The 124,609-nt window shown below is 54.3% G+C and overlaps 1 protein-coding gene across 5 annotated transcripts; it reads left to right on the forward strand.

Moving 5' to 3' along the window:
* Positions 1-560: 560 nt before the first annotated feature.
* Positions 561-115,556, forward strand: PARVB (parvin beta). Of its 5 annotated transcripts, none has more exons than XM_086403217.1 (13): positions 561-805; positions 60,781-60,870; positions 64,344-64,414; positions 77,924-78,026; positions 84,309-84,449; positions 86,154-86,269; positions 89,294-89,352; positions 92,535-92,554; positions 100,148-100,209; positions 102,997-103,065; positions 106,975-107,076; positions 112,487-112,559; positions 113,783-115,556. In XM_086403217.1, exons 2-13 carry the CDS (start codon positions 60,825-60,827, stop codon positions 113,857-113,859), a joined length of 939 nt encoding a protein of 312 aa, XP_086259343.1. In that variant the 5' UTR covers positions 561-805; positions 60,781-60,824; the 3' UTR covers positions 113,860-115,556. The 5 variants fall into 5 exon arrangements, with proteins under 5 accessions (XP_086259343.1, XP_086259340.1, XP_086259345.1 ...); XM_086403214.1 differs by lacking the exon at positions 561-805 and adding an exon at positions 1,073-1,283; XM_086403219.1 differs by lacking the exon at positions 561-805 and adding an exon at positions 5,509-5,666.
* Positions 115,557-124,609: the final 9,053 nt, after the last annotated feature.

The following is a 124,609-nucleotide window of genomic DNA, read 5'->3' on the forward strand; positions in this document are numbered from 1 at the left end:
AGTGTCCCCCTGGATCACCAGCTCCGGGAGGGCAAGGCTCTACCCCTGAGGTCAGCGCATTCTCCGTGGGAGGGCAGGGCCTAGCACCAATCAGCAGGCCAAAAGAAACCTCCACAGCCCCTGGGGAGACAGAAAAACAATGTTACCCACACCCGGACCTGGCCACCCCCTGCTCCTCCCCAGTCAGGGCTCCTCTGATAGTCTCTATCTGCTGGGTAAGTCCCCTGCCCCACTGGCCTGGGCTCAGCAGGAAACAGGCTTAACTCTTCCCACTCCTTCCAGCCTGGGAGTCCTTCCACCTGTGAACTTCTCCACAAACCTGTTCGTCTCTCCTGTTGAAGCCTGGGACCTGGTCTCCAGGCTCAGTCCTTCCCCACCCACCTCACCCAGAGTCAACTCTGCAGAACCCAAGTCCACCACATCACCTCCACAGAAAACGTCTTCCTCCTCCTCTTCTCTTTCCTCCTTGGAGCCCCCTACACTGTCCCCTCTGGTCTTCCTGCCCTGCTCTCCTCCGGAACACCCGCCCCTGATTCCACACTAGGGCTCATTCCTCTGCCGGAATCACCCCTGGGACAGGGCGAGGTGTGCAGGAGGGTACTCATGTAGTCATTGCCTACCACGTGCCAAGCTTCTAAAGGGCGGGCACAGGTCACAAGGGCTCCCCCCAGCCCCTGGCCTGGTTGTGGGGAAAAGCTCAGCAAATGCAACGACCCATTTGTGCGCTTATCTGATGTGCATGGCTGTGCAAAGGTGGTGGCCCTGGCTGCCTCGCTGACCCCTCACCCCCCACCCCGGCGCCCAGGTAAGGTCACCAGAGTCCAGGGCTTAAACGAGCAGAACAAAAGGGGGGCAGAGGGCCCGTGGTCTGTCCGACTTGCGGCATTTAGGAGCGGAACTACCGCTGCGCTTGGGGAGTGAGTGTGCCGCGGCGCGTGGGAACCGCCGACGGCTCTCGCGGGCTGGACGTGGTGACCCAGAGTCAGACCTCGGGCGGCGGGACGCCGCCAGGGCCAGGGGCGGGCGGGGGGCGGGGGCCGGCGCCGGGGCCGCGCCCTCCCGGCCACTCCCCGGGGCGAGCGGGCGGCGGCGGCGGCGGCGGAGGCGACCAGGGCGGCTCCCAGACGCGCTGCTCCCGGCCCGGCCACCGGGGTCCCCGCGCGCCCCCATGTCCTCCGCGCCGCTGCGCTCGCCCGCCCTGCGGCCCCACAGGATGAAGAAGGACGAATCGTTCCTCGGCAAGCTGGGCGGCACGCTGGCGAGGAAGAAGAAGGCCAAAGAGGGTGAGTGCGCCCGCCGCCGGCCTCCAGCCGCGCCCGCGCCGCTCTCCGCTCCGCGAGACCCATGCGGGCGGCCGACCCGCCCCGCGCGCCCGCGCGCGCACAGCGCCGAGCCCCGCCTGGACCGGATGGAGCGCAGCGGGGACCACGCGGCCCGAGTCCCCGCCGGACCCGATTGAGCGGCTCCGGGCACCACGCTGCCTCTCCGCTCCGGGTCCCGCGCGCATGGTTCCCCAAGCTCGCCGGGCCCGCGCAGCGCGCCGCCGTGACCTTCAGGACAGCCCTTGACCCCCTTTAAACGCCAGACCGGGAACCAGCCGCCAACCTGGCGGCGCCCCCTCTCCCGGCCGCTCATGGAGCCCACTTTGGGCTCCTGGCGTCATCGAAACGCGCATCGCCGGCTCCTGCTGAGGACAGGACGCTGAGCAGCCGTGGGGACGAGCCCCCCGGCCCGCTGGAGGCAGCCCTGCGCCCACCGCGGCCCGGGTCACCAGCCATTTCTTTAGCCTCCTCCCCCGGCCGCAGGCCCGCGCGTTCAGCCCTGCCTGGGGGCCGCTCGATGAGTATTTATTGGGCACCACTGAGGGATGAGCCTACTGCCGGGAGCCCGCTGGTTTTCGGGGTGCGGTGCACTGCACGGATTGCGCCCCCAGCCTGGGCGAGAGGGGAGGAAGAAAGGGATGGCCGAGGCCGCGAGGCCCGCCCAAACGGACTGCAGAGGCCCCTCCATGTTTGCCTCCGCGTGTCCACGAAAATTATCCTAAAAATCTTCCTGCCACCTCTTACAATTTTTAAGAGCTGTGGGGATGTGACTTCGGGCCTCTTGTTTGTGTTCTTTAAACACGGCTGTTCCCTGGGCCTCTCCCTGGACTGCATTCCTGATTTTTCCCTTTGTTCTGGCCAGGGGAGTCTTTCCCCTGGCCCAGATTTCCTGTGGGTGAGGGTGGGTAATGCCGCGGTGGCTGTGAACCAGGCTGGTGGGAGCTGGCCACAGTCTGGACCTTGGGAGAGAGAGAATCCGGAGTCAGGGGTGTCCAGTGAGTTCTTTAAACCACCGGGAGACTGACTGTGCTTTAGAGAGTCTTCCTGTACCTGCCAGGCGAATGTGCCCCCCAGGAACATGTGTACCCCAAGGACAGGCTTGCAGGCTCATGTGGTCCCATGTTAATTTCTCTCTTTGACATGTGTATTCCTGGGGATGTCTGTGACCTATTACCTTGAGGGCTGAGCACATGTACAGACATGACACACCTTCCGCTCGGGGGTGCGTGTGTGTGTGTGTGTGTGTGTGTGTGTCCATGTCCATATGTGTGTCCGTGTGTGTGTGTGTCCATGCATTTCCCACCAGGGTGTGTGCCTGTGTGTGTGTGTCCGTGTGTGTGTGTCCGTGTGTGTGTGTGTGTCCATGTCCGTCTGTGTGTCCGTGTGTGTGTGTGTGTCCATGTCCGTGTGTGTGTCCATGTGTGTGTGTCTGTGTGGGTGTCCGTGTGTGTGTGTGTGTGGGTGTCCGTGTGTGTGTGTGTCCGTGTGTGTGTGTGTCTGTGTGTGTGTCCGTGTGTATGTCTGTGTGGGTGTCCGTGTGTGTGGGTGTCCATGTGTGTGTGTGTCCGTGTGTGTCCGTATGTGTCCGTGTGTGTCCGTGTGTGTGTCCATGTCCGTGTGTGTGTCCATGTGTGTGTGTCTGTGTGGGTGTCCATGTGTGTGTCTGTGTGGGTGTCCGTGTGTGTGTGTGTCCGTGTGTGTGTGTGTTCGTGTGTGTGTGTGTCCGTGTGTGTGTGTGTGTCCGTGTGTGTCCATATGTGTGTGTGTCCGTGTGTGTCCGTGTGTGTGTCCGTGTGTGTGTGTGTCCGTGTGTGTCCATGGCCGGGGACAGTCCTCCCACATTAGATGGTTTCCCCCCTGAGGGCAGGGCCTTTCGCCTTTAGTTCATCAATGAAAAAAATGCTGTCTGCCATATCAGTAAGTGAAAGGATGTGGAATTGCGCCCGGAGGAGGAAATTCAGGATGGAGACAAATCCTGCTGAGCAGCCCCTGCACCCCTCCCCGTGATTCAGCCCAGGAAGCGAGGGACACTGGCCGCAGGAGCTGCGGGGCGACTCCGAGGGGCGATCTCAGCGAGCCTGGACCTGGGCAGCTTCCGGTGCACTGTTGCTGTCATTTGCTCAGTCGAGTCCGACTCTCTGTGACCCCATGGACTGCAGCACGCCAGGCCTCCCTGTCCATCGCCAACTCCCGGAGTTTGCTCAAACTCATGTCCATCGAGTCGGTGATGCCATCCAACCATCTCATTCTCTGTTGTCCCCCTCTCCTCCCGCCTTCAATCTTTCCCAGCATCAGGGTCTCTTCCAATGAGTCAGCCAAAGCATTGGAGCTTCAGCTTCAGCATCAGTCCTTCCAATGAATATTCAGGATTGATTTCCTTTATGATTGACTGGTTTGATCTCCTTGCAGTCCAAGAGACTCTCAAGAGTCTTCTCCAGCACCACAGTTCATAAACATCAATTCTTTGGTACTCAGCCTTCTTCATGGCCCAGCTCTCACATCTGTACAGAGAAAAGTACTAAATGCTTTAACTTGAAATATCTCGTTTTCCTTAATTAACAGTGATCTTTTGATGTTTGGATTCACTGGTCTTTGCTGCAAAGACAGGATCCTGCGTATCCTGGCTCCTCCCTTGCCTCTTCCGGAGCCCTCTCTCAGAGCTAGCCTAGTCCCGGGCTTATGTCCTCAGTTATGTCCACCAAGTAAAACATAACTCTTGACTTTGAGGCTGTGCAATTTTTTTCAGTCGACAAGTTGTACAAAGCAGATGAGTCACTCCTCTCTGAAGCCTGACATTTAGGATCCAGACTGGCTGCGTTACTTCTATCAAGTCACACCTCCTAAATGAGATGATAAATGGCCTTCCCCCACCCTAGATCATTCCCACTATGTCTCTGATCTGCAGATCAGAGGGGCAGTGGGAATGATCTGTCACGCTCACCAAAATCATTTCAGTTCCTCTTTATGCCTTACAGCAATTATAAACACAAATGTTATATACTCTCCAATTCATTCATTGCCTGCCGTGGGACCCTAGGAAGAAAAGATGGACAAGGCTCTTCTTTCGTGGACCAGGGACTCAGCCATAATAAATAAAACAGATTTATAATAATATCTGCTAGGCAGAAGGTATACAAATGCAATCAGACAGGTGCCTGGGGAAGGCCTCAGAGCAGGTGATGTTTGAGACCCGAAGGAACCAGGAAAGCCATCTCTCACAGAGTAGCAAGTCAGCAGAATGTTCTGGATGATGACAGCTTTTTATAGGTGACATTTACTCCCTTGAAACATGAAGAGCAAATGCCTGAACTCATGGACTAGCCCCAAGTTCCAAAGCAAAATGTTTGTCTCTGCCTTTGTGAACTAGCATGCGTCTAGAAAATCAAGGGCGAATCTGGTTCAGTTTGAATATACCAAGCATAGTCAGAATCATCCAGTGTGATGAACAAAATAGTCGTGAAACAGCAGAAGGAAAGAGATACTTCTGTAGTATAGCTTTTTTTTTTTTTTTTTCTGTTTGTTTTGGCCACACCACATGGTCTGTGGGATCTTAATTCCTTGACCAGGGATTGAACCCAGGCCTTGGACAGTGAAAACGCTGAGTCCTAACCACTGGACCGCCAGGAACTCCCAGCTGCTTTCGCTTTGCTGTGTGAGTTAGCTGGGTCCCCTGCCTCATTTCTCAAGACTGGGGTGCCTGGCACCCTCAGTGGTTCCCCCCCATGCAAACAGAAGGTCACAAATGCTAATCAAGCTTGGATGCAGGAATTCCAAGAGGACTGACCTTGGAAGGGCTCCGAGGCTTCGGTCTGTCATGTGGGAAGAGCGGAAGGAGTGGGGAGTGGGAGGGAGGCCGAGGTGCGAAGGCTAGAGAATGAGGTCCTGAATGATTGATGGAGAGTTGCTGGTCTCCCTCTGGGCCTGTTGCCTTGGCAACCTGCCTTGGCAACCTGCCCTCCCTGCCACTCATGTGGTTCACTTGCAACAGGTCCTGGCCCCACCCAGGCCCCCCATGGGAAGGCGCTCATTTGCCTGCCAGGGACCGTCGGGAAGACGGTGATTCGAGTGCTGCCAGCTGCATGGTGGGTTTCATTTCCTTTTTGTTAGAAAGTCCGAGATGAGTTCAGTAGCGTGGGTGGAGGTGAGGGGGAGGGCGCCGGGACAAGGACCGCACTGCTGGGAAGTTAGAGATTCCGGCGCGTGGGGCATTTGACCCTGCAGAGCTCGGGCTGTGACAAGCACCGAGGCACGTATTGGGGGTGAATGTCCTGTCACCTGCCAGGGGAGGTCATGTTCAGAAATGTGTGCTGGGGCTTGGAGGAACCCTTGCAGGAAGTGCCCTGGGTGAGTTCATAGCATGATTAAGGCTGTGATAGTCTATGGGAGGGAAGCAAGTCGCATCATGTGGTGGCCCGGCTTAGAAAACGGAACTGTGATCAACAGTGGGGCGCTGGGAAAAGTGGAGAGGAACAGTTAAAAAACCCCAAAACTCCCCGTAGAAAGCCTGGGGACTCTGAAGGACCAATCGCTTAAGTGGTTCGGTTTAACGAGCTGGACGGAGCAGGCGCAGAGGAAGACTCCCCACGGTCCCCAGCAGTCCCGCAGGCCAGGATGGGGTGAGGGGGTGCCCCAGGACGGATGCCCTTGCAGTTGTGTAAAGTCCTTAGAGGCAGGGGTCCAGCTCTGGGGCCAGGAGGCCCTGGATGGAAGGTGGGGATGGGCTCGCCTCCACCCGTTTGCCTGAGAGGTTCCCGCCTGCCTTGACCTCCACCCTCTGCCCAGACCCCAGGGACCAGCGCCAGCCTGTGAGAGCTGAGCCCACCACGGCCAAGCCACAGGTGCTGTCCCTCCTGCTTTTCCGGGGAAAGCAAGTGTTCAGGAAGTTGCTGTCCGCTGATTGCTTTTCTTTTTGTAATTATATTTTTTAGAGCAGTTTTAGGTTCTCATTCTCTAATGACATGATGTGGAGCTTCTTTTTCTAGGCTCATGTGTCATCTGTACAGCTTCTTTGGCAAAGTGTCCTCTCAGATCTTTGGCCCATTTTTTTTTTTTAATGTATCCTTTATTTTATTTGTTTTGGCCACACCTTGCAGCATGTGGGATCTTAGTTCCCCGGCCTGGGATTGAACCATGCCCCTGCCTTGGCAACTCGGCGTCTTAACCACTGGACCTGCCAGGGAAGTCCCTTATTCTTTAAATCAAGTGGTTTGATTTCTTGTAGTCGAGTTTTAGGACTTCTTGGTGTATTTTACATACAAATCCTTTATCAGATGCGTCTTTGGTAAACATTTTCTCTGGCCCTGCAACGGCTTGTCTTCTGATTTTCTTCACCCTGGTCGTCTTCTGAGCCCTTGATGCACACATAGAGATAAATGAGCAAGATATTGACTGAAACCTCAGGAACTAGATCTAAAGAGACACCAGGTGGCTGCAACTTTGCACTGAGTGTTGAAAGTATAGAGTTGCTTTTCTGGGTTTTAAATAACTTCCAGGAGACACTCTCAGTCGAAACCAGCTCTGCCGACCCCAGTGTGTTCCCTTCGGTTCGCCCTGTTCTTTACAGAGGGACCGGCTGCGTGGACTCTGGGCTGTCCCCAAACACCGTCCCATGTCAACCCTTCTCCGTAAGAAGAGCACCTGGACAGAGGTGCCCGGCAAGGGTAGGACTTCTCACCTGCCCACAAGTTACCTGCAAGGTGGGACTTTTGCCCTCACTTTATGGTTGAGGAAACACAACCTTACCTGGTAGCTGCAGTTTAAACCAGTGGTTCTCAGCTTGGACTTCCTGGGTGGCTCAGACAGTAAAGAGTCTGCCTGGAATTCAGGAGACCCGGGTTCGATCCCTGGGTCGGAAAGATCCCCTGGAGAAGGAAATGGCAATCCACTCCAGTACTCTTGCCTGGAAAATCCCATGGACGGAGGAGCCTGGTAGGCTACAGTCCATGGGGTTGCAAAGAGTGGGACACAACTGAGCAACTTCACTTTCTTTCAAACTCTCAGCTCAGTTTCCTAAGGGGGAGAATCTGGACTGCCCACGGGGGCCAGGTACCTGCGCTGGGCCGGCTGGTTACAAGCAGGTGTGGCCCAAACACAGAGTCACCTGGGGGTAGGGGTTCTGGAGGGAGATGGGGTGTCCCCGGCAGACCCCCTCCTCTCTGGATGGAGAGTGAGGAGACACGGAAGACTTCTGTGAAAGTTCAGAGGAAATTGCAGTTGAGTCCTCCATAATTGCTCTGGGTAGGAGATGGATGGGAGGTCGGGGTGGGGAGGTGAAGGCCCACTCGCCTCCTTCCCAGGACAGCAGAGGAAAGAGGCTCCCGGAGCTCCCAGGACCTAAGGACACAGCGGGGGAGAATCTTAACCTGGCAGCTGGGAGCTGGTGGCCTGCAGGGACCTGACCCAGGCCTGTCCTCGGGAGTCTGGGCACTGTGGGGCCGGGGGCAGGTGTGGTGATGGATACCTGGGGGGACACCCAGTCTGAATCGGAGGGGCCGTGAAGGAGGCCCCAGCTAGTCCTGCTGGGGAAGTGTAGGCCGTTCAGAGTGGCCAGACTGTGGTGTGGTTTGTGGGCCAAGGTCAGCCTCAGGACAGGCTGGAGTGGTCACTGGACCCTGTCATCCTTGGTGAATAGTGGGCGCCAGTGTCCAATCGGTATCCCTGCTACTTTAGAGAGTCTGGTGTGGAGTGAACTAGATTGGGGCGACTGGTAAGGAAACAGCTGGAGTGTAGGAGCAGGCAGGGTGGGCTTCCTGGAGGCAGTGTACGGGGCTGGGAGCTGCAGAATTCCTGAGATGTGAGGAAGCCGCAGCTACAGGGCTTGATGTAGAGGCAGCGACCCAGAGGCTGCTCTGCGATGGAAGGAACTTTGCATAGATACAGGTTAGATGAGGCCCAGGGCTCCTGAGCCTGCTCCCAGTTACTCCCGGGGCTGAGGCACCTGGGGAGGTGTGGAGTTCACAGCTTTTCGGGGTGTTTGCATAAAGAGCTTATTGAGGGCAGATGGTGACTTTGAAGTGATTTCCACATACTCTTTTAGGCAGATCTCAGCACACCGTCCCACGTACCTTTGAAAATAAGAATGGAATAGTGTCTTTCTTTGCCTCAAGACGAAGGGAAGGGATTTGTACTGAGTATGGTCCCCTTTGTCCAGGGAGGTGGGACATACCTGAGGCTTTTTACTGACATGATCACCTTGATGAGGGACAAGACGCTTAGGAAGTGATCGCTACAGATCACAGTGACCGTGGGTTGGACCTCCTGATGTGCCAGGAGAGAAAGAGGGTGGCTGGTAAGAAGGGGAGGGAGGTGAGCGGTTGAGGGACTGGGGCTATGTACCCAGTGGGCTCTAGAAGGTTCAGTGGGGAGAGAAGTCAGTGTGGGTCCTGTTTGAATCCAGTGGGCTGTGAGCTTCCCAACAGACCCTGCCATGTCTCTCGCTCCGAACCCTCATGCGTCCTCTCTGAGCAGGGCTGCCCCTGCCCGTGGGAGCTGCTCTTGGTCCGAGACGGGGTCAGTCTGTCGGCCCCTGTAATGTACACGCTCCTTGGGGAGTCACTGGAAATCACTTCTCTGCCTTCCTCTCTCTCTGTGGCTGAGAGGACGTGGCTTTCAGGGGGGCTTGGTATGGCTTTGTCAGTTTCCTTTGCTTTTTGTTCTGTTTATAATCTTCAGATCCAACATTTCTCTTTGTTTGTTCCACTGTTGTCCAGATGCACCCGGGGCATTTCAGAGAGAAGCATGTAGGCACGTCAGCATGTCCCACGCTGGGCTTTTTATTTTTTCCTGGCCATCTGCTGAAATCTCTAGGAAACTTTGCTTCGGTAGAGATGCTGGGCCCGGAGTGATGACTTTGTGTTCATTACCTTTCAGCGAACTCTCTGTGGTCCTCCTAGCATCTTGGTTATACCTGAGTGGTCCCAGGAGAGTCAGGTCGCCTTGGCAACCCCACATTCATCAGAGGAGCTCAGCTTTGAATTCCTGTCCACAGTCCATGGAATTAATATTTATCATACATCCCGAAGTTGCTTACCCTCGCGTTCCCTGTCCAGTCGTCAGAATAATTAAAGGATGGTTAGCGGATGTAAGTGGGTGAGCGCCAGCTGTGAGCGGATTTTAAGTACTCTGTGTGATGGATTTCCCCCCTGCTGTGGTCAGCAGAGGGCAGGTACTTTTACCCAGCTATTTTCTTGTTTTAAAATGTGCGGTTCCATCACAGCAAAGATATACCTGAAGAAAGCATGTTTTCTCCTTCTATTAGCCATACGCTTGACCTTTTAGGTTTCAGATGAAAAATGGCTTTACTTCCTAATGAGTATATTTACAATTTACTAGATTGTGTAGTGACTGAAGAGACATTTAGTAAGTCTGTGCAGTGCTTAGTTGCTCAGTCGTGTCTGACTCTTTGCAACCCCATGGACCGTAGCCCGCCAGGCTCCTCTGTCGATGGGGATTCTCCAGGCAAGAATACTGGGGTGGGTTGCCATGCCCTCCTGCAGGGGATCTTCCCAACCCAGGGATCGAATCCAGGTTTCCCACGTTGCATGTGGCTTCTTTACCAGCTGAGCTACCAGGGAAGCTGATGAATACTGGAGTGGGTAGCCTATCCCTTCTCCAGGGGATCTTCCCAAGCCAGGAATTGAACCAGGGTCTTCTGCATTGCAGGCAGATTCTTTACCAGCTGAGCTACCAGGGAAGCCCATCAGTAAGTCCAGGAGCGCCTTACAGACATTTGTTGACCCAGTGGTGTTAATCTGATGGCCGGAACTCAGTGCTATTGGGGGAAGAGAATATAAATGTGAACTGCAATCAATTCTAGGAGCTTTTAGTCGCTTCTGACTCATTGAAATGTTGCTTTATTTTTTAAAGTATAGTTGACTGACAATGTCATCTTAGTTTTTGGTGTATAGCAAAGTGATTCAGTTATATATACACAAGAGGAGAAGGGGATGACAAAGGATGAGATGGTTGGATGGCATCCTCGACTCGATGGGCATGAGTTTGAACAACCTCCGGGAAACAGTGAAGAACAGGGAAGCCTGGCGTGCTGCAGTCCGTGGGGTCGCAAAGAGCTGGACATGACTGAGTGACTGAACAACAACGACACACATATGCCTGCGTCCGTGCGAAGTCACTTCAGTGTGTCCAACTCTTTCCGACCCTGTGGACTGTAGCCCGCCAGGCTCCTCTGTCCAGGGGCAAGAATACTGGAGTGGGTTGCCATGCCCTCCTCCAGGGGATCTTCCCGACCCAGGAATCAAACTCGTGTCTCTTATGTCTCCGGCACTGGCAGGTGGGTTCTCAGCGCTAGCACCACCTGGGAAGCTCACATATATATACATACTTATATTCTTTTCTCGGATTCTTGTCCTTTATAGGTTATTATAAGATATTAAATATAGTTCCCAATGCTATACGGTAGGGTTTTTAGATTATTTTATATATAGCGATGTGTGTATATTAATCTCAAACTTCAAATTTATCTTCACCCTTTCCCATTTAGTAACCATAAATATGACTTCTGTGTCTCTGAATCTGTTTCTGTTTTGTGAGTAAAATTCATTTGTATCGTTTTTTTCTAGATCCCACGTGTAAGCAGCATCATATGATATTTGTCTTTGGCTCGCTCCACTCAGTATGATCATCTCCAGGTTTATCTGCGTTGCTGCCGATGGCCTTATTTCATTCTTTTTTTTAATGGCTGGAGATGCTCCTTGTTAGTAGCGTTAAAGGAGGTTCCGCTTCCCGGTTGGAAGAGCAAATGGAATGGGGGCAGGCTCTAGCACCTTCTGGTTCTGGGACTCACAGCATCTGGGGCGTCACGTGACCGGCTCCTGGAGGCCAGGGGCGCTTTCATTTTCTGCCTTCTTTCTCCAAGCGTCCGGGTCGTGGAGTCCCCTGTGACGACGCTGTGCGGTTTGCCATCTCTGTGTTACAGCTTTGGGGCATCACTTCCTCATTTGTGAGTTGGAAGAATGTGGGGGAGACACCAGCTCTGCATTTCTGAGCCACGAGGCCTCTTCGGTTCCCGGAAAGGCGGTGCGTTTCTGGGGGAGGCGGCTTGCCGGTGGCTGGAGCCAGCTCTACTCACATCCTTGCTCGGAGGGCCTGTTCCTCCGTGTCTGTTGGCCTATTTGCCTGACCAAGCCCACGTGGATCATGATGACTCTTGCCCTTAGTTGATGTGAGGAGAAAATGTGATGAAGGTCTTATCAGCAACTGAATGCTCGTAAGCGCGTGCTGAGTCTCTTCAGTCGTGTCCAGCTCTTTGCAACCCCACGGTGCCCACCAGGCTCCTCTGTCTCTGGAATTTTTCAGGCAAGAGTACTGTACTGGGTTGCCATTCCCTTCCAGGGGATCTTCCTGACCCAGGGATCGAACCCAGGTCTCCTACATTGCAGGCAGATTCTTTACTGTCTGAGCCACCAGGAGAGCAAGTGTTACTGATAATGTTGACAGGTACGATATTGACACAGAGCTGGTTCCTGGTAGGGCCGGGCTGGCAGCCCTTTCCTCCTGACAGTTCAAGTGGTAATGACTGTCTGCCTGTGTGTTATGAAGGATTCTGAGGCTGCATCTGGGCTGGGGAAACGATGCTGGGACCAAGTTAGTCAAGCCTGGTATGGGTATGGGGGGGTTCACTGCTGAGTGAGTGTTTTCTCCGGAATAGAAGCCTCTTCTCACTCTGGTCCTGCATCATGTCAGCAGCTCTGGGCTGCTTCTCTCACGGCGTGTCCCATGCAGGTGCTAGTGGGCGGTTGGTGTCAGAGTGACACAAACCCTTTAAGTCGTTTGCCTTTCAGGGAATGTTGGGATCCTACCTCTTGTCCTGCCCAAGTGTGACCAGGAAGCATCGTGCACGCTCCCTTGAGGTGTGCGCTGCCGAGAAGTGGGAATCCCTGTGTCTGCGAGGCAGCAGGTGTTTCTGAGCTGGGATTCAGTGGTCCTCGGGGGTGAGACTGGCTCAGCAGCCATCCTCGCCCACCCTGGCCCCCTGATGGTGCTTCCTTGCCAGCAGCCTAAGGAAGCATCTGAGCAGATTCTTATGTTTGCAGGTTAGTAGTTGGAATGCTTGCTTGTCAAGCTTGGGTGTTTCAAAATGATTGTCCTTGGTCTGCATCTTTGAAGCTTTACTTGCTCGTCAAGCAGAGCGCATCAGGGATGTTGGTTTCCCCAAGTAACACCACCTTAATAGTTGATGCCTGTTGTTTTCATACTTTCATCTGAAAAGTTAGTTCCAAAGGATCTAGCTTTTATTTTGAAAAGTGAAGGAAGTGTTAGTCGCTCAGTTGTCTCCAACTCTGCGACCCCACGGACTGTACCCCGCCAGGCTCCTCTGTCCATGGGATTTTCCAGGCAAGAATACTGGAGTGGATTGCCATTTCCTACTCCAGGGGACCTTCTCAACTAAAGTTTAAACTAAGCTTTTAGTTTAATATTGAGTTATTAACAAGGTGAAGAGGGACTGACGGTTTCTTGAGTCTCAAGGCTTGCTTGAATCCAGCAGTCCCAGAAGCAGCTGTCTGGTTTGATGGAGCCAAGGCCACCCTTGGTGTTTGCTGCTTCTCCTATCACCATGGAATCTGCTAGAAGCATCCAGGTGCTGCTTTAAGTATGGGGGCAGAGTGTCCTTTGAGCAGGCTGAGGAAGAGGACACCAGGCTTGTGGTGGTCAGAATTCATTGTTGGTATAAATAGACTTGGAAGGACAACTTTCCCAAAGCCTCAAAGTGTCTTCATCTCTCTGTTTTTTGTTTTGAAAATTAATATTATCTTTCAAAGTGAGACCTGAACGAAGTAAAGTCTTAACTTTGAAAGACATACCTTACTTTTAAAGTAAGACCTTAATATATACAAGCTTAAAAGGCATTCATCTAAGAAGTGAGGGAAAGATTTTTTTTTTTAATTACCCAGAACAGAGTCCCCTCAGGTCAGGGCTCACAGCTGAGGCTTGTTGGCACCTGGGATATTCTAGGCACAGCACTAACCACTCCACCCATGACTCAGTTAATCCTCACACACAGCTGATAAGTGGATACTTCTTAGTTATTCCCATTTTTCAGATGAGCAAACAGAGTCCCAGAGAAGTAAAGTCCTCTGCAGGAGGTTATGCTGCTGGTCCGGTGAGATTAAAACCTTGGCAGCCTTGGCTCTTAATCTCCACCAACCTTGTCAACTGGAAGAGCCATTCAGATGCCAGTAACCTTTCCAGCTGGTCTGCAGCAAAGTCATTATCATTCCTGGCATGAGGTACACTCAGCCCCGATGGTAGAGAGATGCTCTGGAGACAAACGAGATCCACTTTGCGCTGAATGGACTCATTGGCATTTGCAGAAAGAAGGCAGAACCCCAGCGGCTTTGTGCTTCTCCGGGACCCCGGCCAGGCTGCTGCCCTCCGCTGCCTGCCCGGCGCCTGGCCCATCCCCCATCTTCCTTGGCTCGGGGCCCTCACATGCCCTCTTTCTCCTGCCCTGTTGGCTTGAAGGTGGAGCCCCGTGCTGCCCAGTTGCCCACCATGTCCCGTGTCTTCCTCCCAGAGGCTGTGGGCTCTGTGGCCAGCACCCGGCTCATCTGGGTCCCCCGGCCTGGCATGTCACCATCCCCTCTCCAGAGATGATAAGAAACGCCACTTACCACAGTCCTTGTTTATGTGCTGCGTGAGCAAGAGGCACTCTGCATAGTGGTTAAGGCTGCTGACCTGGGGACCTACCTTTGAGGGTCACAACTCGTTCTGCTGCTCTCGGGGGCCCGGACCTGGGCAAGATACTTCTCTACCCCGTGCCTCAGTTTCCTCTTCTATAAAGAGTACTTAAAGGATATTTGGGGGAATTGGGTTATTCAATGAAATGATAGAAGTTCAGCTGGGTCTGATCAAGCGATTGCGTGGAAGGAAATATTCCTATGACTTGGGTACCAATTCCACTTCTGAGCACCAGCTGTGATTCTGACGCCAATTCCGACGTGTGTGGGGTTTTTTTAAATCCACATCACGCAATTCTCCAGCGCTAGCCGGCTGCCCGACAATGCAATGCCATTCTCTCTGCATAAAGTACGTAACGAACCAGGACCTACAGTGCAGCACAGGGGAGTCTACCCAATGCTTTGTAATAACTTAGAAGAAAAAGAATCTGAAAAAAATAGATACAGTGTTTGTGTAACTGAATTACTTTGCGGTATGAAGTGAAGTCAAAGTGTTGCTTCATTCATCTCCGACCTTTTGCGACCCCATGGACTGTAAGCCACCAGGCTTCTCTGTCCGTGGACTTCTCCAGGCAGGAATACTGGAGTGGGTGGCCATTCCTTCTCCAGGGGATCCTCTTGATCCAGGGGTTGAACCCAGGCCTCCTGCTTTGCAGGCGAATTCTCTGCCGTCTGAGCGGCCAGGGAAGCCCCGCTGTGTTGTATGCTCGAAAACTAACACAACATTGTAAATACCTCAAGTGAGAAATACTCAGTTCAGACGCCATCCAGAGACGGCGCCAGACGCCACAAGTCAAGGGCTCCGTCCCGCGAGACCGCCCCCGACTTTGGCTGCTGATCACGAGTCCAAGTTGTCACCTGGCTTCCAACTGACTGGGTATAAAACAACCCCCTCCTTGGGTTTGATTACTTTGCTAGAGCAGCTCACTGAACTCAGAGGAACATTGTAGTCAGTAGGTTGCTGGTTTATCATAAAGATATGTAACTCAGGGACAGTCGGATGGAAGAGATGCAGGGTGAGGTATGTGGGAAGGGGTGCCCCCCAGTACCTACTTTGTTCACCAACCTGGAGCCTCTCTGTACCCAGTCCTTCTGGGCTTTTATAAAGGCTTCATTACGTAGGCACGGGTGATGAACTCCCTGACCATTAGAGACTGAGCAGGTCCATCTCTAGCCCTTCTGTCCTCCCCGGAAGTTCGGTGGAGTGCCTGCAAGTACCAACTCTCTGACCACATGGTTGGGTCCCCTGGCCTCCACCCCCATCCTTAGAGTACCTAGGGGCTTTGCACAACTTGCCCCATTCACATAAGATGCCTTTATTGCTCTCATCACTTAGGAAATTCCTAGGGTTTAGGACCTAGGGCCAGGAATTTGGATGAAGATCAGATATATGTATTTCTTACTACAAATCACCATTATCACAATTTCCAAAACACATGTCTGATAAAGGACTGCTGTCTAGGATATAAAAAGAACTCCTTCAACTGATGATAGAAAGACAACCCAGTAAAAGAATAAAGGTTTGAACAGATGTTCCATCCGAGATGATATACAAATGACCAACATGCATCTGGAAAAGACCTCAGCTCAGCATCGTTAGTCACCCGGGAAACGAACCACAAATTAGAAGCAGAGAGACACACTCCACACCTGCCAGCATGGCTGAAATAATCTCACCGCAATTCAGGGAGAAAGTGGAGCAGATGGAAGGTTCATACACACTGGAGGTGGGGTTTACAGTGGAGCCGAAACTTAGGGCATCAGTTTGGTAGTTTCTTGAAAAATTAAACCTCCCTCCTCCCTGTGACCCAGCAGTTCCAATATGAGATACTCAAGAGACACAGACACCTGTGTCCTTATGAAGCCTTGTAGCAAAATGTTTATAGCAGCTTTATTCACGGTGACCTAACCCCGGAGACAGCTCGGCCGCCCGTCAACAGGAGGATGGAGAGGTGGGCAGGGTTCCCAGGAGTGAGAAGGAACACGTGACCAGTGTGCGCAGCGCCACGACTCTCCAAACCGCGGTGCCGAGCAGAAGAAGCCAGGCCCAAGGAGTGCACACCGTAGCCCCGTTTCTCAGGAGGAGGAGGTCTAAATGCACGCAGCTAATCTCTGCTGGTTGCCTCGGGGGTGGGCTGGAACCTGGCTGGGGAGGGGCAGATGGCATCCTCTGTTGCTGTGAGGATGCCCTCTATCTTGATGGGGATGGTCTCTATCTTGATGTGGATTTCAATGTATGCGCATTTCAACTCGAAAAAAATAATTATAAATAAATACAGCACTTTAGACTCGAAAAAAAGAATTATAAATAAATACAGCACTTTAGATAGAGATGTGTATGTTTAGGGGCAGAGTATCTCTGTCTGGAGTTTAGTCTGAAATGCATGAACGTTATGATGGTGTGGCAGGCTGATCACAGAGATGCCCCCAGAGATGTCCACATCCCGTTACCCAGAGTCTTAACTCCATCACCTTACATGGTCAAAGGACTTAGCAGATGTGATTGAGTTGAGGGGCTTGGGTGGGGCGATGATCCTGGATTATCCCAGTGGGCACACGGTCCTTATAGGAGGAAGGCAGGAGGGCTGTGTAAGGGAAAGAGGTGTGTCAGTGGAAACAAAAGTTCGAGTGTTGCAGGACTACGAGCCAGGGAACATGGGCACCTGTAGAAGCTGGAAAAACCAAGAAACAGATTCTCCTACACCCTCCAGAGGGAACACAGCCCTCCTGACACCAGGGGGTTAGCCAGCGAAATTTAGGTCCTTATTGGTTATGTATTTTATACAGAGAGAGTGAAATTGAATTGTTAGGCAGCCGGCCAGCGCTTTAGAATTGCTTGATGTGGACAAAAACCCCATACACATTGGAACCAATGTTAGAATCACAGCTGGTGCTCAGAAGTGGAATTGGTACCCAAGTCAATTGGAGTTCTGACCCCCCAGAACTCTAAGATAATAAATATATATTGTTTTAAGCCACTGCTTTGGTCGTAATTTGTTAATACAGATTGCTAGATAGTTAGAGCGATGGATCGATGGATACACAGTGAAATAATTACAGAAAAATGTCAGACTCCAGGCAGTGGTGTGCAGATGTTCACGGCCAAGTTCTTTATATGTTTCTGCACACTTTGAACATTATAACTGTGAAAATTTAGGAGAATGCCTAGGCTCGCACATCATGAGCTCTACCTAGATGTCAACCATCGGTCTCATCAAAATTACCATTGTGGCCACTCCCCACTGTATCCATCAAATACAGAACAGGTGCAGAAAGTGAAGGCTGCGGGCGGCAGTAACTGAACAGAAGGAATAAAATATCATGGCCTATTAATATTTGGATGGTTGCTTGCATTTATTTAAGAAAACTTGAGAGAAGAACACAAGTGAAGGGACTTCCTGGTGGCCCAGTGGCTGAGACTCCTTGCTCCTAATACAGGGGGGCCGGGTTCCATCCCCGGTCAGGGAACTAGATTCCACATGCTGCAATTAAAGATCCCTCGTGCCGCTGGGAAGGTCAAAGATGCTGCGTGCCGAGACTAAGACCTGGTGCAGCCAAATAAATAAAAAAATAAAATAAATACTCAAAAAAGAACCTAAGTGAAGGGAGGAGAGCTCAGAAGCTAGAGCGCAGTCGTGTTGGGCTAGCCAAAAAGTTCATTCAGATTTTTCCATAGCATCTCATGGAAAAACCTAAGTGAACTCTTTGGCCAGAACAATAACTTCTGCCAGTCGTCCGATCCGGTCCAGACAGCAAACAACATGCAGAGATGGGCCGGGAGACCAGGGGTCCCAGGGGATTGCACTTCCTCCTCAAACTCCCTGCGCTGCGACCGTTTCTGGGAACGTCTCCGCTTTGTTAGGGGAAGAGAGTGTTTTAGTCAAGTCGATCCAGAAAACATATTATTAGTATAATGAGATTTTAATGATTTGAAATTTTGTTGGAGACGCACACAGCATTTCAATCTTATTGTGTGCAGCTGGGCTTGGTTTTATTTTTTGCTCGGGCCCCGTCACAAGGACACATTTCTACAATTATTATTTAGATTTTCTTTCTGAGAGCCCTGCTTGTAGGCTGCTCTTAATTTTCTTGTTTAGAAAAATCCCTTGGAAGAAAAGAATATCCTTTCTGTAAACACTTAGCTGGCTTGATCAGAAGCGGCGTGTGAGTGCTGCCCCTGGAGAGACTGGTGTTTGTTTAAAGGTTGTGTCAGGCCTTTGCTCCTTGTTCGAGATTGCCACGAAGTGAGACAGCTCGGATGTCCATTAGTAGCTGATGGAAACAAATGCTGTGCCCTCCCCATATGGTGGAAAGTGGTGATGGTTTTGTAGTCGCTGAGCTGTGTCTGATCCTATGGACTGCAGCCTGCCAGGCTCCTCTGTCCATGGGATTCACCAGGCAAGAACACTGGAGGGGATTGTCATGTCTTCCTCCAGGGGATCTTCCTGACCCAGGGATCGAACCCCAATCTCCTGCATCGCAAGCTGGTTCTTTACCGCTGAGCCACCAGGGAAGCCCCATACGGTGGAATACTATTTGGCAGCAAAAAGGAGCAATGTAGTGATACAGGCCGCATTATGGGTCAACCTTGAAATCCTGATGCTCAGTGCGAGAAGCCAGATGCAAAAGGCCGCATGTTGTACGATTCCTTTCGAATGGCGTGTCCAGAAGAGGCAAATCCACAGAGACAGGAACTAGAGTGGTGATTGACAGGGGCTGTGGGCAGGAGAGACAGGAGTGACCGCTAACGGGCCCAGGGTTTCTTTGTGGGGTGATGGGAACATTATTCAATTGATTGCAGTGATGTTTCCAAAATTCTATGAATATACCCCAAATCATTGAATTGCACCCTGTCAAAGGGTGAATTGCATGGAATGTGAATTCTATCTCAATCAAGCTGTCAAAAAAAAAAAAAAAAAAAGTGTGTGGCTGAGAGCAGAATATCAGAGCTTGTCCCACTTCCTCCCTCGTAGATCAGCACCCCTGCCTGTTTCCGAGCCAGTATTCTTAGCCTGGAGGGGAGGATGGGATCCTCCATGAAGCACATGGACTTTTCCTATATGATTCTGCTTCATGTCATTGGAGAAATGTGCCGATCATAGCTTACAGAACTGGTTTGATGACCCCTAGGGTTAAGACGATGATTTTAAAATGATGCTCTGAGAGATTCAGGGAGGGGGAATGAGCCCATATGTATTAGGGGCCTGAGTACTTCTGAGGGGTCTTATTGTTGGCACATGTGTCTGGTGGGGCTTCCCAGGCTGCTAAGGAGCCTGCCTGCCCACAGAGGAGACATAAGAGATGCGGGTTCCATCCCTGGGTTGGGAAGATCCCCTGGAGGAGGGCATGGCAACCCCCTCCAGTATTCTTGCTTGGAGAATCCCCATGGACAGAGGAGCCTGGCGGGCTGCTTTCCATGGGGTTGCAGAGAGTCAGACAGGATGAAGGACTAACAGTTTCAGTTTCACTGCTGTCCAGTGCCCCGCTTCTCATCTCTCGTTTGTTCATTGTGATTCGTTAATCTTTGAGCCTTCCAGGCTCACCGTCATTCCTCAGCGCATTCACTGAGCTCCCTCGAGACCAGCTACCACGGTGGGATCGGTGACCAGTGGAGTGACCTTGAGCTCTTGTGGTATTGATTCTCCCTTCGCTCTTACTGTCCACTTTTTGAAAAAGGGAAAGTGAAAGTCATTCAGTCGTGTCCGACTCTTTGAGACCCCCTGGACTGTAGCCCGCCAGGCTCCTCTGTCCTTGGAATTCTCCAGGCAAGAATACTGGAGTGGGTGGCCATATCCTTCTTCAGAGGATCTTCTTGACCCAGGGCTCGAACCTGGGTCTCCCATGTTGCAAGCAGACACTTTACCGTCTGAGTCAGCAGGGAGGCCCACTCTTTACTCCCCATTGAATGAACACCGGTTCACTGTTGGCTGAGGGTGTGTTTTGGGCTCTGTGTGTCTAGGCTGTGTGCCGGCATCACACTGTATGCTGTAGCTGTAGCTTCGCAGTAAATTTCTTCCACTTTGTTCTTGCTTTTTCAAGATTGTTTTGGCTCTTCAGGGTCCTTTGAGGGTCCATATGAATTTTAGGGTGGATGTTATAGTTCTGTAAGAATTGCTGTTGGGATTTCGGTAGGGATTGCATTGAGTTTCAGAATTGGGTAGGATTGTCATCTTAACAGTACTAGGTCTTCCAATCCAGGAACACGGCATGTCTTTCTGTTTATTTAGGTCTTTCTTCCTTCGTGTCCTTCTGCAGGGATACGTGGTTCTCAGCATGCAGGTCTGCCTGCTTGGTTAGATTTGTCCCTGGTGGGCCGTCTCTGGTGCTGTTGTAAGTGGAACGGTTTCGCGTGTCAGGTGTTAACTGGTTCTTGCACTTCAGGGCCCCCCTCGCTTGCCCGCTTGCCTGGTTCTTACCATTTGCTGGGGTCTTGCCTTTGTGGATGGGTATCCCTGACAACCAGGGGAGGTCGTTCAGCTGGCAGGGCTTGGCCGATGGGGGTCGGGGGCCGGCCAGGGGGCTGACTGCAGGAGGGGATAAGCCCATCGCCCTGGAGGTGGACCAAGTCAGCTCTCAAGTGGCCATATGGCAAGTCTGATAGAGGCTGGGGTCGGGGCACAGAGGATGGTGCAGCTGACAGTCATGAAGCCAAGGCAGGCTGTCTTGGTGACACCTTATCTCCTTATGCAGCCCCTGGATGCACCTGATTAAAAGAGGGGCACTTACTGCATCAGCCAGACTGGGTGCTAGCCAGGGATTGTTGTTGTTCAGTTGTTAAGATATATCCAGCTCTTTGCCACCCCATGGGCTGCAGCACGCCTAGCTTCCCTGTCCCTCATCTCCTGCTGGTTGCTCAGACTCATGTCCATAGAGTCAGTGATGCCATCCAGCCATCTCATCCTCTGCTGCCCTCTTCTTCTTTTGCCTTCAATCTTTCCCAGCATCAGGGTCTTTTTTTCCAGTGAGTCAGCTCTTCACATCAGGTGGCCAAAGTATCAGCTTTAGCATCAGTCCTTCCAATGAATATTCAAGGTTGATTTCCTTTAAGATTGACTTGTTTGATCTCCTTTCTGTCCAAGGGACTCTCAAGAGTCTTCTCCAGCACCACAGTTCAAAAGCATCAATTCTTTGGTGCTCAGCCTTCTTTATGGTCCAACTCACACCCGTACATGACTACCAGAAAAACCATAGCTTTGACTATAGGGACTTTGTCGACAAAGTGATGTCTCTGCTTTTAATATGCTGTCTATGTTGGTCATAGCTTTTCTTCCAAGGAGCAAGTGTCTTCATTTCATGGCTGCAGTCCTCATCCACCGTGATTTCGGGGCCCAAGATCCCAGTAGGGTCAGCCAGAGTGGGAGCTAGACAAGGATGGTTCTGCAGAATCCTGGGTGAGACCTCAGGGTGCTCTCACAGGCTCATTTCCTCCACTGGTTCAGGACAGAGTAGAAGGCGTGGCTGGGGACTTGGAGGCTGAGGCTGAAACCGAGCACGGCCCTGGGCAGCTCCTGGGCACAGAAGCCTTTTTGCACCACCGTTCCCCGCCTCCCCCCTCCCCCACCCCGCCATTTCTTGTAGGCAAGACTAGGTTCCATGACCTTCCCTGAGTTCCAAAGGGCAGATTCTAACAGTTGCTAATCGAGGGAGGTGCCCCCAAGAAACCACCTGAGGCAGGATGAAAAGGGCCCTAGAAGCTTCCTTGATGAGCAGCAGGGTTTCCGTGCCAGAGTCTGCTGACCGAGCCTCAGGGCCCTCACTGATAGCGACAACAGGGGAGCGGCAGCCTGGTCTCCACTGGCCTTGAGGATAAGCGAGGGCCTGCACGGAAGGCTGGTGGGAGCTGTGGTTTGCCTTCCTTCTTGTTTTTGATGCCTCCTCTGAGCCAGCACCCTCCCCAGCCCTGCATACTATCTGCTCCTCTGTCCTTGCGCAGCCCCAGGGCATATTATGATCCCATTTCACAGACGGGGAGCGAGGACGGAGAGGCCCCCAGGGCTTGTGCGAGAGGACCCGGGCTGCACGGGGAAGCTCTGCCCACGCCTCAGCTGGACCACACTCTGGAAGCTCAGAGACCACACCCGGTCACTCCAGGACGTGGTTTTAATGACATTGGGAGAGTGGCTGCCAGAGGATGGGGCAGACTTGTGGTTCCTCTGTCGTTCAGTCGCTCAGTTGTGTCTGACTCCTTGTGACCCGTGGACTGTAGCACGACAGGCTCCCTGTCTGTCACCGTCTCCCGGAGTTTGCTCAAACTCATGCCCATTGAGTCGGTGATGCCATCCAACCATCTCGTCCTCTGTCGCCCCCTTCTCCTCCTGCCCTCAATCTTTCCTGGCATCAGGGTCTTTTCCAACGACTTGGCTCTTTGCATCAGGTGGCCAAAGTACTGGAGCTTCAGCTTCAGCATCAGTCCTTGCAATCAATATTCAAGGTTGATTTCTTTTAGGATTGTTTGGTTTGATGTCTTTGCAGTCCAAGGGACTCTCAAGTGTCTTCTCTGACACCACAGTTCAAAAGCATCAATTCTTCGGTGCCCAGCCTTCTTTACTGTCAACTTTCACATGGGTCCATGACCCCTGGAAAAACCATAGCTTTGACTATATGGACCTTTGTCAGCAAAGGTTCCTCTGCTGCCTTCTTGAGGGAAAACGCAGTGAGGCAGTGACTCATTCATTCGTGCTTTCATGGAGCAGCCTTGGGAACAGAGCCTATACAATGCTGGTGCAGTCCCCAGGTGGCCCCAGAACAGACAGACCAGACCCTGATGCTTCCCAGGGACCAGGGGGCCTTAGCACGTACGTTGGCCCAGCCCTGGCCTGGGGTCAGGGAGGCAGGCACTCCTGCAAAGGTGTACTTGAGCTCTGAGCTGGGGAACGTGTTGGATTTAGCAGGAAGTGAGGACAGACGGGGAATAGCATGTGGGAAGGCCGAGATGTGGGTGTTGGGGTGGTGGGTGGGCAGGGATAAAGAAGGTCGTGAGGGGAAGGTTGTATCCTTCCCACTTCGGGTGTTAAAGTCCTAACTCCTGGTCCCGCGGTGTGACCTTGCTTCGGAGGGAGGGTTTTGACAGAGCTAATTAAGTCAGAGTTAGGGTGGAGTGTGGGCTCTCATCCCATGTGAACTGCGTCCTTATTTTAGGGGAACTCAGGACGCAGGGCTTCCTTGGTGGTGCTAGTGGTAAAGGACGCGCTTGCTAATGCAGGAGATGTAAGGGAAGCAGCTTCGATCCCTGGGTGGGGAAGATCCCCTGGAGGAGGAAATGGCAGCCCACTCTAGTATCCTTGCCTGGAGAGTCCCATGGACAGGTGGAGCCTGGCAGGCTAGAGTCTACCCGGTCGCAGAGTTGGACACGACTGAAGCGGCTGAACACGCACAGGACACAGACTCACAAAGGGAAGCGGTGAAACGTGGGAGCAGGCCGCCGTCCACACGCCCAGCAAGGAGCCCTCAGGAGAAACCACCCTGGCCGGCGGGCCTCCAGCCTCCAGGACTGTGAGACAGGACTTCTATTGTTTAAGCTGCCCCCGTCTGTGTGCTTCCTCGGGGCAGCCCCTGGACAGGAAGACAGTGTCTGGTTGGATCACCGAGTGGGGCGGGGATTGTGACCGGTGAGGCATGAACCACACTGAGGACCACTCGGAGGCCAGTTTCTGGCCTTGACCATCACTGGCAGAAGCAGCACTGTCCACGCAGGTTGAGGACCAGCGCCAAGCCAGTCACACACCGTGGGGAAGCCTGCTCCTTCCTGGGCCGCCTCTTTCAAGGTGTGTTTATTTTTAGAGAAGAGGACTGACAAAGATGCCAAGCCATGGAGCTTTGCTGCCGTGAGACAGGAGGGAGGCAGGGCTGTTAACTTGGGGGTGTGAACTTCGAGGCAGGCCCTGGGCATGGTCATCCGTCTTCCCACGGACACTCAGGGGCCTTTCCAGCCCAGTGACTGATGAGCGCAACCATTGCCGGAAACCCAACAGAGAGAAACAAAACACCCCAACCCAAGAGAAACCCAGCTGAGGGCCTTGCATTTGAATGGGGTGAGACTTAAATCCTCTTTACTTCCTTATGGAGGGAGAGTCAGCTTTGAGCCAAAGAAGCGCTGGTCATGATCCTTTAGGTGGTAGGTGAGGGAGATGCGGCTGCCTTGTTTCAAGCAGAAAGGTTTGGCTTAGATAAACGAGCCTGAGAAGAGACAGAGGGGCTGGTCTGGGAGGACCAGCCCAGAGATTAGAGCTGGTGCTGAAACGGAACAGGCCCTATGGTCCCTGTCCCCCATGCCCTCTTCCTGACTTTTGTCTGTGGAAAAACTTTCACCAAAGAATGAGTTTAGTCACAGAAGTGAGAAAATGCAGAAACAAAGGAAAGCAAATAATAAGAGTTTAGTCATTAAGCATGGGCGAGGACCCTTAGTTCCTTCTCAAGGGCTGTAGATGATATTCTGAGCCGTATCCTGGGAGCTGTCTTATAGACACTGAAGCCCTCACCGGGTGGCGAAGTTAACTACCTGAGGACCGGACTCTAGCCATGACGTAAGTGGCTGCAGTTCCGAGAACTGGCCTCAAGGAAAGGGGAACGAGCCGACCCTGGTACAGAAGATTAACTGCACTTAAAACAATCAAGATAAGGCGGGTCAGACCACTGATGACCAATTTCAAGACGACTGTTAGAGCTGACTGCTATTTCTGCATGGAGCTTCCTCCCTCTGCCAGTAAAATCTCTAGCTCATTGAGGTGGCTGTGCGTGGGGAATCTGCCTTCGGACAGACGTCCAATCCCTACTCCCACCCCCCTGGTTGTCCATGCTAAGCGTGCAAGCTCAGTCGTGTCTGACTCTGTGCTACCCCATGGACTGTAGCCCGCCAGGCTCCTCTGTCCTTGGGATTCTTCAGGCAAGAATACTGGAGTGGGTTGCCATGCCCTCCTCCATGGGATCCTCCCAAACCAGAGATCGAACCCGAGTCTCCAATGTCTCCTCCATTGGCAGGCAGATTCTTTACCCCTGAGCCACCTGGGAAGCCCCTGGTTGCCAACATCTGAAATAAAGCAAACTTTCCTTTCCACCAGCCTTGCCTCTGTATTGGCTTTTGAGCGATGAGAGCAGCTGGATCCCACTTTCAGTGAGACCCTGCCCCGCCTGCATCACTTGCCCTGCCTCCCCTCCCCCTCCCTCCAGTCAGGTCACCTGAGCATCCTCAGCCCATCCTGTCCTGTATCCTGTGTGTCCCATCCTGTCTCTGGGGTGGCCGGTGGGCTCCTCTTCAGATTATCTGATTCTAGCCCCAAGGTCTCCAGCTGCAAGTCCAGCTCTCTGGCTCCAAGGTGAGCCTCCTTCCAAAACACATCAAATGAGGATTGAGTCTCATTTGCAGATGAGGAAGCAGAGGCCCCAAGACGGAGTAGGGATCCAGGGCTCTGCTTGGGTTATCTTCTCAGTGTAGGTCCTGCATGAACTCAGAGTTTTCGAGTGTCGTAATGAAGGGCGCCGACCATGACTGTGATTGGCAAGCGGCGTCAAAGGGACTCCTTTTCTGCCCGGCCTTGTCCTCTTTTCCGGCCCTGCCTGAGAATGGAAGATCCATTATCTCCAGGTTAGCCCGGTCTGATTCAATTTGGATGTTGTTCCACACTTTGAGCCGGCTTAAAAATATCCACCTGGTGAAAATGTGAGCAGGGGGACCCTCCAAAGGCAGAGGTAGATTTGATTTCTCCAGCGGTAAAAGGCCCTGTGAGGCTGCGTCCCCACGGCTGGAGTGGCTCCACCGATGGCTTTTATTGTTCTCACTGTTGGAGTGATCCAATTTGGAGCACGATTTCTGAGCGTGTTGCAAGGAACTTTAGGGACTGCGGTAGCCCTGGAGGTTCAGGCTGGAAATCAAACTCAAATTGATGCTTTATTCCTATTAAAGGCAGCCGATTTCCGCCCAGAACACAGGCTCAGCCATCCGGAACACAGAGCCAGTGGAGTTTGGTGCCCAAGCAGCTGGCGCCTGACTCAGCCCTTGCTTGTCTCCGTTGGGGATTGGATCTGGATGCTCCCACTGTGAACGAGCCTGGCACAGAGCTGCAGATTTGCTATCATGGGCATGCAAGGTCCTGGGTGTGCGCCTGGGGCTGGACTTGCCCAAATTTCTTCCTCTGCCTCCCAGCCATCATCTAGAGAGGGGTCTGCAAACCATTACTGTAAAGGGCCAGACAGCAAATATTTCAGTCTTGTGGCAGCTACTCAACTCTGCCCTTGTAGCCAGCAAGCAGCCATAGAAAATACACAACTGATGCGCCTGTGTTCCAATAAAGCTTATTTACTGAATTTAGCCAGGGACCAAAATTGGGCCCCGGGTCATAGTTGACTGACTCCTGATGTGTGTGTCTATGTGTGTGTGTGTGTGTGCCCCATCACTTCAGTCATGTCCGACTCTTTGCGATCCTATGGACTGTAGCCCACCAGGTTCTTCTGTCTGTGAAGTCCTCCAGGCAAGAATACTGAAGTGGGTTGCCATGCCCTTCTCCAAGGGGTCTTTCTGACCCAGGGATTGAACCTGTGTCTCCTACATCTCCTGTATCGCAAGTGGATTCTTTACCCTCTGAGCCACCTGGGAAGCCCGATTCCTGATCTATGGCATAGATTCTACTCTCTGGATTTGGAGTATGTTTTTAGTCCTTTCTGACTTCTTAAATTTATTTAAAGAGAAATCCCCTGCCCCCTCTCCCCTACAGTGATGTTCGGCACCCTTTAAGACTCCGTGTGCAGATTGGTGGTGAGACCTGGGTCATCTGTCCCCCCTTAGCTTGGTGACCTTGAGCCAGGCTCAGCCCTGTTCCCTTCTCTGAACAAGGGATGGCAGTGTCTCCCTCATCAATCTCCAGGATTGCTTTAAGAATCACACTTGATAATCTGTGAGGAAGGACCTTGTGAAGCATCACGGGTCATCTGAGTGTGCACACATTTGTCACTAAGTACTCGTGGAGGAGTGCATTGGGCAGAAGACTGAAACCAGAAGCTGAGACCAGGGAAGGGGGGATTTATTTCTGCCTGTGCCACTCTCGCGCCCCTGGTGGCTGGCTTTAGCTGTCTAATCTGCGGGATCGAGTCCCCGGCGGCCTGTGGCTGTCCCTGGAGCAGCTGGCTGCCAGGCTCCATCTGGGCTGAGTCGCAGCCATGAAGGGAGAGGCATAGATCTCCTGTGACACTTCAAACCATAAAAGTTCTCCTGCCGGTGAGTGGAAAAGGTCTCCTCTGACAGGTGCTGTGTAATCAAAGACATGGGCTTTGTAGCCGCAAATTCTGTGCTGCAAAATAGACATAATTCTTCTGAAGCGAGAGAGAGGGCCCGGAAGAGCTGCTCCACCACTCGGGCTGTTTATAGGCACCAGGGGGATTATGACAAAGAGGACAGTGTTCTGTTGGCCTGGCTGGAGCCGGATATAGCCTGTGACTCTGTCCCTGGGCATATGGCCATGGGCTTGACCTGTGCCGGGTCAGTGAGCCCGTGAGCAGGGGCTCATAACAAGTGGGGGTGGCCCCAGTGGGGACGGGAGACAGGCCCGTGTCCCCTCTCCCCTCTCCGTGGCAGGAGTCTGTGGATAATTGACTCTGCACTTAACACATTATTGACCGGAGATGTCTTAATGTGTTTTTAGAGGATGTTACAGTTAACATCTCTGGGCAAAGTTGTCAGAGCTTAAAATTGATCAAGGGTTCATCAGACAACTTATGATTGCTGTTACCATTCACATTTTTGCTTCCTTAGGTTTTTGTTTCGACCTTGTGTATGTTATAAAGGTAAAAATTTTCGAAAATGACACATTGCAAAATTTTGATCGAAGAAGAATTTTTCGGTGAATTTTATGCAGCACCTGTATCTGATTGCTCAAGTGATTTATATCCCAGTGTCTCAGAAGATGGTAGTTCTTCAGCATATAGTTCTGATTTAGATGATGTGAGTATTAAAACCAAGAAAAAGACCAAAAGCCTAGTGATTGATTCTGATACGGAGAGTGAAAATGAAACTCATGGTGCTGGAGAATATGCCTTTGCTTCTTTCTATAGAAGAGTGGGTTGAAGATAACGTTTCCCGAAAACTAGAAGACTTTACGGCTGTGTTGGTGTAACTGTTGAATGTAATAACCCCCAAAGTGTTAGCGAAGTAACAGAGATGATTTTTAGCTGGCCAAAATAAAAATCACTGGTCGCAGGCGTTAGTTGCTACAAAAATCCCCTGGTCAGTAATTAGTAAATGAAGCTCAGGGCAGAAACGCTTTGCTTCTGTGAATGTCATCAGCAGACCAAGAAGGGCTGGAGAGAAACAAGGTGAAGATCTCTGTTATGGGGCGGAATTGTGGCCTCTGAAGAGCTGCTCAAATCCTAGTCCCAGGACCTGTGAATGTGGCCGTTTAGGGTAATAGGGTCTTTGAGGATGTGATTAAGATGTAAGTAAAGGGAATTCCATGGTGGTCCAATGGCTAGGACTCTGTGGCGTTGCTGCAAAGGATATAGGTTCAATCCCTAGTCCGGGAACTAAGATCCTAGAAGCTGTACATGTGGCATGCCCCTTCCCTGCCCCTCACCCGAAAGATGTAAGTAAAGATGAGGTCGTGCTGGGGTGGGATGGGCTCTCTCCAGTGTGACTGGGTCCTTAGAAGAGGAGGGGGAGAAAGACACTGTCACGTGAGGTGGGCGGGCTGTGTGAGGACAGAGCAGGGGGCCCAGGGATGCGGCCATGAGCCAAGGACTGAGGGCCACAGCCAGACACCAGGAGGAGGCAGGAAGTGTCCTCTCGGGGCCTCTGGGTGTGTGTGTGGGGTGCCGTCCCGCCTGCACCCTGGTCCCCAGACTTCTGGCCTCTAGACTGTGAGTGAATGAACGTCTGTTGCTTTCAGCCACGCAGTCTGTGGGCGTTGGTCGCAGCCGCCCTAGGACACGCGTACAGCCTCAGCTGGCCTCCGACCTGCCTGTTGCCTGGTTCTCCAGCCAGTTGAGGTCGTGAGTGAAATCTGAAGGTCGCAGGGAGAAGTCAGGTTAAACTGGAGGCCTTGGCCAAGAGGTGGTGTGGATGGGGACAGGCAGGCCACGCTGGACTTGCTCAGATGCTACTAGCTAGACGTGGGCGGAGGGAGGTCTTCAGCCTACTCTCCTCCCCTGGTTCTAAGAACTGAGGAAATAATTCCCATTCCTGCTGTCACCCCAGCCCTAGACCCTCCACGCCATGGCAATATTAAAAGATGGTGTTATGATTTCTGTTAATCATTGAAAAGCCGGCAAGCTTCGTCTGTAAAGGTCCAAAGAACGAGTGCTTGAGACTTTGTGAGCCCTCTGGTTTCTATCGAAACCACCCAGCCCCGCCCTTGATAGTGTGAAAGCCGCCGTAGATGACCCATAGACATACAGATGTGGGTGTGTGCCAGTAAAGGCAGGTGGAGGGGCCTGCCTGGCGGTCCGCTGGATGAGAGTCCGCCTGCCAGTGCAGGGGACATGGGTTCAGTCCCTGATGCGGGAGGATGCCACATGCCGCGGAGCAGCTAAGCCCGTGAGCCACGACTGCTGAGCCCACACGCTGCCAGCACTGAAGTCTGAGTGCCTCGAGCCCAGGCTCCCCAACAAGAGAGGCCCCCGCAGTGAGAAGCCCGTGCCCTGCAGTGAAGAGTAGCCCCACTTGCCGCAACTGGAGAAAGCCTGTGCAAAGCCTGTGCATCAAAGACCCAGCACTGCCAAAAATAAATGCACTTAAAAATATATATAATAAAAGAACTACATTAGAGAAAAAAGTGGGTGGTGGGCTGGATTTGGCCCCCTGGCCGCACTTTGCCAATCCCTGGTTTAAACCAATGATGAAAAAAGCCCCGTTTGCATGACCTGTTCTACTTTCTAGAATGTTCTTAGATGACCATTTAAGGTATTGCATCATCGCTACCTCTGCCTTTTCCTGGAGCCTCTGAAGTGGCCATCAGAGCACACCGTGGGCACTGTGGGCCAGCAACCCCGGGTGCTTTCCGTGTGAGTGGACACAGGGCCTGGGACCAGGAAGCACTTGGTGTGTCTTCCGCCAAACCCTCTCCTTCTTGGGAAGCTGGTGTTTAAAAATAGATCATGACACAAACTTGACTAGCAACAGCCCCAAAGTGAAAATAGCTTGTGAGTCCACGGATGGAAGAAATTAAGCAGATGTGGCTTATCCATACAAGGGAATATGACTCAGCCTTAAAAAAGGAAACCCTGACACCAGGCCACACCACTGATGAACCTCGAGGACGCTACGCTCAGTGAAATGAGCCAGTCACAAAAGGATAAGTATTGCGTGATTCCACTCCACAAGGCACTGAGAAGAGTCAAGTTCACAGTGACGGACAGTGGAGTGGTGGTTGCCAGAGGCTGGGGGGGGGAAGGGGGACGTTATTGTTTAATGGGGACAGAGCTGGGCAGAGGCAGTGTTCTGCGGGTGGCGATGGCCAGACAACAGAGTAAATACACTTGATGCCACTCAACTGTCCACTTAAAAATGCTGAAAACGGTAAATGTCATGTTACCTATATTTTACCACAATTTTAAGTTTTGTTTTGTTTTTAAATTTTTGACTGCTGCCCATGGCATGTGGAATCTCAGTTCCCTGACCGGGGAATTGAACGTGTGCCTCCTGCACTAGAAGGGGGGTCGTCCCCACCTTCCACTGGACCGCTGGGGAAGTCCCTGCTTTATTTTTTAGATTTTATTTATATTTATTTTCTTGACCGTGCTGAGCAGTTTTCAGGATCTTAGCTCCCTGACCAGCGATCGGACCCATGTCCCCTACAGTGGACGTGCTGAGTCCTAACCACTGGACCACCTGGGAAGTCCCTACCATAATTTTTTTAAAACTAAAAAAACTATTGTGAGACGTATTGCACTTGCAAAAAAAGTGTACATGTGTACAGTGTAAAGAATAATAGAGAAGTCCCTGGCATCCTACCACCTGGCTTAGATTATGCTGTCTGCACCCCTCCCTGTTGGGGCCTCTCCCTCCCAGCGGATGGGACCCACCGCCCCTCGAATGTGCCCCTTAGCAGGTTTTGTGTCCCTGTGGCGCGGCCACACACATTCTTGGGCTTTGCCTGACTTTGAACTTGATTTGTCTGGAGCCACGTGTGTGCGTCCCTGTGACTCTCGAGGTCGCCCATGGCTCTGCCCAGCCCCGCCCGCCAGGCAGCCAGGCCGCCCACCTTGGCCCCCGGTGCCACATCACTCGCCGGGACCACTGTCACCCTGGAGCTCAGGAGAGGGTGACGTAGCTGCATGTGAGTTTCCTGTGGCCCAGTTCTGATCCGTGGCAGGAGGGCAGCTGGGGGCAGGAGCTGACTCTGACGCTATGGATGCCTGGCTCCTGGCTCTCCTCCTGGGAGCTACTCCATCTCTCTGTGCCATCGCCGGTTTCCCAAAGCAGGTGATAAGGCAGCGTCAGGGTGTGAGGATGACCACCTAAGACACCCAGAGAGGCGGCGGGCTGAATGCAAGTGGCGGAATTCTTATTGGATGGGCCCGGAGGCTAGCAGCTTCTCCTTTTTTTCAGTCGCTCCACAAGGCATGCAGAACCTTAGTTCCCCGACCAGGGATTGAACCCACACCCCCTGCAGCGGAAGCGCCGAGTGATAACCTTCGGACCACCAGGGAAGTCCTCTCTTCTCCCTTTTTTGCTTCTTGTCTGAACCTGGGAAATGGTCGACTTGTACTCTCCTCATTCCATTTGTGGGAAAATTAAACACATTTAAGAGCAAATTTAATTCGGGGATTTGTGATCGTTAGCTAAGTTAATTGTTTTTGGAAAAATGTAATGTACCAAGCCGAATATAGCACACGGTGGCATGCTCAATAAATATTTGTTGGAACGAAGGGTAATTTTACAAGCCAGTCAAGTCATATATAACGGGGTTATTTGGCTCTAAAATTAATGAAGTGACAGGAGAGCAGTAACGGCTGCTAAAAATAATCTGCGTGCTCTTAGGACGTCCAGAGAGCCGTCAAGAGGCTCGTGCTGGGTCTCAGCCCGGAGCCAGGCACAGAGGCGTGCAGGGGGCGTCTGTGACCGGGGCCCGAAGCCTGGGCTTTCCAGCACTCTGAGCAGGCCTGCCCGGGGGCCGCGCCTGCCTTAGCCACGCTCAGGAGCCAGTGGACACAACCAGGGAGCCCACTTTGTAGTTCCTATGTGTCTCAAGTTCAGCTGGGGCCCTGGGGGTGGGGTCCTGGGGGTGGGGTCCTTGGGGTGGGGGGCCCCTCCTTGCCTTTTCCTAGTTCCTGGTGGCTCTGGAAGTTGTCTGTGTCCTTGGCTCGTAGGCCCATCACTCCATCCTCTGCCTCTGTCGTCACGTGGCCTTCTTCCCTCTGTGTGTGTTCAGATTTCCTGCTTGTGAGGACACCACCAATCCCGCTTGTAGGGCCCACCCCAATCCTGTAGGCCCCATCTGACTTTGATTACCTTGGCAGAGGCCTCATCTCCAGATAAGGTCACATTCATGGGTTCCAGGTGGATGCGAAACTTTGGGGGACCCTATTCCACCGATTCTGGGCTTCCCAAGTGGCTTAGAGGTAAAGAATCCACCTGCCAAGCAGGGGACAGGGGTTGGATCCCTGGGCTGGGAAAATCCCCTAGGGGAGGAAATGGCAACCCACTCCCGTATGCTTGCCTGGGTAATCCCATGGATAGAGGAGCCTGGCGGGCTAGAATCCATGGGGTCGCAGAGTCAGACACGACTTAGCAACTCAAGAACAACAAACAACAAATTCTCCCCACAGGCCCCTGCACGTTGTGTCTAAAACCTGGTTATTATTATTATTACCATTGTCTTCTTGGAAGAGAGAGCTGTGGGGATAGATTGTACACAGACAGTGGGTTGTGTTTCGTCTTGACTCTGCCCACTCCGAGGTCCTTCTGGAAAAGTGTTCTTGGTTTAGAAAGAGCAGAAGGATCGTGTCTCTGTTTTCCTTTGAAAAAGACTGTGAGGCTTGCGTTTCCGCGGTGCCCACAGCTCACAAACCGACAAGCGTTTTTAGAGTAACTTCGCCTTTATCATTTCATTCTGCATACTTTTCCAGCCATCAGACAAACAGCCATTTTCTCGGACACACACTCCACCCACTGACGCCTCGGGACCTTCAGTGATCCGACATCGGGTCCCATCCCCGTCCTTAGGGGAGGGGAGACAGCCATTGCCACACGATCTAGGTGCTGGGCATAAACCCAGGGTACCCCGCCCTCGGCATCGCTTGTGTTGGCTGAAAACGAGATGCTGTAGGGCTCTTCCTTCTAAGACTCTCGCTTCGCTCGTTTGACAGGTAAGGAGGATTCAGCAGATGCTCAGGCTGCTGTCATTTGGATTTAAATAGCACTCATCACGCTCCTTGGGGCGTGTGGCCGAGCACAGTGGCAAGGGAGGGGGATGCTGTCCCAGGTCGTGTTGTTCCCCTGTGACGCCTTCTCTGCTTGTCATGGGCAGAGACCTTCTTGCTTATGTTCTGAGAAGGTGGAAAGGACATCCAGAAATGGCAGGTAGCTTTTCGGGTGAGAATTCCGTGGCTGGTTGTTGCGGGAGCATCTTTGACTGCAGTGTCTGGGCCACAGGAACCACCTTCAGTAAGGACCTTGTAAACATTTGGAGCAGGAGCAGCTTGGGCTGAGCCAGAGGTGAAAGAAACCGGTGGTGAGAAAGGTGGGTGGAGGCAGGAGTTTCGGGGTCCATTCTCGGGGTTTCGGGTGTGGCCTTGAGTTACACCCAGTGGGACTTCTGGGTGAATATCATCTGGTGACACAGCTGTATTGGACATCAGTGTGTGTGTGTGTGTGTGTGTGCGCACGCTTAGTCGCTCAGTTGTGTCCTATTCTTTGAGACCCCATGGACTGTAGCCCACCAGGCCCCTCTGTCCATGGGAATTCTCCAGGCGAGAATACTGGAGTGGGTAGCCTTTCCCTTCTCTAGGGGATCTTCCCAACCCAGGGACTGAACCCAGGTCTCCCGTGTTGCAAGTGGATTTTTTACCATCTGAGCCACCAGGAAAGCCCCTGAATAGGTAACCTATCCCTTCTGCAGCAGATTTTCCAGACCCGGGAATTAAACTAGAGTCTCCTGCATTGCAGGTGGATTCTTTACCACCAGCCGAGCTACCAGGGAAGCCCCAATTGAAATGGATATAACCAGCCTGTAAGCAGGAAGGAACAGTTAACCTGTGTTGCAAATAAACTTACGGTTTCCAGGGGGTAAGGGGTGGGGGTGAGCCAGGAGACTAGGATTGACGCATAGGCACACTAATAGGCAAATAATCAGGACCTACAGTGCAGCCTAGGCCACGCCACTCCGTGCTCTGTAATGACCAACGTGGGAAAACAGCCTGAAGAGTGGCTATATGTATTTGTATACTTGATTCATTCTGCTGTACACCTTCCCTGGTAGCTCAGCTGGTAAAGAATCCACCTGCAATGCAGGAGACCCTCGTTTGATTCCTAGGTCAGGAAGATCCCTTGGAGAAGGGATTGGCTACCTATCCATGGGCTTTCCTGGTGGCTCAGCTGGTAAGGAATCTGCCTGCAAGGTGGGAGACCTGAGTTCTGTCCCTGGGTTGGGAAGATCCCCTGGAGAAGGAAAGGCTACCCACTCCAGGATTCTGGCCTGGAGAATTCCATAGACTGTATAGTCCATGGGGTCACAAAGAGTCGGACACGACTGAGCGACTTTCACTCTTTCTACTTTGAAACTAACACAACGTTGTAATTAACCACACCCTAATTAAAAAAACAAAACCCAAACAGTTAAGCTGCAGTTGGTTTAGTGTGAGTTATCTTAGTAAGGTGTGGCTTCCACCCGCTTCCTTGCCTGTCTCCATCGCTCGGTGCATCCTCTGAAATACCGTATTTTCTTGTTGATCGGCTTCCTCCCACTTGAAGCCGAGGCCCTTGTGCTGTCACTGCTGTGCTCAGGCTTCAGGGACACCGGCACACAGTAGGTGCATAGCGCACGTCTGGGGTGGGGCGCCGACTCCAGCAGCCCGGAGCACCACCCCTGCCTCAGTTTTGTGCTCCGTTAAGTGGGGATGGTGATGAGAACTCTTCCCGGCTGCCTTAGGGAGCATGATGAGGGTCAGATGAAAGAATGGATGTAGCCCCTATTTTATTCCAAAATCGGCACATGGGGAGCGGGCTTCACCGGCCTGGCCCAGCGTCAGGGACCCCCAGTGCCTGGCAGGCAGGAGGCCCTGGATGCACAGACGGTGAGCAAGTGAAAGGCGAGCTGCCCTTCAATTCGAATTGTCTAAACCTGCCCCTTTGAGATGACACCGTGGGGCTCCTGACTCTTCTGTAATCTTTCACACACACAGCTGTTTGCTGTTACAGCCTGGACTGTTCTCCTTTCATGACTGATGCTCTGTTATCCTTGCCTCCAGGAGCTGAGCACCAGCTCCGGGCATCTGCGTGGCAGAGCTGGCAGACCTGGAGGTCCTCTGGGTGCAGGCCTCCGTGGGGCTCTGGTGCCCTCGGACGTGGCCCTTCTGTTCAGGGTGGGCCAGGGCCTTCCTTTCTGAGTGCCCACAGGAGGCCCGGGCCCTACTCGAGCTGAAGAGGTGTGCCCTTGAGCACCCGCAACAGCGGACGCCTAGGCAGCTCCAACAGCGGACGCCTGTCGGCTCGCAGCCCTGGGGGCTGGCTGTGCTGGCAGGACCGCTTTCTCTCCTTGGCTTCGGGCTGGGGTCCACCCTGTGTCCTCCCTTGGTCAGCCCTGTGTGTGCCTGTGTCCCCGTCGCCTCTCCTTCCCAGGCCACCAGTTGTAGGGCTTTAGGGCCCACCCACATGACCTTAAAGGCTCTCTCTCCAAATTCAGTCATCTTCTGAGGTCCTGGGGGTTAGGACTCCAACAAATGGATTTTGGGGGAAACGCAATTCATCCCTGAAAGGCTCCTTCATCTGGACCCCAAGTAGAACCGTTAGACCACGACCAGCTTTGGAACTGTATCAGCCTTGGGTTCCTGGCTGTCTGGGGACCCGGGTCTTGACTCTGGATGACCCTTGGTTTGCACAAGTCTGGAGGATCCTGTGCTGCTGCTGGCCTAGCCTGGGCTGGGCTGGGTCCCCCAGGCAGCCCTGTCCCGTGATCGCCCACAGCCCCAAAGCCCCTGCCCTCAGAGGGCCCGCCCCAGGCACCAGTGTCCCTGTTGGGCTCACACACTCCCCACTTGAGCAAACTTGGGAATTGGTGGGTCAGTCAGGCTGCATGTACAGCAAGCATGTGTTTCCTTCTGGAATTGCTTTCTTGTTCAGTCGCTCAGTTGTGTCCAACTCTTTGTGACCCCCATGGACTGCAGCATGCCAGGCTTCCCTGTCCATCACCAACTGCCGGAGCTTGCTCAAACTCATGTCCATTGAGTCGGTGATACTATCTAACCATCTCATCCTCTCTCGCCCCCTTCTCTTCCTGCCTTCAATCTTTCCCAGCATCAGAGTCTTTTCCAGTGAGTCAGCTCTTCCCATCAGGTGGCCAAAGTATTGGAGCATCAGCTTCAGTATCAGTACTTCCAATGAATATTCAGGGTTGATTTCCTTTAAGACTGACTGGTTTGATCTCCTTGCAGTCCAAGGAACTCTCAAGAGTCTTCTCCAACATTACGGTTTAAAAGCATCAGTTCTTCAGTGCTCAGCCTTCTTTACGGTCCAACTCTCACATCCGTACATGACTACTTTGACTAGACGGAAAAACCATAGCTTTGACTGGATGGAGCTTTGTCGGCAAAGTGTTATCTCTGCTTTTTAATACGCTGTCTAGGTTTGTCATAGCTGTTCTTCCAAGGAGCAAGTGTCTTTTAATTTCATGGCTGCAGTCACTGTCTGCAGTGATTTTGGAGCCCAAGAAAATAAAATCTGTCACTGTTTCCTCACCTGTTTGCCATGAGGTGATTCAACTGGATGCCATGATCTTAGTTCTTTGAATGTTGAGTTTTAAGCCATCTTTTTCACACTTCTCTTTCACCCTGATCGAGAGGCTCTTTAGTTCCTCTTCACTTTCTGCCATTAGAGTGGTATCATCTGCATATCTGAGATTGTTGGTATTTCTCCCGGCAATCTTGATTCCAGCTTTGACTTGTCCAGTCTGGCATTGGCATGATGTTCTCTGCATAGAAGTTAAATAAGCAGAGTGACAATATACAGCCTTGATGTACCTCATATGCTCGATGAACAGCGGGACTCGCCTGGTGGCTCAGTGGTCGAGACTCTGCACTTCCAATGTAGGGGATGTAGGTTCAATCCCTGATTGGGGAACTAAGATCCCACATCTCGTGCGACCAAAAAAAAATTTTTTTTAATAGAATAAATGAAAAAGAGTGAGTAGCACTTCTTACCAGAAAATATATAAATTTATTTATTCTGCCAACCCTGTTGTCAGTCCCACTTTATGGATGAGGGAACCAGGCACAGACAGGTGACCTGCCATGGTCACCCAGCTGGTAGGTGACCGGTCCAGGCTTGAGGCCGGGCAGTGTGTCCCGTGGCTAAATCAAGGAGGAGTCTGGGGCAAAGGTGGGCATGGTTCTGTTTCTGCACCCTGGCCCTGCCCCCGAACACTAGCACCTTCCCCGGTCCCCCACCCTGAGAAGCCCATGCCACAGGAAGCAGTCTGCCAGTTTGAGCGGCCTCGGCTCCTGCTCCGGCTTTGTTTCTGGTATTTGATTTCTGTTGTCGTGGAAACAGGGTGACAAGTGTTCTCATTAGTGCCGGCCTTCCTGAGGCAGTCAGAGTCCAGGAGAGGCGCCGTGGGGCACGTGGGCCTGCGTGCTGCATTCTGCTTGGCGTTGGGACAGGCACCCGGGCTGAGCCCCCTCATGGACCCTCCTGTCCACATGCCCAGCAGCCAGGCTGTGATCGCAGGCGTACTGGAGGCCAAAGTCTATTGTTGAGCTTTTTGCTGAGCCAAACACATCTTAAGTCACACACAGGAATGGATACTCCCTTCCTTCCTTCTTCTTGTGGGCTTTTTTTTTTTTTCCTGGGGAGTAGTTTGCCTGCCCATGAAGCCGTTGGCAGCAGAGATAGAAATCAGACTTTGTGGTTAGCAGAGCCCTATCGTGTGAAAACGACCCTGTCCTCCCGGCAGCTTGATCCCCTGTGGCCTTCCTCAGAGTCGCCTGAAAGGGGCCTTTCCCTGGAATTGCAAGTCATGTCAGCATCCTTGATGGGGCCCCCGCGTGACCGCGGTGTGTGTCTCGCCCGTCTCCCTGCCGAGTCCCCACTGGCCTCACTCTCGCCTGCGCGTCTCATTCCTCCTCCGATCGCGCCTGCTTCGCCAGTGAGTCCTCCCTGTTTCTTTTTTTTCCTTTAAATATTTTTTATTCACTTATTTGGCTGCACCAGCTCTTTGTTCCTGTACGTGGGATCCTTGACCTTCCTTGTGGGATCTAGTTCCCCGACCAGGGATCGATCCCAGGCCCCCTGCATTGGGAGCATGGAGTCTTAGCCCCTGGGCCCCCCAGGGAAGTCCTGCTCTCTGTTTTCTTTCTCGTCATTTTCAGCAGAAGCCATGCCCAGGCCAACCTTCATTCCTTCTCTGCTTTATGGTGGAGGGTCATTCATCCCAGAATGGACCCTGGGCTGGTTCTTCGACCTTCCCCAGGAAGGTGGTGAGGACGTGGTGTGAGGTCGGTGGGAACAGGGGCCTCTTGTAGCCCCCTCGGCCCAGATGGACCGGCGCCTGATGTGCGGAATGAAGCCTGTTGGGCAGTTTTCATAGCTCCAGGGGGCCATGTGGGTCTTTGGCTCTTGATAGAGGGGTGGTGTTGGGAGCATTGTTGGGGACAAGTAGCAATTAAGAATTTTTAGGGCTCTTGAAGGTGATGAATTTCTCTTTAATGATACAATGGATTTTCTCTTTCTCTTTTGATTCTGTCTTTTCTTTAAACTGGCGGTTTGGGGCCAGTATCTGGCTCCTCTTGTCGCCACTGGATGGGAGATTTGGCCTGCCTTTTCTTCAGAGGCAGCATCAGTGGAAGGGGCGGTCTGGGGGTGAGCCCAGCTCTGCCCTGATTAGCACCAATCGCCACAGTTGAAATGGGGGACGTCGGTACAGCTGATATGTGCCAAGATCTTTGGGGCCTAGGAGCTATCCCTGTCTCTTAATGTGCTTCGTCTCATGCAATCTGCATAGCAGTTTTATTTTACAGCGCAACTGAAGCACAGAAAGGCTGACTAACCCACCCAAGGTCACACAGCAAATGGGAACAGGAGTCTGAAGTTTGGTGGGAGCTCTTAACCTCAGCTTGAGGCTTGAAGGCCGTCTCCCCGGGACCTTTTGGGGGACAGAGTGAGATGATGGTTGTTCAAATACTCCTGGGCCACAGACACCAAGATGCTTCCCGTACATGCTCCTTCCCCGCTGATGGAATAAAGGACTCACGTCTTCCCTGGCCTCTGCTTGGAGGGTCCTTAAAGAAAAGGTCATCGGTGTCCAGGTCTGCAGGTGACCAAGATACCCCTTCCCTCAAGGAGGTCTCAGATCGATTTTAGCATTAATTCATTTATTTTTGGCTCTCCTGGGTCTTCATTGCTGCGTGCGAGCTTTCTCTAGTTACAGCGAGCAGGGCCGCTCTCTAGTCCCGGAGCGCGGGCTTCTCATTGCGGTGGCTTCTCTTGCTGTGGGGCACGGCCAGGGGTTGTGGCTCCTGGGTTCTAGAGCTCAGGCTCAGCAGTTGTGGTGCACGGGTTTGGTTGCCCCACAGCGTGGAGGACCTTCTCAGATCAGGGATCCAACCCGTGTCCCTTGTGTTGACAGCTGTCCTGGGGTCAGAGGCCCAGGAGCATTTGAATAACTACCGCCTCACTGGACCATGAGAGAAGTCCACAGACCGATTTTTGCCTCGACCATTCACATAGGTGTGTTAGGATGACTCTAGGGGGGGAAAACCAGCCATTGAGGGAGGGGTTTAAGGATGCTGAATGCAGGGAGGATCCTAATTTACTCTCTGAACCCGTTCTTCTGGGACAATAGTGAAAGTCATTCAGTCGTGTCCAACTCTTTGCGACCCCATGGACTGTAGGACTATACAGTCCATGGGATTCTCCAGGCCAGAATACTGGAGTGGGGAGCCTTTCCCTTCTCCAGGGGATCTTCCCAATCCAGGGATTGAACCCAGGTCTCCTGCATTGCAGGCAGATTCTTTACCAGCTGAGCCACCAAGGAAGCCCTCATTTTACTTAGACTTGATGATAAAAGGCAGAGAGTGACTCAGCCAGGCCAGGCGACCCTTCCCAGGGGGTGCTGGGAGGGGATGGTTGCGGAGAGGGGGTCAGACCCCGTCCACCCTCCCCGGGCTGTGATGGGCTTGTGCCTCTTGCCTTTTCTTCCCGAGGACGTGGATTACTGAGTTCTCCACCCTCCCCAGGCACAGTCAAGGCTCTGAGAAGTCCTGCAGAAGAAAGAAGAACCTCCTGGTTAGCTCTGCTTCACCCACTTCCTCCACTTCCTTGACCCTAAATTCACACCACACCTGTGAGCATCCTTGTCTGTGGAACTCACTTGGGGAAATAATGATGGGGATCAAATAAATAGCGATCTTGCTCAGTAAATACTGCTGGTTTCCAGTTTTTTTCGGGTTCTGTTGGACTTCAAAAAGCTGAAAGCCGTGCTGGAATGTTCTGTCTGAAAAAGTAACAGTGCCTGATGCAAAGAGGAGGAGGTCGTCTGTTAAGTTTTCTGTTAGAAAAGGGGTCCCCAGGCTCTGAAAGCTTGGGGACCTCAGCTGAGAGCCCCCCTTTGTTGTGGCTCCGTGGCCACGTGCCCCCCACCCCCCGCACAGCCTGCTGATCAGCAACCCCGCTCTGTCTTTGCACTCGGAGGACTTTTATGGAATAGCACTCGTCACCGGTGTGCTTGGTCCTGTCCTTTCTGCTGATGAGGCTGACTACGGGGACACAGAGGTTATGCTGGGGCTCAAGTCAGCGAATGCGTATCTGTCTGGCTGCTCAGCTGGTGGGACTGGCAAGCCAGATCCCAGCTCCGTTTCCTACTACCTGTAGGACCTCGGCTTTATCTTCCCCGTCGGCAAAGTGACAGTGACCAAGGCAGCCCGCTTGCTCCGTCGAGGAGCCCTGCGGCCACCCTGCCCGCCCAGAGCGAGACCCGGGGAAGCCAGGCAGCTGCTGGCTCTTCTGTATCACTGCCGACCTCTGCTCGGCCTCCCGCCTCTCCTCCCAGCTAAGTGCCTGCCTGCGGGATCCAAGACTGTTAAGACCTTTCTAAGATGTGTCTGCCACTTCCCCACGGCTGTTACTTTGTGCTGAGGATGTCGTGGCTGGGTAGCTGGGTTCCACTAGGAATTTAGCTTCTTCCTTGGCCAGGTCACCTGCTTGCTGGGCTTCCGTTCCCTGGTCTGTAGTGGCCCCCCGCCCCGTTCCCCCAGCTGGCTGTCTCCCCAGAAGCCTGTGTGAGCTCATATATGAGGGTGTGGGGCGGGCAGGCCCTCCTCGATAGAGTCAGACTTCCTTCCTCCCTGGCGCGGGCCATAGTCTCCATCCCCACCCTGCAGGCCTTTCTGGGTTGGGGAGACTTCAAGGTGGGCATGGGATGGGACAAGAGAAGGGAACTTGAGGGTGAAGAGCTGGCAGTTTGCTGAGCAGGACGTCAGAAGCATCACCTCTCTTCCTGGCTTGTTAGCCTCCTGCTACAGGACAACCCAGGGCAAAAGAACACACTTCCCGTGCCTCCTGGGAACGTGGGGATGGAGACTGGCACCCTCTCTCTCTGCCTCGTGGGCCGGGCTCCTTTAAGATTAGTCTCCAAGGCTGCCTCCTCCAGGAAGCCTGCCTGGACTGCCTGCCGCTTGTTCCCTCTTGGATCCCCAGCATCTATTATCTGTGTCCTGGACGCTGAGACCCTCTGCCTCTGGGCAGGGCCTGTGTTTGAGTCCTAGCCCCGCCCTCCTGGTGCCAGGCCTGACTTCAGGGCACGTCCACGAAGTGGTTGTCGGATGAGTGAATGAGCAGGTGCAGACAGAGCCCAATTCCATCATGATCACACGGACAAATGTGCATAAAAATCCAGACTTCTTTTATTAAGGGGAGGAAATCTGCATTTAAAGGCAAGTTAATATTGTTGTTGTCAGCATCGATTATTTTCTATTACCTGTTTTAGAACTCCTTTTTAATGGAATCAAGCACTACAAGAAAAGTGAATTCATCTAACCACCCCTCCTTTCCCCAGCCCCTGACCATCTAAGGTCCCAGACACACATAACGACACATAAAGGGGAACAAGAGATGACGTGTGTCCCTCCCAACAGAAGTTCGTGTGCAGCTGGGGAAGTGGGACACGCCTTTAAACTTGGGGTACTCTTGGGTACAGAAGTGTTCATCCGCCTAGAAGGCCTGGGAGGGGAGGAACACCCTTCCGAAAGGCAGGAAGCCGGCAGACCCTAGCAAGCTGTGTCCTGGGACAGGCTCGGGGCTCACTTCCCTTTCCTGCAGACATGCCCACGACTGTCCTCCATGTACTAGGTCGTCAGAACTCTCCCAGCGTACTTTCTTTTTTAATTTACCATCTTAACCATTTTTATTTATTGATTTATTTTTGGCTGTTTGTGGGTGCGCATGGGTTTTCTCTGTGGTGAGCAGGGGCTATTCTTTGCTGGGGAGTGTGGACTCTAGGGCTCATGGGCTCAGTCGTTGCGGCTCGCAGACTCTGGAGGGCAGGCTCAAGAGACGTGACCCACAGGCTTGGTTGCCCCACAGCACGTTCTTCTTGGACCATGGATCGAACCCGTGACGCCTGCACTGGCAGGCGGATTCTTAACCGCTGAGCCACCCGGAAAGTCCCCTCGCAACGCACTCGCTGAGCATCAGCTGAGGGTTTTACACGTTTTCTCGTGAGTCCGCAACCCTGAGGGAGAGGAGGCGTAGTTAGGATACGTATTTTACTCAGGATTCAGAGGGCTTCTGTTGAAGGCCTACTGTGTGCCAGACCCCGAACTGGGCTTCCAGAGTGCAGACAGAGGACCCTGGACTCGGGAATGTCTGTTCAAACTGGAGATAGAGAATTTGTTCTTTATTTTTAAAAATATATTTTATTGAAGTATAGTTGATTTACGACATGTTAATTTCTGCCGGACAGCAAAGCGATTCAGTTACAGGTACACATAATAGTTTGCATCTACCATGCAGAAATCACAATCCCCCCTCCCCACCCTCCCCTCCTCCTTTGCAGCCGTAAGTCTGTTCTCGTATTTGTGAGCCTGTTTCTCTTTTGTAGATGGGTTCGTTTGTCTTGTTTTAGATTCCACATATGAGTGACATCGTGTGGTATTTGTCTTCTCTTTCTGACTTGCTTCACTTGGTGTGACACTCTCCAGGCCCACCGCATTGCTGTCGATGGCGTCGTCTCATTCATTTTCATGGCTGAGTAGTGTCCCATCGTATGCATGTGCTGTGCCTTTGTCTGTTCATCTGTGGGTGGACAGTTAGGTCGATTCCATGTCTTGGCTACTGTGAACTTTGGGGTGCAGGTATCCTTTTGAATTACAGTTTTGTCTGGATATATTTTCCCAGGAGACTGGATCATAGGGAAGCTCTGTTTCTGGTTTTTTGAGGAATCTCTACACTGTTCTTCACAGTGGCTCCAGTTTACATTCCCACCAACAGTGTAGGAGAGTTTCTGAGACAGACCGTTTACCAAAACAGAAAATAACAACAGTGTGATGACTTCGGGTCAGGAGTGAAGTGGGCTGCTGTGCCAGTCACCCCGGGGACTCTGGGGTGGGCTTCCAGGGAGGGCTCCCGGAAGTCTAAGGAGGGGCTGGTCATCTAAAGCTGGGGCCAGGCTTCCGGCAGATGGGCTGAAGGAAGCCTGGCCGCCTTAGGCAGGCTCTAGTTTGGAGCTCCACGGTCCGTTCTGTGGACCTGGGTGAGCCAGGCCAGCAGAAGAAGGTCCCTTAGCGCTGTGATTCTGGGCTTGGGCCAGCGGAGCCTCCGGGCAGCAGCTGTCCAGCCCGTTCAGGATGTTGGCTCACACTTGGCCAGTCCGCCTGTCCTTGCCTGCCCCCAGCTGTCAGCAGAGTCCAGCGCGCCCACCCTGCCAGAGCCCATGGCTTCCTTGGGGAGGAAGGGTGCCCAGTTGCCAGGGCAACCAGAGGTGGGAGGCCAGGGCCTCGGGCAAGTAGCCAGCTGAGCTGCCTGCAGTCCTGGGGAGTAAGGACCAGGGCAGGCAGATCCCAGCCTGTGGCACAGAATGGCCAGGACCCCCACTAGCTGCTCACCCCTTAGGAAGGAAGGGGGTGTGGGATGGGGAGCATCCCTCACTGCCCAGTCCCCCTGCCTCCCAGCTGTCTGCTCTGACCCCCGGCCAGGTTGCTGAGGATGTTTGGGGGCTCCCTGAGGGGAGGGTCTGGGGTCTGGGACCCTGCCCAGCCTTGGTCCTGAGGCTGAAGGATGCCCATGCTTGTCCTTAGATGCTGACTCCCTGTGGGTGCTGCACAGCCATGCAGTGTCCGGACCCCTCACCTGTCCACCCTCTGCAGTTCCCAAGTCGGCTCCAGCAGGATTTCCCCACCTCAGCACCCCAGACGTTTTGCCCTGGATGACCCCCCCCATGGGGATGGGGGTGTCCCAGACACGGCAGGTGTCCAGCAGCATCCCTGGCCCCTACGCACCAGATGCCAACATGACCTCCTGTCTCCATGTGTCACAGCCTAGAGTGTGTCCAGGTAGGGTGCTTGAAAGCCGGGGCTGTCGTGCAGAGCCGCGCGGCGGGAGCACTGGATTGGAGTCCCAGGCTCCAGCTCTGGGTCCTGGCCCCACACCCTACAAGCCTTGTCTGCGTCCTCACTTTAGGGGCGACACTATGTCAGAGAAACTTGGCCGGGGGGCTCTCCCTCCTTCCAGAGAAGCCCTCACTTAAGGTCGTGTCCCCATTTCTCCTGACGGGAAAACTGACACCGGGAGAAGTTAACTTGCTCAAGGCCACGAACCCAGATGGGTAGTTCACCTGGATCCTCACACCCGACTGAGTCCTTGTCCTCTTCCTCCCTACCCATCCCCACCCCGCCGCCTCTTTCTCTGGCCAGTGTTCTCATGCTGGGAGAAGCAAGGGAGGTACTCGGATGCAGCAGAAGGCAGTTGACTTCCTGCGATGGGCATCCTTTCCTCCATCGGCTTCTGAATGTGCTCTGGATGCAGCTGTACTGTAGACAGTACAGGAGACCTAAGAGACTCGGGTTTGATCCCTGGGTTGGGAAGATCCCCTGGGCCTGGGTCCAGAGGCCTGGCGACGACTCTGACATCTGGGCTGGTATTTGCTATTTTCAGTGACTTGAAAGATGACCTGGGGAAAGAGCTCGCGCACTCTGCCAGTGTCTGAAAATGGCCTGAGGGCCTGATGGACCCGATTCCTGGAAGGATGGAGGCAGGAGGGAGAAGCCAGGTGCCCTGGGGGGACAGAGAGGATACACAAAGTTCCGGGGCTGGGAGGGGTTCTGGGGCACCGCTGTGGCCGAAAAGGTCAAGCAGTTAGCACATCCCTGGCTGTTCCAGGCGGGAGGAGAGCGGTGGGCTGTCTGACCCGCCCCCTCCCCCCACCACTCGGCCTTCGCCCGCGGCTGCTGGGCTGAGAAGGCGCTGGTGGGGAAGCGACTTCGGCTCTCACTGGTAGTGAGTCAGTCCTGCTCTTCTTGCACCTGAGTACGGGCTAGTGCATTGGCCATCAAGCAGCTGGCCTCCTCCGCCTCACTGTCACGTGAGCCACACGTGGCGGACAGCTGTGGTTTCGTCCGCGGCGTTGGCCCGATGCCTTCTTCGTGCTTGTTGGTTCTGTTCCGGTGGCCAAGGCTGTGACCTATTTCAGTAACTGTTGTGCCCTTGGAGCTTGGCCAGGTGCCTCGCACAGAGCAGGCGCTCGGTAAGGCAGGTGCGGCCGGAGGGTGTCCTGGGCCCTTCTGCAATGGCGTGGAGTGGCTGGGGCTCCTCAGGTCTGTATGAGTGTCTCCTGGTTGCTGTGATGAATCACCATGGATAGGGTGATTCATCTGAGAGCTCTGGGGGTCGTAAGTCCTAAAGTCAGGGTGCCTGCTTGGCTGAGTCCCTCCCGGAGGCTCCAGGGGAGAACCCTTTTCCCGCTTCCAGAGGCGCTCACGGCCCTTGGCTCACGGTCCCTTCCTCATATCCAAAGCCAGCGGCCCTGCAGCTTCCAGGCTGTCTCTGTTTGCGTTGTCACGTTGCCTTTTTCTTACTCGGATCCACCTGTGTTTCTCTCACAAGGACCTTTGTGATGACACTGGGCTCACCCCGATAATCGGGGGTCATCTCCCATCGCAAGATCTTTCACTTGATAACACGGACAGAGTTGCTTTTGTTCATAAGGTTGCTGTTTCCAGGGATTAGGCCAGGGACCTCCTTGGCGGGGAGGGGACATTATGCAGCCTACATGTTGTTCTTCAGTCTCTAGGTCATGTCCGACTCCTTGCAGCCCCATGGACTGCAGCACGCCAGGCTTCCTCATCCCTCCCTGTCTCCCAGAGTTTGCTCAGACTCCTGTTACAGTGAATGGGTGATGCTAGCTGTCACGCCCTTCTCCTCCTGCCCTCAGTCTTTCCCAGAAAATAGCTCCTACGAGTTCCAAAAAGAAACCGGAAAGGGAGGCTGGAGTCCTGAAACCTTCATTCATTCATGAATTCACCATTCACGCACCGAGTGTTACTGATGCTTCCTCTGGGCTGGGCCCTGTGCAGGGAGCTGGGAGAGCCTCAGGCCTTCCGTCTGCCCTGAAGGCGCTATGGTCACGGATTCAGAAGCACAGAAGCACATGTGCGTCAAGTGTGTTAACACTGGAAAGGAAAGGAAGGGAACAGATCAGGGTGGTGGGGTCGGGGGTAGGGACCTGGCTTGGTCCGGGATAGCAAGGCGGTCATCTCCACATGCCTGTAGCCCCCTGCTTTGCTCCTCTGGGGCTTTCTCTCCAAAGGCCTGACCCCGGGAACCACAGTGGGTCCTCAAGGCCCTTGTACTTTGTCGCCCTCAGAGTGGCATCCATTCCGGGTGGAGCCGCCAGCCCCAGAGGTGCGTGGCTTCCAGGACCCCGAGAACTGGCCGTCTTTGGAAGGCGCCCCTCTGCCCAGCGGTGGGTTCTCAGCGGGGCCGGGCTCCAGGCTGCAGGCAGACGCGAGCCGCCAGAGGGCGCCGTGCTTCCTGTTTCCCGCCCGCGGATCCCAAGCGCTCTTCCCCCAGGAGCGTTTGTTCCGGCGGCAGGTGCACAGAGAATCCGTTCTTTTTCTTAAAATGACTTAATGGTTTAATCTTCTTATTTCCTCAGCAGAGCACACTTTGGTCTTGCCTGGGTACGATGGGACATTAACGATCTGGCTAATTAATATGAGCTCCGAGGCTCGGGGACTGGCCCAACTGGCTTCACCGGTATTATCTTCCCCACCGCTCTTGTTTTCTCCTGCGAAGCACATTTCTCTCTGAGTGTGTTAACCTCATCGGGCTGGTCCTGCTGAGGTTTCGTGGCATCTCCGAGTGGGTGGGACACATCTCCAAGGGGCCGAGACTATGGCTGACACACGCAAGGGGAGATGGCCTTGAGACGTGGTTTTTTTTCTTTTTGTAATTGAAATATAGTTGATTTGGGCGTCCCAGGTGGCGTTGGTAGTAAAGAACCTGCCTGCCAATGCCGGAGACGTAAGAGACTCGGGTTTGATCCCTGGGTTGGGAAGATCTCCTGGAGGAGGGCATGGCAACCCACTCCAGTATTCTTGCCTGGAGCATCCCATGGACAGAGGATCCTGGTAGGCTACAGTCCATGGGGTTGCAAAGAGTCAGACATGACTGAAGCAACTCAGCATGTCTGCACATAGCTGATTTACAATATTATGTTAGTTTCAGGCCATTTGCAGCAACATGGGTGGATTAGAGATTATCATACTAAGTGAAGAAAGTCAGACGGAGACGAATATCATATGATATCACTTCTTTGTGAAATCCAAAGCCATGATACAAATGAGCTTATTTACAAACAAACTCACAGACATGGAAAACAAACTCATGGTTACCAAAGCGGGTGGGGAGGGATAGACTCGGAGTTTGGGATTAGCAGATATGTGCCACTATGGAAATGGCACCCACTCCAGTGTTCTTGCCTGGAGAATCCCAGGGACGGGGGAGCCTGGTGGGCTGCAGTCTATGGGGTTGCACAGAGTCGGACACGACTGAAGCGACTTAGCATGCATGTAGGAAGGGTCTGCAGAGGAAATGCGGGAGTTGGGCCTTTAGTGCTGAGTAAGAAGGAAATGGCAACCCACCCCAGTGTTCTTGCCTGGAGAATCCCAGGGATGGGGGAGCCTGGTGGGCTGCCGTCTGTGGGGTCGCACAGAGTCGGACACGACTGAAGCGACTTAGCAGCAGCAGCAGCCCTTGTTTTTGGTAATTCTATGTTTTTCTGGGGTTTCACCCCTTTGCTTCCTCCTTCCACTTTTTCTAGACTCTCTCTCCTTTATCGTTAATTAATGATGGATTTTCATGACCGGTGATTGATAACGCTTTCAACTACTCAGAACCAGCGCGGCTGATTGGTGGAAATGTGACAGATGGACCGTCCCCAGATTAAGAGAACAGAGCGTGCACATCACAGGATTTGCCGTCAGGTTAGGACGAATGTGACCAGGGTGCTGTGACTATCAGGGACTTGAGTCAAGGGGGCTGAGAAAACAGGAGGCAAAGCGGGATGGCCCCCTGAGGGTCGGGGCAGGCTGGCTTCAGGAGTGTGGTCCAGGTGTTCGTCAGAGGGGTGGGGTGATGCACACGATTCCCCAGGGGCTCCAGGAGAGCCTGCTACATGATGGTGGCCCTCGGGGTTCCCGGGTAGACCGGCGCCCTCCACATCCCCAGAAAGGCAAGTCACCTGACTGGGCCCGCTTGATGCCCCCGCCTCTGGCACGCGACTGTGTTTTAAAGTCACTCTGAGTTAGATGAGCAATGCTTTTGAGCCTCCTGGGGGCTCTGAGCTTCCCGCTCCATGTCACGTGTTGATCACTGGGCACGGGTCCTCTGGGTGGCGTCTGGCCCCGGCTCTGTACTGGCTGACTTCGGGAGGCCCTTCACACTTTGCACCTCTCAGAACAGGCGTGGGGGGCTCAGGTCAGGCTGAGTGGCTGGCCCCGTCCACCTGCCACCTTGATGTTCTCTGTAGAGTTGCAGTTTTGTTCCAATGCAGCCTAATTAGTGTCTGCTTGAAGTGCTCAGCGACCTGAGAGATGGTGGTGGTGATGCCTGAGCAGGGTGTGCAGGATCTTCGAGGTGAGACGTGCCTGGCGTGTGGTGAGGGGGATGGAGCGACGTTGGATTCTTCAAGAACTGGTGACCCCGGGGGGGTGTGGCCCCTGTCATCCTGAATGCTAATTAGTGAGACTGTTTCACACCTCGATGCGGGCAGATAACTCGGGCTTTACGAGGTCTGCTTTGATTCTGCTCCTTTAGGGGGCTCCTCTGTGTGCAGGGCCCACCTCTGGGGACACAGAGGTGAATGGACCTGACCTCTGCCTCTGGGAGCTCATAATCGACCAGGAGGACATCTGCACGTCCACTCGATGGGTAAACTTGGGAGCTCTGGGCTGCGCGACCTTGAGCTGGCGTGTGCCTGGTGCGCCCTCAGACTTGTCGAACGGGTGACTCTGTAGGATGCTTAGCGCTCCTGGCTGCCCAGCGCAGGTGCAGGTAAGGGGACGGGGAAGGGAGAGACCCACATTTACACGTGGCTGCTGCTGGACGCACCGCCTCGTTAAAGGAGTGGTCACTACGACAGGTCTGGTTCTAACCCCTCTGCAGAGGTGAGACGGTGAAAGGCAGGAGGACTTAACGCCCAAGGTCACGGGATGTTCTGTGATGAGTCTCCAAATTCTCCCCTCTCTCTGCTATTCTGTCTGCACCAGCACCGACCCTGGGCCTGGGCGCCTCTGAGCAGGGCCAGGAAAGAAGGGGTGTTGGCAGTGGGCTTTGCAGCCGGGCTCAGCCACTGGACACGGTGCTCCTGGGGGCGGCGGGGCACTGGTGGCAAAGACTGGGAGGGGTGACCACACCTGGCCCCGAGCTCTGCAGTGGTTGGGGGTGGGATGGCATGGGGAGGGGTTTGGGTTTTGTGTTGGGAGAAGTGGAGGACCAGGGCAGTCTGTGGGCAGAGGAGTGACTCCATGGGCCTGCATTTGAGAACATCTGGAGACACGGGCGGGGGTGATGGGGTGGACTGGAGTGGGGAGAAACCAGGAGCAGACACCCTCAGACCCATCCCCCATCTCAGGCCCCTGGGGGATTCTTTCTTCCTGATACCTCGGAGAGGTGACTTGAATCAGTTGACCCTCTTGCTTTCGGTCTGAAAAAACGATCAAGTCATCATTGGTCCCTAAAGGATCAGCCATCCTTTTATGAGCAAGAAGCCCGGGTCTCCTCCGGTGTCCTGGTTTCTGCTCGCCGGGTGGTTCGTACGGTACACCTGATGTTGAAGGCTCACCTAGAAGTCTTTCTTCCTGCTCTCCTTCTCACAGACAATTCATTTTTTTCTGTGGTTCTCACAGTTTTCTGATCACGCAGGGCTCAGGGGAGGAAAAGGACTGCTTCTGGGCAGAGGGAGTGATCTGTGAGAGCTCCAGCCTTTTCTGTGTTTGCACCTAAGCAGGCTTCAGTGTTGGGAAGACCTGGGGTCCTGGAGCTGGGGGAGCGCTTCCTTCCTGGGGGCCCCGCTGGGGATGTGAAAGCAGGTGGCTGGTGGAAGTGTGTTCTAGCGGGCGAGGTCTGGGAGTGTTGCCCCAGGGGCAGCCTGTCCCAGTAAGTCCCTAATTGCAGAGCAAATTCCTTCCTCTTGGGTCCTCACTCTCCGTTCGGCCGCATCGCAGTAATTGGGTTCTTGGTGACCCACGACTGCCGGGCTAATGTAAGCCTTAATGCAAACGCTCTTTTTCCACCCAATTAAGTGGCTGGAGGTGGAATGTTTCGCAAGAACAGCCTGTTTCCAGTTCTTCTGACTTTGCGTCTCTTACCTACATTCTCTATCCGGCTCCATTTTACCTGCGTAAATGCATTTACAGTCACTTATTTATTCTATGAATGTTTATCGGATGCTTGTCGTGTGCCAGCTTTTGAACAGTGCCTGGCCAGTGGGACAGGGCAGTGGGCACAGCACGATTTCCTTTCGGGGGGTGAGGGATGGAAGCTGTCATGCGCGCTGGGAGCTGAGGGAACCCGGAGGAGGCACCCTAACTCTGCCCACAGGGTGGAGGGTGCAGAGAATGCTTCCCTGAAGAATCTGGGGTCCCGGGTGGAGTTGGCTGGGCATTTCTGGTGGTGAAACAGCTGGGGCAAAGGAGTGACCTCACTGGGAGATGAAAAAGCATGGGAACTGTATCTGCCCTTCGACGGGGGGTGGGGTTCATTCACCAGGAGTCTTTGGGTACCACTCTCAGGGGTTTGGTTATCCTGGAGCCAGTGGGAGTTCTGGGCTTCCCTTTATCAGGGAGTGACAGCCAGACAGTCTGCAAATGACAGAGAATCCAACTGAAAGGGGATTAAGAATAAATGGAACTCACTGGTGCATTTGATAGAAAGGCCTTGAGGTCACCAGCCTCAGGTAAGGCTTGATCCAGCAGACAGATGGCACGGCTCAACTCTGTTCCCTCAGCTCTGCGGACCCAGTGCCTTCATTGCCAGTTTCTGAGTGGTGGTAAGGTGATGGGGGCGGCTTCCACCTACATCCTCTCTAGGTCAAGGCCAAGGTGAAAGAGTGCCCATCATTTTGCATTCCTAGGGAAGTCTCCTTGCAGCTGTTAGCTCTCACTGGGCCAGTCCCCTCCCTGACTGTGTTCTGGGGAGTCAGCGTACCCCCTGGCTGAGATCTAGAATACCTGAGCCCTGCTTCACCAGAAGACAGGCACATGGATGCTGGAGAGGAGAAGAAGTGGAGTGCAGATGGTCACCTGCAGAAGGGGAGAGGCTGACTTGGGGTGGGAAGAGGCTAAGAGAGGGTCTGTGGGAAGCTGGCTGGCCATCCTGGTGAGGCGCGGTCCACGGTCGCCCCAAGGGCAGGACCCGAGATGCCGCCGCTGCAAAGGCTGGTTCTAAGTCCCACGTCTTGGTGGCTGCTTCTTTCTTCTTTGCTCTCACCCACACACTGGGGCCTTTCGCCTGCAGTCTTGGCCCTAGAATCAGCTCCACGGGCAGCCTCGCCTCCTCTGGTAGGCCTCTGATCTCTTTCCCTGTAGAACTGCTGTCTCCTTTGAGTCCCTGCTATAGAGCATCCGTTTGCTGTCCCTTCTTTTAGCTCTAATTTTTGCGAGTACCGTGTGAACGCCGTCATGGCAGAGCCTCCCTGGCCTCCTCCTGTCCTTACATTGCGGCCCTCTCACAGGGGATGCTGTTCTGGTCATGTTGGCGCACATCCTTCCGTTCCTTTTTCTATGAATTCATTGTGTACAATAGAAATACATAGCTTTGCATTTTCTTTTTTACAAATAAATTTTTGAGTTTTTTTTTTTTTTTAGCTGTGCCATGGAGCATGCAGGATCTTGGTTTCGCCAACCAAGAATGGAACCTGTGCCCCTCTGGAGTGGAAGCCCAGAATCCTAACCACTGGACCACCAGGGAATTCTCAGTTTTGAGTTTTCTGATTCCGTATTTTGCATAAATATCATGCTGTCGTATTTTGGAACCTGCTTTTTAAAAGTCAGCACCATCACATTACTTCCCTCGTGGTCCAGTGGGTTAAGACTTCACTTTCCACTGCAGGGAGGGGCGGGCGCGGGTTCAATCCCTGATCAGGGAGTGAAGATCCCATGTGCCTTGTGGCCAAAAAACCAAAACTTAAAACTGAAGCAGTATTGCAGCAAATTTGATGAAGACTTTAAAAAATGGTCCTCATTGAAAAAAAAAAAAAATTCTTAAAAAAAAAAAAAAGCCAAACTCAACACCATCACATGCATTGCCCTTAAGTAATTGTCCATTTGTTCCTCGAGAGTCTCCTCTGTGCCCGGGGCTGAGCCAGGCGGTTGGGCGGAAGGGCCAGGACACACCCTCCCACGTGTTCCGCCCACACCAGCCTCCCCCCAGGACCAGGGCCGGCCTCATGGGCCACCAGCGGTCCTTAGCTCAGCTGCTGTAAAACCAGAGGCTGGCTGAGCAAGACCGCTCTTCAGCTGCGGGCTCTTGCTGTGGGGTCAACACGCCTGTTGACCTCCGCCGAGCTTTGCCTTATTGAAATGCTCACATATTTCTTTTTGCCTCTCAACTTATTTCGTCTCGAGAAATGACATGGAACCTTGTACTGCAGCAGAGCAAACCCCATCGATCAGACTGTTCAGGCTGAGTAATCCCCATGGTGCGGGCAGCAGTCACGGTGCTTCCTTATTCCCAGGGTCTTGTCAGACACTCATCCTGCCCTGAGAAATTGCGGCGGGTTAAACGTACATAAATACTCCGAGCTCGTTACGTTGGGCTGGCATCCCCGAGACGGGGCCAGCTTGTCTTCCTCAGTAAAAACAAACCAGATCCGCCACTGGAAAGGTTAAGAGGCTCTTCCTTTTACGTTTTGCCGTGTGGATGGCTGAAAGTCTCTTTCCCTATGTCTGGGTCGGGAAGGGCAGCGGCTGTCTCTGGGACTGTTAGCACTCCCTGCCTTTTACCCTGGACAGCATGCAGGCATCCATCTGTCGCAATCCGGAGAATCCTGGAGCTGGAGCCTTGACTTCCCGGGAAGGGTTGGGCCTCCTGTATCAAGGCCTTTACGAGGATGATACGGCGGAAGTAGCTCATCCTCTTGAATTATGACCATCCGGTCATTTGATCACCTGGTCTTTGGCTGTCAGGCAGGGCTGTCGAGTCTGGATTCCCCCCCAACCAGCTGTCGAGTCTGTGGGTGTCATCGTGCTTGTTAAGGTCTCATTTGGGCCCTATGGTCTCTCCACTGAGCTGTGAGCTCCCCACATGAAATACAACTTCATTTATTTTTAGAAGAGCTGCTCTGTTAGGAAGACCTTCATGGCTGATGAACTTAGTTATTCTGATAAACTGTGTAACTTCTGTGAAGAAGCAATCCCTCTGAGCGCTGAGAGTTGGTGGAGAATCGTAGAAAGCTCTCCCTTCCCCGGGGAAGCATGTGTGGGTGCGAAGTCACACACGTCAGTCGTGCCTGACGCTTTTGTGTCCCGTGGACGGAGAGCTTTATTTAACAGAGATTTTGTTGGGTCCTTCTAACACACATGGAGTTAACCCTGACTCTCCCTCCCCAGCCTAGGGGGGTGGGGTGGCAAGGGCAGGGGTCTGGGGGGTGGGGTGGGAGGGACGGGGTCTGGGGAGGGGTGGGGTGGGAGGGACAGGGGTCTGGGGGTGGGATGGGGGACAGGGGTCTGGGGGTGGGATGGGGGGACAGGGGTCTGGGGGTGGGATGGGAGGGCAGGGGTCTGGGGGTAGGGTGGGAGGGACAGGGGTCTGGGGGTGGGGTGGGAGGGACAGGGGTCTGGCGGTGGGGTGGGAGGGACAGGGGTCTGGGGAGGGGTGGGGTGGGAGGGACAGGGGTCTGGGGAGGGGTGGGGTGGCAGGGGCAGGGCTCTGGGGGTGGGGTGGGGTGGGAGGGCAGGGGTCTGGGGAGGGGTGGGGTGGGAGGGCAGGGGTCTGGGGAGGGGTGGAGTGGCAGGGACAGGGGTCTGGGGAGGGGTGGGGTGGGAGGGACAGGGGTCTGGGGAGGGGAGGGGTGGCAGGGGCAGAGATCTGGGGTCCATGGAGTCACGTGGAACACCCCCTCCTTTATCCTTCTTTGTCTTTCCTGGCAGCTCTGAGGACCACTCCGTTTCCTCGAGTAGGATCTGTCATAACTGCAAGTGGGCACGTCTTGAAACGGGCTGGTTAAGTGCCCCAAATTGAGACAGCTTTCCTGCCATTTCCAAGTTCTTCTTTTAGCTGGGGAGCCGGGGGTGGGCATGCGGCCGCTTTTGTTGGGGTTTCTCTTTGATCTTGGTTCAGACAGCCCGCTGGAAACTCTCCCCCCGTCCTTTTGTTCTCTGGGAAAACCAGGATGTGGGTATATATGGTGTAAAAGCCCTCATCGGTGGCAGACGTGTCTGCCGTGTTGAAAGGACGCACTTGGAAAGGCTTCCAGAATGGAGTGTCAGCACTTCGGTCTCCAAGGGCTGTGGCTCGCCTACCATGGGGTCTTCGCATCTTCGCTGAACCCCCAGCAGATCAGCCCCCGGGGAGAGTCCTGCACCCCGTCTTTACAGGGGGTGAGTTGTGCTCCCCATTCCCGCCCCAGTGCCCCTCATGGAGCAAGGAACCTTTTTGTCTTCAGATCTGTGTTTTCCCTTGAGGGTAACCTTGCTCTTTAAAAAGCAGCCTGCTTTCAAAGTTGTGTTTTCTTAATAATGTCAAAAGGGGAAAGGAAAAAAAAGAAAAAGCTGCCTAAAAGCCTTTTTTGGAGGGGAAAGAGCCTGGGCATAAATAAATAAATAAGTGGAACCCGTAGGAAGAAAAAGATTAAAAAAAAAAAAATCAAGGATGGAACCTTTGTGCTCAGCCTGGGGTGTAAATGGCAGGCCCTTTGTGAGACGTTTGAGGTTTTAGTTTTTGATTCTCTTTTCTCCTTTTCATGCATTTGTCATTCCAATCAGGAGAGGTGGTGTGTGTTTTAAACCTTGCCTGGTCTCTGGGTGGGGTGATGGAAGGAAGATGGGGTTTGGAAATACATAGGCCTCCTTCTGTTTGGCAGAAGCTGGAAGCTAGTGCTTACCGAGAGCTTGCTGCATGACAGACATTGTTCTGCGTGGTCATTACCTTCTCCGTCTCTGGGGGTGAATCAGGCCCATTTCACAGATGGAAACTGAGGCATGGAGCAGTTAAACAACAGACTGGCTCCCAGGTTCCAAGCCCCTCACTGTGCAGCTTCTCAAATGTAAACACCTACTACGTGCAGGAGCCGAGCCATCACTGGTGTGGGCAGATGGTCCAGGAAAGAGGTGGGTATAGGACACGACTGAAGCAACAGCAGCAGCAGCAGCAGTGGGATGCGAGCTGGGCAGAAGGGAGCCTGGAATGGGCGAGGAGCACCCAGGAGGGCTTCCTGGAAGAGGCGGCCAGCAAGCTGAGGCTTGAAGGTGGATAGGACATAGCTGGGCAGAGTGAGTGAAGACCAGGTAGAAATGATTCAGTCCTGCCTGCAGGGCTCATGGTTGGTATATATCAAATGCCTTCATAGACACCAGCCCAGCGAGGACCAAGCCAGGGCCAGCCACTCCCTCACAGACGCGTTGGGAGATTAGATGAGTGGAAGGCATGGAAGGTGCCTGGTACTCAGTAGGTGCTCAGGAAACGCTGGCCCTCTCCCACCGACAGGCAGGAGTGTGGGCTGGACATTTACTGTGACCTGGGATTGCAAATTGGAGGCCCCTGTCTGGGCCACAGAGTTTGAATTACTTGCTTGCGTTTATAAATTGGGAGATTCTGCCTCAAACCCTAAATTTCCAGCTTTATTCTGAAAGCTCCTGGGTTTTGGCGACGGTGGTCTGCGTAGCCCGCTCTGCACCCCGGGGCTGGGTGAGGTGTGGCTGTCCCCACAGGGGCACCGGAGCGATCAGGGCCTCTCCCGGATTGCCTTCTGAGCCTCTCCCAGCCTCCGGCCCTCCTGGCTCCTCCGCAGCCCTGTGTCGCCCATGTAGCCCACAGAGCCGAGTATCACTGCGGGAAGGTGAACCTTGGTTGGGAACGCACTGCTTGCTGGGTTTAGTGTGGATACGGGCAGACCCTTAGCACAACAGTGAGTCCCTGGCCCTGGGACTTTGGACCCCAGGCCCTTTGAACGCCCACACCCATCGTGCACACCACACACTGGCGGATCTATCTCTGAGACGCAAGATCATTGGCATTTCCGGTCTTTGAAGTGTCTGACTTTCTGGCAAATGGACTAGTGCTTTCAAAGCCAAGATATTCCTGGGATTAGCGGAAAGCCACTGACCTGGCATTGATGCCTTTAAACTGTGGTGTTGGAGCAGACTCTTGAGAGCCCCTTGGACTGCAAGGAGACCCAACCAGTCCATCCTAGAGGAAATCAGTCCTGAATATTCATTGGAAGGACCGATGCTGAAGCTGAAACTCCAATACTTTGGCCCCCTGATGCGAAGAACTGACTCTTGAAAAGACCCTGATGCTGGGAAAGATTGAAGGCGGGAGGAGAAGGGGACGACAGAGGATGAAATGGTGTAATAGCATCACCGACTCAATGGACGTGAATTTGAGTAAATTCTGGGAGTTGGTGGTGGACAGGGAGGCCTGGCGTGCTGCAGTCCATGGGGTCGCAGAGTCGGACATGACTGAGCGACTGAACTGAACTGACCTGGTGGAGTGGGGGCCTCGGGGAAAAGCCGTAGTTCAAGGGGCGCCCTCCTTCCAGACTCCAGACTGACCCTCATAAAACCATCATTAGACTCGGACTGAAGGCTCCTCGGTGAAGGGGCTGTGTCCCCCAGGGTTCCCAGGCCGTGCATAGTAGCAGAGTCCAGAAGAACCCTGCTGGGTTTCAGCATGGACTCGGCCGCCACGTAGGGCTTCCAGAATCCCTTCTCTGATCTGTCGTCCATGGGCTTTGCATGGATGCCCAAAGTCCCTTTTCCGGGTTCTTGCCATCTTTCAAGGCCAAGTTCAGATACTGCTTCCTCCAGGAAGCCTTCCCTGGTTCTCCCTGGGATGAACTCATTCCTCAGAAGCCCCTATGAGGTAGGTGCTGCTGCCTCCCCATGTTCCAGACAGGGAAACTGAGGCTGGGCAAGGTGAAGGGTCTTGTTAGAGGCCACACGTCCGCAGAGGGTACGGTGAGATCTGACCCGGGGCTCGGTGGTCACAGACCGTACTTCTGTTCCTTGGGGCTTTATGCTTCACAGGCCTGAGGAATGTGCTGTTGGCCCTGAGTTCTGGGCAGGTTTGTGCGAGCATTTCTCATCCATTAAAGCCGCCAGATCCCGAGCCCTGTTTAGTGTTATCTTTGATGTTCAAGGGCGGTGTGAAAATTTCTCTGTTTTCATGTGACCCAGTTTCTCTGCTTTGAAAATGCCGTTCCCGCGCCCTCCCCCCTCCACGCCTCCTTATTGCTGAGATCAGGCGGCAGGACTTCTGGAAGCATCTCTTTATTTCCTCACCCCCGCACCCCCACCCACCACTGGTCGCTCTGGCCCAGGCCCGGTGTCCAGGAGAGTGGATGACCTGAGAGGCAGGTCTGGGGCTTCTGGGAGGAGCTGCGGGCTCACTGTAAGGACTCAGCTGCCTGGCTCACCTGGGACTTGAAGCCCGCCTATGCAGCCCTCTGCTTGTGTGACACCCAGGTCTTCTGTTCTTTTTCCTCGGAGAACAGAACCACCGCAGACGGACTTGACCGGGAGGGACCTCCCTGGCCTCTCTGTTCTCCATTGGTGACATCGGCCCAGGAGGCAGGAGTAAGGGGCCCCGGCCACTATCCACGTCCCCTTTCAAGGACTTTTGTGAAAAACCTCCTTTCCCCGCTTCCCTTTTCTGCCTTGGAAAGCTCTTCGCTGGTTCAAAGACTCTGTAACTTGGTTCTGCAGGAAAAGTAATTGCTGAAGCTCGGTCTGTTTTCTCGGGGGTCTGAGTGACCGGTTGGGGATCTTTGGATTGGGGAGCCGGGTGGGCGTGTGTGCGTCTCAAACCCATTTGCTCGTGAAGGTGTTTCCCACGTGTCTGCTTCTTGCACAGAGTTCGGCCAGGGATGCGGGGATAAAAAGGTGGCTTTCTGCTCCTAGGATGTGGGGCGGGGGCGGGGGAGAGACTGTGACGCCTCCAGCTGCAGGGCGTCGGCCTTCCAGACTGTTGTTGGCAGGGGCCCACTTTTTCTTTTCCTTTTAAATTGTGGTAACGTACACACAACGTACAATTTACCCTTTTAATCCTTTTTAAAGCACAGAGTTCAGTGGGTACATTCGCAATGCTGCGTAGCCGTCACCCCCTCCACCTCCAGACCTCTTCCGTCTGCCCAAAGTGAAGCTCTGCCCCCCTTACCCCCGACTGCCCATAATTGGCCTCTGTGCCCAGCCCCGGACACCCAGCATTCTACTTTCGGTCGCTCTGGATCTGGCTCTCAGGACCTCGTGTCTGTGGAACCACGCAGGGCTTGCCGTCTCGTGTCTGGGTTATTTTCCTCAGTACAGTGTCCACATGGCTCCGTGGCCGCGTGTGCCTGAATGCCTTTCCTTTTTGTGGGTGGATCACGTTCGGTTGTGTGTTTAGACCACACTGGTGCGCCTGTTCATCTGTCGGGGGACACGTGGGCCGTTTCCACCTTTTGCTGTGAATCGTATAAAGCGTTGCTGCTGTAGACTGTGTGTGTGCCGGAGAGCCTCGGCCCACCCCCTGGCTTTTTAGTTTTGTATCAGGGTCTTCCTGACGTTGGAAGCCGGCATCCTGGGCCCTACTGCCGTCATCCTCATGCAGGGCAGAGGCGGCCTTGGCCCCAGAGCTGGGTCTGTGGCTGAGTCCAGGGAGCCCAGGGCGTGCCCGGCTCCGACCTCAGGGTCTCACGTTCATCACTGCATTCAGTCCTTGCGGGGGTCCTGACGTTTGAGAAGACAGGCAGAGAGGTTCCCAGACGTGCCTGCCTGCTCGAGGCCATCGTGCCTGTCGCCTGGCTTCTCTGTGCCCCTGCCCCTCCAGGTCCCAGAATTGGAGGTGTTCAAGGTGACCTCGATTTGAACGGGGAAATAGGTCTCCACCTCTGAGGCCTTTTCATTACAGAGGTGAAGGCCTGGAAACTAATGCAACATTGTAGATCAATGACTATTAAAAATAAATACACAAAACGGAGGAGAAAGCTGGGGCTCTTGTCCTTGGAGACCACCGAGGGAGAGGCTGGTTGTGTGGTCCGTGGTGGGGGACTGTTGCCCAGCGGTTCTCAGCCAAGGGCTGGAAAGGGGGCAGATCCCAGGGCCCCCTGCACCCACTGCATGGGGGCTGGGGGCTGGAGCCTCGGGTCTGACGCAGTTGGGGCCAGTGGAAGGAACGTGGTGTTGAAGGCTGAGGCTGTGAGCCCCCCGGTGTCGGGGTGACGTCCTGGCCAGTGAGACTCGAGCTACTTTCCTGGAGGGTCTCTAGCACAGGGGTGGGGTGGGGGGGCGGCAGGGACCTTCTCTGCTCTGTGGATGGAGGCCGCCCCACTCACTGTGCAGCCAGCCCTGCGGTCCCTGCGAAGCTTCAGGAGACTCCAGGTCTCTGGGTCCAGTTTATTAGACTCTGCCGTGTGTTCCACTGCTCCTGACCCTGGGCATCCCCGGGCGTCAGGCCAGCAGGACTCTGTCCCGTGAACTTGGCCACGGACAGCAGCACCGCCTCTGACTCTGGGCTTGCCTGTGTGCCTGCAGGGAGGGTCTTCACACCCGGAGTCCACAACTGTCCGAGTCGGGGGAGGGACCCTGCCTTCTCAGACCCTGTCACCGCGATCCAAGCTGTGTCCACCCCAGCAGCCCTGGGCAAGATCTGGAAGCATCCAGAAGCTTCCGTGTCTTATGTGTTCCAAAGAGCGGTGAGAACAGCCTGGCAGGGCTTGGCCAGAACTGGGCACTCTCCGGCGTGGGCGAGGAGTTGTAGAATGTATTCTTGGTTCGGGGCATTTTTCCTCGGACTCTTTCTGGGCAACCAGCCACTTAGGAATGTTTGTTAAATGCCTTAAAAACACAAGTTGATTTCTCTTTGTTTCCACTGCCAACGTGTGAAGACGTGCTAGTTCATTTATACTCACTGGTTTTGCCCTTTCTCTCTCTCTTGACAGTGAGTGACCTCCAGGAAGAAGGGAAGAATGCCATCAACTCGCCCATGTGCCCCGCCCCAGTGGAGGTCCACCCCGAAGACTCCCTGCTCGGTACTGTCGCTTCCGCCAGCTCCTTGTCCTGGGCGAGCTGCACTTCCCTGGGTGTGCGGTCGGTCTGGGAGGGTCGACGAGGAGCCTTGTGATCAGACCTCACGCCGGGCTCTCAGCTCAAGGTCGTGTTTAGAAAAAAGTCTGCAGGAACAAAGAGAGCTTTCCCTTGTAGGTTTCGGCCTCTCTGGTTGCAAATGTCAGCTTTATTAGTATTTAAGTATGACGGGCCAAGAGATCGGGGAGCCAACTGTCCTTGAAAAGATGGTTTGTTGCACTCACGGTTCCCCGGGTGCCAGGGGAGGGCAGCAGTGTCAGGGAAGGACGAGCAGACACCTTTATTGTGGTTTTCACAGGACAGAGTGGGTGAGCAGAGTTCATGAGCAGGTTTGATCTGCTGGTTCAGGTAGTTTCAGGGACCTCTGGGACACAGGAACTGCCCTGAGGAGTCTGTACCTGGTCTCAGGTGATTAGGGCAGGGGCTGTTGGCTGGGTGTGTAAGAGCCCCATGGGAGCTCAGTTAGAGAGCTGGCTGGTGCGGGGGGTGGGCTCTGGGTTGGTTGTTTCCATTGAAAGGCACTCAGAGGGGACACATTTGCTGTCTTGGGAGGCAGCTGGCTCTGAGCGGGGAGTCCCCGTAAGTCCCTAAGGCCCCGGGATGTCGAAGCATCTGAAAATACAGAACAGGGACTTCCCTGGTGGTCGAGTGGATAAGAATCCACCTGCCAGTGCAGGGCACATGGGTTCGATCTCTGGTCTGGGAGGATTCCACTTGCTGTGGAGCAGCTAAGCCCAAGAGCTGCAACTGCTGAGACTTTGTGCTGCAAGTGCGGAAGCCTGCATGCCCTAGAGCCTGTAACAGGGGAATTACAAGAGAACAAGGGAAGCAAGAGGAGCCATCGCAATGAGAAGCCCACGCACCACAACTTGAGTAGCCCCCACGCAGCAATGAGACCCCGTGCAGCGAAAAAGAAAGATTAAGAAAGCAGTGCATACATGTCCAAAAAAATATAAAAAAATACAGAAAATCAGAAAAAGTATTAATACCTGCCCCATCTCTATGCAAGCTGGAGGGGCCTCCCAACACCAGGGGCTTGCTGGGTGGGACCTGCCAAGTGGTCCTGGCCCTGCGCCCACCTCCCTGGGACCACGTCCCCACCAACACTGATGAGGTGACGGCCTGGACACGTTTTTCCTTAGCGCGTGCTTTGGGATCTGACGGATCTGGAAGGCTGTCTTGGAACATTCTGCTCCTTTCCAGTCCCTGGTTCAAAGGGAAGTCCTGGTGGATGCCTCTGTTGTGGTTCCCAGCACAAGGCCAGGCCAGCGGGAGCTGGTGAGAAAGAAACGCAAAGGCCGTCCAGACGGCCGACCTGCGGCCAAGTGCTGGGCGGGCTCGGAGACGCGTGGGTCCTCCGGGGCTTCCCCTCAGCCCTCTGAAGACCCTCTCGTGCTGTGTCCTCAGGCTGGCTGCAGCTGCTGCCCAGGCAGGTGACTCTCTCCCGGGGGAAACCGACGAGCACTGTCTGGAAATCACCTCCCCCGACCCTGGGTACTATGGACATTTGGCACAGCATAATTCTTTGATGTCGCGAAGACTCCTTATGCAGCTCAGTGGTAAAGAATCCACCTGCCAGTGCTGGAGACGCGGGTTCGGTCCCCTGGGTTGGGAAGATCCCTTGGAGAAGGAAATGGCAACCCACTCCAGTTTTCTTGCCTGGGGAATTCCTTGGGCAGAGGAGCCTGATGGGCTACAGTCTGTGGGGTCACAAAAGAGCTGGACACGACTGAGTGACTAAACACACAGTTCTTTAATGGAGGGCTGTCCCTCGTGTTGCAGGGTTTTGCTCAGCATCCCTGGTCTCCACCCACTAGAGTCCTGTAGCTTTTACCCCGCCACCCCGCACCACCAGTGAGGATGATGAAAATGCCTCCAAACATCGCTGCGGCCCCTTGGGGGCCTGGGGACACAATTGCTCCTGGCTGAGGACCTGCTTTAGACCAACAGCAGCGCTTAGGAAACAGACTTAGGAAATGCTTAGGAAACGAGGGGCAGGTTGCTGTTTGTCGTGATGCCTTGACCCTGCCTTTCCCTGGGCCCGAACTCTCCTGTCTTACCCTTTGCCTAAACCGCTGCTCCTGGCTGGGAGTCAGTGCTCTTCAGTTCCCTCTCTGAGGTCCTGCTGGCCCCTGAAGCTCTTGTGACTTTGATAAGAACCAGCCTAGTCAGCACTGGGAGCTGAGAGCTGAGCGACTGGGGAGTGGAGTCGGGGGAGAAGGTGTTGGACATGGAGTAGGAAGTGCCTAGGCCCTGTGGTCGATGGTGGCAAGAGGCTTGCTGAAGGGCGAGCGAAGTCTGGAGGGACTGGGTTGAGGGCGCCGGGGAGAGCTGGGGACAGAGGCTGCAGAGGGCCTGGGGGGCCGCGTGGAGGATGCTGGCCTTGACCCGGGGAGCGGTGGGAGGCCGCTAGGGCCTCATCAGGGCCCTGTGTGGGCCCCTGCAGCTTACTTGGAGCCTCCTTCTCAAGCACCAAGTCTGCACGACCAAAAATAGTGCCTGCCCTCTGTCAGGTTTTAAACTTTGCTGCTGTGAAGTCTCTGTCCCTCAAAGCCAGTCATCCCTACCAACGTGGACAGTCCCAGGCGTGGGGCCTGTGTGGGCCCCGGGACCCTGGTCCTCTCTACCTGCACGTCCCAAGGGCCAGAGGCCGTGCCTCTTCTCTTTCCTTCTAATGCTCAGGGTCAGTTTTGTTCTGTGTCTGGTGTCTGCCAGTCTTTCCCCTTGGCTGTCCACTTACTGGGCTTCCCTGCTGGCTCAGTGGCCTGCGATGCAGGAGATGCAAGTTTGATCCCTGGGTCAGAAAGGTCCCCTGGAGGAGGGCACGGCCACCTGCTCCAGTATCCTTGCCTGGGAAATCCCATGGACAGAGGAGCCGCCGGGCTACAGTCCATGGGGTCGCAAAGAGTTGGACACGACTGAGCAACAGAGCGTGCATGCGTGTCCACGTATTACCCCGTGTCATCTCTCTGTCCAAGCTCGCTGGTGCCCATCGTCCATGGTCAAGGCCAAACCATGGAGGGAAAAACAAAACAGAAACAGAATATGGATAAACACGCTTTGCTGTGAAATGTCCTTTTTTTTCAGTACCCTTCCCGCCAAATGTTTTTGTCCATACCATCGTACGTAGCAGCAAGCTTTCTTGGTGAAGGACAACTCTTCCTCAGGTTTATTTATAGTGACTTTTCTCCGGATCTGAATCAGTGCTCCCCCAGCACCCCATCGCTTCTCCCAAAATACCAGGGTAGGTGCCCCATGGCTTCCTGGAAGATAGGCCCGCCCACCTCGGCCGTGTGCCTGGCTGCAGGGCTGCTCCTGAGAAGACCTTGGGGGTGTCTCTGCTCTCGATCCCCCCATCTGTGCGAGGGAAGCCAGCTGCCCCCACCAACGCTAACCCGTCTGTCCTTTGTCCCCACAGAGGAGAACGAGGAACGCACGGTAATCGACCCCACCTCCAGGGACGACCCCAGATTCAAGGAGCTGGTCAAGGTGAGGGTGAGCCTCCCGGTTGGGCTGTCCTGTGAGGGCAAGACTTTGGGTTCAGGCTCTTCTGGGTCAAAGGAGTGAAGCCGGGGGGCTGGTCAAGGGGCCTCAATGCTGCGTTCGGTGGACGGGACGGCTTGGAGCATCTCCCAGGGGTGCCCGGCCCCAGGGGCTCTCAGATGGCCCGCTCACCCTCCTGTGCTGTACCCAAGGACGTGGGGACCCTTTTCTTAAGATTGGGAACGAGCAGCCGCAGTGAACTCTCATAGCACCTTGCAGACGAGATCAAGGCATCAGACTCTGGAGCAAGAGGGGAGCTCAGAGGAGGCTCTGAAAAGCGGGCCTGTGGGTTCTTCTGGATGCTCCTGTGGGTCCTCATCGGATGGTGACACCCCTGCTCTGGGTAGTGGGCAGATTCAGCCACGTCTGGACGCTCGGGGACAGGCGAGGCCAGAGGACAGCCACCTAGTTCCTGAAAGTCAGGGAAGCAGGGGTGGGGGACGGGCGCTGGCTCTGGGCTCTCTCGGGGCCGCTGCAGCCACGCGTCTCTCCCAAGCGGTCTCTCGAGCCCCGCCTCGTGGTGAGGGTTCATTGGTAGCGTTAGTCAGGCTCCAAGCGCAGATTGAACTTTGACCACTCTGATCTCAACCTCAGCAGGGCTTCAGAGGTAATCCCCCGGCTGGCAAGGGCTCTGTCCGCATCCTCACCCTGTGAGCCCCGACCCAGCAGACTCGGGCTGGGCAGACGCAGTTAGGACAGTGCCACTCACACATCCCATCAAAGGGGGCTCTTCAAAAGTTTCTCCCCCTTAACCGCTGCGGTTGGGACACAACTGCCTTTTCACGAGGGCTTCTTCAGGATAAACAGAAGCCTTGCAAGTTGTGGCTGTTTAAAACGTCGAGACAGAGAATGTCTGTTTCAGTGCGTGCATCGGGTGCTCAGTCGCTAAGTCGTGTCCCACTCTTTGCGACCCTGTGGAATGTAGCCCACCAGGCTCCTCGGTCCATGGGGTTTTTCCAGGCGGGAACACTGGAGTGGGTTGCCGTTTCCTTCTCCAGCCTGTTTTAGGGCCCATCCCAGCATGTTGGTGCTGAATGACTTAAATCGCCTCGTTTACATTTGCCTGGTTTAGATTCCCCCCCCCCCCCCCCCGCCAAATACCACTTTGGTTTTTTCCTGAACTGAAGAATGTTGGTGAGGAAAAATGACCCTGCATTTCAGCCACCACGGTGTTCTCCTCGGGCGATGTGTGTAAAACGTTAGTTATTTGTTTATCTGGCTGTGTCGGGCCTCAGTTACGGCACGTGGGCTTCTCTGGTTGCGGTACGCGGGCTCAGTGGTTGTGGTGTGCGGGCTTAGTTGCTTCACGGCATGTGGGATTTCAGTTCCCCAACCAGGGATGGAGCCCCGTCCCCTGCACGGGAAGGCGGATTCTCAACCACTGGACCGGCGTGGGCGGCGTTTAAGTAGGAGAAGGGGATGTCTGTGCTTGTCAGGTTCCCCAGAGGAACCGAACCCGTGGGAGGTGGCCCTGTCTCTCTACCTCTCTGTCTCCTTCTACCTGTCTTATCTCTCTGTCTGCCTGTGTTTCTATCTATATCTCTGTCTCTCTATAGAGATTTATTATAAGGATCAGCTCACGTGATGCTGGAGACTGAGAAGTCCCTTAATATGCCCTCTGCCAGTGGGGGCCCAGGAAAGTGGGTCCGAGAGGTCAGGCTACGGATGCCCCAGGCACAAAGAGGGCAGAATGTAGCCTTCCTCCACCTTTTTGTCCAGTTCAGGCCCTCCCTGGATTGCGTGCCACCCCCCCATGCTGGGGAGGGCCCCCCTGCTTTACTCAGGCCACCGAGTCAAATGCCGATCTCTTCCCGGAGACCCCAGCACAGACACACCCAGAACAAATGTTTCATCAGCTGCCTTGGCGTCCATCCCGGCCAAGCTGATACTTAAAATGAACCATCACGTGCCTGCTCTGATTTTTTCCTTCTTCGACATTTGAGCAAAGCTTGACAGCCCGTGAGCATCAACTCCTTGAAACAAGTCCCAGGGAGCTGGGTATCATCCTTACATCCACACGGGGACTCAGAGAGAAGTAACTCCCCGCCTCCGCCCCAGGTGATCCTGTGAACCAGTGTGAAGTGTCCAATCTTGAATGAGTCTGTCCATTTGAGGCCTCATCTCCTGAGCCCTGGCTGGGGGTCAGGGAGCTGCGCTGGACCCCAGGGATGCAAGACAAACAAGCCACCTCCCTGCTGTATGGGATCCAGAGCCGCTTCCTGCCCCTTCCAGGTTCGCTCAGCCCCATCGGCCTCTGCTTTGCCTCCTAAGACCGCAGGCAGTTTTGGCCTCTTTGGGGTGAGTGCTGGGCAGCTGCGCGTCCTTGGTCAGCCCACACGGAGTGACCACAGCATCTCTGCATCCGGGGCCAGCCCGACGGGGTCCCGAGGAGGCTTTGGCAGCTCCACGTCCCCCAGATTCCCAGTTCAGGTACTGGCCCACGTCTGGGGTGTAGAGTGTGCCAACTGGAGGGGCTGGGGATGTGGGGCATTAATACCTTGGGGGGCAAAGGAGGACTAAAGACGGAAAGAGTGGGGAATATCCTCTTCTCCCTCTCTTACCCGGTGGGCAGTTCTGAGAGCCCACTCCTCCCAGACACTGGTCCTCTCCTGCCCGCCAAGGTCCCCATGTAAACCAGGATGCTTTGTTGGGCAGGACGTGCCAGGGGCTTGGAGATCACCCCCCAGGGCGGCTCTCGGGACCCCACCACGTGCCTGGCCTCTGCGCCCGCAGCCTCTTGCCTGGAGCGCTGTTTTTCAGCCTTTGGTTTTCTCTTGAATTTTCCTCCGCAGGGATGGGTTCTCTGGCTCCCTCTCTGCCTGTGCCGCCCCACCCTCCACGTTCTTGCCCTCTTTGCCTCAAATTTCTGCTGCCTGGAATACTTGCCTGTTTATTTGTTTGGTTTTGTTCTTTCTCCTCCCTCTAGAACGTGCCCCCAGCATCGGGGACTGTCCGTGTTTTGCTCCCCGCTGAACCCTGGTGCCCTGAGGTCACCGCACACCATGGTGCTGACTGGGGAGCTGGGCTGGTAGCTGGTTGTGAGGCTCTGCATCAGGACCACGTGGGGGAGGGTGCAGCCCAGCCCATGGGCAGGACAGGCCTTTTGCCTCAGTTCAGACCTCCAGGATCCGAATCTTGAGAAGGCAAGCTCTGGGATGAGGGGGCAAGGGCTGGGGGGACCTATGGATACTGATGCAGGTGGTTCGCCAGGAGCCCTGGGGAGCTGGGTGAGGGGAGCAGATGGCCAGGCCTGGTGGTTCAGACAGACCTCCGTCCACTTTGCCTGTGTGATCCTTACTGCTTTTCAGAATGCCCACCTTGCACTGTGTGTGGGTACTAAGTCGCTTCAGTTGTGTCTGACTCTGCGACCCCATTGACTGTAGCCCGCCAGGCTCCTCTATCCGTGGGATTTTCCAGGCAAGAACACTAGAGTGGGTTGCCATCCCCGCCTCCAGGGGATCTTCCTGACCCAGGGATCCAACCCACCTCTCTTACGTCTCCTGCATTGGCAGGCAGGTTCTTTACCACTAGCGCCACCTGGGAAGCCCTAGACTCTGATTATCCAGGCTTCTGGTTGATGAAATCTGAGCAGGTCCCAGCACAGGCTGCCTCCTAGGGACCTCTGCTGGGATTCGGCCCGGAAGCGGTTGTTTTCGGTGCTGGGCTTGGACCACGTGCAGGCTTGAGCAGGTCAGGGTGAGGTCCGGCTGACCTCCTGACAGCTGGCCACACCCCAGCCTTGGGACCAGCGGGACCTTTCAGAGGAAGCACAGACTCCTTGCCTTTTCTCTGTTTTCCATCGCCTGCACTTTTTAACCTCTCGTCTGGGCCGCTGTCCTGTCTCTCTCTGTCGACTTAGCCTCTCTGAACCTCCCTCCTCCGGGCTGTCACCATTTAAAACATGGTGAGCTGCTCTCTGCTTCCCGTAAAACAAACCAACCAACAGGCACACCGGGCTCTGGCTAAGCCGGGCGTTAGGAGCGAGGCGGTTCATTGAAGCACCGTCTTTGAGCACCTACTGTGTATGACGCAGTGTGAAGGGGTGGGCGTGGTGGGCTCTGGAGTCAGCTTCCTGGATTCAAATCCCGGCTCGGATTGCAGTAGGAGAACCGTTGTGCCCATCCACACGCATGGGGGTGACATCGGATGCTACGTGCTTGCTGTCTAGAGGGTGCTGTGTTGGGCACTGAAACGTGGGTGTGAACAGGGCTGAGTCGGGAGGGAGGCACACCAGCAGGTCTGTGGTTCGAATTTAGAAGTGAGTGTCCTGCGGGTTCAAGAAAGACTTCTCCTGTCTCCTCTCTGCACGGGTTTCATCCTGTGGTCCTTTGAGCTGGCATCCTCCAGGAGCGCCCTGACTCTCTTACAGGGTGAATAGCTGGTGCTGCCCGGGCAGGATAGCAGTTTGCAGATGAGATCCTTTGTATTTTTAATGATCCTCGGAAGAAGGAATGGCAGTTCTTGTGCTTTCCAGAGTAAATCGCCAGAGAGGGGCCTCCACCCTGCTGGCTGCGTTGGTCCAAGGCTGGCAGGCGGTGTCGTCCCTGGGTTGGCATTTCTCCCCAGGAGCAGATCTCCCGTCTCATCTCCCAGTTTATTGGACAAGACTCTTCTGGGTTATTAAGTTCTGTTTGCTCCCTCCTTTTGTCCCTAAGAAGAAAGTCAGCTGCACAAGGATGGTCTTCCGGCAGAAGACGATGCCGTCCTCGCTGGGCAGAGATGCCTGGTGATGTGTCTGCAGGTTGTAATGAGCCTGCATCCTCAGTGAGTTAAGCCATGACAAGCGTATTTGGAAGTGATTAAAACATAACTGTCATAGCTTTGGGGGAGACAGGCTGCAGGTCCTGATTATCATTCAGACAGAACTCAGGGAAGTAATTTTTTATTCTAGTTTAAGCAAGCTTGTGGAAGGTCCATGCAAAGAGCCCTGTGCCAAGGGCACCATTAATATCACGTCCTAGACACGTGCCTACGGGAGTCGGGGTTTGCAAATGAGTACATCTCGAAAACATAAGGACAGCTGCCATCTTTAAAAAGTCTTTTGTGAGACAGAGGATTGAGACGGGTGACCTGGACGGTACAAGGATAACGTGACTGGTGGTGGCCGGGGTCACTGCACCTCTGCTGGGGCGGCAGTGAAGTGGGGCGGCCGGTTTGCTTTTGCTTCTCAGAGCTGACCTCTGTGGCGTGTTGGGTGAAATTTGACTTTTATCCCTTTTCTGTCTCGGTTTTGTATTTGCACTTTGACCAGGTCAGAGATCCAAATGGGAATTTTTGAAGTTTTAGTCTCCTCATAGCAGAGACATCTCTGTGTGTTTTCCAACAGGTCTGTGTCCTGGGTGAGGCGAAGGTCTGCGTGCCCGAGAGGCCTTTTGGTCTGCAGGCAGCTCTGCGGTTGGTTTGAGAACCTTCGAGGTTCTGTTCCTAATCTCCCCCCCGGGGGCGATGGCTTTGAGCAGGCTGGTGGTCCAGCTGCGGAGACGGACGTGTCCAGGGACGAGTGAATATGTGACCTGGTCGTGTGAGCACTTGGGAGGAACCTAAAGCAAGAAGCGGGTGGTTTCCTCTCCCTTCTGTTTTCGGTGGGGTGGTTGAGGGTGGGCGTTTGGGCGGAGACCTGCTGTTTGGTACCTAGGGTGGCAGCAAGTGCAGAGACCCCATTGGAAGCACGTGTGGGCAGGTATGAGGGCGAACGAGGGAGGCAGAATGGAGCTTCGACAGCAAGGATGAGGGTGGTCAGAGGTGGGATCAGAGAGGTGGCAGAAGGTGAATCTGGGTTTGACTCTCAGTGGGTGGAGGTGTGGTGGGGCGGGAACCAGCGCCCTCTGCTGGCTGTGAGAGGACCAGCAAGCATCTGTGACCCACATGAGACAGAGGTCATGTTTGTAGCTTAAACACCTAGGACGGTGTCTAAGTGCTGAACACCTATGTGCTAGGTGCTGCTGGTTGTGCTGAGTAAATCAGAAAGGGGCTTCTGACACGCAGAGAGCTCCAGGGCTGGTGACAGTAACACTGGTGAGATCGCCGAGGTTTATGACCCCTGCAGAGGCAGATGCTAACACCTGCATTCTAGACATTAGCTTCTTAATAACAGGTGTACTGAGGTAGAATTCCCGTACCGCACAATTCAGTGGTTGTTGGTGTCCTCCCAGAGTTGTTCAACCATCACCTCTATCAAGCGAGGACTTTTCATCACCCCCAGAAAGAAACCCCATATCCATCAGCACTCAGTCCTGAATCCCCCTTCCTGGCCACTGGCAACCACTTTGTCTCTGTAGAATTCTTCTGTCTCTGTAATTTTCATATTCTGGGTATTTCATTTAGGGGGAATCATACAATATGTGGCTTTTGTGTGTGGCCTCTTTGATTTGGCATCGTGTTTTTGAAGATGCATCTGTGTTGCAGCATGTGTCCAAACTCCATTCCTTTTTTATGGCTGAATAATATTCCATCATATGGATTATATCATGGGCTTCCCTAGAGGCTCAGATGGTAAAGAATCTGCATGCAATGCAGGAGACCTGGTTTCAATCCCTTTGTAGGGAAGATCCCCTGGAGAAGGGCATGGCGACCCACTCCAGTATTCTTGCCTGGAGAATCCCATGGACAGAGGAACCTGGTGGTCCACAGAGTCGCAAAGAGTTGGACATCCTTTCTGGGTTGATTTCTGCATGTGGTATAAAGGAAGGGTTCAGTTTCATTCTTTCACATGTGGATATCCCGTTGTCCCGGCACCATTTGTTAAAAAGACCGTTCTCTCCCCATTGAATTGTCTCAGCCCACTCACGGATTATCAGTTGACCATAGTGTGAGGTTTATTTCTGGCTCCCATTTCTGTTTCACTGACCTCTGTGTCACGTTTTGGTATTCTAGCTTTGTAGGAAGATTTGAAATCAGGAAGTGTGAGTTCTCCAATTTTCTTCTTCTTTCTCAAGATTGTTTTGGCTTTGTGGGGTCTCTTGACTTTCCATTTGCATTTTAGGATTTGCTTGTCAGTTTCGGCAGAGAAGCCATCTGGATAGTGATTAATTTTTATAAATGGCATCTATTATTATTCTTTCTAATTACCGAATAATATACACTGCTGAAAACCTGGAAGATGTAAAAATCAAACAGAAGGCAGTGGCAATTGTTTAATTTGCATCCCTCCAGGCTTTTTTCTCTTGTGCATTCAGCTTTTTCCACACAAAATTTGGAATCGCTTCTGAGCTAGAAAATGTCTAGGAGCATGTTTGGACTGGCACCTTGGGAGAAACTTCTGGGAAGGAAATTGCCAGGTCACACAGCGCACAGAGGGTGGGAACTGATCTGTCTTCTTTTCAGTGAAGACTCTGAAGCCCCAGAGAGGTGAAGTGGCTGGCCCCAGGTCACACAGCAAACACCCCAGTGGAGCTGGGTCTCGAGCGCAGACCCCAGACGTGAGCAGCGCACTGTTTTTATAGGCAATACTGTTCCTGGTCGGTGAGGCTCGTGCTTGGCGTTGTGATAGTGGATTGCTGGTTGTATTCGTTTTCTATTGCTGTGTAAATTAATTTTTACCAATTCAGTGGCCCAAAGCAACATCTATTAGTTAGCTCATAGTTCTGAGGTCCAGGGATCAGTGTGGTTGGCCGGGTCCTCTGCTCAGGGTCTCCTGAGGCTGAAATCAGGGTGCCAGTCGCACTGAGTGCTTTACTGGAGGCTCTGGGGTGGCAGAAGTTGACTCTGCTCCTGCAGACACCCACCTCACTCTCCACTGTCACAGCCGGCGTTCCCCTTCCTGGATCCCTCTATGGCTTCTGGATCTCTGACCTCTGGAACCAAAGTCAGAGGGCTCCCCTGATGAGGTCAGGCCCTTGGACAATCTCTGTTTCTTGAGGTCAGATGTCCCATAACAGCCTGATCACAGGGTACAGCCCCATCATTGTGCTGTCCGAGGGATCCTATGGGCCTGACCGTTGAGGTCTTAGGGGGCACTTTAAACTTCTGCCTACGAAATCTTTTAAATTGTTAGCCAAAAGTGATCAACCACCTTGGGAGCCTCATTAGCCGTCCCTGTTTACCTGGGCTTCCCAGTGGTAAAGAATCCACCTGCTATTGCAGGAGACCCAAGAGACATGGGTTCGATCCCTGGGTTGGGAAGATCCCCTGGAGGAGGAAATGGCAACCCACTCCAGTATTCCTGCCTGGGAAACGCCATGGACTGTAGCCTGGTGGGCTACAGTCCACAGGGTCGCAAAAGAGTTGGACACGGCTGAGTGACTGAGCAGGCACGCACACCTGGTATTTATAGCATCTGTCGGGCTTTGCTGGGTGCTGTGGGGGGGGCAGTTTGAGACAGCAGACGGGGGTCCCTGGCCCCAGGAGGCTCCCAGTCTCTCTGTGGCAGCTGTGAGGGCCCAAGGAAGGGCAGGGTGTTCGGGAGGAAGGGAAAGCTGCCCAGGCAGGGGGTCGGCAGGTGAGAAGCAGGGAGAACTGGGAGGGAATCCCTCTGACCGGAGTGAAGCCGGAAGGGGGGCTTCGGAGACCAAAAAGGGGGTTAGGATCCCAAAGCCTGCACTTTTATGCCTTAAATTTAAATCATATACTTTGCAAAAAATTACAAACCAATGAAATCTCATTAAGTGTCCGGAAAAGGCCCCGTGGACTCATAGACACAAGAGTCTTGGGTTTGGGGGTCTGGACACTGGGTATTCAGCCTCTGAGAGCCACCACTTGTGACCTGCCAGGTCTTGGGGTCTTGGGTTGGGGGAGAGGGTGCTGGGTCAACCTCTGAGAGCCACCACCGGTGACCTGCCGGGTCTCGGGTCTTAGGGGGAAAAGCGTGGTGTTTGGAATTGTGCCCCTGGTCCGGTGGCAGCGTGGCCAAGCTGTGGTTGTCTGGGACTCCAGCCCAGCGTGGAGGCTGTTTGGTGGCCTCTCCATGGGCTCCGGCCCCTCCTGACCTCCCTGCTGGGTCCACGCTGTGACAGCAGATCGCTCCTCCGTGGCCGGGATCTCACCACCCTGGATACCAGGCCTGCCTGCTCCCGCCCCCACAGGCACCCACTTTCTGTTCAGCCGTTTCCTATCCCACCCTTGAACACTGCTGCTTCCTCTGATCCCGGGGCCCTGTGACCCCTCAGGTCAGCCTTCTTCATGATGCCTGGTGCTCACCCTTCATCTCTGTCCCCCGGCTGGACCTGCACTCCCGGAGCGAGGAGGGGGCAAGTTGAGCCTCCTTTGGCCCCACGGCCTGGCACAAGAAACGTCCTCAGTGCCGGCCCTTGAGCTGGTCCAATGTGACCGCTTGGCTCTGGTGCTGCTGTCGTTCTGTCGCTCAGTCGTGTCCGACTCTTTGCGACCCCGTGGACCGCAGCACGCCAGGCTCCCCTGTCCTTCACTATCTCTGAGTGTTTGCTCAACTCACGTCCACTGAGTTGACGATGCCACCCTCTGCCCTCTCTAGCCCCAAACTCTGCCTAATTTTTTTCAGAGACTATTTTTTAGAACCATTTTCAATTTACAGAAAAATAGCAAAGATAGTGTAAGAGTTCCCGTATCTCCACACCCAATTTACGCCTGTTATTAACATCTTAGATCAACATGGTACATTTGTTGTATTAATGAACCAGCATGAATACATCACTGTTGACTAACGCGCACCATTTATTCCAGTTTCCTTAGTGTGTAGCAGAGATACTTTTTCTGGTCCCGTCTAGGAACCCACGTGACGTTAGTCATCCTGCCTCCTGAGCTCCTCTGGGAGTGACAGTTTCTCAGGCTTGCCTTGTTTTTGATGACCATGTTGGTTTTGAGGAGGGCCGGGCAGGGGTTTTGTAGGGTGTCTTCCTATTAGGTTTAGTCTGATGTTTTTCTCAGAGTCATGGGTTTGGGGCGGGAGACCACAGAGGTGAAGGTCCCTCATCTCATCCCACCAGGGTACATGTGACAACATGACTGACCCTGTAATGTTGACCTGGTCACCTGGCCGAGCTGTGCCTGTCAGGCTTCTCCACTGTATTCTGACGTGTGTGTGTGATTGCTCAGTCACCTCCAACCCTTTGCGACCCCATGGGCTGTAGCCTGCCCGGCTCCTCTGTCCATGGAATTCTCCAGGCAAGGATATTGGAGTGGGTTGCCATTTCCTGACTCAGGGATTGAACTCGCGTCTCTTGCGTCTCCTACATTGGCAGGTGGGCTCTTTACCTCTGTGCCACCCATGCTTCCCTGGTGGCTGAGATGGCAAAGAATCTGCCCGCAGTGTGGGAGATCTGGGTTTGATCCCTGGGTCGGAAAGATCCCCTGAAGAAGGAAATAGCAACCCACTCCAGGACTCTTGCCTGGAGAATTCCATGGACAGAGGAGCTGGGCAGGCTACAGTCTGTGGGGTTGCAAAGATTTGGACACGACCGAATGACTAACACGCTGTTCTGACTTATTTTTCTCCGTAACATCGATCACAACCCGACAGTGTGTGCATTTGTTTGTCTTGTAATGTCTGATTGAAAGGTAAGATCCTCAAGGATAGAGTCCTCACCTGATTTATTCCCAGAGCCCGGCACATAGAAGATGCTCAGTAAGTTAACTGATGGGCTCGGCCCGGCACACAGTGGGTGCTCAGCAGGTTGACTGACGGGCTCGGCCTGGCACACAGTGGGTGCTCAGCAGATTGACTGACTGGCACACAGTGGGTGCTCAGCAGGTTGACTGACGGGCTCGGCTTGGCACACAGTGGGTGCTCAGCAGGTTGACTGACCGGCACACAGTGGGTGCTCAGCAGGTTGACTGACCGGCACACAGTGGGTGCTCAGCAGGTTAACTGATGGACTCAGTGCCAGGCGGTGAGCACTGGGTGCTGGAGACAGAGCCACAGACAAGAGGTCACAGTTTCTGCCCTCATGGAGCTTCAAGTCCAGCAGGGAGATAGTTACAAATGAAGTTGTGTTCTCACTGCAAACGTGAACAGGTTTGGGGAAAGGCCCTTGAGTGCAGTGAGAGCCGTGTTGGGGAATGTGGCCTGGGTGGGGTGTGTGGGGAGTGCTCAGAGGATGATCACGGAGCTTGAGACCTGATGGATGAGTGAGAGCTGGCCAGCCAGTGAGGGAGGCAGGAGGAGGTGCATTCAGGCTGCAAGGATTAGCGTGTGCAAAAGCCCGGGGCGAGAGGAGCTTGGGGATCTGAAGAGCACCAGCGAGGAGGCAGCATGCTTGGTCAGCGGGGCTGTGGCAATGGCCTAGGGAGGGGGTTGGGACGAAGGCGGTGGGAGAGGAGATGGTGAGGAGTGGATGCAGTCAGGAAGTGGGATGAAGGAATGAAGGGGTGGCATCCAGGCTCCTGAAGTTGGAGCACAGTATCCTGTTTGCTTCTCAGATAAGGAGGAGATTTGGGAGTCGGTGGGGGGAAGCAGCACGTTGAGTCAGAGATGCTCATGAAACACACTAGCAGGAGGATGGGGCAGACGGGGCTGGACCTTTAGGGGGTTACTGGGACCGGGAGGGAAGCACTGGATGTCATGGGATGGCATGAGCTAGCCTTGGAAGAGAGTGGAGAGGAGCTGTCCAGGGCTATTTCCTTTGAAGATCCAGACGATGGGAAGGTGTCATGGGGACCCCCCAAACACACACACACACACACACACAAGCACACTGAGAAGGTGGTCAGAGAGGAGGCGGGAGCTGGGTGATGGGAGAAGGATGCTGGAGGCGGGGAGAGAAGGCCGCTGGGCGGGAACGTCCGGCTCCCAGCCTCCCAGGCCGGTGCTCCCTCCCTGAAGAAGGCGGACGGAGGAGGGCTGCAGCGTGGAGCCACCTCCCTCCCACCCCCCCTGCTGGGGTGGCTTTGGCAGAACCAGGATGCCACAGGGCTGCGCACCTCTTTCTTCCTCCCATCCTCCCTTTAATTTACTTTTACTTCTATTCTTCATGGGATTGTGTGTCTGATTTAATATTTCTGAGTTAGAGGGAAAATAGAACATACTCCACAGAAATTTGCTTCGTGGCTGGTTTTGCAGATGGCGTGGTATCAGAGGGTGACAGAGGACACTTTAGGCTGGATTTGTGTTCTTTCCGTTTCTCTCCGAGAGGACCAATCAGTGCCCATCTCCAGGAGGTCATTGGGACCAGTTAGACAGTTTTATGGTTTTGCTCCACAGGGAAGCCGTGGACTACATACATTTTTGATCAAGTCTGTTCAGGGCATCGCTTTCATTTTGAGGAGAAGCGCCTTAAGCAGCGTAAGCCAAATGAGATTCTGTTCAGTGGGAATCCTGTGTCTCCATAGATATCTTCACAGTTGAAACTGTCTTCTTTTATGATATAAACTCTGTGAATTGAAGGCAAGCTTGTTGAGAAAAGGCTGGTCTAGAGAAATCAACACGTGTGTTCACGTAAAGCTTGCACGCCCGTGTTCGTTGTAGCTCGGCTGACACCAGGCCCAAAGGGGTGACAAGCCCATCATCTGGTGAATGAATCTGTAAAGTGTGTCTCTCTGAGCAACGGACTGTGACTCGGCCGTAAGAAGGAGCGAGGCCCCGGCATGTGCCACAACGTGGGTGAACCTTGAAAACATCATGCTAAGGGAGAGAAGAAGGAAATGGCAGCCCACCCCCGTGTTCTTGCCTGGAGAATCCCGTGGACAGAGGAGCCTGGTGGGCTGCTGTCCATGGGGTCATACAGAGTCGGACACAACTGAAGCGACTTAGCAGCAGCAGCAGCAAGGGAAAGAAGCCCGACACGAAAGATCACGTGTGATGCGGTTCCCATTCATATGAAGGATCCAGAACAGGCAGAACCCTCGAGAGAGCAGTTTTGTGGTTGGGAGGAGCTGGTTGGGGGTATGTGGAAGGAGGAGTGACTGCTGACGGTACGGGGTTTCCTTTGGATGGAACTGTCCTTCAGAGGGCGACGTGCCCGTTGTACAACTTTGTGAGTCTACTGACAACCGCCGAGTCGCACGTTTTAACAGGGTGCGTTGTGTGGAATGTGGCTTCTATCTCAGGAAAGCCTTAGAAAAGTAGTGTGCCCCGGGAGGCGGTTCTCAGAGCCGTGAGCAGCGGCCACTCGGGATCCCCTGCTCTTTGTAGCTTTAGGTCCGTGTGGTTTTGACGTGGATATTAAGGGCAGGACTGGTGTGGACGTTTTATGGCTCGCTGGCCTGCCTCGGGCCGTGTGTGTTACTGATGGTTCCTCATTTGCTCCCCTCGCCTCCCACGCTGTGGTGAATACCATCATCTCCTTCGGCTGAGTTTTCGCACACACCCAAGTCCCCCTCTGGGAGGCAGCCAGTTTCCCTCCAGTGCCACCTTCCGCCTGGCCTCCTGTGAATCCCGCGGGACCCCCGGCAGCCTGGTGGGGGTGGGGGGTGCAGCGAGCAGCTGGCCTCTCCCCTTGGACTTGCCCGGCGCCTGACCTGGGGGCGTCTCCCCCTCTGCACGTGCTCTAGTCACTGCCTGGCCCTCCAGGCACCAGTGAGGCCGTAACGCCTGTCCCCCCGCAGGTCCTCATCGACTGGATCAACGACGTGCTGGTGGAGGAGAGGATCATCGTGAAGCAGCTGGAGGAGGACCTGTACGACGGGCAGGTGCTGCAGAAGCTGCTGGGTGAGTCCCCGGGAGGGGCGGCCTCGGAGCTGGACCACGCCATGCTCTACGTGGTGACATTGGTCACTTGTCCATAAGCTGTGGGCCTGAGCCCTCGGCTCCCAGGTGGTGTCCCTGGGCCTTCAGCTTCGATTGGGCTCCAGGTCCCCTCTCTCGGGTCCCAGTGAGGGTGGCCTGGAAGACTCAGTGTTCCCTTGTCCACTGGGACTCACCTCCTAATGGTCCACCCCAGCCCTGGTGTCCACTGGGACTCACCTCCTAGTGGTCCATGGCAGCCCTGGTGGGGTGCAGACCTGCTCACTCTCCTTGCCCCTTAATGACCCCACAGACATGTGCTGTCCTGTGCAGGGGTCTCCCCACAAACCACCTGAAGGGTCACTCCTTCCAGGCGGGACCAGCACTGGGGTGGGTCGCGTTTTGCTTCGCAAGGATGTGCTGGGGGCAGGGGGGTCTGAATCAGGGACCTGGGATTTAGGGGGTGCTTTTGGTGTGGGAGATCCTGAGGGAAAGAAGACTGATGGGGAGGGGACTGCCCCTGGACCTGCAGGATGCAGCCTCTGCAGCTGCCCGGGTCGTGGACTCGGCTCAGCCTCTGTGTCCTTCCTCAAGCCCGGCCCCCGCGGGCTGGTTTGCACACTCTGCACAGCAGTGCTTACAGACAATGTGATCTTGCGGTGGGGGGGGAGGCCTGAGAGGCCGTGGGGACCGTGTCACGTACCCGGCTCTGAAGACGTGGTGTCCTTGTTCGGTCAGTCCTTGGAAAGCGTGTGAGGAAGGAGAAGGTGTGTCTCTTCTGGTTGTTCCTCCATTTGCTGAATGAACACCTTTTCACCCGCAGGGTGGTGGGTGTGGAGACAGTGGTGATAAGAGAGGAAGGTCCCCATGCCCCCACCACCGATGCCTGTTCTGCCAGAGGGGAGAGAGAGAACTGTTGTGAACACAAATTGATGCTCTAAGACACAAATTGACGGTCTAAGACAATGCCTGTGACGTCCCTGGAAGTCCACTCATTAGGGCTCTGTGTTTCCACTGCAGGCTGTGTGGGTTCCATCTCTGGTCTGGGAACTAAGATCCCACCAGCCGTATGGTGTGGCCACAACAGAGAGAGAGTGCCAAGCACTATGGAGAGAATCAGAGAGGTTTCCAAGGGGCGGAGCTGGGTGGGCTGCAAAGGCTGGGTGGTCTGGGGCAGCCCCCAGGGGAGCTGACCTCCCAGCCGACTTCTGCACCAGTTGGCATGGAAAGAACCTTCCAGGCCCGGACTCTGAAGAGAGGAGGAGTCTGTAGTGTTTAAAGAGCAGCGGAAGGAGGCTGCAGGAGGCGGCACTGGACAGACCACGTGCCCTGGTGGACAGAGGCTTTTATTACACACGGCAGGAAGCCCCCTGAGGATGTGGGCAGGACCGTGCTGAGATCGCAGTTTGTGCTTTAAAAGGTCGCTTAGGCTTCTGAATGCAGAACGGCAGGGAGCGGGGTCAGGAGGGGAAGATGGGGGAGTCAGTCAGAGCACTGTCACGGCGCCCCGGGCGTTGGTTGGGGTGGTTCGGTGTGGGGTGGAAGTAGAGGATATTTTGGAGGTTAAAGCTGCCAGAGACATGAACACTGATGGCCAGGATTGTGGCCTGAGCAACCGGTGAATGAGAAAGCCCTCAGGAGTAGCGAGGGGGGTGGGGATGGGGAGACCGGTGTGCCATCTGCCAGGGCTGAGATGCCCATCCTACCCAGGCCAACCGCAGGGAGAGAGTGGAGGCGGGCATGGCTGAGATGGTTAATACCATGGGACCAGGTGCCCCCACTCGCAGGGAGTGTCCAGATTCAGTGTTTGGCTGAACGCCCTGGACCAAGGATTAAGCCTCTGTTTGGCTAAGCAGAGAGCGCACCTCTTAGAATGAACTTCTTTGATGTAAGAGCAAATCTGAATCGTTGTCAAGATTGTTTAGTCACTGTCACCATTTGATTATTAAAAATGGTGGTTGGAGCTTTGTTGCTTCAAGCTGATCGTCGGTACAGCGGTTCTCAGTGCGTCGCGTGCTTGATTGCTCTCGAGGCCATTGAAATGGACATCTGTGATGATAGACGCTTACTTTCAGCAGAGGACGGAGGAGGGCGTGGGTCTTGGGCTGACCCTGTCCACCACAGCTGGTGGTGAAGCTGCCCAGGGTCATCAGCCTCCTTCCTTCCTTCTCTATGTAAAGACCTAGCTTCCCCCGACTCCTGGACTTGAAGACCTAGCTGTTGGTGATGATGCTGCTTTATTGAAATAGTCCTTTGAACCTCTGCTTTATTCACTGCCCAAAGAAGATACTTTCTAATATTTTCAGAAGCAAACATAAAAGTGTGGTGCTCATTCACTCTTCTGTTTCTGATTCCTCTTGCATGCATCACCCAGCCACTTGACAAAATTGTGTCCCTAAGCCTTAGATCTAACGATGTGATCCTGGGAGTCTGGCTCTCAAGGTGCCTCCGCATCTCAGCCGTAGATGCCGGGAAAGGATGCCAGCACCCTCTCTGGAGTAGGGCCACAGCCGCATCTGAGAGGAGGTAACTCGTAGGAAGTCCTTGTCTGCTCCAGGCACACCCTTTGGGTCCCCTCTTCTGTTGGTCTCAGCAAATGCGAGACTTGCTCCAAAGGGGCTGTGATGTCCGTGAGTCCTGCTGCATCCGTTTGGTTATCTGTAATGTATAACAAGAGGTCGGCATTGGCTCAGGCAGCCTTTTTATTCCCGAGGAGCTGCAGCTCCATCCTGTTTCACTATCTTGCATAAGTGCTCCTTGATAAGGCAGTTCTGAAATCTCCTGTGTGTCAAGTGGTTTGACACACCACTTTGTTTGAAGAAGAGAACAATAGAGGAGACTATCCAGATATTAACGGAACTTCACAAGGTCTTGCCGGGTCATGTTAATGATGCTGTTGCGCTGATGAGGTGCGGCAGTAACCAACGGGATCACTGACCCTGGGGCCCAGGACTGCCAGCAGTGACACTGATGGAGGCACTGAGCTCTTTGCTTTCCAAAGACAGAAAGCTAAAACTTGACCTTGGCTGAATGTCAAGGCCAAAACCTGATTTCTGGGCTTGGTAAAGAATCTGCCTGCAATGTGAGAGACGTGGGGTCCATCCCTGGGTCAGGAAGATCTCCTGGAGAAGGGATAGGCTACCCACTCCAGGATTCTTGGGCTTCCCTTGTGGCTCAGCTGGTAAAGAATCCGCCTGCAATGAGGGACACCTGGGTTCTATCCCTGGGTTGGGAAGATCCCCTGGAGAAGGGAAAGGCTACCCACTGCAGTGTTCTGACCTGGAGAATTTCATGGACTGTATAACCCGTGAAATCACAAAGAGTGGGACAAGACTGAGCGACTTTCATTCACTCTGTAGAGAGAAGAGGTCTGGGGACAGAGCCCTGGGGCGGGGTGGGGTGTCTGTGGTCAGAGGAAGCACCAGGACAGGATTCTAAAAGGTCCAGCCAGGAGCGGGGAGGAGCCAGGGGGAGGGAGATGAGGACAGACAGCAGACCCAGCTGTGGGTCACCACTAGGCCCCCGAATGCATCCCTCTCCCTAAGAGTGGATTCCGGGAGCAGCTGCCAGACCCCCTGCCAGGGCAGGTTCCAGGGGGTGACACTCCTGCATGGGCAGTGTTGTCTGGGGGGACCACCCATGGGCAGTGAGGGGCCCCCGGGCTGGCTGCCGTCCTGCTCGGACTCAGGCTCTCTCCTCTCCTGGAGGAAAGGCAGGCGCCTCCTCCTGTAATAAGTATCCAGAGCCCCATATTCGCCCATGTTTTCCTGCCCCCTCAAGAGCCCACCCCATCTTCCTCTGGCTCTTCCCAGGCTCTGGAGAGAGGGGTCCTGGCCATGCCAAAGCCCTGAGCCGCTCCTGCAAGCCCCATCAGTGGGCAGATGGATGCGGGTGATACGGGCCGCCAAGGACCTCTTCTGTCCCACAAGGGGGAGTTTCCTGAGACGTGGCTTCAGGCAGCATCAGCCTCAACCAACTGCCTTGTTTTCTGTTATCAACTGAGCTGTGTCCCTCCTGAAGTCATAAGACCTCAGAATGGGACTGTATTTGGAGACAGCATCTTTGTAGTTAAAGTGAGGTCACTGGGGTGGGCCCTAAACCCTTCAGACTGGTGTCCTTTTAAGAAGAGGAGATGAGGATGCATATACACACAGAGGGAAGGCCAGGTGAGGATGTCTGCAAGCCGACATCCTTGAGAAGCCTCAGAGGAGACTGACGTTGTTGACACCTTGATCTTGGACTTCTAGCCTCCGGGACGGTGTGGAAGCAATCTCTACATTTAAGTCACCCATCCCGTGGTGCTTTGTGATGGCAGCTCTAGCGGGCTCCTGCCCTTTCCTTCCCTTCTCCATTGACGACCTCTCCTCCCCTGGGACGTTCCGTCTGCAGGTTTGGCTGGAAGGGACCGCAGAGACGTGCCCGGCTCCCCGTCTCTCCCCGGTGGGCGAGGCTCTCTGCAGCCCTGCTTCCTTCCCCAGGGGCCTCTGCTCCCTCCTGTCCCTGGCTGTTGAGCGCCTGGGGACCTTGGAGGGTCTTATGGACAACCTGGAGGAGAAAACAGCAACCCACTCCAGTATTCTTGCTGGGAAAATCCCGTGGACAGAGGACCCTGGCGGGCTACAGCCTGGCAGAGTCCATGGGGGTCACAGAGAGTCGGACTGACAGAGCAAGTGAGCACGCATGTAGACAGACAGCGGTGGGTTGTTCAGCTCAGACCTATTAGATACAGATGGGGGGAGATGAAAATGCGTAAACGAGAGTCACTTCCGTCCTCTGTTGAGCTGCTTTGTCTTGCCTCCGGCACAGCCTGCCCTACACGAGCCGATGCCCTTCAGCTGTGGCTGACCCCCCCATGACCCCCCCATTAGAGCCCTCTCTGGTCTGTGCTGCCTCCGGCTCTAGGACAGCACCTGGACATGGCAGATGCTCAGTAACTGTTCTATAAATGAATGAATGAATAAGTGAAGGCGTGTCCTGAGCCCAGCAGGTATTGCCGTGTCATCACAGGATCCTGAAGGGGGCTATTAAACTGCTTCTTCTTGTGCCGGTTGAGGGAGGGGAGGATGTGGGGAGACTGTGTTGAAGTAGTAGGGGCCTCCAGAGAAGACACCTTAAACAGAACCTTGCTGGGGACCACTCGCCAAACAGAAGCCCTGCCTGTGCCTGGCCTGGACGTGACGGCCTTTGCACCTCCCTCACAGCAGTGCCACCGCCCTAGGTACCTCCGTGCCCGAGGCTCGTAGCACGTCAGGCCCTGTGCCCAGCACTTTCTCATCACCGTCCGGGTTCCTGATCTCATTATGTCCTGTGATGTCCTGTCTGTTGCTTTGCAGAGGCGACCTATCGGGGAACCCCCGAGTCTGGGAATGAGTGAATGAGGAGCCCTTCTCGCCTGCCCCTCAACAGGAGTGCAGTGAGGGGTCCCTCTGGCCCCACCCAGGAGGGGAATGAAGGCTCGAAGCCCGAGGCTTAGTGAAAGTGAAAGTCGCTCAGTCGTGTCCGACTCTTTGTGACCCCATGGACTATACATTCCATGGAATTCTCCAGGCCAGAATACTGGAGTGGGGAGCGTTTCCCTTCTCCAGGGGATCTTCCCAACGCAGACAAGAAACCCAGGTCTCCCGCATTGCAGGCAGATTCTTTACCAGCTGAGCCACCAGGGAAGTCGAGTCTTAGTCTCCGTAAACGAATCTGGAGCAGACGTGACCGTGTTTGTCGGCTCCTCCTGACTGCTCCCTCTTGGTGAGAAAAGAGTCGCAGGGACCTGAATATCTCATAATCCTTCTCGCCGTGGTGTCCGAGCACTAGAAAAAGAACAATGGCGGGCATGCAAGGTGCAAGGAGGCAGGGGCCACATCTGAGGCCTTCCTGTGTTCTCATCAAAGTCCTCCTCCCCCCGGAGCCCGCTGGCCCAGCCTCCTCACCTCCGGGCCGGACCCTGCAGGTCACCTCCTCGCCTCCCCAGCTGCACCTTGAATCATCCTGTCCATTCTCTGTGCATAGGATGTTCCCAGGTGGGACACCCACGCTTGAATCCTTGACCTCCCCGCCCCTCCTTTTCCTGCTGGCACAGTTTTCTAAGAAACGGCGGTGACTTGCAAGTTGAGAGTTCCATGGCTCAGCATCCTGGTGGGCCTCACGGCCGGGGGTGATCCGATCCACTCCGCCATGCTGGGGGTGGGGAGACCTCATGGCAGCCGGTTGACTAGGCGGCCCTGAGTCCCTCCAGCTTTTCCTGACACTCTGTCCTTGTCCTTCTCGTTGCAGAAAAGCTGGCAGACTGCAAGCTGAACGTGGCCGAGGTGACCCAGTCGGAAATCGGACAGAAGCAGAAGCTGCAGACGGTGCTAGAGGCGGTGCAGGAGCTGCTGCGGCCCCACAGCCGGCCGCTCCAGTGGACCGTGGACTGTAAGCGGCCGGCGGGTCGGGGACAGGGAGCTGGGGGCCTGGCCGTTGAGCTACCCGCCTAGTCATTCGTCTGCGGGTCCACCCGGGTCACCTTCTGGGTCTGAGAGAGGCAGCCAGGAGTGGAGGAAGGCAATGGTCCCGGGGGCCCATCCATAAGGGGCGAAGTCACACCTGCGATGCTCTGATGTCCCTGGGCTTTAGAGTGGAGAGGGGTTGTTTCTGGTTGGTCGAGGGAGACTTCCAGAGCCAGGGCGGGGGTTTGGGTTATAAGACAGAAGCTTGAGGGGTTCTTCCACCCCACATACCGGTGGCGCCAACACCCAGTGAGCTGTACTACTGGTGACTCGCCGAGGCAGGACCTCGGGAGGGGTTCAGTCTGGTCCCTAGAATACGTCACCGAGCGTGCTGCTTTAAGAATACGTGCATCGTAGTATTTCCGGCCGGAACATAAACCCGGAGGAGTGGAGCATTGACCATGAGAGGCTGGAAAAGGGCTTGACCCAGCTGCGCACTGCCAGCCTTACCCCCAGGGCGGGGCTGCCAGGGCGCGGCTTAGACACTCTCCCTGCCGTGTGGGGTCCCTGCGCTTGGGTGAGACCAAGACTGCAGTCCGGTTCTCCCAGCTTCTCCGCATGGAGACCCAGGACAGACCCGCCTCCTGGGTTGTGAGGCTGGGGGAGGAAATCAGTGAAGCCTGGCACAGGGCGAGTGATAACCACGCCTTGGCCCACATCCTGCAGAAGAGTTGTTGGGGCTGGGTTGGCAGCCAGGGTCCCAGGCAGGGCTGGAGTCAACGTCCGACACCCCCAAGCTCCGTTTGCCCTGCTTGGCGTCCCCTGTTGGAGACGGTTGGTGGCATAGAGGAAGGACCGTTAAGCGCCCAGATAAGAATGCGCATGGCTGGGGCGGGTTAGCGGCCAGGTGACCTGTTTCTCCTGAACCTCTGTCTCCTCCTGTGCCCATTGTACGTTCCTGCCCACGTGCTCTCTTTCCCCACCACCCAGTTCACTCCTTCTACGAACAGCGTGCCTTTGAACGTGGTTGCATAAGTCACCTGAGGCCAACAGGAAAGAAAAAAATGAGAAGCCAGAACTGAATGAAGCAAATTCCCACAGGCTGCTTCTCAGCTCGCTCCACGGTTCCGCGGCCTGTGGTTCCGCCTGTGGTTTTCCTGAGCTCTCATTTGCATTCAGCATCTCCATTGCCTTCTCTCCCCTTTTCCTTTTTAAAAATCGAAGGATAGTTGATTCCCAGTGTTGGCTTAGTTTCAGGTGTTTGGCAGAGGGATGCAGTTACCCATACACATCTTTTCAGATTCTGTTTCCTTATGCGGGCTCGGTTACTTCAGTCGTGTGCGACTCTTTGCCTCCCCATGAACTATAGCCCCCCTCCCCGGGCTCTTCTCTCCATGGGATTCTCCAGGCAACAATGGTGGAGTGGGTTGCCATACGCTCCTCCAGGGGATCTTCCCGACCCAGGAATCAGACTCTCGTCTCTTGACTCTCCTGCACTGCAAGCGGATTCCTTACCCACTGAGCCGTCTGGGAAGCCCCCTTTTTTCCTTACAGGCTCTTGCAAAATATTGAGTATAGTTCCCTGTGCTTTGCAGCGGGCCCTTTGGGGTTGGTTTCACTGGCTTTGGGACGTGGGCCTGGGGTTCCTGTCTTGTGATCTAAACGGTCCCCTTCTTGCCTCCCCTGCCAGCGATCCACGGGAAGAATCTAGTGGCTATCCTGCACCTCCTCGTGGCCCTGGCCATGCACTTCCGGGCCCCGATTCACCTCCCGGAACACGTCTCCGTGCAAGTGGTGGTCGTGCGGGTGAGTATCGTCAGCCTGGCAGCCCGCTTGCCCACGGCTCCTCCCCAGAGGGTCCGAGACGCACTCCTCCTCGTTCCTCTTCTGGTTCGCCTGCTTTTTGTTCTTTTTCCCCTAAGAGGCTACCTTCTATTTTTTGTCTTTTTTTTTTCCTCTTGACAAAATGCATGCCTTGCCCTGGCTTCAAGGTAAATGATGGAGCAGGAACAATGGCATTGATTTCAAGAGAGGCAGATTCAAAGGCTTGAGTGCGTGGAGGTTTAATTTCCACGTTTTTGAAAAGAGCATTCATTTCTGTGCAAAGCCAAGTAGCTGGAATTCAGGCCTCTTGAATGAGCTTATTACTCAGTGGAGAGGGCTGAGACCAGAGGAATGAAATAGATACTCTGGTACCCCAATCAGAGCCTCTCTGTGTTCGCTGCCAATTACATCCATCATCACCCATCATCTCTTTTTGAGGGTCATTTCGCTTGCTTCATTTGGAAAAATGTAATGGGGCATCAGGGTGTGCCTGATTGGAGTTGGACCTTCCGTGTCGATTTCCTCTGAATTTAAGGGCATAGACCCTGCCTTGGCTTTGTGTGTGCAGTCTCGTCCAGCAAACATGTATTAAGCACCTACTGTGTCCTGGGCCGTCGCCCTGGTGTGGGGGACGCTGGAGGAGAGCAGGCTGGGGTCTTCAAGGGTCAGCTGCTTCTGCCAGAGCACTGAGGTTACGCTTGGAACCTGATGTCTCTCGTGGAGATGTCCAGCGCCACACTCCCTTCTGGTTTTTGAACTTATCAGTCTCATGGTCTCTGCGGTCTGCAAGGCTCTGGCTGATCCTGTGTTTTTCGAAGCCGTCTGACCCCTCCATCACCCCCGCAGCCTGGCCCAGACCTGATGGGCAGGAATGCCCCTTGGGGCCCCAGGCGAGGCTTACCTGCTGCTCTGCCGTGTCTGCTTCCCGAAGGGAAGCGTTTGCGGTCAGAGGTGGTGATGGGCAGGGGCCCGTGCCTGTCCCCTCATCTTGGATGCTCACCCGGGGCACTCGGCCGGGAAAGGCTTCCCGAGGACACATGAGAACGTGGTTCCCAAACCCACGTACGTCAGACTCCGGGCTCCACGAACTCTCTGCGCTCAGTAACCAGGATATTTCCTTTCAGGCCCGCACTTTTGTCCAAGAAAATCTTTGGGGTTTGCAGAATGTGTTACTGGCCCAGGCAGGCACTTGCTGGCACTTTCTTCCTTGACCAAGGTCACGGGAGGATTCTCTGGGCCATGGCCAGAGAGAAATGAAGCGGGTGGGGAGGCCCCGGGGACTGGCCCGCCTCAGGCCTTAGAGCTGCCCCTGGCCTGTCCCTCCACGCCCGGTTATCCAGTCCAGATGGGGAGATGGGAGAAGCGTGGCAGTTCATGGAGGGAAGGAGTGAGGGAAGGCTGCGTTTGCACCTGGAAACATGGCCTTGGAAGGCCACTTGGTTTTCCTGAGCTCCAGCGCTTTCCCCATAAAACTGAGATTCTGCTGTGCTGTTGTTGCTCAGTTGCTGAGTCCTGTCCGACTCTTTGCAACCCCGTGGACTGCAGCACGCCATGCTTCCCTTCACTATATCCTGGAGGTTGCACGAACTTTCATCCATCGAGTCGGTGATGCCATCCAACCATCTCATCCTCTGTCGTCCCCTTCTCCTCCTTCCTTCAATCTTTCCCAACATCAGGGTCTTTTCCAATGAGTCAGCTCTTCGCATCAGGTGACCAAAGTATTGGAGCTTCAGCATCTGTCCTTTCAATGAATAGTCAGGACTGATTTCCTTTAGGATTGACTGGTTTGATCTCCTTGCAGTCCAAGGGATTCTCAAGAGTCTCTACTATGGACTTCAAAATATTCAGTCTGTCTGACTCATACCCGGCTCTGGATCCAGAGCACGGTGGGAGCCTGATACACCTTTGATGTCTGAGCAAGTGGATAACATGTCTCTGGGCCACACCCCCACCCCCAGCCCTCCGTGGGCGCTCCTGAGAATCAGCCAGGGTGAAGCCATGGGAAAGATGACGGCCGCCTGATGCTGGTTATCTCCATTCACTAGATCCAGTGGTGAGAGTTCCCTGGAGGCTGAGCTCAGGAGAGCCTGGGGAGCTTGGATCTGGAGAGGTATCCAGCAGGAAGTGAGCTCCCCATCCGTGGAGGGGTTCAAGTAGGGGCTCACAGTGGGCTTGGGTTAGACTGCCGAGCTCCGCCCTGGGACGCACGGGCTTCCCCTCCACCACCATCATCGCCTCTCCGCACCTGCAAGGCTCCAGAACAGGTGTGTCACACACCGTGTTAGTGTCTTGGGGCTGCTGGAAGAAAATCCCACAAAGCGGTGGCTAAAAAAAGCAGACGTTTGTCCTCTCACATAACAGAGCCTGAAGTCCAGATCGGGGTGCTGACTGGGTCCCTCTGAAGGCCCTAGGCCAGGGTTCTTCCTTCCCTTTTCCAGCGCCTGCCAGCACGCTTGGCTTTCCTCAGCTTGTGGACACGTGCCTCCAGTCTCTGCCTCCGCCTCACGTGGCCTCTTCCCTCTGTGTCTCTCTCTTCTCTTCTCGTAAGGACTCCAGTCTTTGGCCAGGACTCACCCTAGTCCATTACGGTCTCATCTTAACTCATTACATCTGCGGCGACCCTCTTTCCAGATGAGGTGACGCTCTGAGGCTCTGAATGGACACGGCTCCTGGGAGACTCTGTTCAGCCCGGTGCACGGGTGTTCTTTAATCTGGTGCCTCCCTCGTGTCATGCATATTCCTTTATGCTCCTTGCCTCCCCAGCTGCAGGGCGTCCTCTGGGAGCTGGGCTGACTCTCCTGAGACCCCCACAGCTGCGTGCTCTAAGAGCAGTGTGGAGAGCAGAGGGTCTGGGGGGTAGTGGTGGGGGGAGGTTCCAGCCACCAAAGGGCCACCCCTGTGGTCACCTGCAGCCCACCCCCAGGAGTGGCTGCCCCACCAGTGATGTTCTCCTGCTCTGCCTGCCTGCCCGGGGGTTGATTTGCTTGTTCATTTTGGGGTTTTCAGAAACGGGAAGGCCTGCTGCACTCCAGCCACGTCACCGAGGAGCTGACGACGACCACCGAGTAAGTGGACCCCGCCCCCAGGCCCTGCTCCAGCCAGGGACCCTCAGACATGTGGGGGCCGTTTTCCTCTGCGTGACCCTTGACCCTGGGATGGAATTTTCTCCAAGCGTCCACCCTAGCTTTCTGTCTTCCGCACACTTTCCTCAAAGTGTTTTTGGTTTTGATTTTTGTTCTTTGTTTTCTTTTTTGTTTGTTTGTTTGTCTTGCTGAAGAAGGGCAAGATAGCAGTTTGTTTTGGTGTTTAAATGAGAAATTCCATATCTTTTATTTTCTCCCTAAATAGAAAAATGAGTCAATACCTGTGGCATATGAATTAAAACTTCTTTACGCTGCTGGAAGTCTTTTCTGGAGTGAGACAGGGAATAATAAAGAAAAATATAATTAATCACATTCAAAATCTCTTGTAAGAATGAGGGGAAATTTATAACAGTGAACTCCTTGTAGTAGGCATGCTAACAACGTCCACATTTTTAATGTTTTGAAGTAAGTTATTCTCCAAAGATGTGGACTGTCATTCCTTACTTTGGAAGGTGAACTTTAAGAATGTTGAGAGAGGGAATGGGGCAGAGGTGTTTAGACTGGTCCAGGGGACCCGTGGTCTTGATGGATTCACCCATCTAGCTTAGTTCCATCAGAGGGAGAGAGTCACGCATCTAAGCTAGAACTTCCTTTGAGAAAGTCCTGAGCCATCTCGCCTTTTTGAGAAGCCCAGAGGGCAATTTTTAAGAAGTCTGAAAAGCTTCAAATCTATTGAAAATAGCAAATCAATTGGATCTATTTTGCGTGTGGTTTGTAAGAGGCCTTAGGACTCCCTACAAAGAACCTTTAAAATGCACTGCCTCTGCGCCTCCCTATTAAAGCTGTTTCAGATGAAACAGGACATTAAAAATTGATTGTCTCAGCTCACCCACCTGCTCAGTTCAGGGAGTGATTAATTACTGTGTCATGAATTCATGGATGGTCTTTCAGAAATCAGGCCGACACAGGAAGCCACCCCCGGTGTGGGAGCCGTCAGGTGGACGGAAGAGACGGGTGTTTCCTGATGTGTGTGCACAGCTGTTTGTGGTCCACAGGAGGGGAGGGGAGACGGGGACGGGGTGCTGAGCCTGGGCTGGGGAGGGGTCTCAAGCAGGCAGCTCGACCCCTTTGGGAGCAGGAGAAGGGCAGCTTGCGGGGGGAGTCTGGAGTGGGCTAGCGTCTTGGTTATCCATCGTTGTGTAAATAACCACCCCAAACCTAGGGGCTTAAATCAACAGTCACTTTATTTGCTGACAGTCTGGTGGTTGGCGCTGGCCAGTGGGGGCCTCTGTCGCTCCCCGTGTCTTTCACTCTCATGGAGGAGGCTTCTTTCCAGTGTCCTCAGGGTCCCCAGAGAATGACAGGGCAACTGCAGGCCTCTGGCCCCCTGTGTGCTGTGTTCCTGTCTTCTGTGGGTCACAGCGTGTCCTGGGTCCCCCTGGATGGGAGAGCAGGAGGCAGATGGCCCATTGAAGGGGGTGGGAACAGCCAGGCCTAATTATGGTGGGGGGCTCCCTCCCTCTGATGGAGCTAAGATAGACGGATGAATCAGTGAGGACCACGGGTCCTCCCGATCAGTCTAAACACCTCTCCCCCATTTCCTCTTTCAACATCCTTAACTTTTACTTGCCTGCAGTGATGGGAAGACGCTGTGTCTGTCTTCCCTGGTCTCGCAGTGGATGAGGGATCCCTGAGAGGGCAGCAGGGGGCAGTGGGAGCTTTGTCTCCAGAGCCAGCCCCTGGGAGAGTGGCCCCAACGATTCACACCAGTCACCAGCACCCACAGGGCCTGCGGTGCACTGGGCACCGTGTTGGGTGCCCAGAGGCTGAGAGGATGCGGTTCTACTCCTCCCAGGATGGCGGTCTAGCTGGCAAGAAAGATCGTGTCCATAGACATGTGAAATCTAGCCCAGGGGCCTTGTGAGATGTACAGTGTGGCTCTCAAAGAATTTCAGGCAGTGGGGCGGGGCGGGGGTGTAGGGGTGCCCCGAAGTCAAGGTAGAGAGAGGTTTCCAGCAGAGGCTGCCCAGCGTCCTGCATGGTCTCCCAGACTCCAGGTTTTCTCTGTGCTATGGGTCGCCTCCTCCTGGAAGCCCTCCCTGTTTGCCAAGCAGGAGTGGCTGGCTCCTTTTACTTCCTGTAGCATCTCCTGTATGTCTCATTTCTGGTGCACGTGGGCTGTGTAGAAATGTGGGCTTAGGAGTCTCGCTCACCATCAGGTGTCCTGCGGCAGGGCCATGGGGTGTTTATTTCCATATCTCTATGGCCTGTGCATAGTAGGCGCTGCAGAGACTACTTGTTAAATAAGGTGGAGGCAAGGACTTGAGTCTGGAGGGGTTTGGGGGTGAGGCTGAGGTCTCTTTGCCTCTCAGGAAGCTGGTGCACAGAAACACCTGTGCGTTTGTGCTCTCAGATCCTCCGGGAGGAACCAGCCGCCCATCCTTCGTGGCTTCAGCTCTGGCCTCGAGTCAGGGCCCAGCCTGTGTTTCTCCAGGACCCTTTAGTCTCCCGCTTCCCCGGAAGTGCGTTGTCCTCACTCTCCAGAACGTGACCTCTGGGTAGTCTGCACCCTTGTATTTTAAAGGTTAAACTCGCGGCTTCCTCAATGGCTCAAGTGGTAAAGAATCCGCCTGTAATTCAGGAGATCCGGGTTCCATCCCTGGGTCGGGAAGTTCCCCTGGAGGAGGAAATGGCAACCCACTCCAGTATTCTTGCCTGGAGAATCCCACGGACAGAGGAGCCTAGTGGGCTGCAGTCCATGGGGTCACAAGAGTCGGACATGACTGAGCATGTGATGGATTATAATCATTTTATTTTAAAGTTTAAGCTCAAGGTGCCAAAAGACCCGTTTTCTGCTGAAATGTTATCCGTGTTAACTACTCCCTCGATTAAATGCCCGCTCCCCCCTCACAACAAATGGCATTAAAAGGATGGTTTAGAGATGTCTATTTGCTGCCGGTCTTGTGCAAACATTTAGAATCCACAGAAGCACCTCCTGTTTGTAATTAGAGTGGGAGAGAACTTATCCAAGTGGGACTCACATTTTTACAACTCCGTCTCTGACTGGCCAGCTGGGGGCCCATGGGGCATCCCCACCACCCTCTGCCCTGTGGCTCACTCAGCTCTGTGGACCGTCTGATGCTTCTCTCTGCTCTTCTTTGCAGGATGATGATGGGGCGCTTTGGTAAGTAACTGGGTGGGGGAGCGGGTGGGGAGGGCATGGGGCGTCTGAGGTCACTGGGCACTGTGGGGCTGCCCCAGGAAGCCCCCAGGGTTCACACGGTCACTCAGAGGCCGCAGGGCCCAGGGCGGGTTTTGGAGTGTGGTTTGCTTCTCACAGCTGTCGGGAGGCTGGGCGGGGGGATTGGAAAAGTGAGGTGGGCGGGAGTGAACCAGGAGAAGGGGGAGGGCGGATGTCCCTGTGAATACAGAGCGTCATTAGCTAGCCGGAGGTTCAGAGGTTCCTTATGGGATGTACTTTTTACCAAATGGATCATTTATTTAATTTATTGGGCTGTGCTGGGTCTCGGTTGCGGCCCGTGGAACCTTTAGTTGCGGCGTTCGAGCTCTTGGTTGCGTCATGCAGGAAGGACCTAGATCTCTGACCAGGGGTGGAATCGGAGCCCTCTGCGTTGGGAGCGCGGTCGTAGCCACTGGACCACCAGGGAAGTCCTGGGATGTGCTTTCGTAGATAGCTTTCCACCTTAAAATCTCCGGCTTAACAGACCTTCGAGTCAGGCAGCACTGACTGTAGTCACGGCTGGGTGACCTTTGGCCTCCTCCTTCACCTCACTGTTCCCCATCTGTAAAATGGGTCCTCGGAGTTGTTGGTGGATTTTGTGAGATAACAGACGTTCAGTCTGCTCGGCCCAGGGCCCGACTCTTTCTCTGTTGGTTTTCAGTGGCTGTTCCCATAGAGCTGTCCCCTGCCCCATGAAAGCCCCACCATCCCATCTTCATCTCGGGGAGGGGTGGCAGGTGCAAGGGCAGCTCATGGCAGCGTCTCAGCCCTCCGGGAGGGGAGCCCCCAGCTCTTAGTCACAGCCAGAGGCAGCTGGAGCCAGGCTCCCCGCTTTGGTGATATTTCAAATCGAGAAGCCCTCAGCACTCCCCAAATGCCGTGTTCTCCAGCGAGCAGAGAGGGGAGTACAGACGTTAGGAGGAAAATAGAGACCAAATAGAAGTTTTCTGCGTGCCTTGTGAGCCGGCCACGGGAGCTTGTCCCTAGCTGTGGCTGGGGGCCTCGGGGTGAGGGGTGCGCCTCGGGGGCACCCCCGGGCTTGGCCTCTGCGGCCTCACGGTGATTATGGGGACCAGAGGTACCCCTGCCACTCGGGTGCAAAGAGGACAAGCGGCTCTTCAGTTCCCAGAGGTCTTGAACCAGAGAAAATGCAGCAATTATATGTCCTTAAGTGTCCTTAAGTAGTCCTTGAGCTGTGCTGGGGAAATTCAGTCTTCACTTTTTTTTTTTTTAAGTAGCACTGGAGGTCTTTTTTATGTCTATATTATTAAAAAACGTTAAAAGAAAAAGGGAGTGAAAAGGAATCCTCCTGTGTTCAGTTGCTGAGGCTGCAGAATAGGGTGGGGAGTGCAGCTCCAGGTGTGGGGGCGCCTGGCCCTGCCCTGGGTGTGCAGGGGGTGGGCGCAGGGCACCCTGCTGTCCCCTCCCTGAGCCTTCGGGCTTGTCGAGGGCAGAGGGGACTCAAGTGGGGCCCTCCGAGCATCTTCAAGGGTTGCCTTGCTTTCCTGTGTTTTCACTTCAGTGTGGGGGACAGGACCAGGGCGCTTGGACTAGTCGGGGGGCTTCAGGGGGGATCGTTTCCGCTGGGGTCTGTGTGCAGCCTCCCATGCTAGAAGGGGCTAGACGCTCAGTCAGGAAGGCCCTGGCAGCCCTGAGAAGGGGCGCTCGGGGGTCTGGCGGACTGGATGGTGGCTGAGAGTCCCCGGGGATGGCTGAGCGTGGTGGGGGGTGCGCCGTGGCACTCGAGAGGCCGAGGAGCCTGGAGTCGTCGCCCTCGTCACGTCCAGGGCTGCCTGTGCTCCTGAAATGCAAAACAGACCATTAGTGGGTGACAGGCAACTCTCCCACCCCCAGCTCCGGCTCCTGCTGATGCAGGTCCCCGGGTCTCCTGGTTACCCCGAGATGCAGCAGCTTGCACCAGCCCGTGTCCCGCGGGAGCCCTCGGGCCCTGCGGCCCCAAGACCCCATCACCTCCCGCCACTGGCCCCTTGAGTTGGCTCCTCTGCACTCCTTAACCCCTCCCTCCGCTCACCCCCAGCTTGCCGAAAGCTAAAGCCTTGCAGCCCTCGCAGGGGCTTCCAAGGCCCCCTTAGACCACCCTCTGGACACCCCTATTCTCTGCTCTGGCCTCCTGGCCCCCTACTTTGCACCCTCAGCAGCCCCTCACCCCGGCACTCCCCTTCCGGCTCTTGTACACGCAGTACCCTGGCCTGAAATGCTCCCCCTCTAGATTCCCGTGTGTCTCACCTCCTCCAGGGAGGCCCTCCTTGATGCCGCTGCCCGAACCCCTGCCCATCCTCTGACCTTTCCCCCCCCCATTATCTCTTTACTCACCTCTGCTCGCTGGGAACGCTTTTGCTCCATGCCTGACAGGCATGGGGGCGCCTGGACGGTCAAGGACCCCCGCTTGGCCCTGCCCTCTTTCCCTTGGCACGTGGCTCCTTGAATCATGGACTTCCTGGTTGGCCCAGTGGTAAAGGATCCACCTGCCGATATCAGAGACTCGGGTTCGATCCCTGGGTCGGGAGGCTCCCCTGGAAGAGAAAATGGCAACCCCCTCCAGGATTCTGGCCTGGAGAATCCCACGGACAGAGGAGCCTGGCGGGCTCCGGTCCATGGGGGTCAGAGTGGGATGCGACTGAGCACGCACACGTGCCTTGAGCTGTGAGCCTCCTGCGGGCTGGGGCATGTGTCCCCTGCGTGCATCGCCAGCCCTGACCACACATGTTCCAGGAACACCAGGCAGGCCCTCCTTGGCTCGTGTCTGCCTTGGGGCAGGGCGCTGGGTGGCGCAGCCTTCACAGGGAGCCCAGTTCTTGGCCTCAGTTTCTCACCTTAGCACTCTGAGCGAGGCAGGGGGTGGGAGGGCGTGCTGCACCTCCCCTGGGACCCCCCCCCACCCGCCTTCTGCGGGCTCCGCTGTCCCGGCTGGGGTGGATAGGAGGCCCTTCTCTCCCCGGGGGAGCTGGGGAGCTGCAGCCCGGTCTCCATGGTAACGGGCTTGCTGGCTGCCTCTCCTCTGCAGGCGCCCCTCCCCATCCCGGGCTTCAGGAAGTTGGAGAGAAGGATGGAGAAGCTTTCTTCCTTTTCTTCCAGGACTCCTTGCAGCCCCTGGTCTCTCCCCTTCACATCTCCCCGTTGCTTCCGAGGCTGCAGCTGGATCACACCATTCCTGGTCTCCGCCCTCCACCACTCCTTTTACCCTCAAGGGACCCAGCCCTCTTAGCCAACAGCCTCCCCCCCACCCCGCTGCCTGCCCAGGCCACACCATCAGGAGCCCACTCTTGGCTCTCTGTTCCCTCTGCCCAGAACACTCTCCTCTTCTTGCCCTAGCGAGCCTGGACTCTAACATCAGGGCTCCTCTGACCCCGGGCCTGTGTCCACGTCCCCAAGCTCCGGGGCCCCAGGGACCAGACGGGTCTCACGAAAGAGGGAAGTGGTGAGAACACTGAATGATGAAGGGCTGCCCCCACCCCTGGCACCTCTGTGCTGTGTGTGGCGGGGAGTGCTGGTGCCTGGGGGTGAACAGGGGAGTCTGCGCCCCCACTTCCACGGGGGGCTCATCAATGCTGGGAGTAGGGGAGGGCGAATGGAAGTTCACTCTTGTCTCGGCTCCCATTTCTTCAAGAGAAGCCAGAAATTCAGGACTTTTGGACACCCTTCTGATTTCAGAAACGTAGACTCAGGGCCCACTTCTTCTGGAGTAAGCCGAGCATCTTTGGAAGTTGAACTTCGGTGGACACTGAGGGCCTGGCTGATGCAGCTGCTTCCTGCATCTTTCTGGCTTTATTGGTACCCATCTGTGGACTGCCTGTGCCCTTCCTGGGGGCAGGGCTGCCCCCTGTTCGTTCATCCCTGTGACTGTCCCCAGAGCCTACAGGGAGGTCCGGGTGGGAGCAGGACGAGAGGACATCAGTGACACGCTTGCTTCTCCCTTTATACCCTGTGCGTGAAAGTGAAAGTGAAGTTGCTCAGTCATGTCCGACTCTTTGCGACCCTAAGGACCGTTGCCTACCAGGCTCCTCCACCCATGGGATCTTCCAGCAAGAATCCTGGAGTGGGTTGCCATTTCCTTCTCCAGATCTTCCCGACCCAGGGATTGAACCCGGGTCTCCCTCATTGTAGGCAGATGCTTTACCGTCTGAGCCACCAGGGAAGTCCGTTTCTCTGTGCGTGCTGGGTGCTAAGTCGCTTCAGTCGTGTCCGTCTCTTTGCGATTCTATGGACTGTAGCCCCCCCGCCAGGGTCCTCTGTCCATGGGATTTTCCAAGCAAGAACACTGGAGTGGTTTGCCATGCCCTGCTCCAGGGGCTCTTCCCAACCCAGGGATCGAACCCACGTCTCTTATGTCTCCTGCTTCGGCATTCCGGTTCTTTACCACTAGCGCCACTTGGGAAGCCCTTGATTCATTACCTCGCTTAATCCTTAATACCGGTGGTGAGCTGGGGTCTGTTTTCACCCCCACCTCATGGAGGGAGACGCTTTGCCTAAGTCACGGGCCCCAGGCTCTCTGCCAGATTAGTTGTCATTCCCCAGGCCTCGGCCGAGACGCCATCCGCCCCCCAGGGGCAGGCGAGCAGGCCTGGGGGCCCCGGCCTCCAGGCCCTGCGATGGCCCCCCTGCCGCCCTGCCTCTGCTGGCCCAGCGGTGGCTCGGCTAAATATATCCGGCTGACGTCAAGGCTGTTCTGCTCCTGGGGGTTTTCTTAAGCTGCATTTAAAGTTTGTGTTTTGCTTTGTGAAGATTTAGCTTTTTTTTTTCTTTCTTTTCCCTCCCTCTTAGCAGACTGTCTTGTTGAGTATAATCGGACTTAGATGATTATAAAAATAATTTACAGCTGCCGCAGTAGAAAAGCTGGGGGGAGGAAAACCTGCAGGGTCAGGCCTTTGGGTCACTGTTGGCCTTTAGGTGAAAAAAGCGGGGTGCCCCTCCGCAGACACACTCCCCAGCCCTGTGCACACGTGTGTGTACACACCACACACACACACACACCATGCATACGCACCTTCCTCTTTGCCTGTCACCTTCCTTCCTGCTGCCTGCCCCCAAGGCCAAGGGGGAGGCTACCTGGGCTGGGCCAGCTGCCTTCGGAGGCCCTGGCCTGTGGGTGCTGAGTGCCTGCCGTTGGGGTGGCCTCGGGGGAGTAGCTGGGATGCTTCCTCCAGGAGAGGCGCAGGCTCTGGCTCCCTCAGTCGTGACCTGCCTTTTTCTCATTTCTCCCCTCTCTCAGTTGATGCGATCCTGGAGCAGGCCCTGGGTCATCTCTAGCTCCAGGTTCCAGCCCCCTCCAGACAGGTGCAGGGCTCTTCCTACCCCAGCCCTCCCCCAGACTCCATGCAGGGGTTTTGAGTCCCAGCCCCAGCTTGGATAGAGGGCCTCTCTGCTGGTTGAGGTTCTCTGAGCATTGACCACCCCCAGACACCTTGGGGGACCGGGTATCCTTGAGGACCGAAGGGGGGCCCCCGGGCCTCCAGATTCCCTCATCCCCACCCCTTCTGTCCTGGCAGCGACTCCCCTGCAGCCCTGGGTCCCACCCTGAGACCTCCGCCCCCCTGCCTGGGCTCCAGGTGGCAGTGGGCTCTGTCTGCCTCCGTGTGACCCGCCATGGCAGTGTCAGGCTGGAAGCAGGCCCCTGGCCCAGACAGTCTGGTCCACTGACGGCCACGTCGCCCCAGCCTCTGGTGGCCTTGCAACTGAAAGAGAAGGGGTTGATTCTGTGTTAATTTGGAAGGCATGGCTGGGCCCATGAGTGGCAGGCAGGTAGAATGGGTCGGGGTCCCTGGGACGCGGCAGGATAGGTCCCTTCCGGCCCTGGGGGTCTTCCCATGGAGGCAGATACCCTGGGGAAGAGCAGCTGGCGAGGGGTTCTGAGCAGGATTTCCTGGCCCTTTTCCTTTGTTCTGAGCACTGGCTGCAGGCCCGTCACGGTTCTGGAGCCAGTGATGGTGCAGTGAAGAAGTGAGACAGTGGTCCCGGGCTACAAGGAGCAGACAGTCCAGCAGAGAAGGAAAAACAGAACGTGCTCGCACAGAGTGATGGTGGAGGTTTAGTCGCTCAGTCGTGTCCGAGTCTTGCGACCCCATAGACCCCATAGCCCACCAGGCTCCTCTGTCCATGAGATTCTCCAGGAAAGAATACTGGAGTGGGTTGCCATCTCCTCCTTTGGGGGATCTTCCCAACCCAAGGATTAAACCTGGGTCTCTTGCCTTGCAGGCAGATTCTTTACTGACAGCCGTGAGTAATCGCTAGGAAAGTTGCACCAGGGTGAGAGGACAGAGAGTGGAAATGCGGTGCTCTTTTAGAGACAGGTGGTTGTAGAAGGCCCCCCAGACGATCTCAGGGAGGTGAGGCTGGTGAGGAACAGGTACAGAGGCCCGGTGGTGGGCATGTGACAGAGGGAGGTACCAGTGGGTGGAGTGAGGTTGGGGGGGTGGGTGTTGGGAGGTGATGCTGAACTTGTGGACCCTGTGGGCCCATGGGAGAGAGAGAGAATTTTATTATAAGGGTGATGAGAGAGTGATGGAGAGTTTTAGTCCCCACAGGGATGGGGTGCAGTTCAGTTCAGTCACTCAGTCATGTCCAACTCTTGGCGACCCCATGGACTGCAGCACGCCATCCATCCCTGTCCATCACTGACTCCCGGAGTTTACCCAAACTCATGTCCATTGAGTTGGTGATGCCATCCAACCATCTCATCCTCTATCATTCCCTTCTCCTTCTGCCTTTAATCTTTCCCAACATTAAGGTCTTTTCCAATGAGTCAACTCTTCGCATGAGGTAGCCAAAGTATTGGAGTTTCAGCTTCAGCATCTGTCCTTCCAATGAACACCCAGGACTGATCTCCTTTAGAATGGACTGGTTGGATCTCCTTGCAGTCCAAGGGACTCTCAAGAGTCTTCTCCAACACCACAGTTCAAAAGCATCAATTCTTCGGCGCTCAGCTTTCTTCATAGAAAGAAAGCAGGGGTGGGGAGGGGGAAAGAAATGATCCAATTAACACTTTAAAGTGGGAAGCCTGGCATACTGCAGCCCACGGGGTCCCAAAGAATCGGACACAGCTTAGCGACTGAACAGCAAAACTTTAAAGGGCTTACTGGGCCTTCAGGGGAGAATGGATCAGAGGAGTTGGGAGTGCAGGAGTAGAACCCATTCAGCAGGAAGTTGTAGCCACCATCCCCAGGTGAGGGCTTGTTTGGGGGTGGCAGCCACGATTACCTGGGGAGGTGGTCAGATTTATCCACGAGATGTATCAACAAGGTGTGTGGGGAAAATGGAGAGAGACTAGGATGTGATGTCTGAGTGCTTCCCCTGTATTCTGTGTTCAGAGGCAGAAACTGAGTTAAAGGGACCCTTCAAAGCGTCTTTCCCTTGATTTTGCTCCTTGTCAGCACCTGCCTCTTGGCTCTGGCAGGAGTGCAAAGGCTTCCAGGCAGGTGGAACATGCAGGGGGATTAGACACTGCTTGGTTCTGGGGATATGCAGAGATGATCAGAGCAGCGCCCGCGTCTCCTTAAACCCTTCTCCGTGTCTCTGCAGAGCGGGACGCCTTTGACACGCTCTTCGACCACGCCCCCGACAAGCTCAGTGTTGTGAAGAAGGTGAGTTCTCAGTCAGGGTGTTTCCCTCCATCTCTGGGTGCTTTTTTTTTTTTTTTTTTTTTAACAGCGTGAACTCCGTGCTGGGAAGGAGGTGGGAAAATGTTTGAAATCTCTGAAATGTTTGCCACATGGATTGAAGTGTAATTATAGTCAAAAGCGTAACTGCGGTGCATAAAATTAGCACCTTTTTAACTCAGCATCTCTGCTCCTGGGTATCTTCTTGGCCACCCTCCCCGCCACTGCTGTGGAGTGAATTACCCTGCCAGTGGTGGGGGGCAGTTCATTCCGAATCAAGGCTTTTTTTCAGTGTGTAAATGTTTTTCAGCATGTCAGCCTGCTGGCTTGTGCTGGCTTCGTTACCGGGAAGCTGCAGCCACCACGTGCCTGGTAAACAAGCAGGCGCTGTTGGCAGAGCTGTTCTGAGCTCCATTTGGCCTGTCTCCCCAGCTGGGAGCGCAAAGGGGAGGCAGCCTGCTGGTCAGCCTCTGATGGAAGAAACCGCGTGAACAAGGCTTTGGAGTCAGGGGCTGGGGAATGGTGAGCTTCCAGGCAGATGGCTTTCTCTCCCCCTGGAGGAATCAAGACTCAGTACACATCAAGTTATTTGAGTGCCTGCAGAATGCTCAGGAAGGCAGCGGTGGGACGGATCTCCACTTGTAAAATCTAAGCCCTCGACTCTGCGCAGACGGCTCTCGATCTTGAACAGTTTTCCCACACAGGTTGCTTCATGCAGGACTTCTCAGTCTGTAATATGCTGACATGCTTTGCAATTCTCCAAGAGGGGGCTTGGGCTTCCCTGGTAGCTCAGCTGGCAACAAATCTGCCTGCAATGCAGGAGACCCCGTTTTGATTCCTGGGTGGGAAAGATCCCCTGGAGAAGAGATAGGCTACCCACTCCAGTATTCTTGGACTTCCCCTTGTGGCTCAGATGGTAAAGAATCCACCTGCAATGCAGGAGACCTGGGTTTGATCCTTGGGTTGGGAAGATCCCTTGGAGAAAGGAAAGGCTACCCACTCCAGTATTCTGGCCTGGAGAATTCCATGGACTGGATAGTCCATGGGGTCGCAAAGAGTCAGACACGACTGAGCGACTTTCACTTCACTAAGCGGGGGCTTGGTGGGGTGCATTTCCCCAGGCGTGTTTGTCTGCAGTGAGATCTGTTGACTTAAATGTATCGGGATAGACAGAACACATTACATTCCCACGGAACTCGCGTTTGGAACGTGTTGGTCCAGGCTGGGATGATGAGACTGTTAGTTCTTTAAGCACTTGGCGGAAGTGGGCCTTCGGGGCGAAGCCTACTGAATGTGCTTGGATAACAAGCAGCGTACTCTGGGCCTTCGGAGCAGTGCCCCCAGCCCAACCCCGGCCACACCCGGCCCCTGGACTCCGTCCAGTGCACCCACAACTTGTTGTTCCCTAGCTCAGTCATGTCCAACTCTGCGACCCCACGGCCTGCAGCATGCCAGACCTCCCTGTCCATGAGACTTTCCAGGCAAGAATACTGGACTGGGTTGCCACTTCCTTCTCCAGGGGATCTTCCCTACCCAGGGATCAAACCCACCCTCTCCTGCATTGGCGGGTGGATTATCGACCGCTGAGCCACCAGGGAAGCCCTGGCTTGCAGAAGATCTGATTCATTCTTTGAGAAGGCGTATTGTGGGGATCCCAGCAATGACCAAGGAAGAATCCTTTTGTTTCCCTGACACCTTCCTGCTTCCAGCCTGGCCCTTCCCCACCCCCACACTGGGAGTCGTGTTAGTGTCTCCTGAATCCCAGAATAAAGGCAGGGGGACCCTGTCCAGCTCTCCAGGTCCCTCCGAGATCACGCCCGACTCCTCTCTCCCATCCCACCCACCTCCAGCCCCCGCTGGAAGGTGCTGGAGGGCTCCCACAGGTATACACGGCCTGGGTGGCTGCTCCGCCCACTCCACCCCCCAGCTGAGATGCTCCCCTGGGCCCTCATCTTCCAGGGATCCACGTGCTTCTCGTCGACACCCTACCACCACCCTGACATTTGAGTTTCATCTGCTTTGCTGCATCTCTGGATTCCCCATCACCTCCACTGGGTGTATGTATGGAGAATCATGCCCCAGACGTCAGGGTGGGGCTCTGTCTTACTGTCTTGCATCCCCAGCACCAGTTAGAGTGCTGGGCACACAGTATATCTGGGTTAAATGAATAGGAAGTGACATCATGTCCAGGGTAGGGAGAGATGGGGTTGACACTGAGATTCCATGAAAGTTGGGTTTGATTACTGAGACAAGTTGCAGGCCACAAGTTTTAAACTTTCACCAAAGAGGAGAAGCCAGTGGCCCTGTGTAGGCACACACCAGGACTCAGCAAGTCTCTGAGGTCTCTTCGTTTACTGAAACTCTGACGGAGGGGGCCCCGGGCAGCCTTTCTGTCTCAGTCTTTTGTAGTTCAAGGCTACAGCTAGCCTACGTTGAAGCAATTAAGTATCTCCCCCTGAGTGGGAGTCAGCACATCCATCCTGGGGGCGCAGATCACTCTTCTGCAGGGTTGTTAAGTATGGTACATGTGCACGTGGGCTGGTGGACAGAGTTGTGCGTTTCTTTACCAGCTGGGGTAGATTTAGGTTTTATCTCATTAAAACCAAGGGTGATTGTAAGAACATTTCATTTTCGACTCGAGCCTTTCATTCCAGCCAACAGGGGAGGTTACGGAAGCGTCTCACAGAGCCAGAGATGGCACCTGTCGCGACCTTCCCGTGATGTGGGAGCCGAATCTCGCGCTCACGTTTCCCGCGTCTCTTTGCCTTGCAGTCTCTCATCACGTTTGTGAACAAGCACCTCAACAAGCTGAATCTGGAGGTGACGGAACTGGAGACCCAGGTGAGCCACGTTCTGGGTTGAAGCATCCTTTGTCTGGTGTGGTTTCCAGCCAGCTCTCTGATCTTCGGTGGGCTGCGTGAACAAAATCAGACAGCGTTGTGTTCGTCATACAGAGAATGTCCATCACGCAGTTGAAATAGTCCCAGCCCCAGCCTCCTGGACCTTCTCCCACACCCTCTGTTTTAATTCCTGGGGCTCCTGGAACAAAGCCCATTAAACAACACATATAACCTCACAGTTCTGGAAGCCAGAAATCCCAGATCAGGGTGTCTACAGGGCTGTTCCTTCCGAGGCTCTGGGAGGGGGTGGGGTGGGGGGCAGGGAGGTGGTCAGTGCCAGGCCCCTCCCCCAGCTTCTGGTGGCTTGCTGGCAACTTTGGGCCTTTCTTGAGTCATCAGATGTATTGTCTCCATCTTGGCTTTCACATGGATCTGTATTCAAATTTCCCCCCTTTTTTGGTAAAAAACACAATCGTGTTGGATTAAAGCCCACCCTAACGTGCTTACTTCTGCCAAGACCCTATTTCCAAGTAAATTTACACTCACAGGTTCGAGAGGGGGGTCAGGATTCCAACACATCTTTTTTGGTTGTTGTTATTGTTCAGTCGCTCAGTCGTGTCCGACTCTTTATGACCCCATGGACTGCAGCACGCCAGGCCTCCCTGTCCATCACCGACTCCCGGAGGTTGGTCACACTCGTGTCATTGGGTCGGTGATGCCCTCCAACCTTCTGGTCCTCTGCTGCCCACTTCTCCTCCTGCCCTCAATCCTTCCCAGCATCGGTGTCTTTTTTGGTGCAGGGATGCAATTCAACCACAGCGCCCTCCAAGGTGCCGGCACCCCCACCAAGGAGCCTCTGCGTGTGCGTGTCCCTCAGACTAGAATATGTGGCTGCCTCGGCCTCTGCTTCTTTTTTTTAAAATTTTTCTAAAATTGTTTTGCCTGCACAGCATGTGGAATCTATTTCCCCGATCAGGGATCGAACCCCAGCCCCCTGCAGTGAGAGCGAGGAGTCTTAACCTCTGGGCCACCAGGGATATCCCTGGCCGCCTCTGCTTCTGCTGTCCGTGGCCGTCCTACCCTTATGCTTAGCCAGCAACTGCTGGCTGGCGTCCCTCTAGTGAATACACACCACATATTTCTCCCGCCGCAAGTATAGAAAGTATACCTCCGCACCCCGACTCAGAGCGAAAGCTGCAGCGTGAAAATATGTTTTGAGCACTTGGCAAGCATTAAAGACAAAATATAATTTCCCCGGGATTAGCTGGGTGCTTGAGTTTGACGTCTTTCGCGTTCTCGGTGCCCGTTTCTCTAATGTGCAGCTGATCCTTCTTAAACCCCTGGGTGATTGCATTCATTCCTTTCTCTTTCTTTAACTTTTCTCATTTGCTTTTCTAATTAAAAAAGTAATTCAGGTTCATTGTAGAAACGTCTGAAAATGCAGATAAGCAAAACAAATAAAAATCCCCCGTAATCCCCTCACCCAGAGATAACGGCGCTGGGGGTTTACTCCAGATCATTTCTCCACACGGATGGCTCCTCGTGGGCAGCTCGCTCTATGTTTGAATGGCCCATTTTCTAACGTATATATTTATTTGTGTGTCATTTGCAAGAACACTTTTTTTTTTTTTAGCAGTTTACTAATATCACGCGTTTAGCCTCTGATTATTTGCGGCCTGATGTATTAACAGTCCAGAAGTGTACTCATTTGAAAAGGATCCATCCTTTTAGTCTGCCCCTGCCCCAGCTCCCTCACCGTTCTCTCCAGAGGTAACCAACTGCAGTTAACGGTTGGGTGTGCCTTTTGCTAGATGGTTTGTATGCATGAGTGTGTTTTTTGAAATGGCTGTGGGTCAGGTGTTTGTTTTTTTTTTTTGCAAAACAGCTGTTTTGTAAAGTGTTACTTAATAGTGTGGGCCTCTTTTTGTGTGAGTGAGTGGGTTTTGTCGCATGCCTTTCGTGTTGTCTGCCCTGTGTGTGTTCATCACTTTAGTACCTGCCTCCTATTCTGCGTGTCATTAAATCCAGTCCTTGTGACAGGACGTTTCCTGATCTGGTAGATACATACCGTGTCCAGTATCTTTGGACACAGCTGTTTATACCTTTATCTGCTTCCTCAGGATAAACTCCTACAAATGGGGCTGTTAGAGCAAAGGTGGGTAGTTACACGGAGGGCCCGGAAGCTTTGCCCGCCTGAAACTCTCATCGGCGGTGGTGAGAACCCACATCCTCGCCAGCTGTCCCTGATGGTCACTGCCCAGATGGCTCTGCCTGCTGGTATCAACAGCCACGCATCTTAGGCTGATTCTAAGCTTAAATTTGCATTGATCTCTGTCTGCTCTGTGTGTCCATTATTTTTTTCTGTCACTGCACAGTAGGAAGTAATGGGGCTTCCCAAATGGTGCTAGAGGTAAAGAACGCGCCCGCCAGTGCAGGAGACATGAGAGCCCTGGGCTCGATCCCTGGGCGGGGAAGATCCCCTGGAGGAGGGCATGGCAACCCACTCCAGTATTCTTGCCTGGAGAATCCCATGGACAGAGGAGCCTGCTGGGCTACAGTCCATAGGGTCACAAAGAATTGGACACGACTGGAGTGACTTAGCAAACACACATGAGGTAATATCTTAAAAATATTTTGAGCCAGTGATCCACCAAAAGAGATACCCGGCCCCCAAAATACAGATTTTTCTTTTTGTTGTTGCAAAGGGCTCTGAGTATTTTCATAAATATGTTTGTTGTTAAACTTCTGATGTCCTGGAAGTCAAAGCAAACGGCTCCGGTTCTTGCTCTGGGTGTGTGTATGTGTGTGTTTTCCTTTCTTTTTAAAACCACTTTAGATTGTGGGGCAGCTTCCTAGCTCTGTGACACTGAGCCACTTCCTCAACCTCTCTGAGCTTCTCCCCACATGTTTAAACTTGAAATAAGTCAGTATCATTCAAAAGCCTGTGGAAATTTTCAGCGGGCACATGTGGCCAGTGGAAACTGAATTGGACCACACAGCTTTAGAATCTGGAGGCTGGGTTCATCACGAGTCCTTGATCTGCAGCAGATGCCCTCTGGGAGGGTGGGCGGGCAGGTCCTGCCCCCACCCCCCCCACCCCCCCCCCCCGCGTGCTGGTCCATGTCCCAGAGATCAGGCCCCGCCTCCTGCACCTTGGTCCTCTCCTCCCCCTGGGCAAGTTGCTCTGCCTTGGTCTCCACTGGTTTACCTGTAAAAGAAGCAGTTGCCCCCTGTCCTGGCTTATTGGGAGCCGGGGAGCCCAGGCGAAGAACAAAGTCTTTGGATCTAGATTCCTGGCCGCTTCCTGTGCATGGGAGGTGCTGCTGGGCCATGTAGCAGGTCGAGAGGCTGGGATCTGGGGAGAGACTGTAGCCTACCAATTAGGACCCAGCTCGGATGGACCTGTGTGCTGGGTGCACACAAAAGCCCTCCATCACAGGGCATGGGAAAGTCTTGTCCCACTGTGAATGCCTCTAGAAGAAGGCACCCAGGCAGCTTACCAAGTGAGCAAGCAGAACAGGGCAGCAAACCCCAAACCAAAGCCTAGGGCACCCTGCAGGCTGTGGATTAACTGTGCCCACTGCTGACACAGGTGGAACACTCCCTGCGTGTCCGGTGCTCCCTGCCCCCCTCCTCACAGGGTCCCCACGACAACCCAGAGAGGTGGGACCCAGCGTTATCCCCAAGGTCAGTGGTCTGGTCCCCCCCACTTGGCCACACTTCGTGTGATCACTTACAGTCTCAAGTGCCCGCTTTGCACCCTGGCCCTTCACCTGACTGCAGGCTCGAGTTCCTCAACAAGAGATGGATTTTTTTTTTAACTCTAAAGCACTTTTCCTCCGTTTGAGGGGCTGCAGAGCCTTTGCTGACTCCGTGCACGGCCCAGAACATGACGTGTGTTCCTCTGTAGTTTGCAGACGGCGTGTACCTGGTGCTGCTCATGGGGCTCCTGGAAGATTACTTCGTACCCCTGCACAACTTCTACCTGACCCCCGACAGCTTCGATCAGAAGGTACGTGTGTGCGCGGTCTCCATCCTGGGAGTGGCCCGGGACACGCGCATCCCAGTGAGCAGTGTAGAATCCCTGGGCCGCTCTTTGTGAAGTCCAGCCTGCCTAGAAAATGGTGTGGTGATGACATGTGACCCTCAGGAAAGGAAGGAGCCCTGTGGGTAGTGCCTAACGCATCCAGGGGACGTGTGCCACGTTCTCGTTGGACTCTTTCCCTGGGACGATGCTGGTCTTCATAATTGTGGCCGAATGTCAGTAGAGTTGCAAATCCTTCCCCTGTTTGTGCCTCGTGGTCTGCCTGCTGCTTCATGAGCTTCCTAGACGCCATCTTCAGTGGCTGCACAATGTCCATGGAGCGGCTCTGATGCCAGTCTCCCTGTTTTCCACTCTAGGGCAGTTCATTTGTTTCTTTTTGGCTATTAAAACAATAAGGTATCCTTGTGAATATATTGTTGTCCGGTCGCTAAGTCATGTCCGAATGTTTGACCCCCATGGACTGCAACATGCCAGGCTTCCCTGTCCTTCACTAACTCCCAGAGCTTGCCCAAGCTCATATTCATTGAGTCGGTGATGCCATCCAACCATCTCATCCTCTGCTGCCCACTTCTCCTCCTGCCCTCAATCTTTCCCAGCATCAGGGTCTTTTCAAATGAGTCGGCTCTTCACATCAGGTGACCAAAGTATTGGAGCTTCAGCTTCAGCATAAGCATTAGTCCTTCCAATGAATATTCAGGATTGATTTCCTTTAGAATTGACTGGTTTGATCTCCTTGCTGTCCAAAGGACTCTGAAGAGTCTTCTCCAACACCTCAGTTGGAGAAAAAAACATCAATTCTTTGGCATTCAGCCTTCCTTGGAGAAGGAAATGACAACCCACTCCAGTGTTCTTGCCTGGAGAATCCCAGGGACGGAGGAGCCTGATGGGCTGCCGTCTATGGGGTTGCACTGGGTCAGACACAACTGAAGCGACTTAGCAGCAGCTGCCTTCCTTATGGTCCAACTCTCACATCCATACGTGGAAAAACCGTAGCTTTGACTACATGGACCTTTGTTGGCACAATGATGTCTCTGCTTTCTAATATGCTGTCTAGGTTGGTCATAGCTTTCTTTCCAAGGAGCAAGTGCCTTTTAATTTCATGGCTGTGCAGTCACCATCCACAGCGATTTTGGAACCCAAGAAAATAAAATCTCTTATTGTTTCTACTTTTTCCCCATCTATTTGCCATGAAGTGATGGGACTGGATGCCACGATCATGAATATGTAAATGTAAATATATGTTTCCATTCCTGTGGATTGTTTTCTAGGAAAATCCTCAAAGAGGATTGTTTGGGTCAAAGGGCATGGCCTTCACATTTGGGACACTCTTGTGACCGGGTGTTTGCCTCCTGCCAAGGGCTTCCACAGGCCCAGCCATCCCAGCAGTGTTTAGTCCTCACCTTTAGAAACCTGGCTTGTGGACTCACCGTATGGCTTGAACTCGAGAGCATCTGTCATTTTATTTTCCCAAAGTGCTAGACCCGTGAGTCAGGGAGGCAGACGAGGCGAGCGGGCGCGGCAGCCAGAGATGCATCCGGAAGCCGGGCCAGTGTTTACCAATCAGCCTGCTTCTGGCATCGCGAGGGCGGCTTGCTCGCGGCCAAATGTCGCTGCCGTCTGGCCTGCTGAGATGGATCAGAGCAGATCAGCGAGGTTCTGGCACATTCCCCTCCTCGGTGCACAGAGTGGGTGAGGGGGTGCTCGGGGCTTCATGGGGCAGGTCAGGAGGCAGGAAGACAGACAGCTTGGTCATGGAGTTCATCTTGCATTTCCTGCCCATGTGGCCGGCTGCAGAAGGATTTCTGTTTGTTTTTTGACCTGAACCATTTCTAAAGTCCTTATGGAATGTGTTACAATATTGCTTCTGTTTGATGTGTTGATTTTTTTGGCTGCAAAGCATATGGGATCTTTTGAACCCATGTCCCCTGCGCTGGTAGGCAAAGTCTTAACCATTGAACCGCCAGGGAGGTTCCCAGAAGTCTTAGCCACTGAACCACCAAGGAAGTTTCCAGAAGCATTGTTCTGGAGAGATCTTTTCTTTGTTCATGAGGCTGAACAAAGAGCTGAACAAAAACGAGCACGAAGGCTGGTGAGAAGGGTGAAGTCAGCCAGGCCGACTGGAGCTGGGCTTCTTTCCGGGACAGGCTCTGCGCAGTAGCAGGGGTGGCACCTCCCAGCCCCGGCCTTCTTCTCTCTGAGATGAGACGAGTCTCTGTCCATCACCCTCTGGCCTGGGAGGCTCAAGGCCTATTCGGTCCACCTTCACCTCTGAGCGGGAGGCGGGTAGCTGCTGTCGGGGACAGCATCCCGCATGGTGTGAGACCATCAATGCTTGTAGAGTCCAGTGGTGGCCTCGTGGCCTCCAGAGCTCTCCTGGCTGGAAGCCGTTGTTCTGGAGGGTCTTTCTCCAGCCGTGTTAGCCCCCAGCCCCACCCCTGGATTCTCTGCCTTCCTCCCCACGAGTGATGGCCTCATGGTACCACTGGGAGGTTCCTCGTTAGCCATGGGGCTTCCTAACCTCCAGGTCCTCCAACCACCTCGCAGATGATGGCCTTTCCCTGCTACACCGACCTGAACCCGCTTCTGGCTGGGGCCGGGCACCTCGTCCCCAGTGTGGCCGGGCAGTGGTGACACACGCTGAGAGACCCTCTCGAAGCATCCTCGGGACCCCAGACTCTGCCAGGCACTGAGAGTCCTTGTAGCAGTGATGGGAGACAGATCAGTGAGCAAAATCCGAGATGCATCGTGGGCGCGTGCTTTTAAACGATCACACTGGAGTTTAGAAAGATGAGATGGGACGTCTCCGACCCTGAGGTTCCTGCAAACAACTGAGCAGCCCCATCGAGCCATCTCAGAGGTGTGGGTGCCACCCACGCTTCTTGTTTGAGCCCCACCATTGAGCCTTGCTCTGTGCTGGTCACTTTGCTGGGTACCTTGGGCCTGTGGTCATCTTTTGGAAGATTCCACAGTGTCCCTCTCTCTCTGGGGGGGTGGCCTGTGTTCTGGAGACTTGAAGGTTTTTCCTGGAAACAAATCCCAGAAAGGGCTTTGCAGTTTCAGGGTGCTTTCCCATTTGCTTCCTCATCGGAGTCCCTGTCCCCAGGGAGGAAAGGGGTCCTCGGGGTGCGGATGGATCATCAGCAGGGGCGGAACCAAGAGACCCTATTCCTTTCTGGGACCCTCTGCCCTTCTCTCTCCCCACCTGGTTTTTTGAAACTCCTTTGCAGCACAGAGAGAAAGCACTTTGGGGGTCCGGCCGTGGACTGCCTCCTGGGAGCAGTGGGGGGCTTTGGGGTTCAGAGTGTGGCCTGGGGTGGGGTCTCACTCTTGGGGATCACAGTCAAGGTACTGGCCCCACGTCTTGTCAGGAGGTGTCTGCTCTTCTCTGTGCCAGGTCCGTGGAGCCAGGCTCCGGGGGTGCTTCTCTGCAGGGGCAGCGAGGTTGTGGGGTTGAGGCTTGGGTCTGCAAGAGAACGGAAGGGGAAGGGGCAGCTTCCTGTCTGCTGGTTTCCTCGGACGGAGAAGAAAGCAGAGGAAAGTCTTGCTCAAAACCTATCACTGGTCGGGCCGAGCAGCTGCAGAGAGGTGGGCCTTGAAAGGATGCTCGCCCGACCCCTGCCGCTCCCCGCCTCCCACAACGCCATCCCCCTGCCAGCCAGTCTTTCCCTGGGGCAGGGAGGGGCCTCGTGGACTTGACCATGCTCCACACCCGTGATGGGGGTGCATCCTGCCAGCCTGGGGGCCACGGAAGACGTCTGTTCCCACGTTGGGCTGATGGTCTAACCCGACCGTTACCCTCTTTCTCCCTCTTGGCCGTCCTGGCTCTGTCTCGACTCCGAACCTGTTGTGTGTATGACTCAGGGATCCGGATCTCAGAGGATGGTGGAAGAGGCAGGATGCTCCCAGAGGCAGGGCACAGGTTCCAATCCAGACTTGTGTGGGCTGAAGCCCGGCCCCACCTCTCGGAGCTTAGGGACTTTCTCAGCACAGATGATAGATGGTCTCACCCATCTCACCCAGGACCTCCTTTGGGAAGTGGGAGATTAAGACCCTCTGGTCATCTCCCTTGCGTGTCCCTGCTCCAAGGCCCAGCTGGGTTCAGCCCTCTCTCCGGGCTGGCTCCGGGCCCTGCAGGTGGGACTCTGACAGCCTGCGTCCTGTCTCCCCTCGGCGTGGCCCGCGAGCCTCAGGTCACTTGCAGCTCACCCAGGTCTGGGTGTGTGTCCTGCACCCACTCTGGGGCGTGTCCCCCATGCCAGGGCCGGGCTCCTGTTTGATACTCAGCGGACGGTGGCCTTCTCTGCGTCTCTGAGTGCTGCCCACCCAGTGCCTCCGTGGCCTGGAAGCTTCTCTGCTGTGCCCCGAGCTCTCGTGGTCTTGACTAACGGAGGAATATTTTGCCAAGTGTCTTTTTCCTGGTTAATCATTAAACCACTTTGCAGGCAAACTTGTGGTGTTTCTGATTCATTGGCAGGGAAATCATGAAACTGTTGCTGTTTAAAGGGTGTTTGATGACAGGAGAGCCCTAAAGTCCTTTCCAGCTCTGACATCTGTGATTTATTTTACTTTTTGGTTTCCCTGCCCTCCTCCTTCCCCCAGCCCCCACCAGCCTTCACTCGATGCAGACATCTGGCTGGCTGTGATTTGGTTGCTCACCAGTATCTCCGTGGTTCAGGTGGACTTGAAACTCAGCAGAGATGGCTCTGTGTCTAACCTCTGCAGCAGCCATTAACAGAAGTGAGCAAACTGCGAGCATCCTTGGGGGCTGAATGCAGATGTGCCTACGTTTCCGGGGCATCGAGCAGGTCGAGGGTCAGGACCAGGCTGTGCAGCATCCACCAGGGGCCTGACTTCAGGTCCAGCAGGGTCCACGGCACCTGCTCTGGGTCAGGGCTACCGATATACCCCTGCCGAGGGCACGCCATCATGCTCAGCTGGCTCGAGGCCCTTCTGACAGACAGCAGGTGACTGCTGTGTGCTGGGGACAGGGCCCAGGGCCGGGCGCCTTCGGGAGGTGACTCGCCCTTTCTGAGCCTCAGTTCCTCAGTTGTGAAAAGAAGCTGCCGTCACTTGTCTTCATGAGGGCGTGTCGGAGCCTGGGGACCCCCACTCCTTCCTGCGTCTCCCAATCCCCTGGGAAGGGGAGTGAGGCCCACCTGGCGGGTGTGTGTTGTGCTCCGCAGACTCCCTCCTCCTCCCTCTCCCCACCCTCTGTCCTGCCCTGGGCACCCCTGGTCCTTGTGGGCCGAGTTATTCCAAAGGTTCCCCTGTCCATGCTTGCTTCCATCCCCTTAGAAGAAAATTGGTGGAGATGGGGGGCAGTGGGCAGGCTTGGGACCAGTTGCAGCCCCGACGCTAACTCTGGCTTCCTTGGCAGGTCCACAACGTGTCGTTTGCCTTTGAGCTGATGCTGGACGGAGGCCTTAAGAAGCCCAAGGCTCGCCCCGAAGGTAACCCAGGTCTTTGAGGGGCTGGGTGACCGGCCGTGTCTCTCCCATCAGGCCCCGAGTGTGTGGCTCAAAGGCCAGGCTCTGCCGACCCCAGCTCCCTGTTGCCCTCGAGGCTTCGGGGACCTAGAGTCCTGTGCTGGTGAAGCCACCAAGGCCAGTTCTTCAGCAACCACTTGACTTGGAGGATGCGGCCTCTGCCCCACCGGCTCAGGGTTCGATTGCCTCACCAGATGCCCTTGCTCAGACTGAGATGCTGCTTCATGTCTTGAGACGATATTTAAGGTTGGCTGCAGTTTGATGCCTGTCGGGTCACTGTCCTGATGGCCCAGTGGTGCCTGTGAGCAGGGCCGTGGCTCGATCTTGGCCTGTGAGGTCTGAGTGGCAGTGGAGGCCAGCAGATCCCCAGCGAGAGGCCTCCTCGCTGCCGCACCCGCCTCCTGTGTTAAATGACCTCTACCAGGAGTCTCTTAACTTGAGCGGACAACTGAAGCCCTGGGGTGGGTGAGTGGGGTGGAGGGGGTGCTTCTCAAAGCATCTTCCAACTCAGGGGCTGTGGAACGGGCCCTCCAGGTCCCGATTATAACAGGTTTGCAGGTGACGCCAGTGCTCCTGGATCCCCGCCCGACAGTAACAGCGTGAATCCTGGGTGGGGTGTTCTCATTACCCGCCACCCATGCCCCCTGGGAGGCTCAGCGGTCACTGCCGAACACCCATCCGAGGACAGGAACTCTGTCCCGTGACCCATGACCGCAGCCCTCCCCAAGCCCTTGTCGGAGCTCAGAGAGCAAGGGAGGAGCAGAACCAGGCGCCTCAACCCCCAGGGGGACAGGGCCCCTTCCCACCAAACTAGGTGCTTGGACTTCCTGGGCCACCCCTTGGTCCTGACGTCGAGGGGGTAGGACCATGGCTCCCGCCTGCCCTGCCCCAGGAGGCCCGCAGGATGGCCCGCCGTCCCCAGTACGTGTCCTTGGCTGTCCTAGACCCCGTACCACGCAGACTTGTCTGGGCCCTTCCTGGAAGGGATGAAGGAGAATCCTCGCCATTCCAGTGCTCATCCCACGGGGTGGCGGCCTGGGGGCTCGGGAAGTGGCCTGCGAGTGGCGGGGACAGCAAGAGTGCTCTGCGGGGGACGTAGAGGGTGTCCCCGCATCTCCCAGGTGCTGGCACCAGGACTTGGGGCAGCTTCTCTCACCCACAGTGGTTTCTCTGTTTTCCTTCTGCAGATGTGGTAAACCTGGATCTCAAATCCACCCTGCGGGTTCTTTACAACCTGTTCACCAAGTACAAGCACCTGGAGTGACAGCGTGGAGCCAGTGACCTCAGCGGGGACCGTGCTTCGGGAGGTGCCCTGGCCTCCCCTCCCAGCCCGTGGTTGCTCCCCACCCCACCCCACTTTTTTTTCTGGTAGATTCTCTTCACCTCCTTTCCTTGTAATTCCACAGCGGGCGGCATCCTTAGAAATGCAGGTTCCCCACACCAGTGCTCTGCGAGTTTGCAGCCTCGCCTCACCTGGGGGGCCACAGGGGCCAAGTCAATTGTTGATCAAAAGATGGAAAAGAAAAAAAAAACCGGAACCCCGACCCTCAGCCCCTGGGAGGCGGGGGCGGGGTGCCTGGCCTTCCAGCTGACAGCCGTCAGTGATCACAAGTCATCAGAAACACGCTGCAGCCTTGCAGCAGGGCGATGGCTCGGCTCCCCTGGTGGCATCTCCTGGGCAGGACTCTCCTGGGCAGCCAGGCCTTTTTACAAAAAAAAAAGCATTTTTCAGTTTGAAAAAAAAATTCCCTCCGACCTCTTGGAAGCCTCAGCTGTGACCGGAGTGTCCACTCGCATCCTTACTCCTTGTCTGCTCTGTGTGGCTTGCATTTCGCTTTCGCGCAGACATCTGGGACCCAGTGGACCCAGCGGCCACGGTCCGTGGGAGGAAGGGTTTCTGAGGCGTTTCTTCATCTCTTGCTGCGGCTGAGTGGGCTGTGTTGGAGCTGGCTCTAAAAGGCAGCTGGAGACAGCTTTGCTGGGAAGTCTCCAATCCCAGAGGCCCTCTTTGAGGATGGATGCCTTTCCAAAAACCTTTGGAAAGCAGGGTGTTTCAGTTTGCAGGGGCTGCCGTAACAGAGTGCCACGGGTTGGGGGGTGAGTTAGAGCACGGACGTTTATTGTCTCAGTTCCAGAGGCTGGAAGTCGAGATGGTGGTATCAGCGGAGCTGGTGCCTTCGGAGCCTCCTGGGCTTGTAGACGGGCACTGTCTTCCCTCGCTTCCTACGCTTCTCCCCCGTCTGTGAGTCTGTGTCTCATCTCTTATAAGGACACCAGGCAGAACGGATTGGGGTGGACCCTAATGACCTCACAGTACCTTAATTACCTCTGTGAAGACCCCTGTCCCTAAATACCGTCACCTGCTGAGGTCCTGGGGGTTAGGACTTCAATATGTGGGGTCGGGGGTGGGGCACAGCTCAGCCGTAAGAGGGAAGGCGAAGTGTTCACCTCTGTCCTCCGCGAGCCCCAGCTTTCTGCAGCCTGTGGCATCCTTGGGGCGCCCTGTCGAAGGAAATGTGATCCCTCATTTGTCTGCCCTTCACCCCTCGCCTGACTCATCTCGGGAGAGAAAGGGGCACCCCTAGGCTGGGTCTCAGGCGGGTCTTCCGCTAGGTCACCCCCACCCCCACCTCCCTGAGGAGCCGGGGTTTTCATGACATCTGGACCCCCGAGTTTGCTCAGCACCCCAGCAACATGGGCCTTTCTCTTCTGTGATATTCGCCTTCCCGCTGTAGGTCAGAGCTGTTGAGCACGTCGTTAATATTACATCACGTACCAGTGCTCAGGACTTAAAGAACAGCTGCCTGTTCTGCCTGGGCTCGGGCGGCTGCCAGCCTGGGGCTGGGTTCAGAATAGCCAATGTGATGGAGGAGGTTACCCATCAGGGGAAAGAAATAATTAAAACGGCATTACAGCATCTCCTGCGGGAGGCGGTGACATTAAAGATCCACGTTGACAAAATTGCTGAGGCTGGAACATTCTGTGCTGCCTTCATTACACGCGTGGAACCACGGTGCCAGGGAGGCGAGGCCCCTCCACCTGCTGTGGGCACTCGTGGGCCTGGTGGGGCGCTGCCAGTTCCTGGGGACCTGCGGGGGTAGGGGTGGGAGTGGGGGTGAAGGAGGGGAGGCCTGGGTTTGGAAAGCAGCCTGGGGTCTTCAGCCCAGGTGGGCAGCTCCCCCGGCCTGTTCCACGTCCTGAAGGTCGGGGTGAGGGGCATTGGTTCTTCTAGGGAGGGAGGTGGTGGTGGGGTTCAGCTCCCAGGGCAGTGAGCCCACTTCAAGCCCACTTGTGTTTCAAGCAGGAGAGTAACAGGAATGATAAATATATGGGAAAACTATAGACAGGCACTTTTATCTCATAATGCTGACTCTTTAAAGCCCTGGTCTCCAAATTACTTTTTCTCAAACTGGCGCGAAGGCGTGGGTGTGCCTTCTGCCCACCTGTGCAGGACCCCTCGGGCCGTGTGCATCACTTTCCTCCCTTTGCTGTCTGGACGGAACCAGAATTGAAAGCGCATGTGTGGTGAGGGCTGGGAAGCAGTTTTGAGGCCAAAGCCAGGGTGACATCTGCAGTGGCTAGATTCCTCCTCTCGGGATCCGCCCATCATCCCTGGTGGCTCGGGGACAACAGCTGTCAGGACACGAGTGTCGGGGCCGGGGACCTCCCCGCTGCGGAGGCCCACATGCTGCAGCATCTTCTGGGGTAACTGTGGCAACAGAAGCAACTTTGTTCTGACACTTGCTGGGAGCTCCTTGGAATGCAAAGCTTCCCTCTTAGTCCTTAACTCGGGAAAGTTCTAGAACCTGTCCTCCTCCACTGATTCCCATTTGTAGTGAATGACCTCCCCACCTTTGCCCCGAAGAGGGACCTTCATCCACAGGAAGTAAGTGAAGACAGGGTCATCGGTAGCCATGCAGTGATGGGTATAGGTCATGACATGCCTCCTCTTACTGTTCTGGTGGCCTGTCTTTGAACGCCCTCCCCTCCCCTGGTTTTGGGTCGCCTGCTTGCAGCTCTGGTTCCCCCTCGAACACGGCATCACAAAGTGCTGAGCCCAGAGCCCCACGTGCCCTGAGGTCCTAACTGGATGTGACACAAGAGCTGTGTTGTTTTAAAGCAGCCAAATTCTCTTGCCCAATTTGTGTGCCAGTATCTTCGTGTCCTTGATTTGTTTTAAGCAGTGTTTACTTTGGATTTCTGGGTATTAAATAAAAGCCACTGCGACCCTGGCTGTGTTGTTACCTGCCCCGCGGGTGGACGGTGGGAGCCGGCTTTCTGGACAGTGTGCGGTGGTTTATCCCAATAAAGGCCACTGCCACTGTCTGCATGCCAGGCTTTCTTTCGTGCCTTTAGCCACCATGCCTGGGCCACCCTGTGCTCGGCGCTGGCCCCATGACGCCAGGGCAGCCCTGCTTCCCGCGGGGCTGCTGATGGACGAGGGAGGAGACAGCTTGCATCCTGGGGGGAAGGGTCCCCAGGGAGGGGGCGCTGCACCGAGGATTTCCTGGGTGGGAGCAGAGGCTGGCGGCTCATAGCGGCTGAGTCACACTACTGAACGGAGCGGGCGAGTCTGCCCAGGCGCCTGGTTCCAAACCCGAGCGAGAGATGCCAGTGGCCAGTGGCATGAGCTGCTACAGGGCCCTGGTCCCCTCCCTACCCTTTGGGGCCAGGGACCCTGAGGTGACCCCTGACGGGGCCAGATCTTTGGGGTTCCACGCTGGCCTTGCTATCAACCCTCCCCCACAGAAGTCGTGGGACACTTCAGGTATATCAAACTTTTCTCCACGTAGAATTAAAACGGGGACTGTGAACGTGCGGCTAGCCTGGGGGTGAGGCAACAGCACTATTTAAACATGCTGAAAAGGACAAACTTGCGGGAAAGACCCGGGGCTTTGGAGAAAGCCCTGAGCTCACGCTTGGCTTTGTTCCCACGTGACTGCTGGCGAGGTCACGGACCCACAGTCTTCCAGAGGGCACGTGTGCTCAGTCGCTCAGATGTGTCCAACTCTTTGTGACCACGTGGACCAGCACCCCACCGGGCTCCTCTGACCACGGGATTTTCCCAGAAAGAATCCTGGAATGGGCTGCCATTTCCTTCTGCAGGGCAACCTTCCCAACCCAGGGATCGAACCCACGTCTTCTGCGTTGGCAGGCGGATTCTCTGCCACGGAAGCAAGCCCCCGACTGTCGCCATATTTACTGCTCCGTTCCTTAAAATACTGATGAGGGTGGCTCTCCGCCACCCCAGCCCTCACACTTGGCAACAAGAGCGCCCAGTTTGGGTTGTGGAACGGGAGGAGGTGGGGAGGTGCAGGTGGTGGCTGTGGTCCCAGGGGGCTGGTCAGCAAGCCAGGACACACAGGAAGGCTCCCCCAGCTCAAAAGGTCCACCGGTGCTGAGCGTGAGAAACCTGCTGTGACTCGCCAGCTCCTGTCTTTCTGGTGGTTTTCTTGGATGGGATTATCTATTAATACTGATGAGGCTAAAGCTTCGTCCTGCAACAGTTCTTCAGGCCAGCAACGGTGCCCTATCTCCCAGGAGGGGTCTTCTGGTTGGTCTTATTCCGGGGACATTCCTCAAAGGCTTGTCCAAGTGGCCAGGGACAACAGCCATGGAGAGAGAGAGACAAGTGAGTGGATCATTCCCAGGGAGAAGCAAGCACAGTGACGGAGGGGCCTAGGGTGTGGCTGGGCGAGGTGAAACGCTGTCTGGGGAGAGGCAGTGAGCACTCCTGGAAAAGGATGGAGTTCCTCGGGTCCGCCTGGAGTAGGGGTGGGCTCGCTCTGGTTGGCGTCTTTTCTGAGTTCTCTCCCCCTTCTTTCCGGCTGGCCCCATGGCATCAGTGGAAAGCCTCCACATCCAGCCATCCTTCCCCACGGGGCTGTTGCTGGGTGTTGGGGGCAGGACCTCTGTTCCCATCAGGGTCTCTGCCTTGTGGTCAGTCTTTGGGGAACCATGACATTGCATGGCCACCTGACCTCAGCAGAATGTGTAGTACCCTGAGAACTCAGAGCAGGAAGGGACCTCCTGAGGTCATCTGGTTTAAGCCTTTCCCAGGCTGACAAGCTCGGGTCATGCACACTGCAGGGGCGGGGATGGTTCCTTCTGCAAGGACAGCATCTTATGCTTGGGAAGCTCAGATTCTGTGTGGTTTCGTTTCAAGTGGAAATCTGCTCCTGTGGGCATAATTTGATTCAATGAATCCTTGTTTCCCTCACTAGCGGCCAGGGTTAGCCCTTGCCCTGGGGTGGGATGTGGGGCCCTCCACAGGCTCAGCACAATAGGGATTTCAACTGTGTTCACGTGAGTGTGAGTGCATGCTGTTGCTCCTGTCATGTCCAACTCTATGACCCTCTAGACTGTAGCCCTCCAGGCACCTCTGTCCATGCGATTCTCCAGGCAAGAATACTGGAGTGGGTTGCCACACCCCTCCAGGGGATCTCCCAACCCAGGGATCGAGCCCGCGTCTCCTGCCCTGGCAGGTGGGTTCTTTACCACTGGCCCCACCTGGGAAGCCTGAACCATATTTAGTAGCAGCAGCGTTAGTCGCTCAGTCGTGTCTGACTCTCCGCAACCCCACAGACTGTGGCCCGCCAGGCTCCTCTGTCCATGGGATTCTCCAGGCAGGAATACTGGAGTGAGTTGCCATGCCCTTCTCCAGAGGATCTTTCCGACCCAGGGATCGAACCTGGGTCTTCTTCATTGCAGGCAGATTCTTTACCGTCTGAGCTACAGGGAAGAGCCGATAAAGAACCTTATTTACTCAGTACTTATTGAGGGCCTACTGTGTGCCAAGCTCAGTCCTGAGGATGCAGCAGGGAGCAGGGTAGACACCAGCCCTGCCTCGGGAGCTGAAGTGTGGAAAGGTGTGCAGCTAGGGTGGAGTGGGCAAAGTCAGTGCAGACAGGGCAAGTTCTGGGCGGAAAATAAGGCCGTGATGTACTAGAAAGATGCAGGAGGGGTGGGAGACTTTGGAGGCAGAGGGATTTGGCCCATGTCCCCCATCTCTGTGGACCTGGGAGGGCCCCATGGCTCGGCCCAGCAATGGGCTGAGGACAACCAGATAGGGTCTTGTAAAGTGAAACTTTGAAGTCACATTGTACGTTTAAGCCCACAGCTCCCTTGCTGACATAGGCGCGCCTTCCCTAACACGTGTGCAGGATGCTGATTTTCTGCATATGTAGAATACAGTTCAGGATCTCCTCCCACATCACGTTTCCTCCCACAGCTGCACACCCATCCACACTTCAGCTCCCGAGGCAGGGCTGGTGTCTACCCTGCTCCCTGCTGCATCCTCAGGACTCAGCTTGGCACACAGTGGGCCCTCAATCAATACTAACTTCAAGGTTGTTTAAATGCACCGGCATTGCGCCAGACGGCCAGAAGGAGCACGAAAAGAACGATGGGACGCTTCACGGGGCCCAGGAGCTGCCTGATAGCCTGTCCACACAGTGGACAGGTGACCATCAGAACGTATCAGTTCAGTTCAGTCGCTCAGTCGTGTCCAACTCTTTGGAACCCTATGAACCACAGCACGCCAGGCCTCCTGTCCATCACTGACTCCCGGAGTTCACTCAAACTGATGTCCATTGAGTCGGTGATGCCATCCAACCATCTCATCCTCTGTTGTCCCCTTCTCCTCCCATCTCCAATCTTTCCCAGCCTCAGGGTCTTTTCAGATGAATCAGTTCTTCGCATCAGGTGGTCAAAGGATTGAAGTTTCAGCTTCAGCATCAGTCCTTCCAATGAATATTCGGGACTGATCTCCTTTAGAATGGACTGGTTGGATCTCCTTGCAGTCCAAGGGACTCTCAAGAGTTCTCTCCAACACCACAGTTCAAAAGCATCAATTCTTTGGCGCTCAGCTTTCTTTATAGTCCAACTCTCACATCCATACATGACCACTGGAAAAACCATAGCATTGACTAGACGGACCTTTGTTGGAAAAGTCATGTCTCTGCTTTTTAATATACTGTCTAGGTTGGGCATAGCTTTTCTTCCAAGCAGTAAGCGTCTTTTAATTTTATGGCTGCAGTCACCATCTGCAGTGATTTTGGAGCCCAAAAATATAAAGTCTGACACTGTTTCCATTGTTTCCCCATCTTGCCATGTGGCCTTGCCATGTGCATGTGGGATCTTAAGTTCTCTGACAAGGGATGCAACCTGTGCTATCTGCAAAGGGAGAGCAGAGTCAACCACTGGGCCACCAGGGAAGTCCCTCATTTAACATTTTGTGCTTACATAATTTCAGAGAGTCCCTTGGACTTCAAGGAGATCGGACCAGTCCATCCTAAAGGAAATCAGTCCTGAATATTCATTGGAAGGACTGATGCTGAAGCTGAAACTTCAATCCTTTGACCACCTGATGCGAAGAACTGATTCATTTGGAAAGACCCTGATGCTGGGAAAGATTGAAGGTGGGAGGAGAAGGGGACAACAGAGGATGAGATGGTTGCATGGCATCACTGACTCAATGGACATGAGTTTGAGTAAACTCCAGGAGTTGGTGACGGACAGGGAGGGAGGCCTGGCGTGCTGCAGTCCATGGGGTCGCAAAGGGTCGGACACAACTGAGTGACTGAACTGAACTGAACTGAATTTCAGACCTAGAATAAATCGTTGCAATGGTATAAGGAATTCCTATATTTATCCTGATCCCCATAAACATGAACGTTTTACCATATTTGCTTTATCCTTTCTACCTTCTCAATATAGATATAAATGCAGATATTTAGATGTTGGTCGGTCATGTGGATATCAAGCATCTGTCTATCTATCTAGATAATTATCTCTTTCCTGAATCCTTGAGAATAAGTCCCATATATTATGCCCTTCTATTTCTAAGTATGTTGAGGTATGTTTTCTAAAAACCAAAACATTCTCTTCCGTAATTTCAGTACAAGTGTCATTACCGGAAACGACATTGATACAATAGCATTATCTAACCCACCGGCCTAAATTCTATTTCTCCAGCTGTCCCAGTAATGTCCTTTTACCCAAAGAAATGCACTGACATCTTGTCACATCTCTGCAGCCTCCTTTAATCTGGAGCAATTCTTCAGTCTTTCTTTACCCTTCGTGACGTTGATGGAGAAGAATGCAGGTCAGTTACCGCCTGGAATGTCTCTCAACGTGCCTTTGTCTGATGTTTCCCTCATGACATGTATACCTGTGGCGGATTCATTTTGATATTTGGCAAAACTAATACAATTGTATAAAGTTTAAAAAAAGAAAAAGAAAAAAAAGAAAAAAAAAAAGAGATTCGGGTTCTGCATTTTTGGCAGAAGCCAGGTGTTCTTCTCAGTGCATCTTCTCGGGAGACATAATGCCTGGATCCCTCCCATTTCTCAGTATATTAATTTATTTTAATTATTTAGTTAAACTGATGTTGATCATGTTTGTCCACTGAAAATGTACCTCTTCTTTCTAATTAAGTATCTCATGGGAGAAGGATTTCTATGTTTAGAGTTACCTTTCCAGCAGAAATAACTGGAAAACTGGGAAAAATGTAGGAAACCACTATTTTCGACATTAGAATAGAGGCAAGGCAGGTCTGTGAACCTTAATAAAAGGGACACAAATGAGGTGAACCCTACCATCACCTATGCTCCCTGCCTGGACGTGAGTCCTGGACTGGGGTGCAACTTAAAGCGAGCTCAGTGGTCTCACAGAGTTGAGGAGACAGAGCTCAGAGTTTGAGGAGGTCAAGGTTAAAAGCAATTTAAAAGTATCAGAGTAATTCACAATTAACTGCCTGCCAGAAAACTTCTTTCAAACCACGGTGCCAGGGAAGACTCTTGAGAGTCCCTTGGACAGCAAGATCAAACCAGTCCATCCTAAAGGAAATCAACACTGAATATTCGTTGGAAGGACTGATGCTGAAGCTGAAGCTTCAATACTTTGGCCACCTGATGCGAAGAACTGACTCATTGAAAAAGACCCTGATGCTGGGAAAGAAGAGGGCAGGAGGAGAAGGGGGTGACAGAGGATGAGATGGTTGGATGGCCTTACCGACTCAATAGGCATGAGTTTGAGCAAGCTCTGGGAGATAGTGAAGGACAGGGAAGTCCGGCGTGCTGCAGTCCACGGGGTCACAAAGAGTCAGACACGACTGAGCGACTCTTCAAAGGAACGCCAACACTCTTCAAAGGAACGAAACAAAACTTGCCCAATAACGTAAAATCCTTGATATCTAGCATTCAGTTTAAAAAATGACTAGAATTACAGGGCAGAAAAATGTGAACCCTAACCAGAAGAAGAATCAGTCAGTAGAAGCAGACCAGGAAATGACAGAGATGGTGAAATTAGCATTCTACAAGACAACCAACCTGGGTGCTTTAAAAATATTCGTGTTATAGAAGACTGTTCCAGATTAAAAGCCTGACAAGACATGACGGCTGAGTGCAACCAAGAGAAACCTATGATTCCAAGTGGATCTTGGAGTAAAAATCATACAAACAAAACCCCTGTAAACAGCATAATAACATTTGGGGAAATTTGAGTGTGAATGAAAATATTACTATTTCAGTGTTAATTCTCTAGAGTGTCCTATGGAAGAATATGTTTGTTTCTAGGAGATAAATTCTGAAATATTTGGAGATGACATGTCACAATCCCTCCTTGGAATTTATTTTTAAATGGTTCAGAAAAAAAGTGAAAGAAAAAGCAAATGTAGTAAGATGTCAAAAAAAAAAAAATAACAAGCAAACCTTCTTGAGATTCAGCAATGTAATTTACATCCTTTATATAGTTCATGGTCATCGTTTAGTGCTAAGTCATGTCCGACTCTCAGGACACCGTGGACTGTGGCCTGCCAGGCTCCTCTGTCCATGGGATTATTTAAGGAAAATTAAGCTATGATGTGTATGTATACTGAGTTGCTCAGTTGTATCCAACTCTTTGCAACCCTGTGAACTGTAGCCCCCCAGGCTCCTCTGTCCATGGGGTTTTCCAGGCAAGAATACTGGAGTGGGTTGCCATGCTCTCTTCCAGGGGATCTTCCCCACCCAGGAATCGAACCTGTATCTTTTGCACTGCAGTGAATTCTTTACCTCCTGAGACACCGGGGATGTCCAAGCTATGACAGATAACTCTAATATAGTTATATAAAATAATTATATAGTTTTCTATATGAAATTCAAATTTTAAAAATCGTATTGAGTGACAGCCTCTTTCTCACTGCATTTTGTGACAAACCCCAGTCTCATACAGGTGGGACAGAGCGGCAGACTAGACCATGCATCTCTGTGTCTTCTTCTGTAATGTACGGATGTAAGAGCATCTGCCTGCGAAGCTGGGTCCTAGTGAAATTAAAGCCCTGACCATTATCCTTGCTTCATCATCAGTCACTCAGCAAATACTAGCATCAGTGATACCTTTTGTCATTTTCATGACCTTTCATGAGCAGCCCCACTTACCTGCTCGCCTGCTTCCCACGTGCTCTGCCCCCTTTTCTGCAGCATCTGTCAGCAGAGAAAGGCTGGTTAGTCTCTGGTCATCCAGCGCTGTCACCTGTTGCTATGGAAACTCTCAATTTCAGCCTGGCTCGTAAAGACTCAAGCTCAAGAGACCAGCTTGAGTCCGCCCCGCTGTCCTGGGACCTCGCCTTCTTGTGTTCCTCTAGTCCTTTGCACAGGCTGTTCCCTCCACCTGGAACATTCTTACCCATCTTTCTTCAACTGGCAAACTCTTATTCATCCATCAAAGCCCACATCTCCTCGAAAAAACTTCCTGATCCCCTTAGGCAACGACAGCCGTCAATGTTTATCCAATGAGCCCACTTCGTGCCAGGCATTGCTCTAGACACTAGGACTCAGGAGCCTTAAGGGGCTGTGGTATGGGATCATGAGAGGATCTGCTTCTTAGATAAGGCAGTTACGGAAGGCTTCCTGAAGGAGGAGGCACTTAAGCTGATGAAAACGATGCAGACTCAGCCATTTTAAAAGCTAGGTAGAGGGCACAGTAAGTGTGACCACCCCAATGCAGGAAGGTAGGTGGCTCTTTCAGGCAAC

The sequence above is a fragment of the Bos grunniens genome, chromosome 5, assembly GCF_055505025.1.
Source record: "Bos grunniens cultivar Pamir isolate PY7600 chromosome 5, Bosgru_T2T1.0, whole genome shotgun sequence".
NCBI lineage: Eukaryota > Metazoa > Chordata > Mammalia > Artiodactyla > Bovidae > Bos > Bos grunniens.

Bases quoted from the DNA above. Each gene is read 5' to 3' on its own strand.
- PARVB (XM_086403214.1), top strand. From the start codon at position 1,169: ATGTCCTCCGCGCCGCTGCGCTCGCCCGCCCTGCGGCCCCACAGGATG. The intron at 64,415-77,923 runs GTGAGGGTGAGC...GTCCCCCCGCAG, and splicing joins GATTCAAGGAGCTGGTCAAG to GTCCTCATCGACTGGATCAA. The intron at 103,066-106,974 runs GTGAGCCACGTT...GTTCCTCTGTAG, and splicing joins TGACGGAACTGGAGACCCAG to TTTGCAGACGGCGTGTACCT.